General features: G+C 44.4%; 1 protein-coding gene across 2 annotated transcripts; it reads right to left on the reverse strand.

Annotated features, from left to right (window-relative positions):
* Positions 1–21,613: 21,613 nt before the first annotated feature.
* LOC144688357 (gamma-aminobutyric acid receptor subunit gamma-1-like) lies at positions 21,614–92,804 on the reverse strand. Of its 2 annotated transcripts, XM_078554856.1 has the most exons (7): positions 92,677–92,804; positions 87,525–87,607; positions 78,139–78,276; positions 50,578–50,730; positions 45,101–45,310; positions 28,469–28,485; positions 21,614–21,889 (listed from the first exon to the last, which is right to left on the reverse strand). In XM_078554856.1, exons 1-7 carry the CDS (start codon positions 92,802–92,804, stop codon positions 21,614–21,616), a joined length of 1,005 nt encoding a protein of 334 aa, XP_078410982.1. The 2 variants fall into 2 exon arrangements, with proteins under 2 accessions (XP_078410982.1, XP_078411065.1); XM_078554939.1 differs by lacking the exon at positions 28,469–28,485 and having other exon boundaries at positions 45,108–45,310.
* Between the last annotated feature and the right edge of the window lie 51,375 nt (positions 92,805–144,179).

Below are 144,179 nucleotides of genomic sequence, written 5' to 3' on the forward strand. Positions count from 1 at the left end.
TGGTGTGTTTGGAAACAAAATTTAATTTTCACTTTTTATGTGTCATGAACGCAGAATAAATCAGCTTGAGCTTCAGTGAAGCCATTGTGAGATGTATGGTAAATTTGTCATGCAGAGACTTTGCACGTGTGAGGCGGGTTGCCTCACATCCTTTAAAAAGTACCTGGATGAGCACTTGGCACGTCATAACATTCAAGGCTATGGGCCAATTGCTGGTAAATGGGATTAGGTAGGTAGGTCAGGTGTTTCTCATGTGTCGGTGCAGACTCGATGGGCTGAAGGGCCTCTTCTACTCTGTGATTCTGTGAGATACTTCAAGTAGAGAAGAATCATGGAGCAGTGTCAGAACTGTCCAATTGAGTAAAGTTGCATGGAGCAAAGAAGGGAGAAGATTTTGTTAACAGTTTGATAGTTAAATTTTGTTTTTTTAATAAGGATGAAGTAGTCTGGGAGCATGGAGGTGATAGTTTTGAGAGTGGATATGTACGTGACTTCATCAATACAATGATAGCTATTGTCAGGCCCTAATACAAGATTTATCTTCTGAGAGGAATTGTGAGCCCTACTGTACCTCATGATTTATTCTGTAGTGCACAATTTTAAATTTAAAGAAAACATGTATTTTGTTCACACTAATATTTCCCAAGTGAAAATAAATTGTAGAATGCAGATATCAGCACTACGGCTACAACAATAGGAATGAATCTTACCAAATGAGCCAAACTGACAGGTAGAAATTGATGCTACTGCTTCATTACATTGTCTGTATTTCTTAAATGGCTTTTCAGTTCACTGATCAATTCTGAGCAAATGTCTGTAACCCTTGCTTTAGAACATCGCTCTTGGGAGACAAAAATATACAGAGTTTTTTATGGTCATTCAATTAATGTTAGGGTTCCACATATTTTCTAATTATAGTAGAAAAGACTTCTGTAAAAAAAATACAATTTGCAGCATTAGAGTTGGTCAAACATTCCTAAATCTCTCGATGACAACATCCCATTTGACAGAATCAGTAAACGTGGAGTTCTATTTCACGGAAAGGACGTGTAACTACACATTGAAGGCAAACATCAAAAGGAGTAAAAACATAAAACACCAATTACAAAACAACATTGCTGAATATCTTTTGAATATGTTAATGATTTACAGCAGCTAAAGATAAATGAGGCGTATAATCAACATAAGATATTGGAATTTATGGGTAATAAATGCATGAGAATAGTTTTCACTGCTTTATATTAAAAAATGGATAAAGAAAATGCATTATCGTATCATCCTGTACTTTTTAAACAGTTTAAGGAACATTTTCTGAAGGCGACAGTATAATGACTGCTGTAAAACATTTCTTTTAATTCATTATTAAATAATATGAAGGTAAGAATTAAATGGAAAGTTTATTGGTTTTCATATTTGTTCCAGAATATCTGATACACCTTGAAATAGCCCAACTATAATTACAATTACAGGCAGGTAGCTTCTTACTTGCAGTTACACAGAATCATTTGGACTCCTTTCAACAGAATTACAAAAGTGACCTTACATATTTACTATCTGATATGATAGTTTGAAATCAAAGGCGTTTTTCTGCTTTGCAGTGAGGAGTAGTGCACACAGGGAACACATCATGAGGAATTGTAGACACAGAGCCTGCAACTTTCTAGCTGCTAAATTTAATGGATAGAAAATTACAGACTGCACACCTGCTATTCCCCGAGCATATACCATTTGGCATTAAAAGCGTTGGATCAAAATCGCCTATCTTGACAATAGAGTACAGAGAGTAGATTTTGATAACTGGCTGGAGTCGAAAACTTGCTGACAGTTTTATTCCCCCAACTTGTTATTTTTTCAGTTCAACAGCGCAACCTGTTTTTTGTATTGCTTTTTACTTCATTAAGTTAATCAGAATCGGTTTTCAAATTTGATTTTTTTTCTCTTTCATGGTAATTATCCTGCCTGTAAGCGATTCAGTCACCTGTACCTCCATCACAAGTAACAAGTGTGAGATGGAGAAAGGTGCATTTCCACTTCTGTCTCTCATTTACATGTTTCTACAAGATCACAAGGTAATTAATAGTGCAGAAGATTAGTCAGCCTACCATAATTCATTTACCTGGAAACAACAGTGGTCCGAGTATAAATCATCACAGACTTCAGCAGTATATTCATTCACTTTAACAAAGCACCTAGATTGACTGCACACTATTTCCTATAACTGTTCAACCAGTTTCATATTAATTTGCAGAGTTTCCCCTCTGAATGTAATTAATCAGCCTTTCAAGAGGATACTTTATCAAAAGCCTTTTCAAAAGCGAGTTACACCATGAGCTGGATCTTATGGGTCTCATAGGGGTCTCTTCCACTGGTCAGAAAAGTAGCAGGAATCAAGTGCTCTTCAGGCGCTTAATTGGCCACCATTGGGCCTCCCCCACGATTGAGAGCCCAACGGGAGAAGTCCCACCTGCCAAGAGCCGTGGCCAATCATGCTGAAGCGGTGGTTGCTGGCAACACCTGCACCCACCATCAGCCCAGAAATGCCGTCGGGACCCATGCCAAAGATGATTATGGACAAGATGGGGTTCAAAGGGTCAAGGGCGGGGAAGTTGACTTTCAACGGCCACCCCTTTTTGGATGCCAGGTCTCCTGATCAGGCACAGAGTGCCTGATAATAAGAGCCCTTTCCAGGAGGCCGCTGGCAAACAGGTCTTGCTGGTAGTGGGAAAGCCATGTGGCTCCTATTAAATCCTTGAGGCCCCACCAAAGTGTGGTGGGCTCAGGGATAATGGGTATTAATTGGCTGATTGATTAACCTAATTGATACCTCACCGTCGGCAGCTGCGAATCCCACACCAGCCCCTTCCACCCTCCAGCTTAATCAGGGGAGGTCCTCCCACCACCAGGAAACTGAAGTAGGGCCTCTCCCACGATTACATGGGGCCGGTCACCATGGTTCCTGCTGCATTGAGCTGCAGTAAATCCAGCCCCATATTATAGAATTTATCGTATTTCATGGTTTGTCAATTCAAGAGATTGAGAAGGCATGTTAGGCAGGATCATCCCCTTCTTAATCTTCTACACTCTTGTTAGTTAGACTACATTAATATATGCCCTCATACCCATGGAGGAGACAGTGTTGGAAATCACTACAGCAGCCATCACTGAGGCCATGGCCAGCAGAGGGGCTGAAACCATAAGTATGATAGCATGTTCCTGCTTAATCCACCTTCTTGCATTCCACTTCACTCCCATCCTGTAATCTATTATGATTAACAATCCGAGGATAATGTAACCATGCACCTCTTGCTTTCCTACCCCCTTTCCAGATCCCAACCTTTGTGTCCACACAGATAACCAAGAACTGCTACCAGGCTAGGCTGTTGGGTGGGAAGTTGAAGTCACAGAGGAAGAAGAGACTGATAAAGAGGTGACACCATCATTTGATCTGAATTTGTAGATTCCTGCTCAGATACTGGTGCTGCATATAGTTTAGAGGGCAGCATAGAGGTCGTAGCTGCATGTGGTCTTTAACCAAGAACACAGGGACTGCAGCCAGTTCAGGGGCAAAGGATCTCACAGGTCCAAGCTCCCCAGAGTGCGAGGTCATGTCATGAATTCTGATGCAGAAGACTCAGATGAGGACTTTGATGGTCGGAGGCTGATGCTTTGTAACTGAATGATGCTGAAGTGTGGGAGTGGAGATCTGAGGTTGTACTCACTTGAAAGAGGGTTCAATTAGACACGCACAGGTAGCCCAGCTGCAATCTGGATGTGCCGGCTGCCTCTTCTCTTCCTCCTCTTCCTAAAGTGCTCAATAAATCCATGATACCAAGGGCTGTGCCCTTATGATGGGCAGGCTGTGGAGGATTTAGCAAACCATCATGAATTGGGACATCCACTCCAGAGAGTACTGCAGGGCTCTGCCAGAGCAGACGAGGCAGCGGAACTGTTGCTTCAGCCCTCAAATCATGTGCTCAATGACATCTCTTGTGGCAACATGGCTCTCATTGTATGCATGTTGGTCACATGTGGTTGGGTTGCGGAGTGGAGTCAGCAGTCAGGTGTAGAGAAGGTAACGTCGCTCAGCATCCACCCTCTGTTTTGACATGGTGGCTGAACAACAGACTGGAGGAGAATGAACGAAATATTACTGCTGCCAGGATAGCAGGCATTCACCAGCATGATGTGTTGTGCATGGTCACACACCAAATGCATGTTAAGTGAGCGATAATCTTTACCGCTTTACCCTTTTGTAGGATATATATCTTGACACTGAGACGCAGCACCAACTAAATCTCGTGTCTGCAGTTGATGTAAAGCCACTGATGTAACCTGCCTGTTTCTCTCTGTTCAGTGAGAATACAATGACATCTGTTACAATTCCCATAGAGACCGATAACTTTTTTAAAAAGAAAGGAATCCCCATGATGTCAAAGGAAAGGAAACTACTGGACAAGATTTCACTTGTTAAAGCTTTTACTGTAACAAACCAACTAAAGTCAACATAATTCAAACACTAACAGGTGAAGGATATTTCAAATGAAAAGATAAATTTCACTTTAAATAGTTCATACAACAAAGCTACGCCTTACATAGTTACAAGCACTCATATTATTTTCCATACAAATGTTGCACCACATGCAATCTCAGTCTTTCCAAATTGGCCTCTCCTTTGTAGGATCTCTCACTTCCCATTCTACCATTTCAGTCCTTGAGTCACATTCACCAGCAGCGTATTCCATCCAAAGTCCCCAAACGTGGAGCTGAGTTTTTAGCTCGGTGGGTGAGCGGGCGCATGCCCAGTCCGATTGGGTGTGAAATGGCGTGAGATGACGCTGGGCGAGCGAGCCGATGTCATCCTGTGCTCGTGCGATATTTTGGTCGGTGGGCAAGCGCAAAAGTCAGAAGCACACCCGCCAACAATTAAGAGGCCAACTAAGGTAATTAAAGGTGCAATTGTCTGTTATTTTTCGTGGTCAATCCAACCTTACGGTTGGCGGATGGGCGAATCGGCCAGGGGGTCTTTGCATTTTTCATGAAACCTCATCAAAGGGTGAGATGAGGTTTCCGTTATTAAATAGAAGAAAAATAAAATCTATGGACAACATTTTTATCATGTATATGTTCAGGTGGCTGATTCTGATGCTTGCACATTTTTCCCCTGATTTAAAAAAACCTTATTTAATGCTTTTCATGTCTTCAGCTCCCTGAGGCGCTCTCTGCCTTCAGGGAGCTTTCTGTCAGTGCTTACCTGTGCCACACTGACATGAGCACCCACCCTCCTCCTTCCCCCACCCCGGCAGTGCTGAGCTTCTCAGCGTGCGTTTCATGCTGGCCAGCCAGGGTGAAATTGCGGTCAGGGGCTGATCCCAGACCTGCCAATCACGCCCACCCACTGATCTAAAAATTCTGCCATGGTTACCATCAAAAAGATGCACATCTACGAACTTTCTCCCAGGTCATGACAATCCTGCTGGCACAGAGTTCCCAGATACCCCCTTCTCCCTCTTAAATGGTCTGGTGGACTCTGGCAACACTGGAACAACTGTAATGGGCCTTGTCCAGTCGTCAATCCCTTGTCCTTCCGATCTCAGTGTTCTGTCCTTTCCAACTGTATAATATACACAGTGACACAGTCTCTGTGCTTTTCTCAGAGCCCTGCTTCAACACCAGGATCTGTTCTAAAACTGCCAAACAGAACACTGTTCCATTCGGAGAGAGCTTTGCTTGTTTCCTCTTTACACAAATTCTCAGTGTGTTCTGAACTGTCAAACTGAAAACACAGGCTGACCCAAACCCCTGCAATTTGCTTGCTATTTTACCCTTTGCTTTTTAGCAGTTCATCCCCAACCCTGGGTCAGATGGGCATTTGTTTGAACCTAATAATGTCATAATTAGGAAACCAAGTAATCCTCTTTCAGAATGCTCCTCAGTCCAATTTGGTCTTAAAGGGACATTGTACAAAAGGAAATACAAACATCCCAAAGCACATGGGTTATCACACATTCCTTATGTTGGCATACAGAGCCTCTCTGATGCAGCATTGGATAGAAAACTGGGAGATGTTAGATATGTCAGTTAGTTCCAGCCTGGTGGGATCCTGTTTTGAAGAAATTGATGGCCATGGTCACCTTTACAGTCACTGACAGTACAGCCCTCACTTTGGTCTGAAGCTGCAGGCCTTGTTATATGAGGTGGCAGAGGGCTGTGAGCACCTCCTTTGTGAATTGCAGGCAGCACTCATACTGCTTCTGGTGGAGGTAACACATTCCTCAGGGTAGTGTCCTAGATTCATCATCATAAATGACTTTCCCTCCATCATAAGGTCAGAAGTGGGGATGTTTGCTGATGATTGCACAATGTTCAGCACCATTTGCAACTCTTCAGATACTGAAGCAGTTAGTGTCCATAAGCAACAAGACCTGGACAATATTTAGGCTTGGGTTCATAAGTGGCAAGTAACATTTACACCACACAAATGCTAGGCAATGGCCATCACCATCAAAAGAGAATCTAACTATCTCCCCAATGGCATTACCATTGCTGAATCCCCCACCAGGGGATTGACCAGAAACTGAACTGGACTAGCCATATAAATACTGTAGCTTCAAGAGCAGGTCAGAGGCTAGGAATCCTGTGACGAGTAACTCACAAACTCCCCAAAGCCTGTCCACCATCTACAAGGCACAAGTCAGGAGTGTGATGGAATACTCCCCACTTGCCTGGATGAGTGCAGCTCCCACAACACTCAAGAAGCTCGAGACCATCCAGGACAAAGCAGCCGGCTTGATTGGTAAACCATCTACCACCTTAAAGATTCACTCTTCCACAACCGACGCACAGTGGCAGCAATGTGTACCATCCACAAGATGCACAGCAGTAACTCACCAAGGCACCTTCAACAGTACCTTCCAAACCTGCAACCTCTACCTAAATGGACAAAGACAGCAGATGCATTGGAACACCAGCTCTTGCAAGTTCCCCAGCCAAGTCCAGGCACATATTGCCGCTATGCTGCCCTCAGATGTCCAGAGCCCTTCCAGTCACAAGCAACACCTCTCCCACATGTTGCACCACTCCCTACAGACTTCACCAATTGTAACCAACTGTTCAAAGCACCCAGCGCTTCCACAATCTCAAATAACGTCAGTGGAAAATAATAAGCAATTAACTTTGCAAGCTGATGATATCCCTTTAAAGTAGTGCCACTTTCTCTGGATAAACACATGATCAACTGTTCATGTTTAAGAGAAGGCACTACCTGGAGCAGCAAGGTTGCAGCATTAAATGCTGACTGTCACCTCAAACTGTATAATCTGCATATTTTCTGGCGTAGGCTCGTAATATCCATGCTCATGCCCTCACAAGACGGCGTGTGGTGCAGACCATAGCAGATGTGAATGGAATTGCCATGCATTGGCACTAAAATGACACCCATAGCAGAAACTACAGTTGCACTATGGAGGCAAATTTTGCTGCACTGGTCTCCATTTGGCTGAGCAGTTCAAAATTTTCATGATATGAAGATTTACTATCTACAGTTAATTAGATGGAGCTGGGAAACAAGATCATTTGTACCTAAAAGGTGGCTTGTCGCTTTTGAAAATGTTAATAAAGCTCATAAAGTTATTTCCTGTGAAGGAACTAATTCTGACTATTATGAGCTACAATGGATCTTCAGTTTTATGATATTCAATGAATGCAATAAAAGCCAATAATCCAGTACTTCTTTGATTTTGGGGTTCCAAATGTCCCCCCTCTAAGTTTTAATTTTGTTAGAATTTAAATATAATTTCATGCTTTCAACTGGTCTTTGCAAGATTCAAAGTCCTAATATACTGGGTGAAATTTGAATTCAATAAAAAATCTGGGATTAAAAGTCTGATGAAGAACACAAAACCATTGCCGATTATCGTAAAAACCCCTCAGGCTCACTAATGCCCTTTAGGGAAGGAAATCTGCTGTCCTTACCTCATCTGGCCCACATGTGACTCCAGACCCACAGCAATGCCCTCTGAACGAAGGCAATTAGGGATGGGCAATAAATGCTGGCCTGCCCAGCGACACCCACATCCCATGAATAAATAAAAAACAAAAACTTTGTTGCAAGGGAATAGTTTATGAATTTATAAAAAGAAACTCCGCCAGGCAGTCCAAGAGAAGCAGGCAGGTAGGGCAGGAGTCCCATGGGGTCCCGCTCACAAATTTGTTTTCCATTTTGGAAGCTGGTGAGAGTGCTGGTTCGTCAGAGGAGTGCAGTTAGAGCCAAGTTTATGGCACCACAAGCGAGACGGCTGTACATGAGGGAGGAAGAAGAAAGGAAGAGCAATAGTGAGAGGGGATTCATTGTTTAGAGGAACAGTCAGGCGTTTCTGCGGCCATAGGCGTGACTCTAGGATGGTATGTTGCCTCCCTGGTGCCAGGGTCAAGGATGTCACCGAGCAGCTGCAGGACATTCTTCTGGGGGAGGGTGATCAGCCAGAGGTCATGGTCCACATTGGTAATAATGATTTAGGTAGGAAGGGGAATGTGGTCCTGCGATCAGAATTTGATATAATTTGACTAGGTCAAAAATGAGCAAGCAGGACCTCAAATGTAGTAATCTCTGGAATATTCCCAGTGCCACGTGCAAGTGAGTACAGAAGTAGGAGGGTAAGGCAGATGAATAAGTGTCTGAAAAGATGGTGCAGGAGGGAGGGCTTTAGATTCCTGGGACACTGGGACAGACTCTGGGGTAGATGGCACTTTTACAAGCCAGACGGGTTGCACCTGAACAGAGCCGGTACTGAGTTCCTTGCGGGGCATTTTGCTAGTGCTGTTGGGAGGGCTTTAAAGTAACTTGGCAAGGGTGTGGGAACCAGGAGGTAGTATTAGAGAGAATACCAGGGTGCACAAAATACTGGGAGAGACAGATAGCACTAGTGTAGAGAATAGTAAGTTAATAGGTGGATTCGGAGTATAGGAGAAAGTCATGAAGTCTAAATCAGGGTTATGATGCATGTACATGGAGGCATGGTGTATAGTTAATAAGATTTTAGAGTTACAGGTGCAGATTGCCATGTGGAAATATGATGTTGTGGAAATAACAGACCTGGCTCAAGGAAGGGCAGGACTGGGTGTTAAATATTCCTGGGTACAAGGTGTTCAGAAAATATGGGAAAGGGAGAAAAGGAAGAGGGGTTGTGGTATTGATTAAGGAGAGCATAGCAGTGGTGGAGAAAGAGGATGTCCCAGGGGGTTCAAGGATAGAATCAATTTGACTAGAGCTGAGGAACAAAAAGGGTGCAATTGCATTGCTCGGTTAGTCTATAGGACACAAACTCATGAGGATGCAGAGGAATAAACCTGCAGGTAAATTACAGATAGCTGTAAACATTATAGGGTAGTTATTATGGGGGACTTTTATTTCCCAAGTGTAGACTGGGACAGTGATAATATAAAGGGCGAAAAGGGGCAAGAGTTCCTAGATTGTGTTCAGGAGAATTTCCTACAGCAGTATGTGTCAAATCCAACAAGAAAGGAGGCACTGATAGACCTTGTTCTTGGAAATGAGGTGGGCCAAGTAGACCAAGTGTCAGTGGGGGAACATTCAGGAGACAGTGGCCCATTGTATTGTAAAATTTAGGATGACGGTAGGAAAGGACAATGTGCAATGCAGAGTAGAATAATTAACTATGGGAGAGCCGACTTCAATGGGGCAAGAACGGAGCTGGGCTGTTTAGACTGGGGCCAAAGGTTGGCGGGAAAAACTGTAGCTGAGCAATGGGCTACCTTCAAAGAAGTAATGATTTGGGCACAGTCAAGGTATATTCTATTGAAAGCGAAAGGTAGGGCAAACAAATCCAGAGCTCCCTGGATGTAAAACGAGATAGAAGTTAAGATGAAGAAGAAAAGTGTCCTTATGACAGGTGTCAGGTAGAAACTACAATTGAGAACCAAGCGGAATACAGAAGATTCAGCGGGGAGGTGAAAAAGCAAATAAGAGAAGCGCAGAGGGATTATGAGAAAAGACTGACAGCCAACATAAAGGGGAATCCCAAAGTCTCCTATAGACCTATAAATAGTAAGAGGGTGGTAAAAGGAGTAGAGCCAACTACGGACCAAAAAGGGGATTTACACATGGCCATGGCTGAGGTGTTAAATTAATACTTTGCACCTGTCTTTACCAAGGAAGCAGATGTTACCAAGGCCACAGTGACAGAGGAAGAAACTCTGTCATTAAAAGGGTTCAAAATTGATAAGGAGGAAGTGTTGGATAAACTGTCGGTACTTAAGGTTGACAAGGACCGGATGAGATGCATCCAAAGACATTGAAGGAAGTGAGAGTAGAAATTGCAGGGGCACTGGCCATAATCTTTCCATAATCCTAGTCTCAGGGGCGGTACCAGAGGACAGGAGAATTGTAAACATTACACCTTTGTTCAAAAAAGGTTGTAAGGATAAGCCCAGCAAGTACAGACCAGTCAGTTTAACTTCAGTGGTGTGGAAGCTTCTAGAAACAATTATTCAGGATAAAATTAGTAGTCGCATAGAAAAATATGGGTTGGTAAGGAAGAGCCAGCATGGATTTCTAAAGGGGAAATTGTGTTTAACTAATTGGCTAGAGTTTTTTGAAGAGATAACAGAGAGGGTTGATGAGGGTAATGTGGTTGATGTGGTATACATGAACTTTCAAAAGGCATTTGATACAATGCCACAAAAAAGACCTGTGAGAAAAGTTATAGCTCATGGAATAAACGGAGCAGTAGCAGCCTGGATATAAAATTGGCTGAGTAATAGGGAACAGAGGGTAATGGTCAATGGATATTTTTTGGGCTGAAGGCTATAAACAGTGGAGTTCCCCAGAGGTCAGTACTGGGACCCTTGTTTTTCCTGATATATATAAATGATCTAGTATTTGGTGTGCAGGGGACAATTTCAAAGTTTGTAGATGAATCAAACCTTGAAAGCATTGTAAACAATGAGGAGGACAGTATAGAACTTCAAAGGGACATCGACAAGTTGGTGGAGTGGGCAGGTAGGTTGCAGATGAAGTTCAATGCAGAGAAGTGTGAGGTGATCCATTTTGGTAGGAAGAACATGGAGAGACAATATAAAATAAGGGTTACAATTCTTAAGGGTGTGCAGGAGCAGAGGGACCTGGGTGTATATGTGCATAGATCATTGAAGGTGGCAGGACAGGTGGAGAGAGCAGTTAATAAAGCATACAGTATCCAGGGTTTTATTAGTAGGGGCATAGAGTACAAGAGCAGGAAGGTCATGCCGAGCTTATATAAAACACTAGTTAGACCTCAGCTGGAGTATTGGGTACAGTTCTGAGCGCCACACTATAGGAAGGATGTGATCGCATTGGAGCGAGTGGAGAAGAAGTTCACAAAAATGGTTACAGGGATGAGAAATTTGAGTTATGAAGATAGATTGGAGAGGTTGGGACTGTTCTCCTTGGGGAGGAGAAGGCTAAAAGAAGATTTGACAGAGGTGTTCAAAATCATGAGGGGCTGGATAGAGTAGATAGGGAGAAACTGTTCCAGCTCATAAAAGGATTGAAAACGAGAGGGTACATATTTAAGAGATTTGCAAAAGAAGCAAAAGCGATGTGAGAAAAAACGTTTTCACACAGCGAGTGGTTCGGGTCTGGAATGCACTGCCTGGAAGTGTGGTGGAGGCAGGTTCAATCGAGGCATTCTAGAGGGCATTAGATTATTATTTGAATAGAAACAATGTGCAAGGGTACAGGGAAAAAGCAGGAGAATGTCACTAAATCATGATGCTCATTTGGATTTGATCGGTGTAGAGACAATGGGCCAAATGGCTGCCTTCTGCGCTATAATAATTCTGTGGTTCTGTGGTAAAGACATTTGCAAAATTTTCACACTTTTGCCTCTTGATATAGATCCAGTGTAAGAAAAGCAAGTTAAATCCACAAACATAGAGAGTTCAGCAATGCAGCTGTCTTAAATCACATTGCCTGTTGTAATAAGCTCCCTACAATTCTAAATAATAATTCATCGCAACTTAAAAATCACATCATCATGCTGTTTGAATGTTAAATGTGTGATATTAACATTTTCTGTGAGAATTCTTATTTGACCTTAACTCCCAATTTTCAGCAGTATGTGGAAATCTTCTCCCTGTAAAGTGGGTTCTCCAGTAATGCATCAGAATTAAATGAATTAAGCAGGTACAGTATTTAAACCCCTGCATCTGCAGAGTGGAGGTCAGGCTGGGGTTAACGATACAATTTCAATGTAAAATGGAGGCTAGCAGAATAAGAACTGCTCGATTTGCTGACCTGAAGTATGAAGTGCAGGAAAAGAGGGTACCGGTTGCCTGCATGGAGATCCAGTTTATTTCCTGCCTTAGATGTTGAGCCTAGGGATTCTTATGTCACAGAGCCTGCTCATAAAAGAAGATTGTTATCTGAACAGGAGCATTTAGAAGAGTCACTACAATTATACAAGTATCCTAGCAACATGCAGCTACAATCAGAAATTGGAAGCTTACAAATAAATAATTGAAGTTTTATATGAAATCATGCCTGCCATAACAAGCAGATAACTCTAGGTAATACTGAGCAGTTGATAGGCAGCAATTTGTGTGTAGCAGAATCAGCCATCCCCAACGTGCCTGACAATCAGATAACAATATAATATTGATTCTTACCTCAGGGAGCCTCACTCAACTATAGTCACATCCAAGGTCCTCTCCCCCACTACGTGATCTTCCATAAGTTGACTCTCCTTTGAGGTGTGCATACTTTAGGAGAAATATTTTGGATTTAGTCCCTACCGGAATGGTGTGATTATTTATGAATCAGGAACCTGATTTGCTAAAGGCTCTCTCCCTGATCCACTGCATCAGCATCCGACATCTGGGTTCCCAGACAATCATGGAGAGTGGGTGGGATGATGTGTCCATTCTGTCAAGTAAAGAATTTCCAATGACAGGTACCATTTTACAAGGAACTCACCAGGCAGGTCCAACCATAGGAATGGAGAGGAGGCCTAGGAAGGCTGCTCCCGGGTCTCTCACTCTTATCTGCTGATTCTGCTCTGGGATCTGAGGGATTGCAGTGAGGTGAGCTCTCCCAAAGATAGGGAGAAGTGGGCAACATCTCTTCCCAAGCAACATGGATGGAAGTAACTGAGGAAGTCAGCAGCAGGAGTATCACCCCCTCTAACATGGAGACAGTGCACCCAGAGGATCCAGGCCCTGAAGAAGGCATGAGAGGTGAGTGGCTGTAATAATTGTAAGTTAAACCATTTTTTATTGTTATGGGGATCATGTGACTGTATAGACGAATCAACCCTAAGCACGGGAAATCTTAGGGGAGGAGCTTTTTAGCCTTGGTCTGGGAACAAGCCTGTAGCCTCACCAGGAGTCTGTAAATAAAGTTTACTGTTCATACAAGAAACCGGTCCTGCACTCCAAATTTATTAGAATTGGCAACGAGCATAAATAGCACCAACGCAGCACCTGACCTCACGACTGAGTATTCTGATATTTTAAGGGAAATTTAAAAAAAGAAGTATACTCACCAGCAATGCCTCCGTTTGGTAGAATTGGCCTGTACGACTCATCTGTCGAGGACTGGAGTCAATACATTGAGCGTTTAGGTTTTCACTTTGTAGCTAACAAAATAACGGCAGAGGAGAAACAGAAGGCAATTCTCCTAAGCGTCTGCAGGAGCAGCTCTGAATAAGAGTCATATGGACTCGAAATGTTAACTCTGTTTTTCTCTCCACAGACCTGCTGAGTTTTTCCAGCATTTTGTGTTTTTGTTTCAGATTTCCAGCATCTGCAGTATTTTGCTTTTAACCTAATCCGTAGCTTGACGGCTCCAAACGCGCCAAATTCCAAATCCTTCACCGAGCTAGTAAAACTCGTGAAAGGACATTTTCAGTCTAAACCCTCAGTGATCATGCAAAGATTCAAGTTTAACTCTCAAGTTAGGGCCTCCAGTGAGTCGATCACAACGTACGTTGTAAAGTTAAAACAGTTAACGGAGCACTGTGACTTTGGTGATACTTTAAACAACACGTTGCGGGATTGTTTGGTCTGAGGCATAAACGACGATGCCATTCAGCAAGGTTTGCTTACAGAAATCGATATAGACCTGAAGTGCGACGTGGAGATAGTGTTAGCAATGGAGAGTGGTGAGAGGGACTCTCAGGCTTTTCATAGTGTGCAACATGGCCCTGTTCTGCAGCTAGGGCGGGAACCTGCTGCCAGGCGCGGCACAAAGATCAGGGAGGCTACCGTGAAGTGGGACACAGTCCCTAAGGTCAGAAAAATAAAAAAGAAAGACTGGAAGCAGCTCACCAATAACCCAGAAGTTAAAATGTTACTGTTGTGGGGAAATCACACACCCGAAGTTTGTAGATTTAAAGAGGCAGAATGCCACTACTGCCACAAAAAAGGGTATGTTGCTAAACAGTGCAGGGCTAGATCAAGATAGGCATTCAGACAGCAGGTCAAGTTAAGTGAAGTGCACAATATAGATGAGCCAGAAGTTACTGAGGCTGACGTTTATTCCCTACACAATCTGAAGGCCAGGAAAACTGAACCAATCACAGTTACACTTCAAGTGAAAGGAAAACCTCTGATACTGGAGGTTGACACCAGAGCATCAACCACAGTGGTGGGAGAACACACCTTTAAGTACCTCAGAAAAGGTACCCAGCCACTGAATTTGGAGAAAACCACCGCTCAGTTGAAAACATCTACAGGACAAGCTATACATGTGAAATGCATCGCCTCTGTACCTGTATTATACAGGCAATAGACAGCCCAACTGTCAATAATTGTAACAGGAGAAGGGCCTAGCCCTCTGGGCTGTGATTGGTTGAAAGAAATCAAACTAAACTGGTCAGAATTTTTTCCGGTCAGAGCAGGAAGAAATCCTGAGTTAACAAGGGAATATGATGGTGTCTTTTGGAATGAGATGGAAGAACCAAAGGACCTTCACAGGATGCAAGGATCCCTCAGGTCAGAGTTGGCCCCACAGAAAAATCATGAAAACAAGCAAAACGAATACAGTGCCACACTGAACCAACTGAAGAAACAGTTGGAAGAAAAAATCCAACAATGTTCAATGTTCCAGGAGGGAGCCAAAAGATATAAAAGGGGGACAGAAGAATTGAAGAATCAGTTGATTGAGATGAAAGAGGCATTAGAAGGAAAAGTCATGGCACTTTCCAAGGTGTGAATGGGTAACTCGACACTCGTACTGAACCAAGTTAAGATTTCACCAGAGAGAAATTTGGCCATCTGTGAAATCAAAATGAAGGATGAGACAAAACCCTGTGGCAAACACAAAAAGGAAAAAACAGGAATCAAATCTGAAAAGCCGGTAGGATATGTATCCAGAACCTTTTCTGCAGCCGAGAAAGCATACTCGCAAATTGCAAAAGAGGGCTTATCTATCGTATTCGGAGTAAAAAAGTTCCATCAATATTTGCACAGTCAACACTTCACCATAGTGCCAGATCACAAACTACTGTTGGCTTTGTTTAGTGACGATAAGGCAATCCCACCAATAGCCTCTGCTCGATCCAAAAATGAGCTTTAATTTTGTCGGCATACGAGTACACTTTTATGCACCATCCAGGTGTGCATATAGCAAATGCAGATGCCCTCAGTCGTCCCTTTGCCAGATAGCATTACACATGTACCAGTACCTCAAGAGGTAGTACTTGCGTTGAATTTCATGGACTCCTCACCAGCCTGTGCGAGACAGATAAAGAATTGGACAAATCAGAATCCAATTTTAGCAGGAGTCCGTGAACAAGTATTACAAGGATGGTAAAATGCAGAAGTCCCTGAAGAATTAAAACCATTTTTTGTGCGTAGATATGAACTGAATTGTCAAGATGGTATCTTGTTATGGGGAGCAAGAGTAGTTATCCCTGTGCAAGGAAGAGAACCATTATTATGAGAACTTCTTAGTGCGCATCCTGGTATTTCGAAAGTGAAGATGCTCGCACAAAGTTATATCTGGTGGCCAGGTATAGACAGTGATATTGAAAAAATTGTGAAAAACTGTCTCCATTGCCAGAAACAGCAGAAGTTGCCCATTTCAGCCCACTGCATCCGTGGGTGTGCCTTGGTCAACCCTGGGTTAGACTACATTTAGATTATGTAGGTCCATTTCTAGGTACCATGTTTCTGGTGATTATCGACACACATTCCAAATGGATGGGCATGTTTGAAGTAATATCACCTACTTTATCTGTAAACATTGAAAAACTGCACCAGAGTTTCAGTGTTCATGGTTTACCTGAAGTGATCATGTCAGATAATGGTACTGCTTTCACTAGCACTGAATTCCAAAGATTCATGAACCTAAATGGGATAAACACATCAGAACAGCACTGTATTATCCCTCATCCAATGGGTTAACAGAAAGAGCATAACAAACCTTTAAAACAGGTATGAAGAAACTATCAGAGGGAAAACTAGAAACACAAATTTCAAGATTTCTGTTCAGCTATCGCACAATTCTCATCCATCAACTGGTTTAACACCTTCAGAATTGTTAATGAAGTGCTGACTTCATACAAGATTGAGTCTAGTATTCCCTAATTTAGAGGGGAAGATGGAGAGAAATCAAAGCAGTCAAAAAGTGAATAATGACATTCACAGTAAAGGTCGAGGGCAGGATTTTAGGCACCCGCCTGCTGCCGGGATCTTCTGGTCCCGATGTAAGTCAGTGGGCTTCTGGCTGGGGCACTGCCTTGCCTGCAGCGGGTCCTGCCTGCAACAGGGCCATAAAATCCTGGCCCGAGAGTTTATTGTGGGAGAGACAGCTTTTGTATGAAATTTTACAACTGGACCGAAATGGGTCCCTGGTATAATCGTTTCTGAAACAGGACCTTTATCTTATCAGGTAGAAGTGGAAAATGGGATTGTTAGGAAACACGTGGATCATCTCAGAAGGTGAGAAATCTTCCACCTGAAATTGAAGTCAAAACTTCAACACCTGAGGTACCAGATCGACAAAGAATAGACACACACAATGCCTTTGTTGCTATAAATAATTCTGAACTGCCATTGTCTAAGGATGTCTCTTATGATGTGGTTCCTGTGCAAGTTGATGCAATGGAAGAACCTCCCATTGTAGAGTTGCGTCGCTCTACCCGAATCCGAAAACCTCCTCAAAGACTAAATTTATAATGGCATAAGCTGTATAGAATTGTATATAATATGGGTGGAGATGTTTTTGTAAATAAGAGGGTAAAACAAAATTAAAGGGGAAGGTATGTCATAATTGTAGGTTAAACCATTTCTTACTATTTTGGGGATCATGTGACTATAGATCAATCAGCCCTAAGCGTGGGGAATCTTAGGGGAGGAGCTTTTTGCCTTGGCATAGGAACAAACATGTAGCTTCAACAGGAGTCTGTAAATAAAGGTTACTGTTTCTTACAAGAAACCCACCCTGCACTCCAAGTTTATTACAGTGGCATAACACTTTCAGGTGCCAAACTTTCCCAGCATTTTCCTGAACAATACTCCTCAGCCAAACCCACTTTGCAGTATCACTCATTCACCTTCCTTGAGACACTTCACATCCCTATCTGAGCAGCCAACACTCTCACTCACCCTCAGCCTATTGCCCTCTTGCACCCATGCCTCACAGTCACCCTCCACAAATGGTGTCCTGCCCTCTTCACATAATTCGTTTGGAACACCAACACTTCTCTGCTTTCTCTCCTTACAGGAGAGGACACAAATTAGCAACAGGCAGGGATGAGGTGGAGGTGGGGAGTTGTGGATGGGTGGGGAAAGGTGGAATGTCTTTCTAGTGATGGGTACCTTGTTGACCACTGGCAAAGTGTGCCCACCTGGTCCACTGGGAAGAAAGTCTTGTTCCAGGAGGCTGCAAGTGTTAGCAGTGACTTGCTATGACAATCTGAGCCTCTTGAAGCACTGTAGATCAAACATGTCAGGAGAGCTGATCTTGTGCTCGTAGACCCTGTCTTTGGGGGTCTTGCCTCCTTCCAATTCGATCTCTGTGTCCATCACCTCTGCCCTTTGGAGGGGCTTGTGGCTGAAGAGATGGCAGCTGGTGCTCATCCTGTTGTTGCTATTAGTGTTGCTCCTGCTGTTCCTGCTGGCGTTGGTGTTGCTTCTGCTCTTGTCCTTCATCAGAGGTACAAGGTGGAGCTGCTTAAGTTGCTGCCATGCTGCAGTAAAGGCTGCCAGCTGGGAAGTGCAGTTGAGCGTGAGTGAAGAGCTAAGCAGGTGAAGTTACTTCTAACAAGTTGACAATCACTTGTCCAGCTGTGATAGTAGCCTCTCACCTGGTCATGGTTGCAGCTCTTCAGTGTACAAATTAGCAACCGGCAGGGATGAGGTGAGGGTGGGGAGTTGTGGAGGGTGGGGGAGAGGTGGAATGTCTTTCTAGTGATGGGTACTATGCACTCACCTCAGTGACCCTAGAGAATTGGTAACAGGTTAAGAAACTGGTTGAAAATATCAACGATTCAGCGCTAAAAGGAGGCTCAATTGGCTTTTTAAGTACCTTAATTTCTTAGACAGGTCCAAGGGGGTTCCCTGCTCCCCTTCAACCTCACCTCAGTGAAACCTGGAAATGGGCCAAATGATGTCAGAACCCTAAGCTGATGTCGCTTTTAGGAGATTTAACTCCCCACACTCATGCAAACCCATCTTCCTTGCCTGGGAAATTTCCCCCTTTATTCCTGATAATATTGTAGTGAATGTAAGTAAAACCTTTCATACCGCTTTGAGGATCATTGGACTGTACAGATGAATCAGCCCTAAGTATGGGTAATCCTAGTGGTGAATTTTTCCAATTGTGGACCTGGTTCAAGCATGTAGCTTCTCAAAGAGTTCTGCAAATAAAGTTATCTGTTTCTAACAAGAAACCTGTCCGATACACAAGTTTATTACAATATGTTTCGATTTTCTTTAAGTCACTTAGGCCCTTATTGATGAACATTAAAATTTTACTGCCACTTAGGTGACATTCAGTCATTCTCACCTGCAGTTCAGATATTACCAATTATTTGATCAGAACAGGTCAATGAAATGATTGAGTCCTGCAAGATTGACAAAAACTTTTGAGTTCTGAACACATTCAAAACAAAACAAACATAGTATTTGCTTGACCTAGCTCCTCCATAGCCATACGACCTGCCACACAATCCAGCATGGGGACCAACAACCATCACACATTAGCAACCCTATACCCTTCTTATACCCAAACAGGCACACGCGACATCCTGAACAAAATAAAAATTCAATCAACACCTTCCTCCTGAAGCTTCGTCTTTGCAAATTGTGCTTTATGTACCAGGCATCTCGAGTACAAATGGATTGGGCAGTTGGCAACAAGCCCAGAGCAATCATTATATTATGGGTGAGACAACACTTCTTAGCTCAGGGAGCACTGCCTGCTTAAAATTGCACTGTGGGGCAAATGCTCTCTGCCACCACCTCAATCGATATTTTTCAACAGGTAAACTTCCACTTTTCAGGTGAGCCAGATAGAATCTCTTAGGTAATAATTTTTCTGGTAGAATAGCGTAAAGCCAAATTATGGCTGAATTGAGCAAACGATAGCGACAAAGGTAGAGAAGAGATAAATCTGTCTTTCCAGTTCTATAATTAGGTTTTAAGCTTTTTTTCTATTTGTTTTAATATAATGCTCATAATATAGGATACATTGAAGTATGGTATGCATACTGAAGTATTCTGTTTTACAATAAATTTAGCAGTGGGTAAGGTTGAGACACTGTGAATAAAAATGTGCTGGCACCATTCATCTTGTTAACCTGAAGCACTTTTCATTAAATGCTCTCTAGAATAACTATTACTAACTTCTGATGTTACAGATACTCAGGCAAGGAAGATGAAAGCTGAAAAGAACTGAAGAACTGGTAACAAAAATTGAATAGTAAAATATAATATTTGTTGTATAAAATTCTAGTGACATTCGCTATATTGTGTCCAAATGTCAAAACTCAGTAGATTCATTGAAATGTATATATTACTGAATTATTAAGAAATGTCAGTAAACATTTAATTTGTTGGATTTAGGTACTGAGCTTAGATATTAAATGGGATTATATAAAAGCCATATTATTTAATGTGAGCATTTTGATGAATAGTGCAAAACATTTGCTTAGATCCACATTAACATGTGTATTTTATACACAAAAAACATTTGCATTTATTATTGCCCACTTTCCTTTATATACATATCAGGAATGAATATAATGCTGGGGTTTCTGTTCCATATAAAAATGTAATATCCATCTTACACTGTATTTTTTGGATATTATTCTTCCTTTGAGATTATGATAATATTTAGAGAAGCTGTACAATTTTTCTATAGATATATTTTTATAGTTGTTCTCAAAATTACCAATAGATCCTCATTTTCAATTGCTGTTAAGGCTTTGTATCACCCACCATAAAGCATACTTATGGGTTTACAACCTAGTATGGCTGCACAACATGTACAGCAGTATCTCCTGGCAGGTTGTACGTACAGGACTTTCCAGGGTGCTAGACTGAAGACATTGAAATTATGTTATAAAACCTGATATATTTATTAGCCAGTTATAATACACAGATTGCACTGATGCAAAGCTGAAACTACTTTATATTGATACAAGCTGTGTAACGCAATTCAAGTGCAAAGTCACCCAAATAAAATTCAGGCAACCGACTCCCTGGGCTAAGAAATAATTTGGGGCCTGGAGGATATGCACCCCGCTAAGTATAACAGCACCCCAAGATGGATAATTTGTGTCATATCAAAGCTTGCTGACCAAGATCACATTGATGTTAAGTGCACTTAGTCTTTATAAAATGCAAACATGATCAGCAAATCATGATAATGTCAAAATGTATTTATTGATGGATTTTATGCTGAATTTTACATATCTTATATGAATACTTTATTAGAAATCACACTGTTTAGTGATGCAGTATGTGTTACTGTAGACGACTGTAAAAACTTCAGTTTGAAAATGTGCTATAGGTTAGTTGTGTTTATATTTTTGGTCAAAATACCACTAAGTCTTGTAAACTAGAGTAAAAGTATTGAGCAGAAAATGGGCTTGTTTGCAGCTCATAGTTAAGCATTTGATATTTGGTGTTCCAATTTAAATTAGATTTAATTCCATTTAGAATTTAGAACTAAATTGTTCTTCCTGAAATGAATAATTGGGATTCTGTAGATTTATCCTACATAATGGTTGTCTGTTGAAACTGCCCAAGTTGCAATGCAAGTCAACTATCCATCAGCTGTCTGCCATATGACAAAAATGCAAGAGTTAAAATGAATATAAATGTATGTATTTTATCAAATTTATATCTTGAAAAATATCATTATTTGAAAATGTGCATGACTCATGTGTATGGCACAAGAATTCAAGGTAAGCTGCACATTTGGCAGTAAGTCAACTGATTCAAAGATAATGATAGAAAACTTGTTTTTTCACATTATTCTTCTTTTGTTGAAGGTGTTAATATTGAACCATTGCATTTTAATGATTTCAACACAATCAAATGTTGTATAGACTAAAATTCTACCACTGCAGATTTATTCTTCCTCTTCTTATGTCACTGAATGTATTTTTTATAGGTAAAGGTATGCAATCCAATAAACGAGATTGAACAGACCAAATGCTGTAGGGAAGAATATTCTAGAGTAGGAATCAATTTTGGTAATACGGATATGTATTCGACCCTGCCTCCATGCACCTGTACGACACTCCTCGAAACAGCAGAAGAAGCTGTTACAGTCTTTGCCATCCAAGCACTCGTAGCCATAATCATCACGTTCTTGTAGGTGTGTGATGTTGTTCACCTGAATTAACGTTGATCCTGGACGGACTTTAATGCCAGGTGATTTCTGCAAATACAGCGAAAAATCATATTATTGAATCTTAATTTTCGGTGAGGATTTAAGTTCTATAAAGGTGAATAAAACAAAGATTAGGAACTGCCACCAAAGGAAGAAAACTATGTGCATCTCTGAATTGCAGATGTTGGCATAATTTGCAGCTCATAAAGCTTCAGCCTAGACACTTCAATGACACTTCACATAACACAGAGGGAGGATTTTTGGCACATCTTGGGCTGGATTGTACACGTGTTTCTTCTGTGCTGCCTGCCCAACAGAACCCAGCCCCCTACCCACTCTCCTCCCTTCCTGGACTGTAGGATCCTCCCTGTTGTATGATGTGCCTGCGTGCCATTGTAATGTAAAGGTGCTTGGCAGAGCAAAGATTAATATGGGGCTGGAGAATAGCACCACACATGGTATGATGCATAGAGTCACATGGTAATAGACTCTGCCAGAATAGTCTCTAGAAAGAACACTCTGGAACCAGCCTGCATGGAGGTAACAGCACCACGCATGACAGCAACCTGCGATCTGTAAATAAAGACTAATAATAAATAGTTCATGTTTAAATATACAAGTCTCAAGATCCCATCATTGAGACATCTAAAGTACCCATATTACAACACTTCCCACCCTAAAACCCTGGGGCTTACCTTCCTGGGCCAACCATGTTCCTCTTTGGTCTTCTTCCTGCAGTCCCGGCGGTTCCCATTACTGAGCCTTGGCACTGCCAGGAGTGATGGAGCTGCCGGGACTTCCTCACGAATGAGGGATGGAAGTTCCACTGTTAGCCAATTTAACCTTCCCACAGAATGTTATGGCTGTGGGGTGGACTGGTGCTGAACAAGCCCGCAACCTCATAAAATCCTGCCCTGTGCCTCTGTCAGCTCTCTTCAAGTATTTATACATTTCCTTTTTGAAGGTTACAATTGAATCTGCTTCCACAACTTTTTTTTAGTGTAATCCAGATCATAACAACTCACTGAATAAAAACAATTTATCATCTATCTTCTGGTTCAGTTGCCAATCATCTTAAACTTGTGCCCTCAAGTTTCTGACCCTTCTGCTAATGACATGGAAATACCAGCCCAATAAAAAAAGACATGAGCAATTCTTTAAGCTATCTCAATGGCTGTTGTTTTAGCTTATGGGTTGAGGTAAATATTTAATCTATGAATGGTAAACTGATCTCTGACAGATTTTCTCCTCCCTTTCTGCTGTCACTGCACCAATTGTCAAGTATAGATGAAAAGGCAGATACGAGGCCTGACAGTGAATCAAAGCTTCTGGGTGTTTTACCCTTCAGTTTTCTCCCATTCTCTGGGGGAAAATGTTTGTCCTGTGCTCAGTACTTCCCACACTAACATGACTTAGAATGACAACGCAGCAGCTAGGAATACCAACAGCAGAAGCAAATCCATAATGCAGCATGCTGCCATATACTATTATATATTTTAAGGAGCTTTGAGGGGAAAATAATGACACATATTTCCTAATTTGATTTAAAATTCAATATGAAATTAATTTAAAAATGTTATCCATTTTAGGTTTTATTTAACTTGTATCCAAAAATGTTTCCCAATAACATTTAGTTGTAATTAATATAGGATTAGGAGGTATAGAAATAAATTAGATGTTCTATGATTTGTCATGTTACACAGTATAACAATTAATGATTGCTTATAGTTTTCTTCAGTAAGTAATTTTGATATGTGCCAATAACCTAAATGGAAATATTCTTAGCAGAGGAATGTGGGGGAATATTTTCACAAAACTGTGTATGTGGCAGAGCAAGTTAAGAAAGTGTACAGAATACTTGGCTTTGTAAATAGGGGCTTTGAATACAAAACAACAAAGCCTTGACAAATCACTGGTTAAGCCTCAGCTGGAACATTGGGCAGAATCTTCCGTACCAGCTGGCATCGCGCAACTCGGCAGCGTGAGTGGACAAGATGGCGAGAAGGCCAAAAACCAGACTCACAGCAACGTGAAACCAGTTTGCGATCATCAGCTCAGCCTGTCGATGGTGGGCCACGTTTCCCGCCATCAGACGTTGGGAACCTCATTGTAATACAACTACATATTGTAAGGCCAGCCCGCTGGAATCGTCCCCCCAGCTGGATCATCTGCCCACGTCAGCATGATTACACACTTGTGCAGAACACATCTTGACCAAGTTTGACGTGCAGGGGTTGGGACTCACGACCAGGGCTTCGGTCACATCGTGGACATCCGAGGAGCAGAAGATGCTGGAGCCTGACAGCAATGGCACATTGGAGGAACATTACTGCTGGGTGGATTCTTATGGACATGGCTCTACTGCGAAGCAGCTCGCGGAAGATGGAAAGTCACCGTTGACAACGGATGATGGTCGAGGGGTGGAGAGGGAGGCCTAGCTATGTTTAGGAGTGGAAGGTATATCAGGAGGGTGGGAGAGGAAGGTCTAGGATCAACTGGGAGGAAGGGATGTCAGGATGAGGTGAGGTTGGCAGGGGGGAATAAAGGTGTCAGTGGAGGTGGGGTTGGGAGGTGGGGAAAGGAAGGTGTCAGGATGGGGTGAGGTTGGGAGGGAATGAAGATGTCGGGGGAGGTTAGGAGGGGGAAGTGGGTAACAGGGGAGAAAATAGCAACTGGGGTGGTAGGTGTAAGGGGGGTGGAAAGTGTAAGGGAAGGAGGTCAGAGGGGGAAAGAAGTGAGGAGAGGGGAGGGAATCCATGGGGAGGAAGGAGTGTGGAGAAGGGAAGAAGACCAGGGGAAGGAAGGAATATGGAGAGGGGAGGGAGTAAGGATGGAGGAAGAAGGGTGGAGGAAAGAGTGATGAGGGGGGAAGGACTAAGGGTGGTTGAAGAAGTAACGGTGCCTGAAGGAGTCTGGAAGGGGGTAAGACTAAGCCTGAGTGAAGTCCGGGGGAGGACCTGTGGGAGGGGGAGTCCTGGGGGAAAGGGCGTCAAAGGGGGAAAGGGTTTCCAAGGAGGGAAGAAGTTCCAAGGGGGGAAGGGGTGTGGAGGGGGAAAGGGGTCCAGAGAGGGAAGGGGTCCGGAGGGGGGGATGTCTAGGCAAACGTGCTAGGGAGGGCTCTGATGAATCCATAACTGCTTCCTGGGGAGCGAACTGAGGGTGGGAGTGGTGAGGGAATGGTGAGAATGACCGAGAGCAGTGTGAGGCAGTAGGGTGGGAGGGTGAGGGTTCTATGGTAGCTTTAAAAGGGACAGCAAGGGTGGTTGGTGGGGACTCAGAGGCAGACACGAGCCTGGAGGTGGGAAGGAGGAGTTCGGGGAGGTGAATGTAGATGGGGGTGGTGTTTTTGGGAAGGAAGGAAATGTGCACATTCACCTGGACATCCCCGAAGGATAAAGGTTGTGTTTGGTAGGTCACACCAGAGGGGGTTAACAGTGATGGAGGAAAGTAAATGGGTCACTGGGAAAGGGGAAAAGACGGGGAAGCTTATAAAAAGGTGAATCAAGACCATGCAGTCTAAATCGAAAGTGAAACGACAGTCGTGGTGGGCGAGATCAGGAGCTGCATGGGAGTGTGATCATTGGGTGAGCAGAGATGCAGGTCAACTCAGGTGGACAACTGAAAAAAGTAGGCAGCACTGAAAATGCTCATGACCTTGAGATGAGTGTGGTATGTGAAGGATCCGAGAACATGAGAGAGTACTTGTACGAGGCTCCAAAAGGCCTTTCACACATACACTTCTCCCTCCAGAATCCCCTGTTGGCCAGCTGCTTCCTCTGTGGTGACAGAGGATGAGGTCAAGTGATCACAGGCAAAGGGGACTCGGAGGGAGAGGGCAGCATCTGAGATTCCTGAGTGGATGACCCAGGGGTGTCCAGCTGCTGCTTCTCCTCCCTTTGGGTTCCCAAGGGTCCTGGCCTGATGCCTTGGGGGGAAGGAGCACCTGAAGGGATGCCGAGGTGCCCCATTTCCCTCTCGCATGGCCACTGCATGAAGTTGCCCATGGCTCACGCGATGTGAGTGCAGGTCAACACACCGCTCTGCATTCTGCAGGACCAGGGTCTCCATGGCATCTGCCATCCTCCCCACGATATCTCCTTACATGCAAATTCAGCAGGTGGGCACACTCCTCTGACTTACATGCCACTCTGTTGAGGGCTTCCAATAGCTCTGCATGATGTTCCCACGCCTTCTGCTGACTCTCCAGGATGAGTTAGAGGGCCAAATTCAGAGGCTTGTCATCTGACTCAGACTCACAGATGCCACTTCCCCAGGAGTCCTCTGAATGCCAGGGAGCTCGGCTGAACCTGTCCCCTCCTGCTGTGGACATGTATCCGTGTGGTGACCATCAGATTGTGAACCAGACTCTGCCCTAGATCTAGGTCCCACCGAGGTGTTTGTCTCTGTGCTGGTGCAGGGTGTGGGTAAGCGCTGTGACGGGTCTTCCAAGCTGCTTATTTCCCAATGGAGGAGGTGTCCTCTTGGCTGGAGGTGAGGACCTGGGTGGAGCTAAGGATGTCAGTCACTTGGCAGAGCTCCCTGTGAGCCAAAGTAGAGATAATTAATGCATGGCAGCAGAGTCAAAAGCAGGAGAGAGCTCACTCACAATGTGTTGAGGGTGGAATGATCTGGTGCAGGATCCTCACGAGGGTGTTCGCCGCCGACCTCACCATCACCGCAGGCATGGTCCATGTACTCACCAGTCAGCGCGATGGCACATTCTTCAAAGTGAGTGAGGGGCCTAATGTGGGCCACTTCACCTACAGCCTGGGACCTCTTCCTGCTGATGAGAGCTGGCTTCTCCTGCATGAAAACAGATGGAGAGAGTGTGAGCAGGACGCATGACACTGTGGAATGATTGTGTGGTGAGCGAAGCCATGGACAGAATGAGGACGTGAGCTAGAGAGGGTATGAGTCTTATGGAGATGGAGATGTGAGGGTGTGAGTGAGAGTTAGTGGTGTTGTCCCTTGAGGTGTGCAATCCCTGTGAATGTGTGATGGATTTGTGAGCGTGTGAGTTGAAAGTGATGAGAACAGTGAGTTACCCTGGTGGAATGGATGAGACCATTCATCCTGTAGCGGCACTGGGTGGCTGTCCCTTTTTGCAGGTTATTGGCGATGACCATCACCTCCCACGTTGGATTGGCATTGCAGCTGCCCACCTTGCAGCCAGAGCGGGGCTAGAGGACATCATGGCGGGCCTCCATGGTGTCGAAAAGATGCTTGACGGACGTGTCACTGAAGTGTGAGGCTGCAATCTTTTTGCCTTTCGGGGCCATCCCGTCTTCCGAGCAGCAGTCTTGATCTGGAAGCGCTGAGAGGTGTGCGCGCAGCTGTACTTTAAATGTGGTGCTTGGCGTGATGAAGCGGTGAGGTAATGGCATGGCAGGCAAATGAGAGCCCGGCCACCATGGAAAGGCATGTTTCCTGGAAATGCAGTGGGATTGGGATGATACGGCATGGGGAGCTTCCATTGTGCCTGACAGGTAAAGCGCAATAAAACTACAGCACCTAGTGTAAACCTGGGAAGATTCTGCCCACTGTGTGCCTTTCTGGGCACCATCTTTTGGACAGGTTGTCAAAGCTTTGGAAACAGCGCAAAGGATGTTTACCAGAATGATACCAGGAAATGAGGGACTTCAATTATGTGGAGTCACAGGAGAAGCTAGCTCCTCAGGGCAAATATGTCTAACAGGAGACCAAATAGGGATATTGTGTTCTAAATGATTTGGGAGGCCAGGGGGAGCCATTTAGTAGAGCAAGTAGGGAGAAATGGTTTCCTTTGGGAGTGGATCAGTAACCCAAGGTAAGAGATTTAAAATCATTGGCAAAACATCTAGAAGGACAAGGAGGAGAAATCTCTTCACACAGAGGGTTGTTAATATCTGAAATCTGGGTGATGGAGTCAGGTTCCATAGTAACTTTCAAAAGGCAGTTGGACATGTACCTGAACAGGACTAATTTGCACAGATATGGGAAAAAATCTTGGGTATAGGACTAAATTGGACAACTCTTTCAAAGAAACTGCAGAGGTTTGACAGGTCAAATGACCTCCTTTTGTAATATTCTATGATTTAATCATTTGAAAAACATATTTATTAAATATGATGTAGTTTTTAAAATAAAACAGTGAAAAGGAGTTATGGTGATTCATGCTGTTTAGATTATTTTGATGAAACAATATCTGCTTGTAGAGCGTGAACTAACTCAGAAATCAGTGGATAAGTACCTTGCTTTCTCTTGCCTTTCCTTTGTCTTCATTTTCACTTATGATTCTCCCCATATGACACAATTTGTCCACATCCAGAGAGGAGTCAGAACATTAGCGTCACGTGTGATCCACAAGTAGTGCTTCCTGAACTCCCAAATAAATTACGATTCAGGTCAACTATGCTTGTAATGTCCATTTTTTATTCACCACTTTTCTAACTAGTTAGTGCTCCAGCTACTCTTGAGCCCAAGATGAAAGGGACTTCAGAGCAACTGACAGCCATTTGACTGATTGGAAGTCGATTGCTTAATGAAAAAAGTGTATATAATGCCTTTCATGTCCTCAGAACCAATGAAAGTATAGTCACTACTGAAATGTAAGAAATGGACAGTTAATTTGTGCAAGCAAAGTCCCACAAACAGCCTGACCCTAACTCTAAACATGACTAAATTGTTTTGGCTAAGATCATTGAAGGATAAATATTAGCAAATACACCAAGAAGTCTCCCCTGCTTTTGCCATGGGATTTTTTACACGTATCTAAGAGGCTTCACAGGATCTTGCCTTAACATCTCATTAAAGGACAACACCTCCATTAGTGCATCACTCCCTCAGTACTACAGTGAAGTGTCAGCCTACAGTATGTGCTCAAGTAGCACAAATTGACTTGAACTGCTCTAGTTTTTAAGTCATAAAACAGTTGCATAGCAGTGAGACAGTCTGCCTCCAGTCTGGGTAGGTGTGGTCCCTATTTCCAAATTTGTGCAAACCATGTTTAGGCTTGGTTCAGTTTCCTGCAGCGCCAAGTCAAGCCCTGAAAGTGGGACAAGATCAAATTCAATATCCAAGCCTTTGGAATGAGCCCACAGCTTCTGGCTTAGAGGTGAGAGTGGTGAGAGTGGCACTAGAGGTGAGAGTGGCACTAGCGGTGAGAGTGGTGAGAGTGGCACTAGAGGTGAGAGTGGTGAGAGTGGCACTAGAGGTGAGAGTGGCACTACAAATCCAAGGCTGACAGCCAAATACCATTTGAAATATTTTCGGAAAACTAGTTTCAGATCTCTTTGTATCTGATGCTGTCTATTTTCTGTCTTCCCAATTACAAGACTGAGTGAAATGCCAGATGGAAGAAGGTAAGTATAAGGATTAAATGGTTTCCTAATTATTTTGAAAATGAAGACATTCAGAACATAGTTATTAGGGACACGTAAATTCAAGTCTCAGAGGACACTAATCGCCATGTCAAAAAGGAAACAGCAGGCTGTGGGCGGAATCGTCTCAAACTTGCACAAAGTGCGTTAGGGGACGGCAAAATGATGTTTAACCCGCTGGCCGCAATGGCAGATTTTTGCGCTGTATTGTCCCAAGCCTCACTAATAATTTATTCCCTGGAAACATGCCGGATCATTGGCGAGGCAGCCTCTGATTCACCTGCCCCGCCGTCACCTCAGGCAGTGAGTAATCCGGGCGTCATATTTAAAGGCCGCCCCTGCACAGAGCTAGCACTCTCTAAGGGATTGCAAGCTGCTGCAGAGTCATGGCTGCCAAAAGGAGGAAATGGGCTGCCCCCAGATTTAGCTATGCCTCCCTGGGGCACCCATTGGATGCAGTGGAGGCCTGCCATGATGTCCTCCATCCCCACTCTGGGTGAAGACCAGCAAGCAAGGTCATCAATCCAGCATGGGAGGCGGTGACAGCAGTGGTCAGTGCCAATGCCCTGCAAAAGAGGGCAGCCACCCATTGCTGAAAGAGGATGGATGATTTCATCCATTCCACCACGCACACACTCATCCGCTCTCCATGCGCACACTCACAAACCCATCACATGTCCTCAGGGATCTCACTCACTGCCAGTTCAAGGGACATTACCATTCACTCTCTCACACACACTTTCATTTGCCTTGCAGATCGTGTCATCCCATCTATGGCACCACTCACCATCCACACGTGCAAGGCATCCTTCTCATCTAGCCTAACAGGTGTCCTGCTTACACTCTCTCCGTCTATTTTCATGCAGGACCAGCTGGCACACAACAAAAGGAAAAGGTCACAGACTGGTGGAGACATCAAGGTCCTCATAGACTTTGAGAATAGTCATGCAGCTGGCTGGTGACGATCTGGACCATTCCTGTGCTGACGGTGAGGTCGACAGTGCTCAACTAAGTGAGTATCCAGCAGTGCAACTATGCCGGAGTGAGTTCCCCTGTTCCACAGTCCCCTGCCATGCACTCATTTTCTCTCCTTGCTTTCACAGGCACACCTAAGAAACAGCCAAAGGGGTCCAAGAGCCAGGTCCTTGATTCAAGTCCCAAAGACACCTCGGAAGAAGAATCTTATGACACCCTAATTGAAGACCCGTCACAGCTCACCCACACCCTCCATCAGCGCAGAGACACACACCTCAGTCGGACCTAGCTCTAGAGTAGTCTTGGGGTCACAGTCTGGTGGGCACATCGCACTGTCTGTTTCACAGCAGGTGGAGGCAGGGACTTCCCAGGTTTTCGGCACGCGAAGGACTGCTGTGGGCCAGAAATCTGCTGAGTCCGAGTCAGATAATGAGCCTCTGGACTCGGTCATACTTCAGTTGCTGGACCTGCAAAGGCAAGGCCAGGAACATCAGGAAGGAATGCCCGCTGCACTCTTCAGATTGCAATGCACGATGGAGGAGTCCGTCTGCCTTCAGTCTGAGGCGAGAGCGCTGGCATTGCAATGTACCGAGGTCAACACTGGTGGGATGGAGGTCGCTGTGGAGATTTTGGTCCAGGACATCAGACCTGCACTGCTGCGCAGGCTGGACGCCATCGCTGACACCATAGTTGGCCTCCAACAGTCTCAACAGAAGAGGGATGCAGGCCAGCTCAATCTCACTACAGTTTACCCTTTCATTAAGTAGTCAGCCAGGGGCCCTTGGACATCCATAGTGAGGAGGATCAGCAGGTTAACACCCCAGGGCCACCCATCCAACTGACTCCGAGTGTCCAGCCCATCCGAATCCCCTCTTCCTGTGACCTCAGTAGCTCCAGCTTCACATGTCGAGGATGGTGCCACTCCTACACTGTAGGTCTCCAAAAGTAGGCCGGGGCCCTCCAGTCCTCGGTACTCCAGAGGGCGCCTGCCAAAATCATCACAAGTGAAGCGTTGCAGTCAGCAGGCGGCCTCCACCTCCACTGTGGATGTCCGGGAAGCACTAATATATAGCAGCATGGTTAGGAAGGTTACGAAGATATAGTTGCACAGCCTGGGTACGGATGTTAATCACTTGTACATAATCTTCACGATTGTAAATAAACTCGCAAGAATGTCTCCCTGCCTATGGCTCCTTGTTATGATGAGCAGTGTTTGTGTCACTCAGATGTGAAACCCTGGTTCCTGCACAAGATAAAGGCAGGTGTCTCAGTCCAGGGCCTCTTTCTTGTGCAGCGTGTAACCTTTAGACCAAAGTGATGGTCCAGCCTCACACTCACTGGACACAATACTGATGCCTGCACCTCGATGGCACTGGTCATTGCTGCCAGAATGTTGTGGGCAGGTGTCACAGAGTTCCATCATTCTCTCTGTGGCTCTCAGCACCTTTGGGGTGGGGCTGGCCCCCTCCATCTCTTCAGCATCTGTGACCGGTCAGTGTGCTCCTGAAGGGATTGGGTGCTGGAGGCTGACAAAGGATCAGGTGCATTTAAAGTTTCATGACTGCACCTCTGCAATATGACTCTGATCACAGAGCTGCCCTCAGCCAGACAGGAGTCAGACATTCACAGAGGCAATGTGAAGATCTATGGAGTGCCCTCACTGTATGTCGTCATCATCCTCCTGGAATCTAGTGACTATTAGGGCCTCTGCTGCATCTCCATGACATGAGTCTGAGCACTGAGGGTATGTGCACTGCTATCAGCCACACAGGGGTCAAATATTCACAGGTTCAAGGTGAGGATATCAGGACTGTCCTCACTGCATCTCATCATCATCCTCCACGAATCTTGCAGCTATGAGAGCCTCCCGAGCACACCTGCCTCGCCTGGCCAGTGCAATGGCCTCATTGCCGGCATCCTTGTCTTCGAGGACCTAATCACTGGCATCCCCTTTTATGTTCTCTTCATCAGAGGAGACGTGCAGCTCTTCCATCTCCCCCCATTGCAGCGCCAGGTTGTGGAGTGCGCAGCAAGCGACAATGATGCGCAACACCCTCAGGGGACTGTATTGCAGTGCTCCACCGAACCTGTTGAGGCACCAGAACCTCATTTTCAAAATGCCTATCATTTCCTCCACCAAAGTCCAGGTCAAAGCATGAGCCTTGTTATACCGTTGCTCTGCTGCATTCTGAGGCCACCGCATAGGCATCCTCTGTGGGTAGCCACACCCTCTGTGGGTAGCCCTTGTCCCTGAGGAGCTATCCCTGCAGCCTCTGTGGACCCTGGAAGATGTCAGAGATCTGAGACCTGCTGAGGATGTAAGAGTCATGGACGCTTCCAAGCTATTGTGTACAGACCTGCATCATGCATTTGTTGTGGTCGCAGACCAGCTGAACATTCAGCGAGTGGAAGCCCTTGTGGTTGGCGTGCTTGTTGCCATGGAGATCTAAGCACCATGTGAATGCAGTTGATGGCACGCTGCACCTGTGGAAAACCAGAGATCACCACAAATCTCAGCTTTCTTGTGGACACTCCCTGGGAATCGTGTGCAGTCTTGTAGGATGTGTTTGTGGTGGTCGCAGACCAGCTGAACGTTCAGCAAGTTAAAATCCTTGTGGCTGGCATAGTTGACTTCTTGTTGCCATGGAGATCTAAGTGCCACGTGAGTGCAGTCGATGGCACCCTGCACCTGTGGAAAACCAGAGATCGGGAAAAATACCAACTCTCTTGCTTCCTGGCTTTCCTGATCCTGGGTGAAATGCAAAAAGTTCTATGCCTTCACAAAAATGACACCCATGACCACCTGGACACACTTGTATGCGGAGTCTTGCGAGATCCCACACAGACCACCTGTGACGCCCTGGAAGGAGCCACTGGCATAAAACATTGAGCGCTGCAGTCACTTTCATGGCCACTAGCAGTGGATGCCCTCCATATCCCCATGGTGCCAAATCCTGCAGCAGGTGGCATATGTGACCGATCAGTTCGCTAGACATGTGCAGTCTTCAGTGACATTGGTTCTCAGTCACTTGCAGGAATGACAAGTACTGTCTATAGACCTTTGGCCTAGCAAAGCACTGATGAACGAGGGCTCGCTGTGGATATTCAGCTATTTCCAGCAGGCCCTGCCACCCCTTCACCTTGAGGGAGGTTCTCCTCTCTTTGCTGAGCCAGGCGCCTCCGTTGCTCTCTTCTTCTTCTTCTTCTCTGCTCCCTGTAAGCCACGAGGCACAGCGCTAAATCACCAGGCTCCATGATCCTGAAGTTCTCCTCCTGCAGGATCAAAGAGAGATACGTGTGTATTAGCATATGTGAACTAAGGACCTCTCTTTGTTAAGTCTCAAGTTCCCTTCACGCATGCAGGAGATTGCTGGCCACCGCTTGGATGGACAGTTTGTACTGTGCTCATTGGCTGTCCGAAACCCCACCTACCTCCGCCTCACTCCACTTGACCAATTGGTGGTAGCTTCGGACACTGGACTGCATGCTATGCTCTCAGCTCAGGCACATGCATTCTCTTAACCCACACTGCAAGGCTGCACTGTTAGCTTGAACCATGATGGATACCAGTCCAAAGCTTAATAAAGACATTGTTGCAAGGGGCTGTGAGCGCCTCCACCAGTGACTGCTGCATGGCCACCTTTCACAAAGGGATTCTACAACTTGCCCAGTCAGCGACTGTTCTGCTGCCTGCTAAAACACACATTAATTTGCAGTCTGCAGCCGAGGGATGAAAAGTTCCGGAGCATTTGGTGGCACTTTTATGCTTTTTTGTTGCTTGAGTGGCAGAAAAGCTTAAGACCACATTACTCCAAGCATGTCAATGGAGCTGCAGCTGAATAGTCTCTGTTGTGGAAGAATGCTTACTTTTGGCAAGCTTTTCCAAGTGCGTGGTCACTTCCCTCACCCCCCTCACCCTTATATGTGCTTGTGTACTTCCATCAGTCCATGCTGCCTTGCCCCCCACCCTAATGGCCTGACCTGCACTGGAGACCTAGAGCCGGCACCACACTGAGGACCAGCCAGAAAAGAACAACTTACCTGTGCTCCCCGCTGAATGCGCAGCGCCTCTTCCTTGATGTCCTATGGGCAATGTTCATGAGCGTTGTGCAACGTTGTGCGCACTCACCTCCAAGTTCCCCTCAAAGTCCAGCTTGCCAGGCGAATACCTTTTCTGTACAGTTGTGAAACGTGTCGGCACGCAATCATGCCAACATGCCCAGATGATCCAGCGAGAGGGAATGATTCCGGCGAGCTGGGCTTATAATTAGATGCAAATTTATTAAAATGATGTTCCCGATGTATGGTTGGATATGATCTTAGGACATTGTTGAGAGAGGTAAGGCATCCTTTGGGACAGGTCAGGTGCCCTATGGGATTGTTAAAAGTAAACATGATTGTGTGTAAAAAGTGCATAACCTCGTTGGAATTGTCAGGCTGTCAAAGACCTATCAAGCTGTCAAAGAACTGTCAAAACTCATTGGAACTGTCAAAGTTCATTGGGACTGTCAAAGCTCTCAAGCCATTTAACTCAGCAGGACTTTAAATTTTAAAAATGTTGTGGAGTTTTAAAAAAAAGCAATGCCTGATATTTCATTCTCTCTGTTGACATAAGCCTGAGGGTTATCCTTATAGGATTGGTGCTGTATGACTGATTTCACAACCTAACATTATTACAGTGGAGGGCCTGTTAAGTGAGCAGTTTAATTGACAGTTCCAAGTGATTGTAGAATAGAGATACATGTTTTCATAAGAGATTACTTGATGGAATTTCAGTGGCATAGTGGTATTAAATGTTTTTTTTAATCAATGAGAGTTTTTTTTCAAACAGTGATTTCATCCAAACACAGCATGTTTCCTGATATTTGCCCATGATAGTGAGTTGGCATGGAGGGGGTAAGAGAAAAGGGTGGTGGGTAGGGGGCATGGATTTGCATGAGTTGGCATTGGAGCTATAACGGGCTATGGGGATGAATGGGGGACATGGGTTGGAATAGAGGGTATGAGGAACCATGAAGTTGTGTGGAGGGGCAAAGGGTGGCATTGGGATATAAAAGGACATAGTGGATTGAGCATATGGTGGCATAGGGGTCTGAGGGGCCATGGAGTGGTGGGTGGTGGCATGAGATGGCATGAATTAGGTGGGGGCGCAACGAGGTGTGAGGAGCGAGGGCTGGAGGGCTGCTTTTTTAAATTAAGTTTTAAAATAACTTCAACAAAAGAAATGGCAGATGAATTGAGCAGGTATTTTGCATCAGTCTTCACTCTAAAGTAACATCCCAGAAGCAGTTATGAATCAGGAAATGCAAGGGAGGGAGGAAATCAGGAAAGTTATAATCACCAGAGAAGTGGTATTAAGTAAATTATTGGAGCTGCAGGTTGACAAGTGCTGGGCCCTGATGGGCTTCATCCTAGGGTCTTAAAAGAAGTGGCTAGTGAGATAATTGATGCATTGGTTTTGGGGAGGCAGTGGCATAGTGGTATTGTCACTTGACTGGTAATGGCACATGGTGAAATTTGAATTCAATAAAAATCTGGAATTAAAAGTCTGATGATGACTGTGAAACCATTGTCTCAAAAACCCATCTGGTTCACTAATCCCCAGAAGGAGATCTGCCATACTTACCTGATCTAGCCTACATGTGACTCCAGACACACAGCAATGCAGCAGACTCTGAACAAGGACAATTAGGGATGGACAATAAATGTGGGCCCTAGCCAGCAAATGAATGAATAATAAAAAAAAAAATCTGAAACTCACTAGATTCAGGGAAGCTCCTATTAGATTGGAAGATAGCATTACTCAAAAAGGGAGGCAGATGGAAAGTGGGAAACTACAGGCCAGTTAGCTTAACATCTGTCATGGGGAAAATGTTAGAATCTATTACTAAAGAAGCTATAACAGGGTACTTGGTTAAGTTCAAGGTAATCAGGCAAAGTCAACATGGTTTTGTGGAAGGGATATAATGTTTAACCAACTTATTGGAGTTCTTGGAGGAAGTAACATATATAGTGGATAAAGGGAACCGGTGGATGTGTTGTACTTGGATTTCCAGAAGGCATTTGATAAAGTGCCACATCAAAGGTTATTGAGGAAAATAAAAGCTCATGATATAGGGAGTAACATATTGACATGGATAGGAGATTGGCTGGCTAACAGGAAGTAGAGAGTGGGCATAAATGTGTCTTTTTCAGGTTGACAAGGTATAACAAGGGATGCGCCACAGGACTAATGTTGGGGCCTCAGGTGTTTATAATTTCTATAAATGATTTGGATGAAGGGATAGATGGGCTGGTTGCCAAATTTGCTGATGACACAAAGGATGGTAGGAAAGTAAGTTGTGAAGAGGACATAAGGAGGCTACAAACAGATATAGATAGGATAAGTGCGTGGGCAAAGATCTGGCAAATGGAGCATAATGTGGGAAAATGTGAAATTGTTCATTTTGGCAGGAAGAATGAAAGAGAGGCATATTATCTAAATGGTGAGAGATTGCAGAGCTCTGAGGTGCAGAGGGATCTGGGTGTCTTAGTGCATGAACTGCAAAAGGCTAGTATGCAGGTACAGCAAGTAATTAGTACAGCTAATGGAATGGTATCATTTATTGCAAGCGGAATTGAATACACAAGTAGGGAGATTATATTTCAGTTATACAGAACACTAGTGAGATCACAACTGAAGTGTTGGTCACCTTATTTAAGACAGGACATAAATGCGTTGGAAGCAGTTCAGAGAAGGTTTACCAGACTAATACCTGGAATGGGCCAGTTGTCTTATGAGGAAATGTTGGATAGGCTAGGCTTGTATCCACTGGAGTTTAGAAGAGTAAGAGGTGACTTTGTTGAAACATGTAAGATCCTGAGAGGTCTTGGCAGGGTGGATGTAGAAAGGATGTTTTCTCTTGTGGGAGAATCTAGAACTAGGGGTCACTGTTTAAAAATAAGGGGTTGCCCATTTAAAATGGAGATGAGGCAAAAGTTTTTCTCTCAGATGGTGGTCAGTCTTTGGAACTCTCTTCCTGAAAAGTTGGTGGAAGCAGAGTCTTTGGATATTTCTAAGGCAGAGATGGATAGATTCTTGGTAAGCAAGGGGCTGATAAGTTATTGGGAGTAGGCAGGGTGCAGATTTGAGGTTACTATCAGATCAACCATGATCTTATTAAATAGTGGAGTAGGCTTGAGGGGCTGAATGGCCTCCTCCTGCTCCTTGTTCGTATGTTCGCATGTGCATAAGTGATGGTGCACGGAGGCAGGCCTTCCGCTTAGCCCACCTCCATGCCTGACAATTTCCACAGGCAGCAGGACCAACTTCTAATCCAGCCCACTCCTCACATCCTCCCCAGACTGCAAATCCAAACTTCAGGATCACTTTTTCCCGGGTTGGATTCATGAAGCCGGGAAATGTCCTCAATCTGCGCACCCAACCTGGGAGTGAAATTCCAGGCTAAAGAGCTATCCGGTCTAAACTCATTGACTGATAAAGGAAAATATCCCATTTGCCCCCTTGGTCACCTTATCTACTTGTCTAGCCATCTTCAGCAATCTGTGGACACACATTTCAATCTCCCTCTGTTCCCTTACACTTCTCAGGCTCCTACCATTTATTGTGAATTCCCTTGCCTGTTTGCTCTCTCCAAATGCACTACCTCACACATCTCCATTTTCCATTTAAATTCCATTTGCCATTTTTCTACTCATCTGACTAGAGCATTGATATCTTCCTAAATTCTACAGATTTCTTCCTCACTATCAACCATACACTAATTAATTTAAAATCTGCAAACCCCTTAATCATACTATCTACATATAAGTCTAAATCATTGATATACACCATGAAAAGCAAGGGCCCTAACACGGTGCGCTGCATATCCCCACTGGAAATAGCCTTCCAGTCACGCTGACACCATTGACCATTACCCTTTATATCCTGGTACTTTTATTTATCCGTTCACAGGATGTGGGCATCACTGGCTGGGCCAGCATTTAGTACCCATCTCTAATTGCCCTGGAAAGGATGGTGGTGAGCTGCCTTCCCGAACTGCTGTAGTCCATATGGTTTAGGCATACTCACGATGCTGTTAAGAAGGCAGTTCCAGGATTTTGACCCAGTGATGATATAGTTCCAAGTTAGGATGGTGTGTAGCTTGGAGGAGGACTTGCAGGTGGTGGTGTTCCCATGCACCTGCTGCCCTTGTCCTTCTAGGTGGTAGGGGTCGTGGGTTTGCAAGGTTCTGTCAAAGGACCCTTGGTGAGTTCCTGCAGCACATCTTGTAGATGGTACACACTGCTGCCACTGTATGTCAATAGTGGAGGGAGTGAATTTTTAACGTGGTAGTTGGGGTGCCAATCAAGCGGGCTGCTTTGGCCTGGATGGTGTTGAGCTTCTTGAGTTGTTGGAGCTGCATTCATCCAGGCAACTGGAGAGTATTCCATCACACTCCTGACTTGTGCCTTGTAGAATGTGGACAAGCTTTGGGGAGTCATGAGGTGAGTTATTCACCTCAGAATTCCCAGTCTCTGACCAGCTCTTGTAGCCATAGCATTTGTATGGCTATTCCACTTCAGTTTCTGGTCAATGGTAACCCCCAGGATGTTGATAGTGGGGGATACAGTGATGGTAATGCCATTAAATGTCAAGGGAAGATGGTTAATTCTCTCTTGTTGGAGATGCTGATTGCCTGGCCCTTGATTGGCACAAATGTTACTTGCGACATGTAGCCCAAGCCTGGATATTGTCTTGCTGCATATGGACATGGACTGCTTCAGTACCTGAGGAGTTGCAAATGGTGCTGGACATTGTGCAATCATCAGCAAACGTCCCCACTTCTGACCTTATGATGGAGGGAAGGTCACTGATGAAGCAGCTGAAGTTGGTTGGGCTAGGATGCTAGCCTGAGGAATTCCTGCAGCGATGTCCCGGGACTGATATGATTGATCTCCAACAACAACAACTATCTTCCTTTGTGCTGGGTATGACTCCAACCAATGAAGAATTTTCCCCTGGTTCCCACTGACTCCAGTTTTGCCAGGGCTCCTTGATGCCACACAGTCAAATGCTGCCTTGATGTCAAGGCCAGTTACTCTCACCTCACCTTTTGAGTTCAGCTCTTTTGTCCATGTTTGGACCAAGGCTGTAATGAGGTTAGGAGTTGAGTGGCCCTGGTGGAACTCAAACTGAGTGTCAGTGAGCAGGTTATTGCTGAGTAAGTGCCACTTGATAGCACTGTCGACACCTTCCACACTTCGCTGATGATTGACAGTGGACCTATGGGGTGGTAATTGGCTGGGTTGGATTTGTCCTGCTTTTTGTGGCTTGGACACACTTGGGTGATCTCCCACACTGGTGGGTAGATACCAGTGTAGTAGCTGTACTGCAGCAGCTTCGCTGGGGTGGGTCTTGTTCTGGAGCAAACGTCTTCAGTACTATCGCCAGAATATTGTTAGGACCCATAGTCTTTGCAGTATCCAGTGATTTCAGACGTTTCTTGATATCACTTGGAGTCAATTAAATTGGCTGAAGACTGGCATTTGTAATCATAGAGTCATAGAAAGTTTACAGCACAAAAAGAGGCCACTTGGCCCACTATGTCTGTGCTGGCTGAAAAATGAACTACTCAGCCTAGTCCCACTTTCCAGCATTTGGTTCACAGTCTAGACATCTTTCAAATGAGTTGAAGGTTTCTGCCTCTACTACCCTTTCAGGCAGTGGGTTTCAGCCCCCCACAACTCTCTAGGTGAAAGAAGTTTTCCTCATCTCCCCTCTAATCTTTCTATCAATCACTTTAAATCTATGCCCCTAGTCACTGACCTCTCTGCTTAAGTAAATAGGTCCTTCCCATCCATTATGTCCAGGCCTCTCACAATTTTTTACATCTCAATCAAATCTCCCCTCAGTCCCTCTGTTCCAAGGAGAACAACCCCAGCCTATCCAATCTTTCCTCATAGCTGCAATTTTCCAGTCCTGGAAACATCCTTGTAAATCTCCCCTGTACCCCCTCGAATGCAATTACATTCTTTCTGTAATGAGGTGACCAAAACTGAACACAGTACTCAAGTTGTGGCCTTACTAATGTCTTATACAGCTCCAGAATAATCTCCCTGCTCTTATATTCTATGCCTTGGCTAATAAATGAAAAGATTCCATATGCTGGGGACCTCAGGGGACGGCTGAGGTGGATTGTCCACACAGCACTTCTAGCTGAAGATGGTTGCAAATGCTTCAGCCTTGTCTTTTGCACTGATATGCTAACAAGAGATACATCTGGGGTTGAATTTTATCTAGCACATCTCTCACACAGCCAAATTTGGATCTGACTTTCCACTTTCCCTTGGATCCCATGGGCTTTTACTTTTCTCACCGTTCTGCCATGTGGAATCTGTCAAAACCTTCCTAAAATCCATGTGGACTACAGCAAATGCACCAAGCTCTTTGATCTTATCACCCCCTTAAAAATACAATCAAATTATTAAGGCACAACCTTCCCTGAACAAATCCATACTGATTGTCCTTGACTAATCTGTACCTTTCTAAATAATCATTTATCCTGTCCCTCGGAAGCTTTTCCAATTATTTGCCCACTGTAAAAGTGAGTCTGGCTTTCCTGTAATTCTTCAGTCTATCCCTTCCTCTTCTTTCAAACAACAGTACAACATTAGCAATGCTTTGGCACTATGTCTATCATCAGAGATGTTTGGAAAATGATGGTCAGAGCCTCTGCTATTTCTCCCTCATTTCTTTACTGGCCTGGGATATAGGTTGGGATTTTGCCCTCGCCAAGCGGGCTTGGCTGGGGCGGGCGAGAGTGGTCGGGAAGCCAATCGCCACCCGTGATCGAAGCCTGACCGCAATTTAACACTAGCGGGCCAATTAAGGCCCGCCCAGTGTGAAACGCATGCTGCAGCGCTGCCTGTGTGTGGCGGGGGGAATGGAGGCGAGCAGGGCACTTCGCGATTGTGTGTGCAGGAAGAGATCCCTGAGGCACAGAGCTGCCTCAGGGAGATAAAGATATGTAAAAAAAAAATAATGAATTTTAAGATGTTAAAAAACATGTCCCCTCCTGTGACTCTGTTACATGAGCAGAGACATGTTAGAAATTAGTATGAAATGTTTTTTTAATGAGGGATCAAAACCTCATCCTGCCCGTGGATGAGGTTTCGCAAAAAATGCAAAGGCCGCTTAGCTTTTTCACCTGCCCGCCAATCGCGCTGCTGACTGCTGTGCCACCCGCCGACTGAAATATCATGCGAGTGCACGATGACGTTGGGACGCTCACCTAACGTCATCGCGCATCATTTTACACTTGTTCAAGTCGAGCGCGTGCCCGCCCAACGAGTGATAAATTCTAGCTTTATTTTATCTAGGCAAAACCTGCCAATTTATCTGCTTTCAAAGATACTAAACCCCTTAATATTTCCCACTATGTTTATTTCACCCAATATTTCACACTCAACCTTAACTACAATATCTGCATTGTCCCCTGTCTTTTGTGAAGACAGATGAAGAGTATTATATAGAACAAAGTGCAGGTCTTCTGCTTCCACACAGAAAATCATGTTTGGTTGCCTTTAGCCCTCCTCTTTCCTTAGTTAACCTTTTGCTCTTTATGTATTCGGCACGATGATGTGATATGTGGATGAGTGATATCAATCTGTAATTTCACCGGCTGACCAAACATATATTGAACAGTTTAAAAAGGACTTGTTACAATCCTTGGATGGACCCCAAGTTGTTGGTGAGACCCAATTCAAGACTAGTAATTTTGTTTTTAAGTAGACAAAGTTTGAGATTCAAAACACTTACTAAGTGAATAAAGCCACAAGATTCCATAGGTTTGGATCAAACAGAAATAAACTTTACTATACAAGTTAAGAAAGACAAAACAATTTACAATATCTGTCTTATACTCTAACATACTTCACATGTATGAGGTACATGTGAATTAACAGGCCAACTGTGGTCAAATACACCACAATATAGAATAAATGCCAAATGCGACCATACCCGATTCCATGGATTTCTCAGCAACTCACCCAGATGTTAGTCACACTGTCAGGCAACCAATCTCACTGACACTCCATCTCTCTCGCGAGGATTTCCAATCTTTACTTTTGAAGATCTCACCTTGGAATTCTCTCTAAAGGTTGCTCCACTCGGATGGCTTCAATTTTGACCCATCTTGCAGGGTTTCAATCTCACCTTTCGAGATTACACTCCCCTAGATTTCTGAGTACGCTCAAGCATCAACTTACAAGTACAAGTCCAGATCCTCTGCCATGCTGAGCAGAACACTACTGCTCCAAAAGAGGTAACTTTGCCCCAATGGCCCACAGCAAGGAGTCACCAACCTTTGGCTGCCTTTGTGGATCTTCAGAGCTCCTCTTGCCCTCTTTGACTTTCAGGGCTTCTCCTGAGCTCACTCCACTTAAAGTCTCCCAGCAGCTCGCTCTATAATTGGAGACTGTTTCTCCTTTTCTTAATTCAACTGGGAGCTGTTCCTGTCCCCTGTCTCTTGTCCCTGCCTCTGGATACTTCTTGGAACCACTCCTTGTCCCTGTCCCTGGTACCTCTCTCTGGGACACTTGACTATGGTTTTCACACCGTTCTTTTTTCCTTAATGAACAGGCGCACAGGGCCTGGGGCTCATCGGGAATTGGAGTTCTCGACCTCACTGGTAAGTTTCAGTTTCTTAACAGACTTTTTAAAAGCAAGAAAAGAAACTGACTTGAAATGGCTGTCACAAGTCACCTGACATCTGGTATTGTAAGTTGGCCAGCTTCTGGAAAGTTCTAATGTGATTTTCAGTTCAGATATGCTATAACAACCTTCTCTGGAATTTCACATCTGATGTCAAGAACTACTTCAAAAGGATTTACTGTAAATGGTAATGGTCCTCACATTTGCTCATCTAAAAGGCTACCTCTCAAGTGGAGAGTCTACTGGGAGAATAGCTCATGGAATGTTGTTTTTCCTCTCTCATCAAGATAGATAATGGATTTTCAGAAGTTAATGGTTGGGACATTACAGTATCTGATCATCCTGGTCAGGAAACAAAAGCCACAGTTGGTTCAGATATCAGCTAGACAATTACCTTCTGAAATTATTATGGGGAGAGAGGGGTCATGTGACTGAGGTAACCATTTTTTTGAAATCTGTTTAATACAGCCGCAAGCTGCAAAAACAGTAGTCTGGAAAGGCTGCCAATGAAGCAGTGATGAGCTCCCTTCTCTCCTCTCCCAAGTTAAGGCCCTATCTCTATATTAAAGTTAAAAATCCAGCACAGAGATAGCTAATTTTCATTGAAAGGAACCTCGGGTACAAAAAACATTGACATTTTGGAAAAGATAGGTTATGTTTTAAAAATAAATTCTCTCCAGCAATTTGCATTTTTATATGGGCTTCAACTCCACTTCTGGAACTTCAAGATCACCATGAAAAATTTCTGCTGCAGCCAAGGACTCATAAACAGTGAAGTCGAATTTTTTTAACCTTTCAACATTGAACTTTAATTTGGCCAAGAAAGTAACTACCTACAGCGTAACTTGTAAACTTTGCATACGTGTGTGTGTTGCGAAGGGGAAACTGGTTTATCTTTTTAAATGTTTTACATCTTCACCTGGGTGTGTTTTTCACTCAATAAAAACTAACCCCTTTTTGCTTTAAACCCAAGAATGCCTGCCAGACTAGTTTCTTTTCAGTCAACATGAAAATATTTAAGCACAGACAGTGAGCAATCCTTCTAAATTCACAAGAAAACCATTAGGGTCAGACTTTGAGTGGTATGATATGGGAAGTCAATTTAACCACTCTTCACTGGGCCATAACAATTTACAAAGCAGCTTTTGAATTTTCATTGATTTTACTTGCTAATACTATTCATTTTTTCATTCTTATTATTAATTCTATTATTATGATTATATATTAATTAACTTTTAATTATTCTATTATCCACTCTCTGCTCTCAATTTTTAATTTAACAACAGCATGAAACAAAACTCATCAAGTGGCACATCACCCTATATCTGACCATAATAATGTATACAAAATCTCAATGATAAAGCTGACAGGTATAATGCAATAGATTGTTCGTATTGTACAAAATCCCTTTGCCTCATATCTTATTTGAGGGTTGCAACCAAGCCATTAAACCAAAGACTTGACCTGGCTTTTCCAGGCGCATGCAAAAGATACCATGGCATTAACCAAAGAACAACTGGGAGTTCCCGTGTACTGGATAACAAATATTCCTCCAGTAACACCAATGGGTGAACAAGGTGGACAACTCAACCGCGTTATCACAAAATTCTCTTTCAATAATGAAAATATACTTTGTGATTATATTCCAACACAAAATGTTTTTTTGCTGATAACATCAAAGTCTTGAAATTACTGTGTAATGATTACCACCCAAAATCTTTGTCAGCTACTTCAACAGACACTAACCCACTTCAAGTATTTCATTTAGAAAGAAGGAACTTGTATTTATCAAAGTATCCCAGCTAACTTATGAAACACAATCACTGTTGCAAGGTAGGGAAAGACGGCAGACAAATTTACTGACAGCAAGGTCTGACAAAGAGTAATTAGATTAATTGACTAGATAATTTGCTTGGAAGGGTTTATTTGAGGGATAGTTGTTATCCAGGACAGCAGAACTCCAGGGTGTTCTTTGGATAATGCCATGGGATCTTTTGCATCCACCTGAAAAAGTAATGAGGTCCTTGGTTTAATGGCTTGATTGGAAATCTCCAATAAAATAGGAGGCAAAGGGGCTTTGGACAAACATCAGGTCTTTGTATGCTAGTATTTTCACAGTGTAATTTCTAGGCCCAAGTATCACATTCTACAATTCAACTTGCATTTTTTAAAAAGAAAATCTGATATTTTACTGAAAATCAATAATAATAAGTTTTTTTCCAAAATATAAACTTACAGCTGGTTTGGATTTCTGCTTCTTTTTTTTGCTGTTATTTCTGTTGCTGACAAAATAATGCAGGGTCCCGTACTCCATGAGGGCAGCGAATACAAAAAGGAAACAAACAGACACAAAGAGATCCATGGCAGTTATGTAGGACACCTTTGGTAGCGATTTCCTGGAAATTGTACTTAGTGTCGTCATAGTTAGAACTGTTGTAATACCTGGTGAACATGGAAATTATTATAAATTCCATGGAGTATATGAGACCTTGCCTTCACTTTGCAAAATGTATTAGTGATGTACAGAAAACAAAGTCCATCAAATGTCTTTAATGGTCCTTTCTTGGTTGTCTCAAAGATCATTGTTGCTGGTTATTTGTTAACGCATACCTTCCTCCAGTTAACAAAGGGAAAGCCAAGGATCTGAACTTCTCCATGGCTGCTATCATTGACATTGTGCACTCCTCCAATATATTCCATTGAAAAGGTTGCCAAAGAAGTGACAAAATTCAGCTCATCAAGATACTAAACTGAAGCATCAGGCATTGCCAATGTTCAAACTTAAGATCATGTGGTCAGAATGTCATGGACTCTATACTCAAATTTCTTAGCTTAAGATAAAATTTGTAAAAGTGTTTAACCAATGTTAAAATCATTCCTGATTATAGTTTAGACATCAGGCTGATGCTGCTGTGTTTAAAATAAAGACAAGGGCAGATTTCCTGCCCACTCACTTTGTTTTTATTTTGGTGGGCCTGCAGTAAACAATACCTCAAGGATGTGCTTTGCCATGCACCTACCTTATTTTCTAACCCCTTATTTTTTTGCTGCCTGGGCATATTTGCATAAGGAACACCAAATATAGGTGGATATATTATAAGAAGATGAATGTAGTTCAGGACATAGTTCATCCATTTCTGCTTGTGAAACTTGTAGCGGCAAAACCTCTTCATTCAACCATGCAGAGATATAATACACAAGCTGGAGCAAGTAGGGGAGACAGTTTAAGAAAAAATGTCTACTTTTCCAGCAGTTTGGAGACTACTGGCAGCCCTGCACTCTGCTAGATCTCTAAGTCTGCTCCAACAATCCTCCACTACCAATCCAGCGGCACTTCCCAATGGAGGTTGGGTGCCTACCTAAAAGATAGGCACCAAGGTCAAGGCACAGCTTTATGTCAGGCAGAAATCTTGTTCTAGCAGCTGTACGGCCCAGTGCTTTACTGAAAATATTAGGTAGTTTAAAACAATTTAGTATAGCAACTAAACTGTAACATCAATTTGCATTTATATAGCACCTTTAACATTGAAAAACATCCCAAACTGCTTCACAAAGGCATAACTAAGCAATATACATTGAACCAAAGAACTATAAGAGGTGGGCTCAAAATCATGGTCATAGAGATGGGTTTTAAGAAAGGTCTTATAGGAGGAGAGGGATACAGAAAGATTTAGGGGTAGAATTCCTGAGCATTGGGGCCCAAATGGCTCAAGACTCAGTTACCAATGGTGAGTTGATGAAAGGGAGAATGCACAACATAACAGAAACAGAAGAAAAACTGTTTGTCAGGTGCCACCCAAAGGGAAAGTAAGGTCATTGAGAGAATTAAACATAAGGATAAGAATTTTAAGATTAATTATCGAGGCCCATAAGCTAACGAAGGCCAGCAAGGAATGGGGTGAAGGGCAAGCAGGACTTCATACGCAATAGGAATATGGGAAGGAGGGTTTTGGGTGACATGAGGTCTCTAGTGTGTGGAGAATGGATGGAGGTCAGAAAATCTTTGAAGTAGTTGAGCATAGAGATGACAAAGGTATCAATGAAGGTTTTAGCTCCAGGTGGACTGAAGTAAGAACAGAAGTGGGCCCAAAGTGGCACTTCTGACATGTCTTCCTTTTCCCTTAATCGAGGTTCTCCCCCTCCACATTGTGTTTGACAAAGCTCTCAACTATTTCCGACCCATTTCCTGCACCTCTGCCCTCACACCTTCCCCTCCCTCCCAGAACCATGATAAGGGCTTCCTTGTCCTCACTATTCACCCCACAGCCTCTGCATTCAAAGGATCATCCTCTGACATTTCCACCAACTCCAGCATGATGCCACCACCAAACACATCTTCCCCTCACCACTCCCTTGTCAGCATTCCGTCGGGGCCATTCCGCCCATGACACCCGGGTCCACTCCTCCATCAACCCCCAACTCCTCATCCGCTCTTGACACTATCTTCCCATGCAATCGCAGAAGGTGCAACACCTGCCCCTTCACCTCCTCCCTTCTCACCATCCAAGGGCCCAAACACTCCTTTCAGGTGAAGCAGTGCTTTACTTGCACCTCCTTCAATTTGGTCTAGTGCATTCGCTGCTCCCAATGCAGTCTCCTCTAAATTGGAGAGACTAAACAAAAAGTGGTTGGCTGCTTTGTGAAACACCTTCACTCAGTCCGCAAGAATGGCCCAGACGTCCCTGTTGCTTGCCATTTTGCCCACATGTCTGTCCTTGGCTTGCTGCAATGTTCCAGTGAAGCCCAACGCAAACTGGAGGAACAGCAGCTCATCTTCCGATTAGGCGCTTTACAGCCTTCCAGACTTAACATTGAGTTCAACAACTTCAGACCATGAACTCTCTCCTCCAGCTTCACCCCTTTTTAATCCAATTGTTTTTTTTTTGTTTCATTTTAATTTTAATTATTTATTTATTTAATTTTTAAAAATCCTTTTCCCCCAACATCCCTGACCCCCAATCTTGGCCACAGCATAGGACCATCTGTCACTGGGTTATATGTTGTGATTTCAGAGCACTGACCCTTATTCTGCTATTAACACATTCTGCTATCTTACCTTTTTGCCACTATCTGCACCTTGTTTCGTCTTTCCCACTACCATTAACATTCTCTTTGTTTTGTGTCCATGACATCTTTGTCAATCTCTCCTTAACTCGCACCTCTCTCTGACCTATCTTGCTTCACCCACTCTTAAACAGTATAAAATCTATCACATGTCTACTCTTTAGCTCTGAAAAAGAGCCATGCAGACTCAAAACACTAATTCTGTTTCCCTCTCCATAGATGCTGCTAGACCTGCTGAGTTTTTCCAGCATTTTTTGTTTTTATTTCAGATTTCCAGCATCTGTGGTATTTTGCTTTCATCAGAAGTGGGTGATGTTATGGAGGTGCAAGTAGACAGGTTTTGAGAAGGAGAGAATCAGGAGCTCATCTTAGGGTCAATTAGGAGGTCAGGATGGCAAATAATCTGTTTCTGTTTGGAGACAGGAATAAAATTCCTGGGGGAGACTGAAGACAATGTTTTTTGTCTATCGAAAGCTTAACAGGAAGAAATTGTGGCTCATTCAAGACTGTATGCCAGGCGAGCAGTCGGACAGCACAGAAGGTGTAGAAAGTTCAAGAGAGCTGGTGGAGAGGTAAAGTTGGGTGTTATCAGTTATTTGAGGTACTAAGTTTCACTTGGACTTCTAAAAACTTTCAAGCATTCAATTATTATTTAAGAAATATTTACTACATGAAAGCAAAAACGCTGATTAAAACACTGCTACTGCCAAGGAAACTCAATTGAAATTGATTTTCCTCTATTTTATTCAGCAGAGCTTTGATTTTTATTGCAGCTCTAATCAAAATAAATTATGAGATTGAGCACAAGTCAGGAGCAGCAAGTGGAAGTAAAAGTATTGACGTATACGCCTGCTGTCAGTGGAAGTCTTCCTTGAGCTCCTGATCCTGGGCTTTGGGAACTCAGAGGGCCTGCGTGAAACAATTGCATGTCCTATTTGGGGTTGTACTTGCTTTTATTTATAGCTTTTGCCCAAGCAAAAGGAAATTTTCAAGATGGCAGCCAAATACCTCCAAGCAGCCATGTTGAGAGGAAAGCGCCCAGTTACCCAGCAGACAGCATACATGCATGCATTTAGCATTTTTGTAAACCTGTAACCCCTGATGTTTAAATTTTAAAATGTTACTTTTGTTCAGGTTTGAGTCAATTTGTGTAAAGCTTAGAGACTGCCTCCTTAAATTGTTTTATATCTAGCCTTAAATTCTGAATTGATGATGGGGCAGCTACAGTCATGCACTAATTCCTGAAATACTGGAGAGCTGAAACTATCTTATAATCACCATGATAAGCAGTATAAATAAGTATCTTCTAAAAGTGTTTTCCCCTTAAAGTCCAGATTAAGAAAAATAACTTATGTTATTATGTCCTGTTGCAGAAACAAATTCTCAATGGCAAATTAGGGAGGCCTTATGGTGCAGTGGTAATGTCACTGCCTCTGAACCAGAAGCTCTGAGTTTAGGTCCTATGCCAGAACTTGTTGACCATAGAAGGAGTGTTTGTAAACATGTTTCAATCAGCCTAGGAATCCTTCCATCTGTTCCCCAAAAAGGAAAAGTGTGTGTGAAGATAATGCTACAAAAAAATTGTTGAATATTAAATTGATACAATTGATAATAGGGATATGCATATCTTGCACATGCACTTATAAGTTATATTATCCTTCTCACACTGGATATTCAACAGCTAACTAATCATTGCTTTTAAAAATTACAGCTACACCTTAGGTGAGCAGAAATGAGCGACAGAACAGTTTTCTCCATTTCAGCATCTGGTTGTGTACAAGATGACTTCCCAAATAACCTATGCCCTACTTTACTACCATACAATAGAGTTCTATCAGCTTTACTTGGATGGAATAAAAAGACCCTGAAGGCTAAATTGGATAGCCTTGAAAACAGATGGAGGGATCTCAATGAGTGATGACCTGGACACATTGACTGAATGCAGACAAGCTTCCTGCTACCCATTCATTTGAATGATTTGTGTGTGCAACTAACACTAATTGTGCTGCTCAATGGCTGGATGCATTAGCAGGGCCCAAGATAGTGAGTAGAACTCACCACTTAGAGCTGGCCTGTACTGTTTAAATTTGGTGGCGGGATAGTGGCGGAGGTAGGAGATGTATCATGTCTGAAGCAGGTGCCAGGAGTCATTGTAGAGAATCTAACCTGGGAAAGAGTGAGAAATAGCACAACAGGGGAGAGAGAGGGCTCCGCAATTTCTGAATGCTGTACTAGAGGTTTTGATGGAGGAGATGGGAAGGAGGAGAGGTGTTCTGTATCTGCAGGGAAGAAGGAGGCTCTCCAGACACAATCAAAAATCACAAGGTGGGATCGGACAGCCATGGAGCTGTTATACGTTAGCTGGCTTCTTGAACCGCCAACTCTACACTTCCAGCAGTTGTTCACTGAACATGCGCTAACGCCTACACAAACATGGTGTCTCACAAATGTCGTTTTGGAGCTCTAAGGGCACTCACAGCATCCAAGACACAGGCATTAATGAGTTTAATGTCTTTCCCTTTGTCTCTTAAACTCCATTCATTTCTTATTAATGTTCATTTTAACAAAACAATTTATACGCATCAGCTCCTTCATAAATAGTTCAATGTTTTGACTCTAAAAATCCGTTTGGAATCAAGTTGTACCTAATGATGTTCTCGCTGGCACAGCATCTTTATTGATCCAGAATGACACCCAAGACAGGACCACTGTAAGCGAGCAAGGTATGTAGGTCTGAATAGTGAAGTACCCCATTCTTCTGCTTAGATCAAAGAATATTGTCATTATGACATAATCTCCTGTAAAGAGAAAAATTAAATAACATTTTAGTTAACTTAAATAACAGTGTTTTTTTAAGGATGAGTCAGTAAATAGGAATTGATTTTCCAAGTATTTTCTTAATCACATTTTCAATAGAATTGATTACACTTTCTTCAATTACATTATAAGGTATATTTACAATTATTCAGATTGTAACAATGTTGTTAGGGGACCTTTTATGTGGACAGGCAGGTGAGGGATTTTTTAAAAATCCGTGGCAGCTAACTAGTGCACTGATGTTCTAACATAGTGCTGAAATGAAATTATCATAATAAATAGATAAGATATAATTGGTGTCTCAGTGGAATTAATGGGGCCAAAAATCTGTGACCCATCTGGTGCATTCTTGTGTAACATTCGACGGCCAGTCATTCGGCCAAGGCCCAGTTACACTAGGCCTCCTTCAAAGGGTAAGGCCTCTGTCCTTACAAGTGCAGTCACATAAGAGGGAGGAAACTGGGGACTCTCAATGCCAAGAATGCCAATATCCTGAGTTCTCAGAGGAATTCGGCATAGGATCAGCAGCACTTAATTGAGTGCTTTTGAGCATTAAATGTCAGTACTGTGTCCCACCTAGGGGTGCAAGCCAGAACACGAAAATCAGTATTAGTTATATCCTGAAATGAGTGCTAAATGCATTTACACGAGATCTTGGCTGCTGACTCCACCAGATGACTGGACAGTCTTTTAGAGTCTCAAGTAGCTACTGGCCAAAGAAGGACTGCAGCTGTTTTGACCAGCGAAAAAAGGAATTATGGTGAGATGAATGGTGATGTGGTTAGCACTGTTATACTTGATAAGTAATCATTTTACATGGACATGCACCTTACAGACAAATATTTAAGCAACAAAGATAGAATTGAACAGAATAATTGAATCTTGCAGCACAAAAGGAAGTCATTCAACCCAACTTGCCAGTGCTGACTCTTTGCAAGAGCTGTTCTATTCAGTGGCACCCTGGCAGTTTATTCTCCTACCTTGCAAATTAGTCCTCTTCAAGTACGCATCCAAATGCCTTTTGTAAGTTCCTATGGAATCAGTTACCATCACACTTTCAGGTCGTACATTAGATCATGACACCTTGTAGCATTAAAAAAGATATGAAGGGAAAACAAAGAGCAGGATTGTGCCTCCGCAATGTTTGGGGCAGTTGGCAGAATGGAGAGCTGTAGCACCCTGGACTGTTGGAGGATGAAGGAGTCATGGCAGCTGCCAGAAAAATGAGCACACACCTGTAGGGATCTCTTGTTGTGGTTGCAGACCATCTGAACACAGAGGGAGTGGAAGTTCTCCTTGTTGATGAATCTGATTGGATGCTCTCGTGGGTGCAATCGATGATTCCCTGTGAGGTTGCCTGCACCTGAAGAAATCCAGAGATGGAGAGAGGCAATTCCCATTGCCCTTTGTGCCTGGGAGAGCTCATTTGTTTAAAATTGTATATACTAGCCAAGTCTCACAAATAGGATATCAGCAATCAGCGAGATACAGTGGTGAGCAGCCATTTGAGAGATGCCACCAAGGTCCATAAATCCTTGGAAGGAGCCAGCGGCAATGGATTCAAGGTCACAATGACTTTGATGGCGACTGGCAGGGCATGGCCAGCAGCACTGCAAATTGTGAGATCTTCTGCTATGAAGATACAAACCTCAGTGGCCATCTGCCTGGGTAGGCACAGTCTCCTGCAGCACTGGTTTTCTGACATGTCCAAGCAGCTTTGCCTTCGGTGGTGTACCAGGTAAGACCTCTTTTGCCTTTCTGCCTCTCATCGCTCCCCTCTGCCTCTCTCATGTCTGGGGCTCTGCCTCTGGTGGGGAATGATTCGCCTCTTCGCCACATGATCCAGTATTTGAGAATTATAAGCACATTACCAGCTGTTGCCTTACTTGTGCTCAGCTGCACTCACAATGGTTTCTTGAAGCCTTACACCCTCCTCTTATGGCGTAACAATGCCAGGAAGGTCACGACCCCGCTCCACTGCCCAAGTGAGAACAGATCACACCGTCTGCAACTTCTACACACTCAATGATACCGATGTGCCAATGGCTCAGTGTCCCTCTTGTTACAGTTGGAATGGGAGGAGTGCACAGTTGATCTAGCCCCACTGCTCCTCAGGTCACAATATTAGTTTAAATGTTCAATTTAGTCACCAAAATGGCCAATTGTTTACCTTCGCTACTGTTTCCCAGAATAAAATAAACTTTGACCAGGCTTCTTTCACTAACGGGGGGTGGCAATGCATAATGGTATTGTCGCTGAACTAGTAATCTAGAGACCCAGGGTAATGCTCTGGGGACCCTGGTTCAAATCTCACCACGGCAGATGGTGAAATTTGAATTCAATGAAACTCTGGAATTAAAAATCTAATGATGACCATGGAACCATTGTTGATTGTTGTAAAAACCCATCTGGTTCACTAATGTTCTTTTGGGAAGGAAATCTGCCATCCTTACCTGGTCTGGCCTACATGCGGCTCCAAATGCAATGTTGTTGACTCTTAAATGCCGTCTGAAATGGCCCAGCAAGACACTCGTGTGACAAACTGCTACAAAGTCTCAAAAGAGGAATGAAATCGGACGGACCACCCAGCACCGACCTAGGCAACGGAAACGACAATGACAATCTCAGCCCCGCCGACCCTGCAAAGTCCACCTTACCAACATCTGGGGGCTAGTGCCAAAATTGGGAGAGCTGTCTCACAGACTATTCAAACAACAGCCTGACACAGTGATCCTCATGGAATCATATCTTACAGATAATGCCCAGACACCACCATCACCATCCCTGGGTATGTCTTGTCCCACCAACAGGACAAGCCCAGCAGAGGTTGCGGCACAGTGGTATACAGTCGGGAGGGAGTTTCCCTGGGAGTCCTCAACATTGACTCTGAATCCCATGAAGTCTCATGGCATCAGCTCAAACATGGGCAAGGAAACCTCCTGCTGATTACCACATAGCACCCTCCCTCGGTTGATGAATCAGTGCTCCTCCATATTGAACACCACTTGGAGGAAGCACTGAGGGTGGATAGGGCGTAGATTGTACTCTGGGTGGGGGACTTCGATGCCCATCACCAAGAGTGGCTCAGTAGCACCACCACAGACCGAGCTGGGCGAGTCCTAAAGGACATAGCTGCGAGACTGGGTCTGCGGCAGGTGGTGAGGGAACAAACAAGAGGGAAAAACATACTTGACCTCATCCTCACCAACCTGCCTGCCGCAGATGCATCTGTCCAAGACAGTATCGGTGCTCAGCCATTGTGGAGATGAAGTGCCGCCTTCACATTGAGGATGCCCTCCATCATGTTGCAGGGCAAAAAACGGTAGTGGGGGTTGTATATAGACCCCCAAACTGTAGTGGTGATGTTGGGAATGGCATTAAACAAGAAATTAGAGACCCATGCAATAATGGAACAGCTGGAATTATGGGTGACTTTAATCTGCATATAGATTGGGCAAATCAAATTAGTAACAATACCGTAGAGGAGGAATTCCTGGAGTGTATACGGGATGGTTTTCTGGACCAATACGTTGGGGAACCAACTAGAGAACAGGCCATCCTAGACTGGGTATTGTGTAATGAGAAAGGAATAATTGGCAATCTTGTTATGCGAGGTCCCTTGGGGATGAGCAACCGTAATATGATAGAATTCTTCTTCAAGATGGAGAGTGACGTAGTTGATTCTGAGACTAGAGTTCTGAACCTTAATAAAGGAAACTATGATGGTATGAGGCATGAGTTGGCTATGATGGATTGGGAAACATTACTCAAAGGGATGACGGAGGATAGGCAATGGCAAACATTCAAAGAGCACATGGGTGAACTGCAACAATTGTTTATTCCTGTCTGGCACAAAAGTAAAACAGGAAAAGTGGCCAAAGCATGGCTTACAAGGAAAATTAGAGATAGTATTAGATCCAAGGAAGAGGCATACAAATTGGTCATACAAAACAACAGGCCTGAGGATTGGGAGAAGTTTAGAATTCAGCAAAGGAGGACCAAGGGATTGATTAAGAAGGAGAAAAAAGAGTATGAGAGTAAGCTTGCAAGAAACATAAAAACTGACTGTAAAAGTTTCTATAGGTATGTGAAGAGAAAAAGATTGGTGAAGACAAATGTAGGTCCCTTACAATCAGAAACAGGGGAATTTACAATGGGGAACAAAGAAATGGCTGACCAACTGAATACATACTTTGGTTCTGTCTTCACAAAGGAGGACACAAATAACATACCAGAAATGATGGGGAACACAGTGAGAGGGAGGAACTGAAAGAAACCAGTATTAGTAGGGAAATGGTGTTGGAGAAATTGATGGGATTGAAGGCCGATAAATCCCCAGGGCCTAATAATCTACATCCCGGAGTACTTAAGGAAGTGGCCCTATAAATAGTAGATGCATTGGTGGTCATCTTCCGAGATTCTATCGACTCTGGAAAAGTTCCTACAGATTGGAGGGTAGCTAATGTAACCCCATTATTTAAAAAGGGAAGTAGAAAGAAAACAGGGAATTATAGACCGGTCAGCCTGATGTCAGTAGTGAGGAAAATTCTAGAGTCCATTATAAAAGGTTTAATAGCTGAGCACTTGGAAAACAGTGGCAGAATTGGACAGAGTTAGCATGGATTTACGAAAGGGAAATCATGCTTGACAAATCTACTGGAATTTTTTTAGAATGTCACTAGTAGAGTTGATGAGGGGGAACCAGTGGATGTGGTTTATTTGGACTTTCAGAAGGCTTTCGACAAAGTCCCTCATAAGAGATTAGCGTGTAAAATTAAAGCACATGGAATTGGGGTAGTGTATTGAGATGGATAGAAAACTGGTTGGCAGGCAGGAAACAAAGAGTAGGAATAACCAGGTCTTTTTCCGAATGGCAGGCAGTGACTAGTGGGGTACCGCAAGGATCGGTGCTGGGACCCCATACATTCACAATATATATTAATGATTTAGATGAGGGAATTAAATGTAATATCTCCAAATTTGCAGTTGACACAAAGCTAGGTGGGAAGGTGAGCGGTAAGGAGGATGCAGATATGCTTCAGTGTGATTTGGACAAGCTGAGTGAGTGGGCAAATGCATGGCAGATGCAGTATAATGTGGATAAGTGTGAGGTTATCCACTTTGGTGGCAAAAACAGGAAGGCAGATTATTATCTGAATGGCTATAAATTGAGAGAGGGGAGTGTGCAACAAGACCTGGGTGTCCTCGTACACCAGTCGCTGAAGGTAAGCATGCAGGTGCAGCAGGCGGTAAAGAAGGCAAATGGTTTGTTGGCCTTCATAGCAAGAGGATTCGAGTACAGGAGCAGGGATGTCTTGCTGCAATTATACAGGGCTTTGGTGAGACCACACCTGAAATATTGTGTGCAGTTTTGGTCTCCTTATCTGAGGAAGGATGTTCTTGCTATAGAGGGAGTGCAGCGAGGGTTTACCAGATTGATGGGATGGCGGGACTGACATGTGAGGAGAGATTGAGTCGGTTAGGAATATGTTCGCAGGAGTTCAGAAGAATGAGGGGGATCTCATTGAAACTTATAAAATTCTAACAGGACTAGACAGGGTAGATGCAGGAAGGATATTCCTGATGGTGGGGGAGTCCAGAACCAGGGGTCACAGCCTGAGGATACGGGGTAGACCATTTAGGACTGAGATGAGGAGAAATGTCTTCACCCAGAGTGGTAAGCCTGTGGAATTCGTTACCACAGAAAGTAGTTGAGGCCAAAACATTGTACGTTTTAAAGAAGGAGTTAGATATAGCTCTTGGGGCAAAAGGGATCAAAGGATATGGGGAGAAGGCTGGAGAAGTCTATTGAGTCAGATGATCAGCCATGATCATGATGAATGGCGGAGTAGGATCGAAGGGCCGAATGGACTACTCTTGCTCCTATTTTCTATGTTTCTATGTTCCCCACCTTGCTAAATCGAATAGATTTCAAACAGATCTAGGAACTCAAGTTTAGGCATCCATGAGGCACTGTGGGCCATCAGCAGCCCACATCAGAATTGTACTCACGCACAATCTGTAACCTCAGGCCTGGCATATCCCCCACTCTACAAGTACCATCAAGCCAGGGGATCAGCCCTGGTTCAATGAAGAGTGCAGGAGGGCATGCCAGGAGCAGCACCAGGCATGCCTAAAATGAGATATCACCTGGTGAAAATATAACACAGGACTACTTGCGTGCCAAACAGCATAAGCAGCAAGTGATAGGACAGAGCTAAGCCATCCCACAACCAGCGAATCAGGTCTAAGCTCTGCAGTCCTGCCACATCCAGTCATGAATGGTGGTGGACAATTAAACAAGTCACTGGAGGAGGGGGCTCCACAAATATCCCCATCCTCAATGATGGAGGAGCCCAGCACATCAGTGCAAAAGATAAGGCAGAAGCATTTGCTACAATCTTCAGCCAGATAGACCGAGTGAATGATTCATCTCGGCTTCCTCCGGAGGTCCCCAGTATTACAATGCCAGTCTTCAGCCAATTCAATTCACTCCACGTGATATCAAGAAATGGCTGAAGATACTGGGCACTGCAAAGGCTATGGGCCCTGACAATATTCTGGCAGCATTACTGAAGACTGTGCTCCAGAACTTGCCGCGCCCATTGCCAAGCTGTTCTAGTACAGCTACCACACTGGCATGGACTCGGCTATGTGGAAAATTGCCCAGGTATGTCCTGTACACAAAAAGCAGGACAAATCCAACCCAGCCAATTATCGCCCCATCAGTCTACTCTCCATCATCAGTAAAGTAATGGAAGGGGTCATCAACAGTGCTATCAAGTGGCACTTGCTTACCAATAACCCTGCTCACTGATGCCTAGTTTGGGTTCCGCCAGGGACACTTAGCTCCTGACCTCATTACAGTCTTGGTTCAAATATGGATAAAAGAGTTGAACTCCTGAGGTAAGGTGAGAGTGACTGCCCTTGACATCAAGGCAGCATTTGACCGAGTGTGGCATCAAGGAGCCCTAGCAAAACTGGAGTCAATGGGAATCAGGAGGAAAACTCTCTGCTGGTTGGAGTCATACCTAGCACAAAGCAAAATAGTTGTGGTTGTTGGAGGTCAGTCATCTCAGCTCCAGGACATCACTGCAGGAGTTCCTTAGGGTAGTGTTCTCAGCCCAACCATCTTCAGCTGCTTCATCAATGACCTTCCTTCCATCATAAGGTTAGAAGTGGGGATGTTCGCTGATGATTGCACAATGTTCAGCACTATTTCTGACTCCTTATATACTGAAGCTGTCCATGTCCAAATGCAGCAAGATGTGGACAATATCCAGGCTTGGGCTGACAAGTGGCAAGTAACATTCACGCCACACAAGTGTCAGGCAATGACTATCTCCAACAAGAAAGAATCCAACCATCGCCCTTTGATGTTCAATGGAATTACCATCACCGCCGAATCCCCCACTATCAACACCCTGGGGGTTACCATTGAACAGAAACTGAACTGGAATAGCCATATACATACTGTGACAACAAGTGCAGGTCATAAATAAGGAATTGTGCAATGAGTAACTCACCTCCTGAATCCCTGAAGCCTGTCCACCATCTACAAGGCACAAATCAGGAGTGTGAAGGAGTATTCCCCACTTGCCTGGATGAGTGCAGCTCCCACAACACCCAAGAAGCTTGACACCATCCGGGATAAAACAGCCCGCTTGATTGGCACCACATCCACAGACATTCACTCCCTCTACCATCACGCACAGTAGCAGCAGTGTGCACCATCTACAAGATGCACTGCAGGAATTCACCAACACTCCTTCGACAACACCTTTCAAATCCACGACCGCTACCATCTAGAAGGACAAGGGCAGCAGATAGATGGGAACACCACCACCTGAAGTTCCTCTCCAAGTGACTCAACATCCTGTCTTGGAAATATATCACCGTTCTTTCACTGTCACTGGGTCAAAATCCTGGAACTCCCTCCCTAACAGCACTGTGAGTATACCTACACCACATGGACTGCAGCAGTTCAAGAAGGCAGCTCACCACCATCTTCGTAAGGGCAACTAGGGATGGTCAATAAATGCTGGACCAGCCAGCAAAGCCCACATCCCATGAATGAATTTTAAAAATAACAACAAACTTATTAGTTTATTATAAAAACAGTCTTTTCAAATAGAATAGCAAAGCTTATTAACATGAAGAATGGAATAAAAGTATACTAATTACTCTTTTGAGATACCTTAAGTCACACACATACACCAAAAAAGAAAGGTATTCTGCCAAAAGTTAAAATTCAACGGTTCAATGGTAAAAGGAAAGATGATGGAGTCCTTGAAATTGCATCCGGGGAATGCGGTTCGTCGCTTAGCACTGATCTGTAAAACAGTCATTGACTCTTACTCTGCTTTTCAGGTGGACTCGAGGAACAACTGCAGGTACTCAATTCCAGCATGTAGCGCAACTTAGGAGTAGCTTATATTCACTTCTGGCTGTGGGCTGGCTCTGGACTGTAAAATGGCTACTGTCTCCTTTCACAAGAACTTGGTCCTCCATCTTCTCAAAGCAAAACCAAAGCCAACTTTTTAAACACAGTTTCCAGGCCTGTTTTTTCTTTCCAGAGCTATAAACTACCATGTTGCCCCTTTTGTACACCACCAGCTTCTTTACAACTGCTTAATTACCTTTTCTTGAAAATGGATGTCTCTTCCAAGAAAAGCAATCAGAGTTCTTGCATTAATCCCTTAAGGACAATGTCTTTAAAACACAAGTTCTTCCAGAATGTTCCTTGTCCTTGAAGATGAACCATTTTCTATGATTAAAGTGTTCATGAGACCTCCCATCTTGGAGAAATGAAATGCCTAAATTTCTATGCGTTTCATTAGGAAGTGTAATAAAACATAAACAGAAATACTGAAAGACACCCACACTGTCATTCATTCACTTTTTATACAAAGCTAATACAGTTATTCTCTGTATCACTTTGGCCTTTAGCAAATTTAATGAAAAGTTAAATCCTAGACAAAGCATCAGCAATTACATTGTTTTTCCCTGCAATGAGGACAATCTTTAAGTGATAAGGCTGTAATAATAAACTCCATTGAAATAGTCTGACATTCTGGTTTTTAAATTTTTCCACAAAGGCTAAGCGGCTGTGATCAGGATATACCAGTGTCTCCCTGTATCCATCGTGGACATATACGTCAAAATGATTAAGAACCAGTAGCAAGCCCACTTTTCAACTGTAGAGTATCTTTTTTGATGTTGATTCAGCTTTTGGAAGAGTATCCCACTGGCCTTTCAATGCCCAATTCTTCTTCTTGTAACAGGACTGCACCTACCCCCAGGTCACTAGCATCAATTGCTACTTTGAAGGATTTAGTGAAATTTAGAGCACTGAGCACTGGTTCATTGATCAATAATTCTTTCAGCCTTTCAAAAAATGCCTGGCACTCTCCTGACCACACTATCTTGCCTTCTTTTGTAGCAAGTCCATCAGTGGAGCAGCTATAGTACTGAAATTTGGTACAGATTTGTGATAAAATCCACATGTTCCCCAAAAACTTCATGATCTGTTGTTTAGTTTTAGGGGCAGGGAATTCAATGATGCCTGTATTTTCACTGTTCTTGGAAACAGTTGTCCTTGCCCTACATATGCCCTAGATAAGTTATTTGTGCTTTCGCAAATTCACTTTTGGCAAGGTTTATTACCAAATCAGCAGACTGTTTTTTAAACAGGGCTTCTAGCTGTTTCAGGTGGTGTTTGCACGTGTCACTATATATCAGATAAACCACGCAGTTAGGAACACTGGCCACCACTTGGTTCATTAGCCTGTGAAAAGTTGCTGGAGCATTTTGTTGCCCGAATGGCATTACTTGGCATTGGAAAAGACATTCTGGCATGACAAAGACTGGTATTTCTTTAGCTCAGGGTGTTAAAGGAACCTGACAATATCCCTTTAACAGATCTATTTTAGTAAAAAAACATGGCACTGCCAACTCTGTCCATACAGTCTTCCAAATGAGGAATTGGGTAGGAATCTGCTGTTGTTACAGCATTGATCTTTCTGTAGTCTACATAGAACCTGAGTAAACCATCTGGTTTAGGCACTAACACAACAGGGGAACCCCAGCTGCTTTGACTGGGTTCAATGAAGTGATTTTCTAACATGCACTGGATCTTTGCTTTCACCTGAGTCTGTTTCTCTGGCCCTAAGCAATAAAGATGCTGTTTTACAGGATTGGATTCTCCTACGCCCACATCATGTACGGCTAAGGTTGTACACCCTGGTTTGTCCCTACAGATACCTTTAGATTCTGTAAGTAGCCTCACTAGATCTTCTCATTGTCCTGCACCTAAGTATGAAAACATGGGGCAGAATTTTGCCCTTGGTAGGCGTGCGGGCCCCACCGGTTTGGCGGCGAGCGGACAGCCGACCCCCGCCACCGAAACGGGGCCCACCGCCATTTTGAGTGGGTGGGCCAATTAAGGCCCGCCCAGTGGCCTGCCCATCAGGAAGCGCTATTTGGGAACGGGGGGTAGGGAATCCCCAGCTGTCAAAGTGCGCTCTTTCGTGCATGCATGCAAAAGAGCACACTGTTCCCTGAGACAAAGTGCTGTCTCAGGGAGATTACTGACAGTGTACAAAAGTTAAAAAATAGAGAAATAAGAATATTATTAACATGTCCCCCTCATGTGACAATATCACACGAGATGGGACATGTAATTAAATATCACATTACATTTATTAAAGTTTTTAAAAAGGAACATGAAACCTCATCCTGCTGGTGGATGAAGTTTCATGTGTTATCAGAAGCCTGCTGGGGCTCCTGGCCTGCCCGCCAGCCTTAAGGTTGGACAGGCAGGGCCTTTAATAATCTTAATTAGCCTTAATTGGCCATTGACAGGTCGGTGAGCGGACAGCTGATTTCACTGTCCGCCCACCTTCCTGAAAATTTAAAGGGACCGGGATGACGTCAGGGGTTCCTCCCAACGTCATCCCGCCTCATTCTCCCGTCGGCGAGCAGGCCCCGCCCCCAAATCGCCGACGGGAAAATTCTGGCCATGGTGTCTAACCATCCTAATGTTTCAGCATTAGTTAACTGGATAGTAGGAGGTTCAATTTGTGAACTGTCTAAATCTCCTTCTGGCTTAATTTCACTGCCTCTTTCATCCTCCACTGTGCTTAGTACCTGACATACCTGCTCCTCTTATCCTCCTCCCTACAATGATATTGTTTCAACATATTGATATGACACAGCCGAATCTTTTTCCTATGGTCTGGGATGTTTATCAAATAAGTTACTTTACCATACCCTCTTAATTACCTTGTATGCACCACTGAACCATGCTTTCATAAGTTCCCCCTGTAAAGGCAATAACACTAACATCCCCTGGTTGTAATGTTCGGGTAACAGCTTATCTACCCATTCCTTTATCTTTGTCTGAGAAACTTTTAAGATGTCATTCAGCCACTTTGCAGGCTCCCGTGGGCTGTTCCTGGAACACAGACACATCAGGCAGAATTTTCCCCCTGTTTGGGGGGGGGGGGGCGGAGTTCAAGAGCGGTCGTGGGCAGGCACGCCTTCAATCAGCGCCACCGATTGGGGGCACGCCACCATTTTACGTGGGTGGGCCTTAATTGGCCCGCCCAGTGTGACATCTGCAAGGAAGAGCTTTGTGCTCCCTGTGCAGGCAGGGGGGTGATTCCCTGAGCCGAGAGTGCGTTTTTTCGCGCATGCGCACGAAAGAGCGCACTCATCTCCCTGGGGCTAAGTGCAGCCTCAGGGAGATCGACTCCACATTAAAAAATATTGAAAACAGAAAAATAAAATTTCCCTGACATGACCCCTCATGTGACACTGTCACATGTGTTGGGACATGTCCATCACTTTCAGTTTCACTTTTATTAAAAATTTACAAACATACATGAAACCTCATCCTGCCCGTGGATGAGGTTTCATGCTTTTTCCAATGCCTGCCAGGGCTCCCAGCCTGCCCACCAACCTTAAGGTTGGACGGGCAGGTCCACTAATTACATTAATTACTTTGTCAATGGCCTCAATAGGCTATTGACAGGTTTGCGGGTGCACAGCTGATTCGGCTGAGCCCCTGCCGAAATTTAAATGGGGCAGGGTGGCGTCGGGAGTTCTTCCCGACGTCATGCCGCGTCAATTTACGTGTCAGCAAGTGGGCCCCACCCCCGCTCGCCGACTGGAAAATCCTGGCCATAATCTAACATAGAGGATTTGTCCCTCTGTCCTAAAAAAATATATTTGATTAATTTCAGAGGACGTCTTACCCCATGTCCATAAATTTTCATCTGCTATCCGTTATATCTCTTTATGATATTTGGGCAGTATCACTACATGATGAACAACCACTCTCATCTGCAGGTCTGTTAGGAGGTCTTAATTTCCTTATTCGTATCCCATTTTAATATAATAATATTCTGGAACTTAGCCTCAGCCTCAGCTTCAGTTTAGGCTGATTGAACTATCTTACTTAACTCTGGATTGGTTGTTGAGCCTCAACTAGAGAAGATCTATTAAACATCTCTTTTGAATTACCTAAGTCTTTAAAGAAAGTTTCAGCGAGCCAAACATCTGTCTGTGGTATCGCTTTGACTTCCGATGATAGACATTGCTTAGCCATTGCTTGGGTCATCACACACGAAGGAAAAATTACGGAAAAATAGGAATCTTTTCCTACACTGCTACATCTCTTTAACCTCACTTGGGCTTTCCATAATTATGGGAGAAGCTATTACTATTCCCAAGAGTAAATCAACTCCATCTATAGGTAACTTCTGAACAACCCCTATCATCACTATCTCAGACAACAGGTCACACTCCAAGTGCAACTGTTACAAAGGCATGGATACTCCCCAACAATACCACATATTAAAACTTTAGTTTTTAATGTGCTATCTGGTGGAAAACGTATGCATTTCCCCAGCACAAGTGTTTGAGTGCATCCTGTATCTCTTAATATAATTATAGGTTTAGCTGTCTCATTTGAGGGTTAAGGGGTTACTTTTCCTCTCAATAAAAATTCTTTATAATTCTCCTGTATCTCATTCACCTCTCCTGAACTCACAGCAGTGTTCACACTCAGATTCACAGCTGTAGTTAGCGCTACAACTTGATCTGTTGTATTTTCAGTCAGGGTTCTTTTTCCTGAATCGCCCTTACATGCCTTAATAAGTCTCATGGATTTCCTGCACAACTTCTAACAATCTGCATGAACATGACCCAACTTGTTACAATGGAAACACTTAGGCCTTTGAGTATCATTACCACCCTCAGCACCTTCCTTTCTGCTCTGAGGGGGAATTCCTGGGACATTCTCAGCTCTCTCTTTCTTCCTTGGCAATAAGCCTTCCTTTCGCCTTCCCACCTTCTATCCTTCTTGGGTTTGTGGGGGCGACGGAAAAAAAAGGTTTTGAATAATGGACCAGCTCATAGATATCAACCATCTCCACTGCCTGTCCAGCTGTTGCAACTCTCCGATCTTCAACATGGGTTCTAACTACTGGGGGAAGTGAATTTTTAAATTCTCCCAGGAGAATTATTTCCCTAGGGGCTTCATACGTTATCTCTATCTTTAATGCCCATATCCAATGGTCAAAATTATTTTGCTTCACCCTCTCAAATTCAACATAGGATTGCCCAGGCTGTTTCCTTACGTTTCAAAATTTCTACCTGTATACCTTAGGGAGCAACTCATACGCTAAGAATAGCTTTTTTACTGCATTATAATCTTTAGAAAGCTCTTCTAAAAGCGATGCATAAACCTGATGAGCTTTATCCACCAAATTACTCTCTGGAATAATGTCTGGATTTCTTTTAGCCACTTCATTTGATTAGCTACCATCTCAAATGAAATGAAGAGTGCTTCTACATCCCTTTCCTCAAACTTTGGAAGGGCTTGTACAAATTTAAACATCTCCCCACTGGACTTTGGCTTGGAGGTGTTTTTTCCTCATCAGGACCTTCTTCAGGACCTGAGGCCTCTCTTTTTAATTCCAGCCTTTTAAGCTGGTATTCCCTTTCTCATTCCTTCTCTCTCTCCTTTGCCTCCCTTTCTTTAGCCTTCTCCTTTTCCTCCCTTGCTAACTTCTTTCTCTGGAGGTCAAGTTTCTGAATTTCCAATTCTGTTTCTTTTTCTTTTTCAGGTTTTCTCATTGCTCTTTCTCTTTCTTTTTCTTTTGCCTCCAATATAAGTTTTTTTCAGTTTTTTTCATTTCAAGGTCCTTCATTTGCACCTGAATCCTCACTAAGTCAATTGACTCACCCCCTGAAAAATCTTGTATCCCTTCCAATTTCAAATGCTGTGCTATTACCTCAACTATATTCGTCTGCAATTCCAACTGCAATTTATCCAACAATCCCATTAGCTTAGCCTTGGTTACTTTTTGTAAACCAGTCAGGGTTAAGTCTTCCATCTTTAGAAAAGTCTTAGCAATTTCCAAACCATTTTGGTTTACGACTGTATAAGGAAGCTGGTCTCATTCCTTTTATCCTCTTTTACCAATTATTATTAGTGTGCATCCATTCACCTGCTGTCCATGTTTCAAATTCCGCAAGAGACCCTATCCTATGTTACGACCAGGATGGGAGGAATGCGCAGTTAATCTAGTCCCACGACTCCACAAGTCACACCATTAGATTAAATCTTCAATTCACTCACCAAAATAGCCAATTGGTTATCTTTGCTATTGCTTCCCACAATAAAAGAGACATTAACAACAAGGCTTCTTTCAATAAACAACAAACTTATTAGGTTATTTTAAAAACAGTCTTATCAAATAGAAAGGCAAAACTTATTAACATACAGTATGGAATATGAAAATATAATAATTACTCTTTTGAGATACCCTTAGTCAGTCAGTCAGTCAGTCGGTCAGTCTCACACACAGAAGAAATCTGCCAAAGGTTAAAAGTCAACGGTTTAAAGGAAAAGGAAAGATAATGGAGTCCTTGAAATGGCATCCGGGTAATGCAGTTGGTCTTTCAGCACTGATCTGTGAAACAATCGATGACTCTTGCTCTGCTTTTCAGGCAGACTTGAGGAATACTTGCAGGTACTCAATTCCAGCATGTAAAGCAACTTAGAAGCAGCTCTGAAGAAGAGTCATACGGACTTCAAATGTTAACTCTGTCTTTCTCTCCACAGATGCTGTCAGACCTGCTGAATTTTTCCAGCATTTTTTGTTTTTGTTGTAGAAATATCTTATATTCGCTTCTGGCTGTGGACTGGCTCTGGACTGCAAAAAGGCTGCCGTCTTCTTCTAAAGCAGTTGGTCCTTCTTCTTCTCAAAGCAAAACCAAAACCAACTTTTTAAATTCAGTTCCAGGCATGTTTTTTTTTCCAGAGCCATAAACTACCACGTGACTCCTTTTGTACACACTCCACCAGGGTCAAGAGGTTTCCAACTTCTTTACAACTGCTTATTATCTTTTCTTGTAAATGGATGTCTCTTCCAAGAAAAGCAGTCAGAGGTCTTGCATTAACCCTTTAAAGAACTGTGGGGAGAATTTTCTCCCCGTCGGGTGGGCCGGTCGGGAGCGGGTGTGGGCGGAGGCGAAGCTGATCGTCACCCGCGATCGGCTGCATGGCGCCATTTTACGTGGGTGGGCCAATTAAGGCATGCACGTGAAAGAGCACAGAAATCTCCCTGAGGCACGGAGCTTATTAAATTAATAAAACCTTCATGAAACCTCATCCCGCCCGTGGATGAGGTTTCATGAAAAATGCGAAGGCCCCCTGGGCTCTTCACCTGCCTGCCAACTTTAAGGTTGGATGGGCAGCCCTGACAATTTGTTTAATTGGTTTATTAATGGGCTTAACAGGCCTTTGACAGTTCGGCGGACGCGCAGCCAACTCCAGTCCGTGCCCGCTGAACAGATGATCGGAATGAGGCACGTTGACATCGAGATGCACACCCGACATTACCGCACGTCATTTTATGCTGGAACATTCCAGAATGTTCTCCAGCCTTGATAATGAACCAATTTCTGTGATTAAAGTGTTCATCACACTCTCAGTTATGCTCCCTTTTTTTTTGTAAATTTCTTCCATCATGGGTTGTGGGCATCAATGGCTAGGCCAGTATTTTTTGCCCATCCCTAAATGCCCTGGCGAAGGTGGTGGTGAGCTGTTGCAGTTCATGTGGCTTAGGTACACCCACAGTGCTTAATAAGCAGATAATGAGGTCGTTGGCAAGATTAATTGGTCTCAATTCCAAATATGGCAGGTTTCTGGTCCTCAGGAAAATGAAGGCAGAACAGAGATGTAAAAGTGGTTGGCTGGCCGACAGTGCTAATTCCCACATCCACCCACTTCCATAATGTGGAAAAGTTATTCAGTTTGGTGGGAAGAGTAGAATATTTTTCAAATGGTGGGGAACCATTGAACGTTGATGATCAGAGAGGTCTGAATGTCTTTGTACACAAAGTACAGAATGTTAGTGTGTAGGTGCAACAAGCAATTAGGAAGACAAATGACATGTTGGCCATTACCGCAAGGGATTGAAGTACAAGAGTAAGGAGGTCTTGCTACAATTGTACAGGTTTTGGTGAGACCTCATCTTGAATATTATGTAGAGTTTTGGTCTCAGTACCTAAGTAAGGATAAGAACATAAGAGCATAAGAAATAAGAACAGGAGTAGATCATTCAGCCTCTCAAGCCTACTCCGTCATTCAATAAGATAATGGCTGGTCTTCTTGTGTTTCAATTTTCGCATTCTCATCTATGCATACTCTCTGCTTTCTGCCAGCCAGCCAATCTTCTGTCCATGCTAACATGTTACCCACTGCACTATGCACTCTTATTTTCCATAATAATCTTTGATGTAGCACCTTATCAAATGCTTTCTGGAAATCCAAGTACAGTGTGTCTAGAGGCTCCCCTTTATCCACTGCGCATGTTACTCCTTCAAAAAACTCCAATAAATTGGTTAAAAATGATTTTCCTTTCACAAAACCATGCTGACTCTTCCCTATTGCCTTGAGCCCTTCTAAGTGCCCAGCTATAACCTCCTTAATGATCGATTCTAACAACTTCCCTACGACAGACATCAATCTAACTGGCCTATAGTTTCCTGTTTTCTGCCTCCCTCCCTTCTTGAATAGAGGGGTTTTATTTGCTACTTTCAGCCTGAACCTTTCAAGGATCTAGCGAATTTTGGAAAATTAATACCGGGGCATCGACTACCTCATTAGCCACCTCTTTTAAGACCCTAGGACGTAGTCCATTGGGACCCGGAGACGTGCCAGCCTGCAGCCCCGTCAATTTGCTCAGTACCATTTCCCTAATGATTTCAATTTCACCGAGTTCCTTTCTCCCGTTCGCCTCCTGATTTGCAGCTATTACTGGAATGTTTTTTGTATATCTCTATCATGAACACAGGAGCAAAATATGTGTTCATTTCATCTGACATTTCCTTATTATCTAATATTAACTCCCCACTGTCACTCTCTAGAGGACAAACACTCACTTTACTTACTCTTTTCCTTTTTAAATACCCTGTAGAAACTCTTGCTATCCATTTTTACATTTCTAGCTAGCTTCCTCTCATACTCTAATTTCTTTCTCCTGATTAACCTTTTAGTCATTCTCTACCATTCTTTATATTCTGTCCAACCGTCTGTCCTGCTACTCATCTTTGTGGAGTTGTATGATTTTTCCTTAAGTTTGATGCTTTCTTTAACATCTTTAGTTAACCATGGATGGTGGGTCCTCCCCTTTGAATTTTTCTTTATAATATGAATTATTCTGAATACTCTGAAATATCTTCTTAAATGCCTGCTACTGCTTCTCTATTGATTTATCCTCTAGGCTCGTTTCCCAGTTCAACTAGCTCAGCTTTCATCCCCACATAGTTGCCTTATTTAAGTTTAAGATACTGGTCTTTGACCCACTTATCTCCCTTTCAAAGTGGATATACTTCTCTTAGGGATGGTGAAATGAAGGTTCACTCGATTGCTTCCTGGAATAAGAAGTTTGTCCTATGAGGAATGATTGAGTTTAATGGGCCCATATTCTCCATCGTTTGAAAAGTGAGAGTTAATTGCATTGAAACATGTAAGATTCTGAGAGGGCTTGACAGGGTAAATGCTGAGAGGCTGTTTTCTTCTGGCTAGAGAATCAAAAAATAGGGGTCATAGTCTCAGGATATGTGGTTGATTATTTAGGACTGAAATGAGGAGAACTTTCTTCATTCAGAATGTCGTGAACCCTTGGAATTCCCTATCCTAGAGGTGGTGAATGCTCAGCCAACGAGTTTTTCAAGGCTGAGATTGACAAGCTTTTGGACTCTAGGAATCCAGCAGAAAATTGGAGTTGAGGTCAGAATGATCCTATTGAATGGTGGAACAGGTTCAAGTGATTATATGCCTACTTCTGCTGCTATTTCTTATATTCTTGTGTTCCTTTGCTGTGACACCTGAGCAGCTGCAGGATGGCAAGTGAAAAGCTGATATTTTTCAGGATGACCTAGAGCATCTCTAGCCCTAGAAATCCTAACTTTGGACTGCACTAACTTGGCTATGGTGGCAGCAGTTTGGGCTGCTGGCTGATTGGCAACAGCAAAGGCACTGACGGAGTGCACAGTGGTGAGAGGACGAATGCTGTCATCCTGAATCAGAATTTCTTGCTGCCATCGCCAGCACTTTTCCCAACCCATGAGAGCCCACCGCCAGCTAGGCAGACCACCAATTAACCCTGGCAGCTGCCCAGTAGGTTCTTCGGGGTGGGGGAGGTGGGGCGAGGGGTTCTTTTATGGCTGCTCCATGACCCAAGGATGGGTCCCTGGTGGCAATGACTGACCTTACAGCTAAGACACCACTGATATAATATGTCCCCATGCCCCCGATCTGCCAGTCCCTGATTCGCTCAAGAAAAACTTACCTCATCTTTGAGGGTATTGAGGTGGCCTGTTCTTCATGCTGTAGCCTCAGCGCTGATCACCTCTAACTGTCATGCAGCCAAGCTGCCAGCCCTCTGATTGGGCCCACAATTCTGGGCTGTGGGCCACAGCCCTCAATTGAATGGCAGTCCCAGTGGCAGCCTCTTAATTGGCTGTTGCCAGTGACATGTTACACCCAAATGTTGTTTTTGAAAAAATAGTGGGGGCTGCAAGCAGGGAAGAAAGTCCCACAGCCCCAGCAATTTCTTTTGAGGGGGTCTCCCCCCCATCATTTGGATATCATTTTTTTAATTAATATTTTTGTGCCTACCAACAGAATGCAGCAGGTCATCTGCTTCAGAAGTGACCACAGTTCCTGATGGCGTTGCTGAGGCTTCTGAGCTGCCGGAAATGTGATTGGTCTGAAATCTCTTGGGGGTGGGTTGCTGTCAAGAACAGGGCAGCAACTCTGGCGGCAGCCACTTAATTGGTTGCTGCCAGTAAAATTGAAGGGAGGTCCTGCTGGCTGCCCGTGTGTGCCAGCAACCTGCTTCTCCAGCCAACATCGGGCAAAATTCTACCCTTTGTCTTTCTTTGGCCAGGATATTGAGGTCGGCGCATGGCGGGGTGGGCAGGCTGGGAGCCCTGGTGGGCTTCAGTAAAAGCATGAAACCTCATCCACGGGCGGGACGAGGTTTCATGAGGGTTTTTAAAAATTTAATAACTGTTTGATTAAAAGTGATGGACACGTCCCAACTCATGTGACAGGGTCACATGAGGGGACATATCAGGGAGATTTTATCTTTGTACATTGACCATTTTTAAATTTGGCGCTGATCTCCCTGAGGCAGCATTTAGCCTCAGGGGGATGAGTACGCTCTTTCGCATGCATGCACGAAAGAGTGCACTCCCGGCTGAGGGAATCCCCCCCCCCACCCCCCCCCACCCCCCCCCACCGCCCGCACTGGGAGTGCATAGCGCTTCCTGGCGGATGTCATGCTGGGCCGGCCTTAATTGGCCCAGCCATGTGAATTGGCGGCACCTGCATGCGCCCACTCCTGCGCTTTCCCCTCAACAGGGGGAATATTCTTCCCTTTATGCCTGGAGACGTTGGTGGTATCATATCTAGTTTTCCGAAATTCTGCTCTTGGGATCGAAGAGAAAAGCCCTCTGTTTAAAATTGCACATGGAACATTGGAACTCAGGATATAGGAGCAGAACTAGGCCATTCGGCCCCTCGAGCCTGCTCCACCATTCAACTAGATCATGGCTGACCTACCTCAACATTACTTTCACAAAGTATTTCCATATCCCTTTAGATCTTTATTATCTAGAAATCTGTCACTCTCTGTCTTGAATATACTCAATGGCTGAGCTTCCACACTCTTCTCAGGGAGAGAATTCCAAAGTTTCACCACTATCTGAGTGAAAACATTCCTTCTCACCTCAGCACTAAATGGCCTACCTCTTATTCTGAGACTGTGTCCGCTGGTTCTACACCCTGCATTCAGGGTAAACATCCTTTCTGCATCTACCCTGTCGAGCGCTGTAAACATCTGTATGCTTTAATGAGATCACCTCTCATTCTTCTAAACTCTAGAGGATATAGGCCCAGTACTTCAATGTCTCCTCAAAGGCCAATGAAGGGTGCAGGAGGGCATACCAGGAGCAACACCAGGCATACCTTAAAATGAAGCTACAACTCAGGGCTACCTGCGTGTCGAAGAGCATAAGCAGCATGCAATAGACAGAGCTAAGAGATCCCACAACCAATGGATCAGATCTAAGCTCTGCAGTCTTACCACATTCAGTTCTGAATGGTGGTGGACAATTAAACAACTCACTGGAGGAGAAGGCTCCACAAATAGCCCCATCCTCAGTGATGGGGGAGCCCAACACATCAGTGCAAAAGATAAGGCTGAAGCATTTGCAACAATCTTCAGCCAGAAGAGCCGAGTGGATGATCCATCTTGGATTCCCTCCAGAGGTCCCAGCATCACAAGTGCCAGTCTTCAGCCAATTTGATTCACTCCACATGTCAAGAAACAGTTGAAGGCGGTTTATTACCAGTATATTATTCCCAAACCCACGTGCTCTTACTTTGCTTACTAATCTTCTGTGTGGGAACATATAAAAAGCCTTCTGAAAATCCAAACACACCACATCAACTGGTTCCCCCTTATCTATTCTGCTGGTTACATCTTTAAAAAACTCTAACAGGTTTGTCAAATATGATTTCCCTTTCATAAATCCATGTTGTCCCGGTCCCATCCTACCTTTATTTTCCAAGTGTCAGCTTATCACATTCCTTAAAATAGATTCTAGTACTTTTCCTCCTATAATGTCAGACCTAACAGGTCTGTCGTTCCCCATTTTCTTGCTCCCTCCTTTATTAAGTAATGTGGTTACATTTGTAACCTCCCAATCTGCAGGAACTGTTCCAGAATTTTTGGAAGTTGACCACCAATGCATCCATTATCTCTAGAGCCATCTCTTTCAACACTCTGGGATGTAGATCATCAGGTCCAGGGGATTTATCAAACATCAGTGCATTAAATTCTCCAGTACTACTTTTTTACTATTACTAATTTCTTTCCGTGACTCATTTTTGCCAGTCCCTTGGCTCTCTAGTATTCCTGGGAAGTTTTTTGTATCTTCCTCTGTGAAGACAGACACAAAGTACTTGCTTTGTTTCTCTGCCATTTCCTTAGTTCCCATTATAAATCCACCTGTCTCTACCTGTAGTTGGCCCACATTTGTCTGTGCTAATCTTTTCCTTTTTACATAGCTATAAATGTTTTTACTTTCATATTCTATTTTCTCTTTCTTTATCAGTTTCTTGGTCATCCTTTGCTGTATTCTAAAATGCTCCCAATCCCCAGGCTTACTACTTTTTGGCAACTTTATAAGCCTCTTCCTTTGATCTAATACAATTGTTAACTTATTTTGTTAGCCATGGCTTGATCACCTTTCCTACTGGGTTTTTGTGCCTCAAGGGAATGGAAATTTGTTGCAAACCATATATTGGTCTGAAAATGCTAACCATTGCCTGTCTACTGTTATACCTTTTAATGCAGTTTCCCAACCTACTACAGCCAATTTTCCCCTCATACAAGAACACAAGGACACAAGAAATAGGAGCAGGATAAGACCACACGGCCCTTCACACCTGCTTGACATTCAATACGATCATGGCCGATCTTGGGTTTCAAATCCACTTCCCTGCCATTCCCCCTATCCCTTGATTCCCTGAGAGACCAAAAATCTGCCTATCCCAACCTTAAATTCAGTGATACAGCATTCACAACCCTCTGTGACAGGGAATTCCAAAGATTCACAACTCTTTGAGTGAAGTAATTCCCCTCATCTCAGTCCTAAATGATCGGCCCGTTGTCCTGAAATTGTACCCCTGCGTTTTAAATTCCCCGACCAGCGCAAACAATCGTTCAGCATCCACACTATCAAGCCCCTTCAAAAACTTGTATGTTTGAAAGAGATCACCTCTCATTCTTCCAAATCCAGAGAAAATAGACCCAATTTGTTCAGGTTCTCATCATAGGACAAGCTCCTCATCCCAGGGACCAATTTTGTGAACTGTTGCTGTACTGCCTCCAATGTAAGTATATCTTTTCTTAAATGTGGTGACCAAAACTGCACACAGTACTCTAGATGTGGTCTCACCAAATCCCTGTAAAATTGTAGCAAGGCTTCTTTATTCCTGTACTCCAATCCCTTTGCAGTAAAGGCCAACATGCCATTTGTCTTCCTAATTGCTTACTGTATCTGTACGTTAACTTCTTGTTTTCCTTGAATGAGTGCACCCAAGTCTCTTTGAACATCTATACTTACAAGTTTCTCACCTTTTAAAAAAATATTCAGCTCTTCTATTCTTTTGCCAAAGTGAATAACTTCACACTTCCCTATATTATAATTCATCTGCCAACTTGTTGCCCACTCACTTAACCTGACTATATCTCCTTGCAGCCTCTCTGTTTCCTCCCCACAGCTTAACTTTCCACCTAGCTTTGTATCATCAACAAACTTAGATATATTACTCTCTGTCTCTTCATCTATGTCATAAATATAGACTCTAAATAGTTGAGGCCCCAGCTCTGACCCTTGCAGCACTCCACTATTCACTGCCTGCCAACTTGAAAAAGTCCCATTTATGCCCACTCTCTGCTTCTGATCTATAACCAACCCTTGATCCATGGTAATTGTATTCCCTCCAACTCAATGAGCACTTATCTTGCCTGTTACTTTTTGTACGGCACCTCATTGAATACCTTTTGGAATCCAGGTATACTACATCTATTGGTTCCCCTTTATCTACCCTACTAGTTACATCCTCAAATAACTCCAATAAATTTGTTAAACAGGATTTCCCTTTAATAAAACCCTGTTGGATTGTTCTAATCATACTATGCTTTTCTAAGTGCATTGCTAAGATTTCCTTAATAATAGATTCCAGTATTTCCCAATAACTGATGTTAGGCTAAGTGACCAGTAATTCACGGTTTTCTTTCTCCTTCCTTTCTTTAAAAGTAGAATAACATTTGCCAACTTCCAGTCTAATTGGACCATTCCAGGATCTGGTAAATTCTGGAAAATTACAGCCAGGCTATCTCCTTTAGAACCCTACGGTGTACGTCATCAGGCTCTGGGGATTTGTTGCACATTAGTCCCTTAAGTTTCTCCAATACTTTTTCTCTGTTGATATTAATTTCCTCTTTTTAGCCCCTAGTTTACTATCCATTTCTGGAATGAAACTTTTGTGTCTGTCTTCATAGTAGAACACTTATTTTTCCAATGCCTCTGTTATTTCCTCATTCCCAATGATAATTTCTCCTGTCTAACCTTCATAGTTTCCAACACGTAGATTTAAGACCTTAGTCTTGAATTGAACAACATCACCTTCAAACTTAATGTAAAATTCCATGATATAATGGTCATTCTTCCCTAGAAGCTCCTTTACAATGAGATTATTGATTAGCCCTTTCTCGAGTATTGCTGGAAAAAGAGACACGTGAAGCTTTTAGTCTTGTACTCATCAGGACACTTCGCAAGAATATCAATATAAGGGGAAAATAACAATTTATATTGTATGTGAAAAGACTGCTGATTGGTTGGCAAGTACACTGTGGTTGGTAGAGGCATTGCCATGGAGAGTGCACCATAACTGACAGTTAACTGCCAAGCATTGTTTGAAACTTAAGCCAGGCAGCTTGACCCCGATTGGTCAAGGCACTGTCCTGAGGAAGTAAGTCAGTGAATGGTTACCATTTATTTTACCAGAGTCCACTTGCAACTTGTCAACCAATCAGCACTCTCTTCACATACAATATAAATTGTTGCTTTCCCCTTATATTAGCATTCTTGCGAAGTGTCCTGATGAATGCAGACGAAAAGCTTTAACATGTCTCTTTTTTCAGCAATACTCAAGTTCTATACTACTAAATGACTATTAGTCCCTTCTCATTGCACAATATTAGATCTAAAATAGCCCATTCTCTATTTGGTTCTTCAACATATTGTTCTAGAAAACCATCTTGTATACATTCCAGGAATTCGTCCTCCACAGCATTTGTGCTTAGTAGGTTTATCCAGTCTATGTGTAGATTGAAGTCCCCTATGATTACTGTATTATCCTTGTTAGATTTATTGGGAGGTGGTGGCATAGTGGTATTATCACTAGACTAATATTCCAAAAACCCAGGGTAATGTGCTGGGGACACAGGTTCAAATCCCACCATGGGAAATCTGGAATTAAATGTCTCGTAATAGCCATGAAACCATTGCCAATTGTTGTAAAAACCCATCTGATTCACTAATGCTCTTTAGGGAAGGAAATCTGTCATCCTGAACTGGTCTGGCCTACATGTGATTCCAGATCTTAAATGGCCTCTGAACATGGGCAATAAGTGCTGGTCTAGCCAGTGATACCCACATCCCATGAATGAATATAAAAAAAGATGCACTTCTAAATTCCTGATGTATACTGTGTCCTACATTACCACTATTGTTTGGTGGCCTATAAACAACGCCTACCAATGTTTGCTGCCCCTTGCTGTTTCTAAGCTCCACCCAAACTGATTCTTTTTCACTAATGTGCTGATCTCATTGTTTATTAACAGCGCTACACACCTCCTTTTCCTTATTGCCTATCCTTCCTAAACGTCGAATACCCTTGAACATTTAGTTCCCAGCCTTGGTCACATGCAGCTATGACTCCGTAATAGCAATATGATTGTACCTGTTTACTTCCATTTGTGTCAGCAATTTATCCACCTTGTTACAAATGCTGTGTGCGTTCAGATAGAGTGCCTTTAATTCTGTCTTTTTATTATTTTCGCAACCTCTATCCTTATGCGCTGGTGCACTCACAAATTTGTACGCACTGTCCCTTCATGCCATACTCAGGTTATCAATTCCCTTAGTGCCACCTTGCTCTCTTGTCTTGTTCTCTCTAATTTATCACATCTTCCTTCACTTGATCTCTTGCCTCCACTATTTAATTTAAAATCCTCTCTATCACCCTAGTTATATGACTCACCAGAAAACTGGCCCCAGCACGGTTCAGGTGAGGATATTCCCAACAGTACAGTTCTCACTTTCCCCAGAACTGATGCCAGTGTCCTATGAATCAAAACCCATTTCTCCCACACCAATCTTTCAGCCATGCATTTAACTCTCTAACCTTAATTACCCTATGCAATTTGCTCTTGGCTCAGGTAATAATCCAACAATTACTAACTTCGATGTTCTACTTTTTAATTTAGCCCCCAGCTGCTCACACTCCCTAACCAGAACCTCTTTCCTAGTCCCACCTATGTCATTGGTACCTATGTGGACCATGACAACTGGATTCTCCTACTGCAACGTCCTCTCCAATCCAGAGCAGATGTCCCAAACCCTGGCACTGGATAGGCACCAGAACCTTCTGGGCATAATGCTCAGCTGCAGAGAAGCTATCCTCCTGACTATATTGTTCCTTAATACCACTACATTCCTATGAACTCCCCTTGCTTGAATGGCATCCTGTACCAGGTGCCATAGTTCGTTCATTCACCCTGCAACCCCTGCTTTCAACTATACAGGCTGCAAGAACCTCGGACAATTGCAAAAGAGAACCTCACTTCTACTTTCTTGATCTGCCTACCTGCCTCACTCACAGTCACACCCTCCTGTATTTGACCACAGACAAACTCTGACAACCCTATCCTAAAGGGTGTGACCGCTTCCTGGACAGTGTCCAGGTAATTTTCCCCGTCCCTGATGTGTCACAGTTTCTGCAGATTGACCTCCAGCTCAATAACTCTGAGCCGAAGATCCTCCAGCCGCAGACATTTGCTGTGGATGTGTTTGGTCTGAATCATCCATGAGGTTTCCATGAGTTCCAACATTCTGCAGCCACCACACATCACTTGTCCAACCATTTTTGTAGCACTGAATTAATTAATTATTTGACTAATTAATTGAAATTAATGTCTCTAGTCCTGCCTATGCTTATATTCTTATTATTTCAATAAATATTCGACTTATCCAATTGAAATTCCCTAGTTATGATAAATAGAAAATATTCAACAGCCAATCTAATATCTTTTAGTACGATTAGTAAACCTTGCTATTACTAATAAAACCTTAAAATTAACTGGGTTTTGGAAGATAAATGAGAAAAATACTCACCAACCAATCATCTACCTGTTTTCCTGCGATGTTATGCTTTGATTTTTCTCAGAACACAGTCGGTCTCTGTGGTTGCATTTGACTGGATTGGATAGCTCTTTCAGGTGCTGCTGTCTGTCTCCAGGTCCTCCTCTCTCACGCTCCTTCAGGTGCTGCTGCTTGCTTCCAGGTCCTCCTCCCTCCCACTCTTTCAAGTGCTGTTGTCTGTCTCCGGGTCCTCCTCCCTCCCACTCTTTTCTCTGGGGGCAATCTTAACCTGCCCCACCTGTCTGAAAACTGTCAGCATCAGGTGCAATGCCTGATCCTGCTTTCCAACTCTCCTGATTTTAGTGTGTTTCGTGTCTCCATTCAATTTTCTCCAGTCCTCTTTGGAATGTACTGCTGCATGCTGGGTATAGTTTCACAGGTACTAGCTGTATTTAGTAGCTTGCCCAAGTGGCGGTTTTCCGAGAGTGAATTTAAACAGCGTCAGCATATAATATATATATACACATGCACACAGGTCTAGCAGGAAACTCTGCAGAGTGATTAGGATTTCAGACCCTAACTCAGTTTTCTTCTTTCTCAGCCCAGGTCTGCTGAAACTATTGTGGAAATCCTACTCTTGGCTTGGCTAAGATCATATAATTCAGTACAGATTAGATATCAGACCAACCCCTTTTGGTCTTTATCATGCAATGCCACACTTGACAGCCTACTTACCACTGAGGTACCAAGGGAATTATCTTTCTGAAAATATTTTATTGTTTGGTGAGAATGTAATCATATCTAACATTACAAAAAAAAATTGAGACAGAAAAGGTAATACTTTTGCAGAAACATCGCTGTTTTCTTACCAGATTGTGTGTGCATTACATCAGTGGTGTTTCTGAATCCATCAAATGCAAACTGGTAAAGTCTCCAATGTTTTTGATGAACAATTTCAACTGGATCGTGCTTCCAGCGGTACATAATTTCATTTTTCGGGTACCCATCTGCAAATGAAATTTATGAGACATAGAAAAGCAACAAGACATTAACTCATGCTGACTTCAAAAGTCTACTTCAAAAGCAAATGCCTTATGCACAGGACAGATTAGTCTGGATTCCCTGCTTGTGTTTTGTAGGCTCCCGGGCATAAGTCAAATGAAGTGCAGTGGGAGATACCTTGGGATCTATTCCACCAGCAAAATAATCATCCCAGCCACTTCTAGCACTTTAACTAGGAGTGATACCATTCTTTGCTCCAATTCTGATCGCAAACAATTTAAGAAAGGAAAATCTGTTCCTCATTGGCTATGCCAGGGACTGCTGGCTGAATAGGTCAATGGCAGGCCACAAAGGCCTTATGCAGCCATTCACTAGCTGTTCCCAGGTAAAGTTATTTAAATGATGCTGATTACCCTCTTGACATTCAGTTGAGATCAGGGACAATTCAGTGTGACCTGCCACACCGCACCTCAGCCAGCTTTAAGGCTGAGTGGAAGGCTATTGTAATTAAACAGAAATTGGCTTTCCTTAATTCTGTGGGGCTCAGCCCTATCTACTACCAAAGTTACAGAACCCTGATGGAAAGTTACAGGTAATCCTTTCATTTGATAAAATTTCAGGGCCACTGCCAAAAGATGCAGATGATCCTAAACAATTGTAGCTTACTCCTGTTCTGGTGATGTAATGCACAAGTACAAATTATATCAAAACCTGGACTGGTGTTACTTGGAAGTAAGGTTATCATGATAAAAATGACATAAGTCTCTCTTCTCCCATGAAGAGCAAAATAAAAGCTTGCCTGCATTTTGGATTGCAGTCACATCTTGAAGGGAATGTAGCTTCAATATGACTTGTTTGTTCCTTGTGAGGCACATTCCCATGTGCTGCCAGACTACGCACCTATGTAACTTAGGGGAAATGTTGGTCCTGAGTGAATACTTTAAGATATTTTCAATCTAACTTCCATTGGCCATAGGTGGTTACAGCAAAACCCGAAGTTAGAGCAAAAGGAGTGTTTTGGGGCATAACAGAAAGCACCTATAAACAGATCATGGATTCAGCATTCTCTTTATTGAGACACATTAAGAACCAAGTGGGAAATGGAAATGAAATAAAAACAGAAAGTGCTGCAAAAACTCAGCAGGTTTGGCAGCATCTGTAGAAAGAGAAACAGAGTTAACATTCGGAGCTCTGAAGGACTTATTGGGAAATGAAAATGTCGGGCATGTGCACTGGAAAAGGCTGATTTCTATGGCTAGGGTGGTACTTCAATGTTGAAGAAACCTGGGGGGTTTCTGTTTGAATTGGATACATGACATAGCTCACTAGAGACCAAAAGTATATCAATGCACAGGGATGGAAATTCTGCATGGGTTCCATAAGTCTCCTGCTGTAAATATGATGGGAGACCAACAGGACTCCCAGAGAAATGGTGGAAACTGGGTTGAAACAAGTGGCCACTGTTTCCAGGAGTTTATGATTTCATTTGTAATGGACCTCTTACAAGGCACGTGGTGAACTGTCGGGGGAGATTACTGGGACCAAGGACTCCATGAGGCAGTAATTCCTATCTCAGTTCTACAGGGGATATGGTAAAAGATTAGCAGGATCTCCAATTTGTTATAAAGAACCCTTGATACTTGTTAACTTTCTACATCTACATACACTGGTCATCTGATTAATCTGAAAAACCCCCTGAAAGTAAGCTTGAAGTTTAACAATCCAAAGCTTTCCCTTTTCCCAACATCAAAAGTCTAGGAAGCCCTAGAAATACAAACAATGCAATGCCCCAAAACACTCCTTTTACAGCCACCCTTCAGAGCAAACACTTTCTTACCCAGCTCTGAAGTCCATCACCCCCCTTGTTGGTATCTTCCTCCTTCCCGATAATTGAAAAGTTAGATTGTTCCCTGTCCACATGACCATGATCATCCCATTTCATTTGACCTTTTGAGCAATTTGGTCCAAGCCTCCCCTAACTGAGTATGATTTCAAGGATTAGATGAGAAAGTAGGTGTTGCTAATCAATGCACTACCCCAAAAATACCCTACCCCCCAAGCAAACTCAACCAGTATTTGCCTAGGGCAAGAATAGTAGGACAATGAATTTCTGGCCCCTCAGATACCAAGCTTCAGCTCACCATAACTCCCCACAGAGACATGTTTTGTGTCCACAGCAGGGTGAAGGTATAATGTACAGTTGCCCCCTCCACTCAATCCACCACACTGATCAGCAGATATTTCCTTGTCTGAGGGGGAAACAGCTTTAGCTAGCCTCTACATGTTGTTGGAGTGGAATTGGAGAACTGAAGGTTTGGTTCACCATACCTCAGACCTCCTACCTTTGCTCTCTTGTTCTTCCCCTCTTCTCTCCCTGCTATTTTCCGCATACACACTACCCCTTTACTCTGCTCGCCTCTCGTCTCCGATGATGAGCTGTAAAGCTGGATAATAATTAGACATAACACAACTATTTAATTGTGAACACAGCCACTCAGGAAGGAAATTCAGCTCCAAGCGAGAGACAGAGTCAGGGATTTCCTATTAGTTCAAGATGAAAATGTTTTCAGATTTTCTATTAGTTGTTGACCACATGTAGAATGTTTAAGATAGGCAGTAGTTAGAATGAGCTGTAAGGAGTTGATTCAAATATTCAGTTAAATCTAGTAATTTTATGCAACTTCAGATCCCTGGAGACATTTTGCTGTATTACAATTTTTTTCTAGAATGAAGTAAGTGATCTGACACCTGAGCAATGAGCTGCATTTAAAGACAAGATAGTTCAAGTGCAGTCTAGGGCAAACAAATCCAGTGCTTCCTGGACAATGGGAGAGATAGAGATTAAGATAAAGCAGTAAAAGTGTGCTTGTAGCAGATGTTAGGTGGATAATACAAGTGAGAACCTGGCAGAATATAGAATGTTCAGAGGAGAATTGAAAAAACAAATAAGAGAAGCAAAGACAGAGTATGAGAAGACTGTTGATATGGTGTACATGGACTTCCATTAGAAACTTGACAAAGTGCTACACAACTGACTTGTGGGCAAAGTTACAACTCATGGGATAAAAAGGGCAGTAGCAACATGGATACGAAATTAGTTGAGTGACAAGAAGCAGTGAAGTGGTGAACAGTTGTTTTTTGGGCCGGAGGAAGGTTCATAGTGGAGTTCCCCAGGGATTAGTGTTAGGACCCCTGCTCTTCCTGACATGTATTAATGACCTAGGTCTTGGTGCACAGAGCGCAATTTCAAAATTCTTGGATGATACGAAAATTGCAAGAATTGCGAATCATGAGGAGGCGACTATAGAACTTCAAAAGGACAAAGGGCAGAATTTTACGCCTTGCAGGCGGGCGCGCGTCCGACCCGACCAGGCGTAAAATCGTGCGAGATGACTTCGGGAGAGCGCTCTGACGTCATCCCGCACACGCGCAATCTTCAGGTCGGCGGGCACATGCGGGTGTCAGAGCCACACTCACCATCAGTTAAAAGGCCAATTAGGGCCATTAAAAACACATTGATCCCGATTTTACATTGCCTGCACGATTTCGCACTCATCACACAGGCAAAATGGGCAGGCGGGCAGCCCACTTCTTGCAAAACCTCATCCAAGGGCAAGACAAAAAGGGTCAGCAGCATTGCCAGTGTAGGTAGTGAGGAGTTTAGGAGATAGTTTGCTGCTGGTTGCTATTGGAACTTGACAGCTTCGTCTCCGTTCTGAACATCATTCTTAGCATTTCAAGGCTTTATTTCAGGACTCATTGGTGTCTCCAAGGTCCCCAGCCAATTTAGACCTTGTGGACCCTTCCAGGTATCAGACAGCATCTGTTAACCTGGTAATCGGGATTGTGGTCTCCTCTGGAGGCACTTCCTCTGAGGAGGAAGAGAGGGGCAGAGAGGGGAGAGGAAGCCAGGTGTCCCTAAGCAGATTCCAGGGGAGTGACCAGTGGGAGGAGAGGTGCAGGCACAAGGGGGCGCAGGACCAGTAGGTAGTCCAAGGCGGAACAGGCCGCAGAAGATGCCAGTATCCTGCTGCCAGGGTTTACAGGTGGCGATGCAGCTACCTCAATATGTCTGAGGTGCAGTGCCAAAGGAGGCTCCGCCTCTACAGGGGACTGTGATCTCCATCTGTCAGATGATTGGGCCTGAGATCAGCTCCATCTGTGTGATGGAAACCCCATGCTAATGGCCCTGAAGGTCACAGTGGCCCTCAACTTCTATGCCTCCGGCTCTTTCCAGGGGTCAGTGGGGGATCTGTGTGGAGTCTCCCAATCAGTTGTCCACAGTTGTGCCAAGCTGGTGACAGAAGCTCTGTTCAGACGGGTAATGACATTTATTTATTTTCGTACGAACGAGGCCAGTCAAGCTGAGTGAGCCAGAAGATTACTGGGCAGCGATTGCTGGGTTCCCCTGCATCCAGGGTGTAACCGACTGTCCAGCAAGGCACCAGCGGATCAGCCGGGTGCCTTGGTCAACAGGAAGGGCTTCTACTCGATGAACATCCAATTAGTTTGTGACCGCAAGATGTGATTCTGTACAAGTCTGTGCAAGGTATCCTGGAAGCTTCCATGACACTTATATCCTCAGACACTCCCAGGTGCCGAGGCTCTTCAGTGCTCCAGCACGACTGGATGGATGGCTGCTGGGTGACAAGGGATATCTGTTCAAAAGGTGACTTATGACCCCTCTCTGCCACCCAAGAACAGAGGCAGAGCAGCATTATAGTAAGAGTAATGCTTCCACATGGACGGTGATAGAGAGGACCATTGTTCTTCTGAAAATGCACTTTCAATGACTGGATTGTTCTGGGGGAGCACTACAATACCCCCCAGAGCGGGTGTGACTGATAGTGGTTACATGCTGCGCTCTCCACAATCTGGCACTGGCAAGGGGGGAATCCACTGGAGGAAGAGGATATTGAGGCAGCTCCACAGGCCACAGAGGATGAGTCCAGTAGTGAGTCAGAAGAGGAGCAGGGTGAGGAGAATGCTGAGGGTGTGGAGGCAGACCTCTTTATCCTTCAGGGAGGCAGGGACGCCTTGATCCAATGCTCGTTCAGCTAGGCTGCCAAAGATCTGCTTCCACCTCATGCCAGGGCTGCCGCCTCCATCCAGGATGCCTGAAATGACCCTTTCATTTGAGCCCAAGGTCCACTCGGTGCCTGTGCAATAAACTTTAGAGCCACTCACACCCAACATTACATACTGGCGTACCCTGCAGCAAAAATAAATTGAAGTATACTCAGGCCATTACGACAAAAGTAAAATTTATATAATTTTCACGCTCAAAATAAATTAACATGACCATCTCTGATGTTCATTTCCACACCACTAAGCATATAAACAAAACATTACAGAACAGAAGATCACCCGTGAATAATCCCTCTTGTGCTCATGGTGCCTTAAACTTACGTTTACAAGTGCTTTATCTTGGTGCCTCCCCCTCGCTGGCAGCGGCATTGGAGACAGCCGCTGACTCTGCTGTCTTGTTTGCCCTGATGACCTTGCGAGTCGTTCTCTGGCAAGTGGAGCCTGTGCTGAACTTGCCTGGGAGGGACTGGCCAGTGCCAGAGCTGGTCCAATCATTGCAGCCTCAGCAGATGCCACGGTCACTGGCAGAGGGGCAAAAGAGCTGTTGCCAACATCCAGAGTGCCCTGAGAGGAGCCCACAGAGATGATAAGCAGCTTGTGTGTCAACGTGAGATCGCTCTGGACCTCCCTGCTCACTATTGATGGACGCGCACCCAGCTGCAATACTGGGTGCCTCATCCATCTCCCACACTGGCACTGACCACCTGAGTTCATTGCCTGTGTGAGGGCTTGCAGGTCCGAGCACAACCCAGGAATCCCTGATTCTGTCCCTGGAGCTGTATCTCCATGAGAGTCACTGCTCTCTCAATGGAGGAGGCAGTGTGCTCGACCTTCAGGGTCAACGCAGTGCTTATGCTCCGCATGGACTTCTCACAACAGAGACCATGGCACGCATACCCTCATGGATCTCCGCCAGATCCTCCCGCACATCCCGCTGGACATCCAGCATCTGCCGCCTAATGGACAAACTCCAGAGGCTCATCATCTGCCTTCAATTCAGCATTGTCCTGGACTCCAGCAGTCCTCTAACCGCCAGCGCCTTAGGCTCTCTCTATCTCCACCTGAACTTCAAGCGAGTGTGAAGTGCCCTCACCGCTGTGCATTGACATTCTAGCTGAAGGTCTAACACCCACAAAGGTGCTGGTATCTGTGCTGGTGCCTGCTTCAGAGAGCAGGTGTGACGCAGGTGTAGCTGAACCCCAGCGGTCCTCTGGCATCAGGGGTGGCTCTTCAGGGTCCTGCGAATGAGTGCGAGCTGGCGACTCTAAGGGAGAACAACAACATGTCATTAGTTTAAGTCATCACACTGTCACTGTGTATGCCAGGCACCCTGGTGAGTCAATGTATATCTGCATCATGGTGCCAACGTCTTTCAATGATCAATGGGGACTCCAGTTTTGAGGCTCCCATCAATTAAGAGACTACACAAGAATGTTTGCACAATCCGAAACTCTCACCTCTGTGCACTGCGCTCTTACCTTCATCTGAAACCCCAGCTTCTCCACGAGTGGCTGAATGAGGTGCATGGCGGCTCTGCAGCTCCAAGGCGGCCTGCTTAAATCTGGTCAACATTAAGAGGCTTGGGGGGCCTCCGTTTGTCCGTGACCTCTCAATGTAGCTATAGCTTGTCTTCTCCTGAATGGACAGAGGAACATTGATTAGTCCACTCTCTACCTGCAGCTCCATGCAGCCTGGCCAACCCCACCTGAGGAACACCTCGCAGAGAACATCTGAGTCGTGACCCTCGAGTCGCAAGGCACTCAGTCCACGCAGCCAGGGCTCACCCCCTTGGCCAGCTCCAGTGTCGTTGACAGTTGGCACTCAGACTTTAACACCCCTGAACTCCACAGGGAGGGGGGATGGCCACCCCTTAACACTTCACCGCACTGATCCATGCCAACACGTTACTCACCCTTCCCAAGCGAAGCAGGTCATTGAACCTTTTGCAACACTGCACCCATGTGCACCGCACAACATCGTGGCTGCCACCTCCTCCTCTGGTGTGGTGGCCTCCTCCTTCCATCTCTGAGGATGAGGGTGTTCTTCCTGGCAGCCATGTCCTCCAAGAGGACCACGAGGCACTCATCCGAAAATTGGGTGGGCGGGGAGGGGGGAGGTGCCATGCCCACCCAACCTGCCCTTCCCCCTGGTATCTCCAGCCGCAGTTGAGGCCATAGCTTCAGTCTCCAGGTTGCAGAATATTATTCTTCCCTGGCAGCCTTCAAGGTGCTGCCTCTGCTGTTTCCAAACCTCCCGCCGGGTCACCATTGGACCTGGCGCCTGACAGGTCAGTGCCCATTGTCCGGCCCTTCCCAATCATTGGGAAGAAGCGTTTCAAACTGGGCGGGCCTTAATTGGCCAGCCAGTGTGAAATGGCGGTCGTGGGCCGATTGTGGTCGGGGTCCTGTTTCCTGATTGCTCCTGGGCCTCCCAATCACACGTGCCCGCCAAGGGCCATAGACATGTTGGTAAAACATGTTGGCAAACAAGTGACCGATGAAATTTAATGCCGAGAAGTGTGCAGTAATTCATGTTGGTGGGAAGGACACAGAGAAACAATGACCGTAATTTTCCAGCCCCACTCATGTCGGGCGTCATGGCAGACTGGGAGGGTGGATTAAGGCAATATGGTGAGGAGGCCAAAAATCATTTTCACGCTGTCATGAAACCAGTTTTCGATCATCCTCTTCACCTGTCAATGGGGCGGGGGTGGGCGGCGGGACCATCTTTCCCGCTGCCACACATTGGGAACCTAATTTCAATCCTTTAGCATCTCATCATAAGTCTTGCTATCCAGAATCATCCCCCCAACGCTGGATTATCCGGGTCATGCCAACATGATGGCACGCCAATGTGTTTCACAACTGTACCTAAACGATGATGGTATTTTAGATTAGTACGTCGAGGAACCCACTAGGGAACAGATGACTTGCACAGGCCCACATGTGCCCCCGCACACACCTTGGGATACCCCCTTTACCCAGTACAGCCCTTTCCCTGCAGCCTCTTCCCTTGCCTGGGGCCACTTCTCCCCCTTCCCCAAGCAAACCCTAACCCTGCAGCCATTGAAAAACCACCCCTACCTTATGGCTAGTCTGGTAGGTAGAGACCTACCCATGAGGCCTGCTCTTGAGCTCCCCTAAAAGTGATGTGGTGCTATCTGTGAAGCCTGGTGCTGATGACCGCGAGTGCTGCCCAAAGCAAGGTAAGCAAACAAACCTCGAAGTTGCAAGGGAAGTGCAGCTTGTCAGATGCACGTCACTTACGTACAGTTATGAAACATGTCAGCATGCAATCACAGCGTGTACCCAGATAATCCAGTGTGGGGATATGATTCCAGCGAACAGGGCTTTTAATGAGATGCAGAAGTATTGAAATTAGATTCCCAATGTGTGGCAGCAGGAACGCAGCACGCCATTGATGAGTGAGCGGATGATCGCAAACTGGTTTCATGATGGCGTAAAACCGATTTTTAGGCTTCTTGCCATATTATCTGCTCACACCCGCCATGATGCCCGCTGCCAAAGGGAGCGGACGATTCCGCCCTAGATGAATTGCTCCTTAAGAGGACCAGTGCAGGCACAATGAGCCAAAAGACTTCCTTCTGTGCTGTAACCATTCTATGATTCTGTATTTCCTAAAACTAAATGCAAATTATATATTTAGCCTCCAAGAATCAAGAATTGATAACAGTCGTCTTAACACAAAAATGATGAAAGTATTTTGTTCACATTATTCATTGGGAAAAAAAAATAATAAATTGTTTTCAAGTAACTGAAAGGATTTGTTTAAATATCTGTATTAAATAACCAGAGAGAGAGCTTTGCTCACACTATTCTAAAACAATTTTATTTTATTCACACTATAGTGCACTTTGGGCATTACTAGATTAGATAGGATACTTTGTCACAAGCATGTGACCAGTGAGAAGGAAGCTAACATGTTAAGACAATAATGCTGAATTTGACTGATGGCGCTTTGAAAGATCACTGCATACTACAAGGCTGCACTGCACTATCAAATTTATTTGGGCCATTACGTACTAAAGATAATGGCCCATCGATTACTTGATGCACCTACCTAGTAATTTGCTGTTATTACAGCATTATTTATATCCCAAATTATTTTGTATTAGAAGCAAAGGTGTACATTATGCAACACTTACAACTCGAGAATGCCAGAGGGCAGGAATGATGATCCATAGGAAAGTCATGGAGCTGAAGGTAACATTCAGCATTGATGGTTAACCTAATGTGGCAAATAAAAAGGAAACAAACAAAATGAACAACTTTGTCCAATCAAAGTTAATGCCAATTTTAATGATTTGAAATACACATTAATGCAAATGTTATTTCGTTAAATTGACTGGTATTGTGGTGATGTTTAATTCAGAATTTCCCAAGAAGAATGCAATCTGTATTACAGGAATTTTAAAACAGTGACCATTGTTATAAAACAGCCATCTTGTACACACAATGAATGGAGCCTCATGAATATATTAGGTTTATATAGCTTGTATAGAATGAAAAGGTATTATAGATAAATAACAATAGGGTTGTTAATAACAATTTATAGGGTTGGATTTTACAGTTTTCGGCAGGAGGAGGGAGGTGGAAAGGAGAGTGCACAGTCTGCTTGCTCCCACCCCCGCTGTCTCAGCTCAGTGAATCAAGCATCAGACGGCCAATTAGCGGCCACCCTGTGGGAAGGTGGTCAATTAGCAGCGCAAAGTGCGGGCTCTTCGCCCAATCATGAGTGTTACAACCGCAACAGATGTTATTCGCGAAGCAAGCCAAATCCCAGAGGGAAACTTATCTTATTGATCATAACTTTTTTCTTGTATTTTGAAAATGAGGGGGAGACTACTTATCTCAGAGCATAGAATCCCATGTACCTGGATTTTAAAATTAAAAGATTTATTAACAAGAAGGAAAACACGTTAACACATAAGATTATAATTACATAGTTAAAACAGACTTACAAAACATTTCCCCAACAAGCTCACTTGGCCAGAACACACAAGCAATTTACTTGGCAACAGCTCCTTTTTAGATTTTTAACCATAAAAATCCAGCAATATTACCTAAGGCAAAACTGCTTTCAATTTAGAAAGGTATACAATGCAACTTCTCATTCTCTTCCACTCTGTTGTGGAAATCCAAAGGAAGTTCAGGAACAGACTGCTTTCTGAAAACAAAGACTTCTCTAACTCGAAACTGGATGCCTGCTTCAAATTCATAATTTTTCTCAGCACAGAGCTGGTCTCAGGACATCTCACCCACACAGTCAATACAACTTAACTAAACATCTTTCCTTAAATATCCTGTTCCCCATTCATCTTAGACTCCATTGTCCTAAGCACTTCTTTGAACTCAATTTTTCCTAAATATAAAAATCATTCATGTTGCTATTGCCTCCACTTTCAGGTAAAATAAAATTGAATAATCTTCCCTAGTTTACTTATGAAAATGTTGTAAGCTGTAAACATCCCTTGTCACTTCTGAACTCTCTTTTGAAATTTAATAGCTGAAAAGCCAAGTCCCTACATATCACCTAATGCAAATTTTAAAACTCAACTGATTTACTTGTATATTCAACTTCACCATAACCTCTCATTACAAATGCATGCATCTATAACCTTTACCTTTCGTCTCTTTTTCCCACAGACAAATTGTCTTTACTAATCTTCCTCGAGTTTAATTCCACACACACGCACGCACGCACATAAGCATGCACGCACACATGCACATGCACACATACACGCACGTGCGCGAATACCACCATATTCCCAAAAATATAATGAATCCATCTAGGCCGGGCCACCATGCATAGGTGGGTTATGGCATGAAGAGAACTTCTGTCACAGCTACAAATTTAAAGCCCCCCCACCCCCGGCTCTCAATCTTTACTTTTTACTCAAGGCAGGATCAAAAAAGTTAATAAATTAAGTCCACAAACATACAGATGCTGCCACCTTCATCAGCAGATTCTGCCGCTTTAGGCAGCCATGGCCACATGGGCAGGCCTTTTCTTCCATCTTCATGCAGCCTCGTCACACCTGCTATAAAGCAGTCCCAAACGTTTTCCCATCCGATGGGAGGCAGGCAGGCTTCTGATTTCAGCACCTGCTCGCCTTCCGTAATATCTGAAACTGGCGTGATGATGTCGTATTGCTGTCCCGAAGTCACCACACCATAGTTTACATTTGTGTGGAGAGGGGGAGGGTGGGGGTGGGGGTAGAGGTGGGGGTAGGGATGGGCCTGATTTTCAGCTGTAAAATCCAGCCCATCAGAGCCCCCTTCCAGTAGGTTAGGGAGCTGCAGAAAACTCATTAAGCCCCAAAAAGGATTGAAATTAGGCGATACCAGGGTACAGCTGGAGAACCTGATCAATGCTCCATAACAGGAGGCCACAACTGTTCAATAAAAAAAAAACAACTGACACCTCCATCTGGCCCCCTTACCATTCCCACCTGAGTTATCTTGACTCACGTCCTTTCCAAATTTGCTGGCACCCAAAAATTTGGCTCTGGAGCTGCCTGCACATCACAAACGACACTGAAGCACCAAAATATTTTTCAAATGCCTGGCTACATGTTTTCAGATGAGGTCACCTCATTCCAATGCAGGTGTATGGAGTCTGAAATGTGCTAGCATCTGCAGAAGTCTCAAGAAGCAAAAGATTACACAATTAATGGGAGGATGCTCAGAGGTTTGAAGGATGCGAGAGATCTCCGAGTGACTGTCCACAGATCCCTGAAGGTAGCAGGACAGGTTGATAAGGTGGTTGAGAAGGTACAGGGAATCCTTTTATTTATTAGCCGAGGCAAAGAATATAAGGGCAGGAAGGATGTGATTGTTTTAGAGAGGGTACAGAGGAGATTTACAAAGATGTTGCCAAGATGGGAAAATTACAGCTATGAGGAAAGATTGGATAGACTGGGGTTGTTCTCCTTGGAACAGAGGAGGCTGAGGAGAAATTTGATGTAAAAACTTGTGAGGAGCCTGGATAGAGTGGACGGGAAGGTTTTGTTTACTTTAGCAGAGAGGTCAGTGACAAGAGGCATAGATTTAAAGTGATTGGTCGAAAGAATAGAGGGGGGATGAGGAAAGATTTTTTCACCCAGAGAGTTGTGGGGGTCTGGAACTCACTGCCTGAAAGGGTAATAGAGGCAGAAACCCTCAACTCATTTAAAAGGTACCTGGAAAGTGGGCTAGGCTGGGTGGCTCGTTTTTCAGCCGGCACAGACATGATGGGCCAAATGGTTTCTTTCCGTGCCATAACCTTCCTGGAGAGGATTTTCCCCTCCTCAGGTGGGCACGTCGGGCTGGCCAGGGAATGGCCGCGAAACTGACCACCACCCACGATCGGGCCCCAACCGTGACCATTAATTGGCCAGCCAGCGTGAAACACGGGCTGAGAACCTCACTGCTGCCGGGGTGGGGGTGGAAGGAGTGCTGAAGGAGTGCGCATGTGCAGGGGTGCACTCATTGAAAGCTCCATGATGGCACAGAGCTGCCTCAGGCAGCTGAAGGTTTTTAGAAACAAAATTAACGATGTTAAAAATACGGAAAAAATGTCCGCACAGCAGACTCACGCACCTTTATATGGTGATATTAAAATCCTGCACAAACATTTTTATTTTTTTGTTTAATTACAGAAACTTCATCCCGCGTGCGGATGAGGTTTTGCAAAAAATGCAAAGGCCGCTTAGCCTACTCGCCCACCTGTCAACCATAAGGTTGGACCGGAAGCAAAAAATTCAACTTAATTACCAGCCTAATGGCTTTAATAGGCCTCTTAATTGTCGGCGGGTGCGCTGCCAACTCTCGCATGTGCTTGACGACCGAAATATTGCACAAGTGCGGGAACAACATTGGGACGCTCGTCCGACGCTGTCACGCACTATTTCACACTCGGGCATGTCGGGCGCGCGCCCGCACGCCGAACTGAAAGTTCTGCCCCCTATGATTCTATATTTATTGAAGAAGAAAGGTTTTCCTCGTGTCTTCAAACATCTTAAATATTCATGTACCTCTCTATATGATTCTAGCCACAGGAGAGTTTTTCCCCAAATAACCATTGGCTACACTTTGACCAAAGGTGGTATTAAAGGTGTTATTTAAATGCACTTCACTTCTGCGGTCCTCTCTGGTGCCACTGTAGACCCAGTTCCATTTTCACATCAACTTGGTGGCTATCTTTGCGTAGTGATAGTTCCTCCTAATCTCTTTCTAGACCTCTAGGATGTCTATGTCAGTGTTGATGAACTCATGAATACATGTCCAAGCAGGGTTACACTGAACTTAATTTATGGGTCACACTCTGAGCCACAAAAGTTCATCCTGCTTTTCACGGAACCAGTCTTGATGTGCTGCCAGAGTAGGGTCAATTAAATAGGATTGGAAAGAAGTGCAATCGATCATTGCTTAGGTATTCTAATTTCCTCACTGCACAAAGTTCACTGCCTATCTGAAAATACATGTGATCAAGCACTTCATTAAAATCCTTAATAAATGCAAAAATGAAAAATGGATCATTGGTGCTGATTGGCCAGGTTCTATTGAATTTGTGATGCACAATTTCATACAAGGATACCTGCCAGTTTGACTGGCTAGCTGCTACTCATGAGCAGAAATGGGTGAACGTATTTCTAAAGTAAAAAAATCATGTAAAAATTTTACCTAACACATGCAATAATTACGGCATTCAGGAAAATAATGAACACTTCCTGTTAGATGTCATTGGCTTGTGGATTTACAGGCATGCTGATAACAGACTCGCTGCATTTAAAAACTAAGCCAATGTCTGATCATCAACAAGAATTGAAGTCATTTGTAAAGGACCACAGAGTTTTGTGTACCAGTTGCAATTTTCTCTTAATTATTACTGAAACCCTTATATCAAGTTTTGTACTTTATAGGTACAATTTTTAGAGCTTTATTGTTCATTCCATAAGGATTCCAGGATTGGAATTGGGATGAAACCTCTCACGTTAATTCCCCAGTCAATGACACTTAATAAAAGAAACCTTTAGCTTGAACATGAATGCTTAAAGTAATACTGTGGCAAGCATTTTAGTGCATAAATAGATTATCAGTATATTTGTAAAACCATAAGCCAATTGACTGCTAACAGATTCTGCATGACTCCCAATAGACACCAGTTTACAACCACAATGACTTAGAATTTTTAAAAACCCTGAGCTTTGGTGTCAATTCTGAGTTCTTCATTTTATCTGGAAGGAGATGGAACTGCAGCATTCCCAGTTAATTGGTCGATCCACCACAATTAAACATTTCATCCAACAGTCTTACCTTAGCGTATACAGTATTTTTCCATCATTCCCAATTCTTAGCAATCGATTGGGAGTTGTTATCCAGTGAGCATCCGATTTTCTTGAGTTTCGGAAAAAAGTGTCTGGGATCCAGATTTTGCCGACCATGTTACTATTTAGCAGGAGAACCTTCATTGTACCATTAAATTTAAGTCTGCTATCATACCAAGACTGTGCAAAAAATATGTCAATGGTATATTCCTGAAAAGAAATCAAATATTTACATCATATATACCAGACACTTCAACCTTTCTATGATCAAACCTTGAACTGCATTTGCTTTGAACAATCTATAAATAAGTCACATCATTTTCATGTGTTTTGCAATTTCCCAAATTTCCACAAATTAATAACTTCAGCATTTTAATAAAATGCCATGGACAAGTCTTCTACACAGAATTGTTTTCAGCATTGAACCTAACTTGAAAGTAATATCAAGACCAAAATGTTCTGAGCAACAAACCTGATACTTAGCTTGTTTTAAAACAATTCAACCAATAAATGGAACTTAAGAGCATTCCAAAGGGGTTTTAAAAACCCTTTATTGAGTTTCATGAATGCAAATAAGAAGTGCAAAGGCAAACCTTAATGTTCTCTTCAGAAACATGGGAAACATTGAACATGATCAAATGATTGAACAGGATCAACTTCTAGTCTAACATTTGTGAATTAATGTTAGTGTATGAGGTAGCTTGTAGTAAAATAAGACTGCTATATAAATCTGGTGCACCAAGAGGCACAACGGATTTGTAAATGTGTCCTGTTAGATTGTGGATCACTTGCGAGGCTGTGAACATGTAAAGCAGGGATTTTCAACACATTTTCTGTATATTAGCACTCTATAATTTCACCTAGCTTTGATGGCAACAAAAAATGTCTCACATAGATCCTGACTTCCTATTCTATTTCTCTCCCTGTTCATTAACTAGTTTCTAAATTTGACCCTGCAAAAAGCATGAGAGGTTTATGAAGGTCAGGACGATATGTTTTATGTAAATTATTAATGCTTTTTATGCTAATTGATGTGCTTTTCAGACCATTTTCGGGATTGCGCATCCACTTCTCAATAGGCAGTAGGTTAAAAATCTCTGATCTATAAATGTTTAAACATTTAAACAAATGAAAGTGTACACGGATGGCTGCAGCACAGTCTGCTTAAACAGTTGTGTCTACTACAGCCAAGCCCCAGAGATGCCTGTCAGTTTTCAGGGGTTGGAGTGGCTGCAGCTGAGCTTTAACAACATCCCCTGTAATTATTTCTAATGTCTCCAGGACTTTGCAGTTGGTCTGAACTCAATGTCTGAATAATAACAGAAACAGCCATGCATTTCAATGAACAGCAACAATGCTATTATTGGGTGCAAAGATTGTATTACATTTCAATCTACTGATGCGATATTTCCACAGGGTAATACAATAGAAAGACAATACAACAGAAAGAAAGTATAGTGCAATATACTAAGCCAAAGCAATGTACAATTCTCTTAGGAGATTTAATGGTCTTCAGGTCCCTATCATCCATTACAGTTAATCTATATTTTATAAGTAAATATAACTTCTGAGGGGTTCTAGCAGTCATGCAAAGTTTCTAATAATGTGCATTTTTTTTCCAAATCATGTAATAAATCACTGATAATGATCACATATGGATTGCTGCTGGTTTTTCACCATTTTTATTAATTAAGTAGACAAGGCCTATAATCCCTCAAATGAAGAAGATCTAATTGAAGCATGCAACTTTCTTAAAAGGCTTGACAGGGTAGATGCTGGGGAATGTTTCCCCTGGTTGGGAAACCTAGAATGAGGAACCACAGTCTCAGAGTAAGGGGTCAGCTATTTAAGACTGACCTGAGGAGAAAGTTCTTCACTAAAATACTATGAACCTTTGGAATATGTTACCCTAGAGAGCAGTGGATGTTCAGTCATTCAAGACTGAAGTCAATAAATTTTGGATGCTGTGGGAATCAAGGGATATGGGGATAGGGCAGGAAGATGGGATTAGGGTATAAGGATAGCCATACTGAATGGTGGAGCAGACTTGAAGGATCTAATGGCCTACTACTTCTATTTTTTATGTTCTTAATTATTGAAAGTTTCACTGGCAAGAAGTGGCATCATTTAATGATACCTTTTGGACATCATCACAGGGCTATGATAGGCAAACAAGGAGAAAAGGCTTACTGAACACTTGCTGCTGAATGTGAAGATTTTTTCGAAACAATATTGTACAATAGTAAATGGTGGAGGAATTGATTATTTTAATCATAGTGCTGTTTGAACCAGTTTTTCTCAGAGTTTGCATGATAGTACTTTGAAAAATAAAAATTGAGTGGTGATGAAGTACACAGGAGCAGAGTTGCTCTACCACTGTAATAACACGTAAGCTCAATCATCAGTGTTGTTCAGTTTCTGATCTCTTCTGCACCATTGCAGAAGCGTTGAACGTAGGACAAACATGTCTTTGGGCGGTGGTTAGATCAAAAACTGAGTCACATCAAAACACAATCTTATAATTCTTCTAGCGGTTGCAACAGAACAATTTTGGGAAAAGACCTGGGATCGCAGAGAAACTGAATACAAAAAATGTTGTGAAACACTCACTGGTAGCTACTAGGAGCCAGGTCATGCAATTGAAAACAACAGTTCTCAGACCATGCTAAGGATAGTGAAAACCTGAAGTCCCACAGTACAATGTTTATCCTTGGCACTGTCCTTAATATCCTTACTCTTAGCCTAGACAGCCTTGGATATGCTTATTTTAATAAATAAAAGGTTTTATTGCAGGATAATGAGTGTGTGACTAAAAGATTTGTACTGATCAATGGTGAAGAGTATAAAAGTCGGTTGATCAACCTGGGACAAAACACAATATTGTTGGGATTTCGTCTTGCTTTTATAACACAGCCATATTCCAGGAGGATAATCATGAGTGGATCTTCTTGTGCCCACCATCCTACAGCAAAGAAGAATGGCTATGGGGGTTGGGAAACCACGCCAGACATTTTTTTTTTCTTTCCATAAGGTCTGAGAACAATTTAGATCTTACATTTAAGTTGGCAAATGGCATATATTAATGAATTGAATGCTCTTTTTCTCCAAATTAAATGGGATGTTTCTGTAGATTGAAAGATTCAAAATAATCCAAAAAGGTATTTAAAATGGCATATTATGGACTTCCACGGAATATATACAACAGAAGTGTCATATTTTACAAATGTTAGGACAGGTTCTTAAATAAAGAGACCAAATTTTGACATTACATCAGGGAATAATGAGGAAATTATTAACGTCACAAAACATGCTTTGCCTCATAATTTCCTCTTATCTGAAAATAAATCAAATGCCCTTTTTTATCTTTATGACCCTCTAACAGATGTCAGGAATGCACACAGTACTGCAAAAAAAAAACCAAAATGTATCCCTTAACAATGAACAAAAAGCTAAGGAGCCTTTAAACAATATAAATGACAAAAATTGAAAAATCATTGATGATCAGATTCAGAAAGGCCATTTTTCTGATATCTTTTCAGCTTGAGCTTTTTGGCTTGTCTGAGAATATGAACACTGTGTCCAACACGTAAGATGCTACATGCTTTAGATAAAGTGAGATTATTCCTGTACAATTACAGTACAGGATGTATATGGAGATAAAATGAGAGCTATAGTTACCTAGATATATTCAGTCAAATGAAGAGATAAATGTTTGCAAGGGTAGCAAGTAAACCTGTGAAAACTGCTGGGTTCTACAAATGGAATGACACATCCATGATGACAAAGAGATTGTTTTGCAGGAAGGAATTTTCACAGGAGAAATTAACATGTCCCAACCCACATTGCTTGGCTCAATTACTGCACTCTTGCCTTTGAACAAAAAAGTAATAGATTTCAATTTCTACTCTGGAACATGAGCACAAATTGATTTGTTCTGACGACTGGTCATTGACTTAAAATGTGATCTCAATTCTCTCTACACAGATGTTACCTCATCTACTAAGTATTCCCAGCATTTTCTGTTTGCATTCAGATTTCAGGGTGACGACAGCAGACATCCTTCCCTAAATGACATCAGTGAGCCAGATGAGTTGCTCCAACAATCGATAATGTCATTGTCAGCATTACTAAGACCAGCTTTTTATTAAATTCCACCAGCTGCCATGGTGGGATTTGGATATCTCTGGAACATTAATCTGGCTCTCTGGATTACTAATCCAGTAACATTATCACTGTGCTGCTATTCTTACCTGGTAGCCCTGCTGAGCGATCTGAGGAACATGCAGTGAGGCGAATTTCCCCAAGAACAAGAGGAAGAGGGCAGCCTCTCTAATCAAGCAGGCATGGATGATAAAGGCCAAGGAAGTCAGCAGCAGGGGTGTGGTCCCTTTAGCCTGCAGACAGTGCACCAAGTGGATGCAGGACCTCAGGATGGCATGACAGGTGAGTGGAAAAACACTTTCAGGTACCAAGTCCCACAGCACTTGTCAGACCAACACACCTTGCGGCTCCGCTCATCCCTCCCTCTCCAGGCACCTCACATCCCCATCTGAACAGCCAACACTAACATTCACCCTTATCCTATTTCCTCTCGCACCCATGTCTCACAGTCATCCTCCACAAATACCATCTTTCCCTCCTCTCCAGGTTTTCTTCCAGGAGGCTGCAGATGTCAGCAGTGACCCGCTGTGGGTGCTTGAGTCTCCTAAGCAACTGGAGTCATCCGTAAGTCGGCAGATACTGGACATCCAGCACAAGGTGCGTGGAGATTTAGTGGAGATACCAGAGGAGTTCCACCATGGCAGCTGGTGAAATTTAATAAAAAGCTGCTCTTAGTAATGCTGACAATGACATTGTCGATTGTTGGAGCAACTTATCTGGCTCACTGATGTCATTTAGGGAAGGATGTCTGCTGTCCTCACCCTGAAATCAGAATGCAAACAGAAAATTCTGGGAATACTCAGCAGATCAGGTAACACCTGTGTAGAGAGAATTGAGAGCACATGTTAAGTCATCATAACAATTCAATATGTGCTCATGTTCCAGAGTATAAATTGAATCCATTACTTGTTTGTTCATAGGCAAGAGTGCTTTAATGGAAGGTGTCCATCCAGGCCATGTGCTCTGCCATAACCCACGCTTCAGAGTGCCATGCTTCCTCCAGGAACAGGCTGGCGATTGCCTTGGAGGGGTTAAACCCAGCAGAATGCAGAAGCAATCATGGGTATGCGGTCTGACCTGTATTCCATCACCCTGGCTCTGTGTTCAAGTGTCCAGAGCCAGGGCCACGGGGAAACTTGGAGCCTCGACACTCAACCAGTTCCTGATCCCTCTCAGGAAGGCAGGGAGGCCCAATTGGTCATCATGGCAGAGATTGAGCAGCAGCTGCCACCATCTGGAATCACCTCTCAGGGCACTTCTGATGGGGGCAACCCCTTCTCCACCCCTTCACCATTGGCACAGTCACCCTCGAGTGCCATGGCAACAGAAGGGCCAGCTGCCGCTCTGCAGGAGACTTCAAATGTGGCGGGGCCATCAAGACCTCACACACACAGAGGATACCAGCCAAAGTCAAGCATGATAGGCTGGGAAAATGGATCAACAGCCTCCCTCCACTGCAACTGAATGTGAGAGGGGAGCACTACACCACAGCACATGGAAGAGATTGAGAAAGATGCCATAGTAGACACATGTCAAATCACATGGGTGCGTTTAGATTTTGGATCCTTGAGAGCGCCCATTGGCCAATTGTAAATAAACTACGTGCTTCATTGCCATCATACAGAGGTGGAATAGATTACTTTTGGTTTAAGAAAATTACGGGGGATGTGGTCCACGCAGAATATAAAGTGAAGGTGGGTCAAGTTGCAACAATGGTTAATGGATGGCGCCGGTGATTGTGCTGAAAGGACTTTTGGAATGACTTTTCCGTGAAGGTGGCATGAAAGAGATGCACTGGGAGTATAGACAGCTCAGAGGCCTCAAATGCATGAGTTACTGGAGCATCTGTATTATTAAGGCCTCACGTGTGTCATAGCCATCTATGTTCCCATGCAGGCCCTTGCACTTCTCCATCTGGTGGTTCCCCTACAAACTCATCAATCACATCATCAGAGGATTGATTGGTTTCCTGTGGCTCCTCTTCCTCCAGGGCATCCCCTCTCTGAAGCACAAGATTGTGCAGCACATAACAACCATCAGCAACACTTTGGTTGGAGCGTACTGCAGTGTTCCTCCCGATCTATCCAGGCATCAGGACCTCATCTTTAGGAGCCCAATTGTCTCTTCTCCGATGGCCCTGCTTGTGCCGTGCCTGTCATTGCACCTCCTCTCTGCGTCTGTCCTAGAAACCCTCACAGGCATCAGGAGGCATTTCTTCAAAGGGTATCATTGTCACCTTGTCACCCAGCAGCCAACCATCCAGGGCATCAGGTCCAGTAAACATGTCTGGCACCTGAGAGGTCCTGAGAATGGAGGAGTCCTGGCTGCTGCCCGGGCACCTAGCACAGTCCTGCATAATTCTTCAATGGTGGTCACAGAGTCACAGAATTTTAGTGGCACAGAAGGAGGCCATTTGGCCCATCGTGTCTGCACTGGCTCTCCATACTCATTGCATATTTAAAGAGTGATAGCCCTACCTTTTCATAAATATGTAGGGCTGGCCTATTGGAGCCTTTATGGTGATGTGAGTGCAGTTAATTACTCCCTGAACGCTGGGGAAACCTGCCATCGCCACAAAGCCTCTGGTTCGTTCAAATTGACTGTGATGGTCCATGGGGAATACAATGTACTGGCCTACCCTTCAGAACATTGCATCAGTGAAGACTTGATGTAGTGGTGGGTGGCAGACTGTGTTATTTCACTGAGGTCTCTACACACAGCCTGAAAGGGTCCAGTTGCAAAAACCTTCAATGCTACAGTGACCCTAACGGCTACTGTCATTGGATGACCACCCACACAACTGGAAGCAACGTCCCCTGCCAGAATCTCACACCGAGAGGTCACTGTGGCTCTTGATAGCCTGAATCTCCTCAGACGCTGTGTCTCAGGCATTCAAAGGTAACTCATCCTCACCCTGTATGCTTGACTGGGAGCAGAAGGCCTTGTTCTACGCCTCTGTGGTTGCAACATCCTGCCCTCAGCAGCCTCTTGTTTCTGTGCAGGTCTGTCACCCTCATACACCTCCAGTGCATCCTGCCCCCGACCCTCTGGCCTTCTCCCTCTCCTTCTCAGCCTCCTCCTCCTCTTCATCCTCCTCTCCTCTTCACTGGAAGATGTGTTACCCATGGAGACCACTATCTCCATGTTGCTCAAACCACACAGGCTAACGTGCAGATGAGGCACTAAGTGCACAAGCTGCAGGCAACATTCAGGTTTAAAGCACCTCTAAATTACACTCAATTCACCCCCAAAAATAATAACTGCTCACACAACTCACAGCAGGCTGGACTGCTGAAGTCAAACACTGAACCTAACGGCTGCCGAGAAATCAGGCTGACATGTAACCATAGGAAAAGCCAAGTTCCCCACCTGACGTTTTTCCCACATTCTGAGCGTATTATCGCACTCAGCACATATTATTGCAATCGATTGGACTGCTACTTAGCTCAAGTACCCAACACTAGGGCTGGCCGCCAACCGTATTATTGTTTTCTGGTGCTATGAGGTTGGGAACGCGACCTGATGTCATCGCACTAGATAATACATCGCTGTGGGCGTGGAACAGTACCATTTTCAGACCACATTATTCTGCCCTTTGTTTTCTAATGTTTCTGTGAAGCACCTTGCATGTTTTGCTGTGTTATAGGTGCTATATAAATGTAGGTTATTGTTGCTCTTGTTGTCCTGTTGCTCTGCAGCCGGTGTAGCAAAAGACGCATTGATGAAGCAGCAAGAATTCAAAAGTCACATGTAAAAAGTACCACCCAACACAACTCAGAGAATTGGTGTTACAGTATTGTTGCCTGACCCACATTCCTGTTGAACAAGCTTCCTCACTAAGAGTGCATGGATATCTGAATTGTACCACTCAATTGAGAGTTCCTTGTGAGTTTTCCAACTGGTGCTGTGGTGTGCAACCTTCAAGGAGTACTCATGGCATGCTTCAACTCATTTATGGAATGGTTACAGATAACAATGAGGATGGATCGAGGGATCTCTGACATTCTCAAAGTTCTGTACTCACATAGGTCAGTGGTCTAGAGATGTGTAGCATGTGTACATTGGCACAGATGTAGCCAGTTGGCACTCATATCAAAGGATATTTTGTACCATCTGTAGAATTTACAACAGATGCTGCCTCTGAAAGCAAATAGCCCATAAAATTCTAGCAATGGAGATCCCTTAAAGCACATCAATGTTTGTCACAGATATAGATTGTGAGCTACTTTTACCATCTGTGACTGACCAGTAGTTATTCAGCTACACATTATTGCTCTTTGTTGTTAAACTCAGGGACAAAATACAATAGGGACTTGAAAAACAAACATACAGAAGTTCACAGCATACAAAACATAGTAACAAAAACACAAGACACATATATTCCATGCACCAAAAATCAACATTAATATATCTTACAACCTGTCATTCTTTCACTGTACAGAAAATAAAGTGCAGATATCCAAAGCTAAATCTGAGGCAACACTTGCAGCTTTCCACAACAAGAATAAAATGAACAGCAGTGATGCAATTGCAAATACATTATCAACAACAACTTATATTTTTACAGTATCTCTGACATCAAAAGATTTTCTAAGGTACTTAACAGTCTGAACTATGGGCAGCAAAGAAGCGATAGTATTGAACTGAATTGTAAACTGCATTGGAAGAACTGATCTAACACATCTACCTGCCTGGCTGTGCCAGCTAATTGCTGCTCAATGCTCAGCTTATAAAGCTTGATGTTACAGGGCTTCAGGTACTTTCTAAATGGTTTGAGCTATGACAAAGTGGCTGACTCCTAACTGTTTGGAAGGTCCCTGCAGCATAAATGTTGAGGGCAATGGTGACACTCGCTGCCACTGGTAATGCATTGCAGATAATATCCCTCCAACTCCTCTTCTATCAGATAACACACGTCACTGATTTCAGTCTGTTTTCTCACCAGTGCAGCATAGCAGGATACCTGACAATGGTATTCTCCGGCAGAGAAAACTAATTTGTAGCAAGAACATATGAATTAGGAGCAGGAGTAGGCCATTCGATCCCTCGAGCCTGCTCCATAACTCAATAGGATCATGGCCGATCTCATTGTTGCCACAACTGACATTCCGCCTACCCCCGATAACCTTTCACTCCCTTGTTAGTCAAAGTTCTATCTACCTCTGCCTTTAAAATATTAATTGAACCTGCCTCCACTGCTCTGTAGGGAAGAGAGTTCCAAAGATTCACGACCCTCTTAGAGAAAAAAACCTTCTCATCTCTGTCTTAAATAGGAGACCCCTTATTTTTAAACTGTGTCCCCTAGTTCTAGTTTCTCCCACAAGGGGAAATATCCTTTCAGCATCCACCCTGTCAAGCCTCCTCAGGATCTTATAAGTTTCAATAAGATCTCTCATTCTTCTAAACTCCAATGGATACAGGCTCAACCTGTCCAATCTTTCCTCATGGGATAACCCCCGCATCCCAGGGATCGGTCAAAAGAACCTTCTCTGAACTACTTGCAACGTATTTAGAAAAGTTAGAAAGTTACAGCACAGAAGGAGGCCATTCGGCCCATCTTCTCCATGCCAACCCGAGGACACCTAGGTGCCCTTTCTAATCCCACCTTCCTGCACCCGGCCCATAGCCCTGCAGCTTACAGCACAACCGTTTCTCACTTTTCTCTGTTTTCTGTCATTTAGACAACTTTGTATCCATACTGCTACTGTACCTTTTATTCCACGGGCTTCAACTTTCTGGCGAGCCCCAATGCCTTTTGGAAGTCCATATACACCACATCAACTGCATTATCCTCATCAGCCCTTTCTATCCTTTCTTAAATAAGGAGACTAAAACTGTAAAGGCTGTAATATTTACTTCAGTGTCTGGTACTTCAAAACCTTAGCCTTTGTAATTGTTGGTCTACTTTGAGTTAAATACTCTTCTTTCATTTTCTCCAAATTTGTCCAACTCTGCATTCGGTTTTCAAATTTCATTTTAACAAGACTTAACAAGTAAAAGTATGTTGTTTTTTATTCACCCTCAGTTGCCCAAGTAATTCTTAGTAGAATGCTCAATTGTTCAGACAATTTTGCTGATGGGTGCAGAGGTTCAAATGACTCGTTGTTTTCTTTTGGAATTTTAAAATAATATATTCCAATTAATTTGCATTGTTCTCTCATAAAAAGTGCTATTGGGTGATCCAGTGTCAGAGTTACTGGGCTGGATTTTGCAAGAAACTAGAATATTTAAAAATATGGCCACTGAACTCCTGCCTCTATCTCTGCCTCCAGCTATGTTCAGTGTAGCTGGAAAGGGGAAGGTTCAGGAACTCCACATGCTGCATTTTAGAAGTTGCTGGCACCATTCTGGAAGTGGGCATTTCAGAATGTCTGCAATTTTCAATGAAGCAGCTGTGTTTTGGAAGCCTTTCCAAATCACACCTGCAGAATGGAGGCCCGTACCATGCATTAGAGAAAGGAAGATTGTTAAAGGTGAGTAAAAATGGTGTTGCTTCCTTTATAATTCATCATGAAATACTGCAGCCTGAATTATATCTGTGTTTACAAAAGTGAGTAATAACGGTGCTATGATTGGAAAAGGTAAATGACCATTAAATAATGTGCTGGCACCTTGTTATTTCTGACAACTAGCAAGCTGTCAAGTGAAATAACAGCATTGCAGAAGCTGAAAAGTCTTCAGATGCATTATAGTTTAGTTTATAAACTGGATAAAGTGATGTTCTACATTGTACAATATTGAAGTCTAGCCCAGTGTCAGATATTTAGCTAATTGTTTAGATTCTCCTCTTAGCTTTCTTTATTTCTTTGCAGAAGAGCTGAGTCATCTGTCTGGCTGTTTGAAAGTTTTGATCGATGTCTGAGCTTTCATTCATTCTTTGCTGAACAGCTCAACATTTGCTTGGCTGTTTGAAAACTGTGACAGATATAGGAGCTTTTGGTTGCCTTCTAAGGCACTAATAGCTCCTGAACTGCAGGGTTTGTTTCCATAACTGAATATGTGAGTTTGATGGCTTGGCTGCCCTGCAAAACGCCAAAGGATTCTGAAGTACAGGGTTTGTTTACAGCAGTCCAGGGGAATGTGTGTTTGATAGATTTGATAGAGCTCTGAGCTTTCCAGAGGGGATAATTGTTTTTTCAAATGCATATCCAAGTGATGTTTGTTTATTTTGGCAGATTTATGAGCTTTTCAAACACTTCCAGAGAGCTGCACATGTAATGAAATTCAATATAATATCCTTGCACCTTTGTGTGAAGGCTGTTTCTTTTTTACTGAACTCCTGCATTCTGACTGATTATCAGAGTACGGAACTAAATAGTGGAGATTTGAGTTCTGAAATGTGAAACATAATAAAGAAGGTTTTCAACACTGGTTCAGGCATTGCCTCAAAACATTTCAAAGCATATCAGTGTTCTACAAGTCAACTGATTTAAATTTGACCCCTACAATTATTCAATCAGCACACAGCAATCTGATGATAAAATTGCCTTTCCTCAATAAATAAAAGGGGTAGATTTTCTTAACATTCCCAAAGGACTGGAAAGATTGCAGAATATCACTTTCAACCAATGATAGCACAATGAGCTTGCAGTTTCCACTCTTCCCTCTAGCATCTATAATAGGAAGCTATTCCTTATGGCATAGGCAAGAATAGGCAAGATCATTATTAATCCACAAACCAAATTTTACCTGTATGCTGAAAGAGGAGACAAGGCCAAATCAAAGTATGGCGGTATGGTGTTTGTTTCTCCAGGATTAATAAATACATTTTGGTTACGAGTTCAACAATATAGAGTATAGGAATATGTAAGCAACTTAGGAGAGTAGATGGGGGTTGAGAATATATAAATGTTTCTACTGCATACTGGGAATAAAGGTTATATATGGTTCCCACTGCTTACTATGACCATTGGTTTGCCATTAGCAGCAGGAAAGAACAATCTTGGTTTTAGATTAAGGTTTAGAATATGATTGGCAGACGTATCAAAGCAAGACATGGTGAAGAAGTTCAAACGCTAACAACATTCTGTGCAAGTCAAAATGGTTACAATTTTCATCAATGTTCATTATCACAAATGAAATTAGTCTACAAGGCTATATATAATGGATAATGATGTGGAGTACATCTGATAATCACTGCTATTTTGGCTTGAATTTGATATATGTATTTCAAACAATGCATCATCACCATGGGATGACCTGCTCTTTCCTGTTGAACTATCAGTGATTGGACAGATTTCTTCCCAGATACTCATGGCACAACCAAGAACCAGATGTCAACTGCTCCAACTAAATCAACAGCTAACATGTACTTAACTTTAAACATATTTAAAAATAATAATCTAAACAAGTGCCTTGAACTGGATTTAATCTACAGATTGCAGTTCCATATCTACTATGATGGAGACTGAAATAAAGTTATAGCACCCAAAGAAGTGTGCAGATGCAGCTAGCGTTGGGGTCTCTTTGCATGGTTCTTTTCAAGGGCCTATCCAACCCATCTCCACAGAGTCAAAAATACATCTGTTCAGAAATTGAATGAATTGATTGTAACAGACCCAACCAGGGAAACTAAGGGTTAGAATTTGGTTTACTAAAATTCTTAACTTGCATAGTTATTTATTTTAGACATGGCAGTTTGACATCAGGATGGATGATGGGGAAGATAGAAGAATGTTTTTTATTCTGGGAACTCTGCTTGTATTCCACCAAGGCGTAAGAGGAGTCCAAGAAAGGCCCTGTGGAATTTTGGGGCCAGTATCAATTGAGCACCAACTTACCTGGATCTGCATTCAAGATGGTAAATGAATATAGAAAGAGGGGTGTTGACCAGCACTATCAAATGTCCATGAAAAAGAGACTTTGATATTGTTCACTCAATTATTTTATTGAAAAGGTAGAAGTTCTTTATAGTTGCCTTGTAACAAGTACTTGGCATTCCTCAAAAACAAGCATTTATCCTGAAGTGCAAAAAGGCAAATTTTAAGCAATATCTCCTTCTTCACCGATATAACAGATGAGCTCAGTGAGAAAAGTTATATCCAAGAGCACCTTATAAAACACTGACAATTAAACAATAAAGCAAATTAAACTGATACACAATGAAAAACACAAAATCTCATACAGAATAACTGACTTACCATATTAATCGCATCAACCGGTCCAATGCTGTTCACGTAGACATCACTTTCAATCACTGTTGGCTTCACTGCAAATTTACCACATTTCAGGGTTGTAACCAAGGCAGAAAGATAACATAAAACTTTGTTTTTACTGTAAAAGTTTATTTGTTAATTTTAGCAAGCCAAAAATGTATTTATCAAAAACTCCTTTTGATGTAATATTGTGCTCTAAGTAATCATCTCTGCTTTATTAAGTAGTTTCACAAGCAAGCATTTGATTTATTCTCATTTATAATTACAGTTTGAGCACAGAAACACACCATGCTTTGTTTTAAACTGCAGTTGCATATATGATGGTACAGCTAAAAATGTAAGATAACAATAGGATTTCTTGAAACGTCATCAGATATTTATCTCTAAATTGGAGTTTATATTTGGCACTTAACATTATAATTATGCTTAAGATGTTAAAATATTCCGTTTAATAATGAAAACATGTTGCTTTGCAGTTTTATAGGTGGATAAGAGCATAAGGAAATCCAGATAGAGAAAAATACATGGGGCGGGTTTTTCCTGCCCCAACAGCATTGGGCATCATCACAGGTGGGATGGGGAAGTTTGGAAAGCAGTCAAAAGAATTGACTTTTAGCCGCTCTCCAAATTTTCCCGCCCTGCCTGCCACTGGCAGAGCTGGAAAATCCCTGCCATTGAGTTCAATAGAAGCTGCTGATTAGCCACAAGCTAGAAAACATCTCAGTACTCACCCAATAAATGCACTTCACATGTATGTTTACTTCACAGACATGTACCACCATTCAGTAACAAGGAAGTACAATGCTCCCAATGATCAAAACATTCACAAATTTTGCTTTTCACCTTACCATTTTACCATTAGACACGCAAAAAGGTTAAAATACACATCTATATGCTGTGCAAATGCAAGTATAGAGATCATATCCTGAAAGGGGGTGTCTATTACTTATTGTCTATTTACTGATCAGAATCATCCACATCCAAGTCAGCTCCATGTGACTCGTGATTAATGTATTGCACAACCATTGAGCTCCAGGTCATAGAGCCCTGCACCTGAAGAAAGATGCAAGCTGGTTCCCCCTGAAGTTCACCTTCTGATGCGTGTATTCACTTGTGCTCTGTGCTTCATCCAATGCATACTCATCCTGATGCACTGGCTAAAACCCTAGAGTGCATATATATGTGCTGGTGCTTGTTGCAAGTGTTCATTTTAACTTTAATTTGCTAGGTGAAAAATATATGATAGTGAATCAGCAGCCCATTTTACCCCACCTAATTGATAGGAAAGAAAACCCAGGAAGGTTTAAAACTGGCTGTTACTTCACTAACACTGAATTTTTTGCCCAGCAATCAAAACATGATCTTCCAGAGTGCAGTATTGTACTAGTTTTGTGGATGCCATTCAGATCTGTAACTTGTTCTTCAGGATGCAATAGAAACAGAAGTACATATGCAGTACCGGTGGCTGAAAATACATCCCTGAAATAAAGGTAATAACGTGGTTCATGATGTTTATTTTAATGTGAATAAACCAGCTAGTCAATGATTGAAGGGGAAAAAAGTAATAATTATGATATAGTCCTACTGTTTGAGGAATCCTCCAGCTGGACTATGGCCCATGTAATCAAGTGCCACCTTGTCCAGGAAGGTCTGCTTCTTTTGACTGATTGATCTGCCTTAATTGTTCCTTCCTATTTCATCCTGCAAGCAGAGAGCTTGTACCAACATGTTGAAAGTTGGAACAACATCCAGGCAAATGATAGATAAAATGCTGCCCTGCATTGTAGCTTATGTGAGTAAATTAACATGTGCCATGCAATCAGGAAAGCAGTAGGCTTGTTTTGAGGAAGCATTTTAAATGGTTGAGCAACAACAGATGCAGTTTTAAGTGTCAGCAGTTGGCAGTATTGGCATACATATGCAGCTTGGGAAGAACTGTTTTGTGAAGGTTCAGCAATGCATCAGGCTGCTACAAGCTGAGAGGAATCTATTAGTGATCTATCTGCATGCTTTGTCAATTGACTGGATGGACTACAATGCTGACCACACTTACTTGATAGACTTCCAGCGACTATTAATAATTTTTTTCCATCTGCTTCCAGGTCTTGTCATTTATCCTGAGAGCTACCTCTTGTCAAGCAGCGAGCATGTTTCTTCTGAGGGAGGTATGTGAGATGCCAAACTTGGCTTTTCCATACTTCTTCCAAGAGAACCTCCATACATGCATCTGAGAATGGAGCTGATCTGCACCCTCGCATTACCAATTCTCATGTTCTGCCCAGTAACAATGACTACTTCTCACTTTAATGACAGCTAGAGCTGGACGCTATTTCCTGACCCCTCTCACTCAAAGTTCCTGTAAGCAAGTCCATGAAAACATGATGAGGTCCCAGTGCTGGGTCTAGAAAAATTCCCTTAAATATTTCTCTGCTCCCTTTCCATGAAACCCAAACAAATTTGAATGCATTGGGCCAAATCTTCCTATGTCCAAAACAGCAAAATCTGGATTTAAGTCTGTGTTGTGCTTTGGGGCCCATCGGAAGTCCTGGAGCACACACATGCACTGTAATCGCCTGGGAGGTTTAAACTGCTGATAGTCTGATTTGAGCTGCCTTGGGGCCTCCTCAAAAGTCTTCGACACTGAGCACAGTGTCAGAGACTTGGGTCAGATACACGGGACTTAACTTGGATACTTACCCAGGAAATGTTAAGCTGGTTAATATCTGGCCTTACTCAGAGATTAGCCAGCATAACTGAACTGAGCACCGCAACTGACCTCCCCACCCCAAACACCCAACAACCCGACCCGACTAACCAACCTCCCCACCCCTGAACCCGACCTGCCCGCTCCACCCAACCTGACTTCCCACCCACCCACACACTCACGCACCCACTCACTCATTCACTCACCCACCCACCCAGCCACTCACTCAGCCACCCTCTCACTCAACCTCTCACTCACACACCCACTCACTCACTCACTAACCCCCACTAATTCATTAAAAGACTTGAGAACTTTAAAAACTTACCTGAATACGGCAGCTAGTGCTGTAAAAAGGGAGCATGACCTCTCCTTTTTTTGACTCTCCTGCACTCGCTTACCCTGGAGGGGTTGCGCTGATCCATTCCTGCTTCAGCTAGGATCAGAAGGCCTGAATAAAAATGGGCAGTTCCCCGTCGGGGCACAGAAAACTTCACGGGCAGCAACAATGCGCCCAGCATTGTCACTGACCGGAAGACCTGGGCCAGTGCCCTAATGATCAGCCATTAGTGCATGTCTTGCTGGGTTTTTTTCAGGTGTCAATGAAGATTTTTGATATTTCAGCATTCTTATTTTGAGTATTTTGGGGCTGAAAATTCAACTCTTATTACATTCTCTCTTATTGTTTGAACTCTCACCTTAACTCAATCTGTCAATGATGCCCCATGCATATAAAGGGAAATAATTATACTGATTGAACTTGTGTAGATAGATGGCAGACTAATTCTGTTTTTGCTATTTCACTACAGACATGTTTGAATACCGAAAAGTTAAATATTCAATTTTGATCCATGAAAATGTTATTGTCCATTCTGTTGTGCCAAAATCCAATCCAGTAATGGATTATTCAGCAATTAGACACAAACTTGTTTTATTTTGCTACCACTATGTTAAACTGCTGACTTTAGAAGTTCAGTGCTTCCAATAATTAATTTGAGAAGGTGTAAAATGCAATTTTTAAGGAGAATTCTGGAGGGTATCTCCCACTGATTATAATCATTAGTGATTCCTGAGGAACAAGAGTGTTTTCCATCCAACTGCATACAAACCTTCAAATTGTGCAGATGGATTGAGCAACCGCTAGAATAATCCAATACCTGATATAGCTGTTAAATGCAATGCACTGGTGTAATATTATAACAAGATCAAATTTCCACTAAGTGTGGTAGCGGGCAGGTAAAACGACGTTTTACCCGTCGGCCGCAATGGCGGGTTTTCACGCCGTAACGTCCCAAACCTGCCACATTATTTATGCATTCCCGGGAAACACGGTGTTTCCATGGTGGGCGGGCTCTCATTCGTCCACCTGCCATCATCCCGTGCTGCATCACACCAGGTGCCATGTTTAAAGTCCAGCTGCAAGCACACATCTCAGTGCTTCCAGCTCACCATTGCTGCATGGAAGACATGGCCCTGAAACTCAAAAAGACTGCAGCCACCGCCCCCCCCCCGCCCCGGTTGAATGATGGGTCTCTCAAGTGACTTTTGGATGTCGTGGAGGCCTGCCAGGATGTCCTGTACCCCAACTCTGGCTGCAGGTTGGGCAGCAACATGACTAATCTGGTTTGGGAGGCAGTGGCAGCGGTGATCAGCGTGCTTTCTCGCTGATGTGGACAGACGATCCAGTGGGGTTGCAAGAGCCTGGCAATGAGGTTCCCAATGAACGATGGCGGGAAACACAGCCCGCTGTCGGCAGGCTGAGCGGACAAATCGTGACCTGCCTTTCCGCCGTCGTGAAATCAATTGCGCCATATTGTCCGCTCACACCACCTGTCATGCCCGCCACCAGTGGGCACAGAAAATTCCACCCTATGTAGATAAAGGATGCAACATGAAGTTTTGGGAAATATTTATTGCTCTCAGATTCATGATTACATCAATACAGCATCAGGATCTGCAGTATCTGCCAGTATGGGTCAGCTGTTCAGTACTTTATTCAGTTGAGCTATCTGGGAACAATGAAAGTTTGGGATTTCCAACATTAGTTATGGATGAGAAATCATGGGGAATGTGTGCGCAAAGTTTCAATAGATACAATTCCATGATAGTGAGTACATCCACATATTCCACGCACCCTTCCACCAATTTTAAATGGTGTAGGTATCTGGCCTTTGCATGTTATTTACCCTATTCCTGCGATTTGGAATGGGTTCAAAACTAATTAGTCATTGACAGTTCCTATCCCACTGAACTTACAGTGGTTCAATGGCCAGCTAGGAGGTTCAGGGCTTAGTACAGGCATAGCAGGAAAATGCAATCATTACATTTCCCCAGTACCATTTTGTGCATGTTCACTTATTGTTTGCTTCCTTTGGGAACAATGTATGGGATGTGGTTCCTGCTATCTAATCTTGTGTTCCTTCTAAATGCTTTGTTAGTGTGACATGTAAGTGTGGTGACAGCCTTGTATTTTTGATGGAAACTTCTTGACATGACTGCATGTCAAAATAACCTTGTACCTTCTCACAGCACCTCAGCCTTTGCACTGGCTGATTGTCGCTGCCTAATATTTCTTTCACCCCTAAAGGGAACAGCTAGATTGGATGGATTCCTTCTGCTGTGCCTCAGCCACTGAGTGTCCCTGGCTCAAGGCCAGTGAATTTTGTGGGAACACACCTAAAGAGTGTGAAGCTCATCAGCGATGGCTGCCCCTTGATTTGAGAATGATGTCTATTCAGGGTCACGAGTTTCTGCCATGGGGTCTTCATGTGACTGAACAGGCCGATTCTTGACCCAGATATCTTTAGACATATGGGACACGACATTCCATGAGGTAGTGGGATCCGGAATGCAGGATTTGCTTCCTTTCCTTTTCTTCCCTGCTGCCAACCTGCTGATGATCATCCTTAAGATGCTGGGACTCAAAGTGTGATGCAGCTTGATGGACAAGTTGGCCATTCGGAATGATTGGTAGCAAGCTCCTCCCAGTCATTAATGTCAATGTCACTGTGCATCAAGGAGAGCTTCAGAGTGTTTTTCAAGTGTTTTCTTTGTCCTCCCCTGGAACGCTGACCATTTGAAAGTTGAGAGAACAGAATCTGGCACGAGAGGCAGCTTTTGGCTTTCGGGACACAGGGCAGAATCATTCCAGATTTGCACTAAGTGTGGTAGCGGGCGTAAAAAAATGCATTTTACCCGCCGGCTGCAATGGCGGGTTTTCACGCCGTATCATCTCCTCCCCAGAGCATCATTAACAATGCACTCACGAAAAACATGCTGGATCACTGGAGGGAGGTCGCATTTGCCCACCAAGCCATGACATCAGAATTTCCTCACTCTGGGCACCATACTTAAAGCGCACCAGAGAACATGCCTACATGATGTCTACAGACCAAGACTGCTCCAAGCAACAGATGGCCCCGAAAGCAATGAAGTGTCAGCACCCAAATTTAGTGACCCCTCTCTGGGGCACCTGCTGGACCTAGTGGAAGGCTGCTACGATGTCCTTGCTCTGGTTGCAGGAGGTCCACCAGAGTCACCAATCTGGCCTGGGAAGCAGTGACAGCGCGGTCAGCGCCACCAGAACACAGAGGAGGTCAGCCATCCAATGCAGGAAGAGGATGAATGATCTCATCCGTTCCACCAGGGTAAGTCAACCACCTCATCACTCTCAACTCACACACTCGCAAACCCATCGCACATCCACAGGGCCACACTCACTGCTGGTTCAAGAGATCTCACACCTCAAGGGACAACACCGCCAACTCTCACACATCTCACATCCCCATCAGGCTCATATCCTCTGGAGCTCTCATCCTCATCCCACCCATGGCTCCGCTCACCAGACAAACATTCCATGCAGTGTTATGTGTCCTGCTCGCACTCCCTCCATCTGTTTTCATGCAGGAGAAGATGGCTCACAAAAGCAGGGAGATGGTGGAGTGGCCCACATTAGGCCCCTCACTCACTTTGAGGAGCGTGTTCTTGTGCTGACTGGTGAGGAAGTGGATTGTGCCTAAGGTGACGATAAGGTTGGTGGCAAACACCCATTTAAGGATCCTGCACCAGATCCTCCCTCTCTCAATGCAACTGTGAGTGCTCTCTCTCCTGCTTTTGACTCTGATGCCATGCACTAATTATCTCTACTTTGGTTCACAGGGAGCTCTGCCAAGCGACCGATATCAGTCCCTCAGCTCCATCCAGGTCCTCACTTCCTGCCAAGAGGACTCCTCCTCCATTGAAGAGCTGGAAATAAGCAGCCTGGATGACCCGTCACAGCGCTTACCCACACCCTCCACCAGCACAGAGACACACATCCCGGCGGGACCTGGATCTAGAGCAGGCTTGGGTTCACAATCTGGTGGTCACCGCACAGACATGTGTCCACAGCAGGAGGAGGAGGCAGGTTTAGCCAAGCTCCCTGGTACTCGGAGGACTGCTGGGGAAGAGGAAACTGCGAGGTCCGTGTCAGATGACGAGCCTCTGGATTCAGCCTTCCAACTCATCCTGGAGAGTCAGCAAAAGTTAAGAGAACATCATACATGAGCTGTTGGAAGCCCTCAACAGAGTGGCATGTGAGTCAGAGGAGTGCGTCCACCTGTTCTCTGCTGAAGTGGTGCCCACGTGTGCATACGGAGGTCTCCATGGGGAGGATGGCAAATGCCATGGAGATCCTGGTCCAGCAGAATGCGGAGATGCACGCAGACCTGCACTCCATCGCGGTAGCCATGGGTGAGTTCCTGCAGTGGCAACGCAATGGAGAAATGGAGCACCATGATGTCCCACCAGGTTCTCCTCCCCCTCAAGGATTCAGGTCCTCAGGCACACAAAGGGAGGAGGAGCGGAAGCTGGGCACCACTAGCCCATGCACTCAGAAATCCCAGAGGCTGTCCGCTCCCTCCAAGTCCACTTTACTGTGACCCCCTCAACCTCGTCCTCTGTCACCACACAGGAACAGCTGGCCCACAGGAGGACAGCCAAAGCAAGCCGGGGTCTCCAAGGCCTTGACTCTCCAGAGAACCCATGCTGCAGTCATCAGAGGTAACAGGGCCAACCATTGCACAGGCTGCCTCCACCCCTGCTGCGGATGTCAGGGTAGCACCTAGGAAAGTGGCAGACCTAAATAAGTTAAGGAATTCTGATCACAAGTGGTTGCACGGGTGAACACATTTACATGTTACTTTATAGTCTGAAAATATATTTACTTTCACTGAATAATGTGTAATTCTGTCTTTCATCTTCATTCACAGGCTTCACGGGTCCTCCCCCTGCATCAACCCCACCACCCCGCTCCCTCCTACCCCACCACTACCAGTTCAACTGCACGCAGCCAGACCATGAGTGATTCTGGAGGGACAAGTGTGTGTGTGTGTGTGTGTGACAAGGCCTTTTGTGCAAGCTCTTTCCCACGCATACAGAGCCTTCCACCATCACACTCAATATCCTGAGCATTTTCAATGCTGCCTGCTGGGGTTCTCTTTCAGTTGTCCATCTGAGCTGAGCTGCATCTCCACCAACCCACTGACTGCACTCCAATGCATAACCTGTGCCCGTCCAACATGAGGCTCCGCTCACTTTTAATTCGACAAATATGGTCGCAGCAAAGTTCTTGATTAGTTCCCCCTTCCTTTTCCCTCCCCCAGTCACCTATGTCCTTTGCCTCATTACTGTGGACCAGCCTGGCATCACCCTCCACCTCCCTATCATCACCTACCAACCCGAATCCTTGTTATTCCAGGATGCCCAGGTGAACGCACATGTTCCCTGCATCCCGGATGACCCCACTGCCATTCACATTGACCTCCCCGACCTCCTCCTTCCCACCCCGCCATGTCCGTATCTGTCTCTGTGTCCCCACCAACCTCCCTTGCCACTGCTTCTACCGTTACCTATGCACCCTCACCCTCCCACCTTACTGGCTTGCTCTGCCCCCTCTCACTCTCACCATTCCCTCTGACCACGTCTGCCCTCAGTTCACTCCCCAAGAGGCAGTCTTGGGCTCCACAGACCCCTCCCTTCCCCTTAGTCCCTCCTGCACCCTTACTCCCTCCTTCTCCCTTACTTGCTCCGCTGTCTGAACTCCTCCCTCTGAACTCCCTCCCTTAAACCGTCCTCCCCCCTTACACCAACCTCCCCACTTGCAGCATTCTCCCCCTCCCCCCATGCACCTCCCTCCCCCCGACACCTTCGTCTCCCCCTCACAACCTGAACCCCCCAACACCTTCATCCCCCCGACGACCTCACCCCCGAACCCAAACTCACCCCCCGACACCTTTATTTTCCCTCCCATCCTCAACCGCCCCCAACACCTTCGTCCCCTCACTCCCAACCTCACCCCAGTCTGACACCTTTGTTTCCTCTCCTCCCAAACTCACCCCCAGTACAACTTCCTCTCCCATTCACATCTAGACCTTCCTCTCCCTCAATTTTGCCGATCATCCATAGCAGCCCATGGTCAAGACCGTGATGTTCCGAAGAAGGATGAAGCAGCAACAGAAACCATCCACCTTACGAGAGCTGCTTCGCAGCAGAGCCATGTCCATCAGAATCCACCCAGCATGCTATGCATGTGTTCCTCCAGGGTCCGGTAGCTGAAGGGCTTCAGCATCTTCTGCTCCTCGGATGTCCTAAGCAAGGCCCTAAAGGTAAGTCCCGACTTCTGCACACTATGCTTGTCCAGACGTGTTCTGGGCTGGCTGGTTTTCCTGCCGGCGTAATGGTAAATCGAGCATGGGGGCAGATTCCGGTCGGGTCTTACTTTGCATCCCATTAGCGGGATGCATATCGTAATCACACCGGACTCCAGTGGAATTCGTGTTCCGCGATGGCGGACGCCATCGGATGATCCGCTGTGATTTCTGCCCCACACGCCAAATTCTCCACTGCTCCCGCCACCTGGCATGGTGCTCGCCACTAACAGGGCACAACGATTCCGCCCACAGTGTCCAGTCCATCAAGGTTAATTTTGCAGGAGTTTTACCTAAATGTTTTCAGAGCTGGCTTCAAGAAAAAACGCTACAGTTTGTTGAACAGTCTTCCCATTTAACCCGGAAGTTGTGGCGGAGGCATTGCTGATGGAATTTCTTCAGAACTCTTCTGTCTCAGGAACGTGGTGGTGACAACTGCTCTATCCATCACCAGGGTTCTCTCAAGCCTATGTTGTAGCCTCTCAGTGTCAGAAATGAGAGCCTTCTAATTTTAATGCTTAAAGCATAATTGAGAGGTGAGTGGGTCAATAGCTCTAGGTCATAGATTTAAAATCATTGGCAAAAAGATCTAGAGGGGGGATGAAAAGAATTTTATTTTTCACTCAAGAGTTTCTGGGGTGTGGAATATTCTGCCTGAAAAAGTGGTGAAAGCTGATTCCATAATAATTTTAAAAGTGGATTGGATAGTTACTTGAAGGTGAGGAAATTATGAGAGTTAAGGAGAAAAAGCAAGGATATGAGGCTTGTGGGAAAAACCATATCTTCACAAATTGGATTTTTCTTTTAAAATATGGAAAGATGTTGCATTACCTGGACATTTGGATGCTAACCTGGAGATTTTTTTTTCAAAAAGGTCATAAGTTCACCTTAGAACTGTCAACAAGTGTGCCTTTTCCAAGAAATCACCTGACCAGCATGGTACTTGAAGTGGATCTGTTTATTTGTTTTGAACTGCAATCACTTTAATTGATGGGGGAAATAAACTGGTAAAGGTGCAGGCACATGATTTACCAGAAATGACATGGCAGAAACAGGCTTTAACTTTTGAACCTGTTGTTTTGACAAGAATTCAGTCTTGTTGGGGAATAAGCTGAGCAGGAAGGCTACCCTAACTGATTCTCTGTTTCTCTGTCTTGGCTGAAATTCTGTATGGTTATAAACCTGTAGCCAGAAAATCCTCATCTGAGTGTAACTTGTCTGCACTTTGGATCTGCAAAGTTGAGACTGGAAGAATTGGTCCAGCTCTAAATTCTCCTCCATGCCAAAGCTCTGTCAGTGTGAACCTCCAGACATCTACTGGGACCATCTTCACATGACGGGGTTCCAGATTGACAATGTCAAACCTCTATGAACTTTGTCCTTTATTTTTAATGCCTATCCTCTAAAGTCCCTCTCTGCATAGAGGCCCTATGTGTTTGTCCTACGTTTGTTTGTGTGTATGTGTGTGTGTGTATCCGTCCGTGCTGGGGTATTTAAAAAAGGGATAGATAGTTATACTTCCAGAGTACAAATATGTGTTAACCACTTCTTGCAATTTGTTTTTTTTTAAATAGAAGTTTTGTTTTATGATAAAACAATCTTTCTGAGTTTATTGAAAGAAGCCTGATTAAAGTCTCTTTTATTCTTGGTCTAACAGAAGCGAAGATGAAGCATTGGCCATTTTGGTGTGTGAATTAAACTTTTAAACTAATAGTATAACCTGTGGAGTAGTGGGATTAGATAAACTGCGCACTCCTCCCATCCCGATTGTAACATAAAGTGGGGCTCTTGTGGGATCTGAAACCCGGACAACGGGCGATTGGATGTGGAATGATAATAAATGGAAGCGGAAGAGAACAGTGACCAGGCTTCTTATGCATCAGTACACCAAAATGGCCTTGGAAGTTGCTAAGACTTTTCTAAAGATGGGAGATTCCTGACAGGTTTACAAAAAATAACCAAGGCTAAGCCAACGGAATTGGCGGATAAGTTGGAGATAAAATAAACTGTATGGATGAGGAAAGCAGACATAGTTAAGCCAATAGCACAGCATTTAAAATTGGAAGGGATACCAGAGAGACCATGTTCTCCAGCGGGTGAGTCAATTGAATTTGCTAAGATTCAGTTGCAACTGAAAAATCTTGAAATGGAGGCAAAAGAAAAAGAAAGAGGAAGAGAATTGGAATTGAAAAGACTGGAGGCAAAAGAAATAGAAAAGGAAAGGGAAAGGGAATTGGAAACATGAAAACTTGACCTCCAGAGATTGAAGTTAACAAGAGAGGAAGAGGAGAAGACAAAGAAAGAGAGGCAATAGAATGAGAAAGGGAATATCAGCTTAAAAGACTGGAATTAAAAAGAGAGGCCACAGATGCTCAGGAAGGTTCTGATGAGGAAAAAGACAGCTTCAACCTGAAGTCCAGTGGGAGATACAAGCCCTCCCAAAGTTTAAGGAAAGGGCTGTAGTGGCATTCTTCATTTCATTTAAGAAGGTAGCTAAGCAAACCAAGTTGCCAAAAGAAATCTGGACATTGCAGATTTCTGGAAGTAGCATGGGAAATCCATGGGACTTATTGGGGTACATATGGGTGATTCAAGAAAAAGAACACTGACTGAAAATGCAACAGATCAAGTTGTAGCATTAACTACAGCTGTGAATCTGAGTGTGAACACTGCTTTGAGTTCAGGAGAGGTGAATAAAGATATATGACAGTTTATAGAGAATTCTTACCGTGAGGGAAAGTAAACCATTATCCATCAAATGAGACAGTTAAACCTATAATTATATGAAGAGATACAGGAGCCACTCAAACACTTTTGCTGGGGAAAGGCATAATTTTTCCATCAGCACATTAAAAGCCAAAATTTTGATATATGTTATTGGCAGGGAGTATATACCCATACCTTTGTACCGGTTACACTTGGAGTGTGACCTATTGTCTGGGACAGTGATGGTACGGGTTGTTCAGAAGTTACCTATAGATGAAGTTGATTTACTCTTGGGAAAAGATTTAGCCGGAGCGAAGGTAGGAGCTTCTCCCATAATGGAAAGCCCTAGTGAGGTTAAAGAGATGGAGCGGTATAGGAAAAGGTTGCAGGAACTTTCCTTTAGTGTGTGATGACCTGAGTGATGGCTAAGCAAAGTCCATCATTGGAAGTCAAAGTGATACCACAAACTGATATTTGGTTAGCTGAAACTTTCTTTAAAGACAATGATAATCCAAAAGAGATCCAAACTCAAGTGCGGATAAACCATCCGTTTTACTGGCCAGGTCTTCACAAGGACATGGTGCAGTTTTGTTAAACATGTGCCAGATGGTGGGAAAACCACAACCTACAATCAAACCGGCACCCTTAATTCCCATACCAGTTTTTGAAGAGCCGTTTAGTTAGTAGACTGTGTGGGACAGTTACCAAAAACGAAAGCAGGACACTAGTATATCCTTACTATTATGGATATGACAACTCCATTTTCAGAGGCCATCCCTTTAAGAACAATTACAGCTAAAGCAGTAGTAGAGAAGTTAACCCAATTTTTTACTCGATATGGATTACCAATAGAGATCCAGTCGGATCAAGATTCCAATCTTATCTCTAAAATTTTTCAAAACATAATGGGCAGAATTTTACGTCCCGCGGGCGGGCGCAGGCCTAACCCAATTGGGCATAAAATTGCGTGAGAAGACTTCGGGCAAGTGTCCCGACGTCATCCCGCACGATATTTCTTTTGGTAGGCGAACACAAAAGTCGGAAGCGGGCCCACCGACAATTGAGAGGGTAATTAAGCCAGTAAAGGCGCAATTGTCTCCGATTTTATGTAGCCCATCGATCCTTACGGTTGGGGGGGGGCGGCGAATCGGCCAGGCGGACTTTGCATTTTTCATCAAACCTCGTCCACGGGTGGGATGAGGATTCCGTTAATAAACAAAATAAAAATAAAAATAAAAATCTGTGGACAGCATTTTCATCATCTATATGTTCAGGTGCCTGATCGTGATGCTTGGACATTTTCTTTCCTGATTTTCATGACTTTATTTCATGATTTTCGGGTCTGCAGCTCCCTGAGGCAGCTCTCTGCCTTCATGGAGCTTTCACTCAGCGCTTGACCACGCCCACGGAAACGTTATCACCCACGCTCCTCTCGCCCCCACCCTGGCAGCGCTGAGCTTTTCAGCACGCACTTCATGCTGGCTGGCCGTTAATTGGCCAACCAGAGTGAAATCATGGTCGGGGGACAATTGCGGTTGGCGGTCCGTTTCCCGGCCGCTCCTGGGCCTGTCAATTGCGCCCGCCTACCCACCGAGCTGAAAATTCAGGCCAATGAGTAGTTTGGGTGTAAAACAGTTAAAGTCTACAGCATATCATCCACAGGCACAGGGAGCTTTAGAGAGGTACCATCAAACTTTCAAAACAACGATTAAAGCACATTGTCATGAATATCCCCAGGACTGGGACAAAGGACTGATTTTCTTTTATTTGTTACCCGAGATTCACCAAACGAATCGACTGGTTTTAGCCCTTTTGAATTAAGTTATGGACATGGGATAAGTGGTCTTCTGAAATTAATCAAAGGAAAGTTTTTAGGACAGAGGGACAAATACCCTATGTTAGATTATGGGCTGAATCGCCCCAGGTTTGCACTAAGTGTGGTTGTGGGCTGGTAAAATGACGTTTGGCCCACCGGCTGTGATGGCGGTTTCTCACGCTGTATCATCCCTAGCCCACCACATTAATTATGCATTCCCGGGAAACACACCATTTCCATGGCAGGAGGGTTCTCATTTGCTCACCACACCATCACTTTGCCGCTTCATCACACCAGGCACTATATTAAAAGTGCAGCTGCACGCACACATCTCAGTGCTTCCAGCCCACAACTGCTGGACGGAAGACATGGCCCCAAAAGGCAAAAAGACTGCAGCCCCCATGTTTAACGACGCGTCCCTTGAACACCTTTTACACGCAGTAGAGGCCCACCGTGATGACCTCTACCCCAGCTCTGGCCACAGGATGGGCAGCAACATCAGTAATCCAGCTTGGGAGGTGGTGGCAATGGTGGTCAGCGCCAATGCCCTGCAAAAGAGGACAGTCACATAGTACCAATACAGGATGAATGATCCCCTCCGTTCTGCCAGGCTGTCGCTCTTCTCGTCATTCTCAACTCACACACTCACAAACCCATCACACATCCACAAGGCCCTCACTCACTGCCAATTCAAGGGACATTACCATTCACTCTCTCAAACACACCTTCAATGTCCTCATCCCATCCATGGGACCAGTCACTTCCACACATGCCAAGCATACTTATCATCTGGCCGGGCAGGCATCCTGCTTACACTGTCTCCATCTCTATTCATGCAGGACAAGCTGGCACACAACACAAGGAAGAGACCACAGACTGGTGGAGGAATACCTAAAATCAAGCTCCTCACGGACTTTGAAAACAGAGCCATCCAGCTGGCCGGCGACAATCTGGACCATTCCTGTTCTGACGGTGAGGTCGGTGCTGCTTTACCAAGTGAGGATCCAGGAGTGCAACATCTATCAGATAACCATGCTGTGAGTGATGTGTCCTGTTTCACAGGCCACTGCCATGTACTAATTATCTCCCCTTGCTTTCGCAGGCACATCTGGAAAACTGCCAAGAGAGTCTGCGACCCAGGGCCTCGAATCCAGCCCCGAGGGAAGCTCAGAAGAGGAATCCGCTGAAATCCTCCCTGAAAACCCATCACAGTGCTCACCCACACCCTCCACCAGCGCAGAGACACACACCTCGGTGGGACCGAGATTTAGAGTAGCCTTGGGATCACAATCTGGGGAGCACATCACACTTTCTGATCCACAACAGGCGATGGCAGTGACTTCCCAGGTGTCCGGCGCTTGGGGGACTGCTGGAGTCAGAAATTTGCTGAGTCTGAGGCAGATGAGGAGCCTCTGGACTCGGTCATATCACAGTTACTGGAGCTGCAAAGGCAAGCTAGGGAACATCAGGAAGGGATGTCCGCTGCACTCCTCAGATCGCAAGGAACGATGGAGGAGTCCGGCCACCTTCAGGCTGAGGTGATAGCGCCAGCATGCCAAGATCAACGCTGGTAGGATTCCGGCCACCATGGAGACCTTGGTCCAGGATGTCACTCCTACGCTGCTGCGCAGGCTGAACTCCATCGCCAATGCCTTACTTGATCTCCAACAGTGTGTACATGAGAGGAATGCGGGGCAGGTCGATCTTACTCCAGCTTCCCCTTCTCAAGAAGTCAGCCAGGGGCCCTCAGGCACCCAGAGGGAGGAGAATCAGCAGGTGTACACCCTGGGGCCATCCACCCCGGTGACTCTGGGTTTGTCTGGCCCACCTGAGTCCCCCCTTCATGTGACCTCAGCGGCTCTAGCTCCACAGGCCGAGGAGGATGCCACTGCCACACAGCAGGACCCCGGTAGCAGGTCAGGGCCCTCCAGATCTCAGCCCTCCAGCGGACGCCCGCCAATGTCATTACAGACATGGTGTCGCAGTCAGCAGGCCACTGCTGTGGATGCCAGGGGAGCACCAAGACATAACGGCAGGGGTTAGGAAAGTTAAGAGGAATTAATTGCACAGCCTGGGCATGGGTGTTAATCACTTGTACATAATGTTCACTGTTGCAAATAAACTCTCAAGAATGTCTCCCTCCCTGTAGCTCTTTGTTCTGATGAGCAGTGTTCTTGTCACTCAGATTTGAAACCTTTCTGCACAAGATAAAAGGCAGGTGTCTCAGTCCAGGGCCTCTTCCCTGTGCTCTGTGCAGCCTTCAGACCACAGTGATGGTCCAGCCTCACACTCCCTGGAAACATTACTGATGCCTGCACCTCGGCAGTGGACATGTGTCACAGAGTTCTCTCATTCTCTTTGTGTGCTCTCAGCACCTTTAAGGTGGAGCTGGCCCCCATCACACCAGCATCTGCGACCTGTGATGCTGTGCACCAGCTCTTGAAGGTGCTAAAGGTGGACATAGCTTCAGGTCGGTCTAAAGTTTCAAAGCTGCGTCTCTGAGATGACCCTGATCACAGAGCACAAGCGAGCTGCCCTCTGCCAGACAGGAGTCAGACATTCTCAGATGCTATGTGAAGATCTATGGAGTGTTCTCACTGCATGTCATCATCATCCTCATGCAATCGAGTGACTATTGGGGCCTCCACTGTGTCTCCATGACAAGAGAATTATCAAAGAGGTTACGTGTGCTGCCATAAGCCAGAATGGAGACAAACATTCATAGCTGCAATGTGAGGACCCACGGTGTTTCCTCACTGCATGACGACATCATCCTCCACAAATCTAGCTGCTATGAGGGCCTCCTGGGCACGCTTGTCTTGTCTGCCAGTGCGAGGGCCTCATCACTGTTGTCATTGCCTTCGAGGACCTCCTCACCCTCATCACTATTGACATTGTCCTCATTGTAGGAGACCTCCAGATACTGCATCTCCTCCCCAGCCAGCTCCTCTCCCCATTGCAGCGCCAGTTTGTAAAGGGCACAGCAGGTGACAATGATGCGTGACACCCTCTGTGGACTGTATTGTAGGGCTCCACCAGACCGGTCCAGGCACTGGAACCTCATTTTCAGCATCCCGATGGTTTGCTCCACCAAGCTGCGAGCTGCAGCATGAGCCTCGCTATACCTTCGCTCTGCTGCAGTCTGAGGCTGCCGCACATGTGTCATCAGCCACATCCTCTGTGGGTAACCTTTGTCCCCTAGGAACCTACCCTGCAGCCTCTGTGGACCCTGGAAGACCTCAGGGATCTGTGACCGACTGAGAATGTAGGAGTCACGGACACTCCCTGGAAACCGTGCACAGACCTGCAGGATGTGTTTGTGGTGGTCGCACACCAGCTGCACATTCAGCGAATGGAAGCCCTTGTGGTCAACATAGTTGACCACATGTTGCAACAGAGATCTGACCACCAATTGAGTGCAGTAGATCACACCCTGCACCTGTAGGAAATCTGAGATCTCAGCAAATCCAATCGTTCTGGCATCCTGGCTCTCTTGGTCCTGGATGAAATGCATAAAGTTGTGTGCCCTCATGAAGATGGCATCCGTGACCTCATGGATGCATTTGTGGGTGGAGGCTTGTGAGATCCCACAGAGGTCACCTGTGGAGCCCTGAAAGGAGCCACTGGTGTAGAAATTGAATGTCGCAGTCACTTTCACAGCCACTGGCAGTGGATGCCCAAGTCCCTGTGGTGCTAAATCCTGCAGCAGTCGGCAGATGTGACCGACCAGTTCCCTAGACATGCACAGTCTTCGGCGACACTACTGCTCGATTATCTGCAGGAATGAAAGGCGGCGTCTATTGATCCTGGGTCTAGCTACATATTGACCAGTGATGGCTTGCTGTGGCTCTTCAGTGGCGTGTATGGGAGCCCCAGCCGCCCCTTCTCCCTGATCGTGCTACTCCTCCCTCTGCGCAGCCAAGTGCCTCCAACGCTCTCTTCTCTGCCGCCTCTGCTCCCTGTAAGCCAGGAGGCATAGAGCTAGGTCACCAGGCTCCATGCTCCTGATGTACTCCTCTTTCAGGATGAAAGAGAGGGACGAACGGGTTATCAAGGGTGTACTAAGAACGTCTCTTGGTTAAGTCTGAAGGCTTCTTAACATATCCCGGAGAGTGCTGGCCACCACTTGGATGGCCAGAGATTAGTGCGCTGCATGGCTGCCTGAAACCCCGCATACCTGGGCCCCGCTCCACCTGACCAATTGGTGACAGCTTTGCCCATTGGACTGCATGCTGTGCTCTCAGCTCAGGCGCAGGCATTCTCCTAACCCACACTGCAAGGCTGCACTGTTAGCTTGAACCATGGGGGAGACTGGTCCAAACTGGGATGATGACATTGCAAGGGGCTGTGAGCATCTCCACCAGTGACTGCTCCATGGCCAGCTTTAACAAGGAGACTGTACAACGTGCCCAGTCATCCAACTGTTCTGCAGTCCAATAAAATGTTCAAAAAGCTGGTGTGCAGTCATTAGTTTGCAGTCTGTGCCCAAGGGATGAAAAGCTCTGGAGCATTTGGCAGCACTTTCATGCCTCTGTGTTGCTCGAGTGGGCAGATAAGCTAGAGGCCCAACTTCACAGTGTGGCTGCATCTGAACTATCTCAGCTGCAGAGGAATGGCCACTTTATACAAGGTTTCCCTAATGAGTAGTCGCTTCCCTCCCCCCAACCCCGTATGTGCTTGTGCGCCACCGCCAACCACAGGACAGCCCTTCCTCCCTCCCAACTCCAAGTCTTCTCAACCACATGCCAGCCCTCGCCCCCACCCTCAACTCATCTCAACCGCAGACCAGCGCTGTGCAACATTACTGTGCACTAACCTCCGAGTTTCCCTCAAAGTGCAGCCCAAGTGCACGCCTTATATATACCGTTGTGAAACGCATCTGCGTGCAATTACACCGATGTGGGTGGACAATCCAGCTTGGGGGGTGGGGGGATGATTACGGTAGGCTGGCCTTATAATGATATGCAGATGTATTACAATGAGGTTCCCGACATCCGACAGCAGGAAATGTGGCCCGCCATTGATGGGCTGATTGGACTATCGCAAACTGGTTTGACAAAGTCGTGAAACTGATTTTTGGCCTCCTCGCCATATTGTCCGCTCACGAAGCCCAACGCCAGCTGGCACGGGTGATTCTGCCCTCTGGGTCAATCTTCTAGGGCCGCTCGTGGGAGCCTGCAAGGACATCTTAAAGTTTCTCAAACAAAGATGAAGGAATGGGCAGTTAAGCAAGCTGTGATCCAAACATTATAACCAGGGGGTGAGGTATTAGTGTTATTGCCTTTACAGGGGAACCTCTGAAAGCTCAGTGCAGTAGTTCCATACATGGTAATTAGGAGAAAAGCAAAATAATGCGGATGCTGGAAATCTGAAACAAAAACAGAAAATGCTGGAAAAACTCAGCAGGTCTGACAGAATCTGTGGAGAAAAAAAACACAGTTAACGTTCCGAGGTGATATGACTCTTCTTCAGAGCCACTCTGAAGAAGAGTCATAAGAACTCGAAACATTAACTCTGTTTTTTATTTCTCCACAGGGGCTGTTAGGCATGGTAATTAGGAGGGTTGGTAAAGTAAATTATTTGATAGCTATCCCAGATGTTAGAAAAAAGAATCGGCTGTGTCATATCAATATGTTGAAACAATTCCATCATAGGGAGGAGGATAAGAAGGAGCATGTATATCAGGTTGTAAGCACAGTGGAGGATGAGAGATGCAGTGAGAGTGAAGTAGAAGAAGACTTAGACAGTTCACATATTGAACCTCCTACAATCCGGTTAGCTAACACAGAAATATTTGGACAGTTAGACACCATAGTTTTATACCTAGATGTAGGACAATGAGAAGATCTAGTGAGGTTACTTATGGAATTTAAAGGTATCTGTAGAGACAAACCAGGATGTACAGCCTTGGCCGTACGTGATGTGGATGTACGAGTATCCCATCCTCTAAAGCAGCATCCTTATCATTTAGGTCCAGAGAAACAGGCTCAGGTGAAGGTAGAAATTAAATATTTGTTAGAAAATAACCTAATTGAGCCAAGTCAAAGTAGTTGGAGTTCTCCAGTAGTGTTAGTGCCTAAACCTGATGGGTTAACCAGATTCTGCACAGATTATAGAAAGGTCAATGCGGTAACAAAAACAGATTCCTATCCAATCGCTCGTTTAGAAGATTGTATTGACAGGGTTGGCAGTGCAAAGTTGCTTACCAAGATAGATTTGTTGAAAGAATACTGGCAAGTACCTTTAACATCGTGAGCTTAGGAGATATCAGCTTTTGTCACGTAGAATGGGCTATACCTATGCCAAGTGATGCCATTCAGGCTAAAAAATGCTCCAGCCACTTTCCAAAGACTAATGAATCATGTGATAACTAACGCTCCTAATTGTGTAGTTTACTTGGGCCATGTATTGATTTATAGCAACACTTTGAAAGATCATGTGAAACAATTGGAAAACCTATTTAAACAATATACGGTTCGTGGATCCGGTAATAAACCTTGCCAACAGTGTGTTTGCAGAAGCATGAGTAACTTATCTAGGGCATAGCGTAGGACAGGGGCAAGTGTTATCAAAATCAGCAAAAGTACGGGCTTTGATGGAATTCCCTGTCCCTAAACTAAATGGGAAATCATGAGATTTTTAGGGATGTGCGGCTTCTATCATAAATTTGTGCCAACCTTCAGCACAATAGCGGGGCCACCAAGAGTTTTATTGCAAAAGAAAGCAAAGGTGGTATGGTTAAGAGAGTGTTAGACAGCTTTTGAGAAGCTGAAGGTGATCCTAACTATTGAACTGGTGTTAGCTGTCCCTACTTTCACTAAATCCTTCAAGGTGGCAACTGCTGTTAGTGACTTGGGAGTGGGTGCAGTGTTATTGCAAGAAGTTAAATCGAGCATAGCGAAACCATTGGGGTACTTTGTTTAAAAAAAAATAAACTGGCATCAAAAGAGATACTCTACATTAGAAAAAGAAAGCCTGAGTTTGTTACTGGCTCTTAAACATTTTGAGGTATATATCCGTCATGGCTGTAAAAAAACACGAGTATATATTGACCATAATTCCTTGGCCTTTGTGGAAAAATTTAAGACTCAGAATGTCAGACTGTTCTGATGGAGTTTGCTAATATAGCCTTATAACCCAGAGTAGATAGGGAGAAGCTGTTCCCGCTCGTAAAAGGATCAAGAACGAGAGGGCACAGATTTAAAGTGATTCGCAAAAGAAGCAAATGTGACGTGAGATAAAACTTTTTCACACAACAAATGGTTCAGGTTTGGAATGCACTGTCTGGAAGTGTGGTGGAGGCAGGTTCAATCGAGACATTCAAGGGGCCATTAGATGATTATTTGAATAGAAACAATGTGCAGGGGTGTGGGGAAAAGGCAGGGCAATGGCACTAGGTCTTAATGCCCATTTGGAGAGCCAGTGCAGACATGATGGACTGAAAGGCCTCCTTCTGTGCCGTTAAAATTCTGTGTTTCTGTGATAACTTAAAGATTTTTCATTTTGCTGGAAAGAATAATATAATCGCTGATGCATTATCAAGAACGTAAATTTTGTGGAATTATCCGCAGGACAAGAAATTCAGAGAAAACTGTACAGATTATGTACAGGGAATGAATGGGTGAGTGACTGCTTGTTTGAATTTTGTTTTTATATTGTGTATATCTTTCCTGTAATGAAACTTTGTAATGAAACACATTTGGAAATGGTATTTCATTCCTTAAGGGCAGAGGTGTTAGAAAACCCATATCTTCACAAACTGGATTTTTCTTTTAAAGTATGGAAAAACATTGCATTATCTGGATATTGGGATGCTGGCCTGAAGTTTTTTTTTAAAAGGGCATAAGTTCACCTTGAAACTGTCAACAGGTGTGCCTATTCCAAGAAATCACCTGACCAGCATGGTACTTGAGGTAGATCTGTTTATTTGTTTTGAACTGCAATCACTTTAATTGATGGGGGAAATAAACTGGTAAAGGCACAGACAAGTGATTTACTGGAAATCACATGGCAGAGACAGCTTTAAGTTTTGAACCTGTTATTTTGTGAATTCAGTCTTGTTGTGGAATAAGCTGAGCAGGAAGGCTACCCTAACTGACTCTCTCTCTCTGCCTTGGCTGAAATTCTGTGTGTGGTTATAAACCTGTAGCCAGAGAACCCTCATCTACCGGGACCAGCGGCCTGACTTCACATGAGGGAGCTCCAGATCAACAGTGTCGAACCCCTTTTTTGTTAACGCCTATTCTCTAAAGCCCATCTCTGCAGAAAGGCCCTATCTGCTTGTCCTTTGTTTGTGTGTGTGTGTGTGCGCGCGCGCACGTGTGTATGTGTGCATGCTGAGGTACTTTTAAAAGGGATAAATAGTTATACTTCCAGAGTACAATTGTGTGTTACTCAGTTCTTGCAACTTGTTTCAAGAAAAAAGTTTTTTTTTTATAATAAATCAATCATTCTGAGTTTAATGAAAGAAGCCCAGTTAAAGTCTCTTTTATTCTGGGTCTAATAATAGTGAAGGTAAATAATAGGCCATTTTGGTGAGTGAATTAACCTTTTAAACTAATGGTGCAGCCTGAGGAGCAGTGGAGCTAGATAAGCTGTGCACTCCTCCCATCCCGGTTATAACAGACTAAACACAATTGCTCTTTCATAGGCAAAACTGAAGTACTGTGGATGCTGGAAATCTGAAATAAAAACAGAAAATGCTGGAAATATTCAACAGGTCTGGCAGCATCAGTGGACATGTTAAATCTCTGTTTCCAGTTCTGCCGGTAGTCCATCAACCTGAAATGTTAACTCGGTTTCCCTCTCCACAGATGCTGCCTGACCTGCTGATTATTTTCCAGCATTTATGGTTTTATTTCAGATTTCCATCATCTGCAGTATTTTGCTTTTATTTTTGTGTAAAATATATTGCTTCTGTCTCTCTACAACTCCCATCCATTTAAAAGTAAACTATACTGTTACTGGAGTAAATAAAATTACAATTTAATATTTTAAAAAATCATTGTTAATCCAATGAACTCCCAAGTAGGATACAAACATTAATAGATTTCCTTTATCCCACTATAGAATTAAGAAACAGCTTACCTCCAATATCTGGTCTAAGTTTGTTGTCATATCCTTTCAGTAAGTCATTCAGAATATTAGTCACATCACTCTCATGGACTCTTGGTGCCAGGACCCATGTTCTATTTAATACTGTATCTTCATAATCTTCATCATCTACTTTGTTTGCACTAGATACATAAAGAGTGTGCAATAGAAATAAGGTCAAGGAGAGATAGAAGACAAGTACAAAAAGAAATGACAATTATCCACCAATTTAGAGCAAAATGGATGATGCAATGATCTTCTTGCCATTGTCCCTATATTGTGACACTTAAGGTCCCTACATTTCAAAACCTATATTGGCTCAATTGTGAACTGCAGATTTCATAAACGACAAACCTTGAATTCATATAAGCCCTTTCCAATCACAGAATCATACAATGATACAACATAGAAAGAAGCCATTTGGCTCATTGTGCCTGTGCTGGTTCTTTGAAAGAACAATGCAATCAGTCTCACTCTTGTTCTTCCCCCATACCCCAGCAATTTTTTTCCTTTTCAAGTGTTTATTCAATTCCTTTTGAAATTTATTGAATCTACTTCTACCACCCTTTCAAACTATGAATTCCAGATCATAACTCACAGCACTGAAAAGTAATTCTTAAGTTTTTTTCTAGTTCTTTTGCCAATTATATTAAATCTATAAACTCTGGCTACCAATACACTAGAGGAAACACTTTCGTCCTCCTTCCTCTGTCAAAACTCCTCAAAATTTTGAATACTTCTACTAGGTCTCCCCTTAATCTTCTCTGATCTCAGGAGAACAATTCCAGCTTCTCAAATCTCTCCACATAATTGAGATCCCTGGTATCATCCTGCCCTTCCCTCCATAAGGTCCGAAGTGGGGACGTTCGCTGATGATTGCACAGTGTTCAGTATCATTCACAACTCCTCAGATACTGAAGCAGTCTGTGTCCATATTCAGCAAGATCTAGATGATATTCAGGATTGGCTGATAAGTGCTAAGTAACACTCATGCCACACAAGTGCCAGGCGATGGCTGTCTCCAAAAAGAGAGAATCCAACCATCTCCCTTTGACATTCAACTGAATGACATTGCTGACATTGCTGAATCTTCCACCATCTACCATTGACCAGAAACTAAACTGGATTAGCCATATAAATACTGTGGCTACAAGAGCAGGTCAGAGGCTGGGAATTCTGCAGTGAATAACTCACCTCCTGACTCCCCAAATCCTGTTCACCATCTAAAAGGCACAAGTCAGGGGTGTGATGGAATACTCTCCACTTGCCTAGATGTGTGTGGTTCCAACATCACTCATGAAACTTGACGTCATCCATGACAAAGTAGCCCCTTTGATTGGCACCCCATCCACCAACTTAAACATTCACGCTCTCCACCATCAAGGCACAGTGGTGGCAGTGAGCACCATCTGCTAGATAGCCTGCAGCAATTCACCAAGCCTCTTTCGACAGCACCTGCCAAACCCATGACCTCTACCACGACAAGTGCAACAGAAGCATGGGAACGCCACCACCTGCAAGTTCCCCTCCAAGTTGCACATCATTCTGACTTGGAAATATATTGTCGTTCCTTCAATGTCGCCGGGTCAAAATCTTGGAACTCCCTCCCTAACAGCACTGTGGGTGTACCATGGACTGCAGCGGTTCAAGAAGGCAGCTCACCACCACCTTCTCAAGGACAATTAGGGATGGGCAATAAATGCTGGCCTAGCCAGTGATGCTCATATCTCATGAAAGAATAGAAAAAAAATCTTTCAGTACAAGGATTGCACGTCAATAGCTGTCAAGGTGATCTCGATGATGAACTTTTTTGCATTTGGCTCCTTCCGGACTGGAACCGGAGAAATTTGCAGCATTTTACAGTTTGCCATCCACTGGTCCTTAAGGGGAGTCACAGACGCTCTTTTCATTGAGAGCTAATTACATCCTTGCCAGAGAGAAGCAAGTGGTGCAAGGTTTGCCAATTCTTATGGTGCAAGATGCCATTGACTGCATGCATATCATTTTGCACTACATGTCAATTCTGCCCTGTATAACAAATGAAAGGGATTTCACTCCCTCAACGACCAGTTGGTGTGTGACCACACACACAGAATCATGCAGGTCAACATCAGGTAACCTGGCAGCAGTCTTGATACCTTCATTTTGCGCCATTCTGCTGAGCCACGAGGGAAAACCAAAGGGCGGCTACTGGGAAACAAGGGCTATCTGCTGACAATTGACAACTTCGGCATGCAGTTCACACACACACACACACTCATACACAAAACCACACACACAACCACAGCTTGCATACAGTGAAAGCCATGCAGCCACAAAAAATGTGATAAAGTAGATGATTGACATGTTAAAACAATGCTCCCACTGCCTAAACTATCCAGGAGGAGTGAGAGCAGGCATAAAAATTCATGATGGTCTGCTGCAAGCTGCATAATCTCATCATCATGAAGAAACAGCCCTCACCACCAGGGCCATGATAAATAGCTCAGCAGTGGCATAAGGAGGATGAGGAGGGAGACAGGTTAGGATGACAACCTAAATAGTAACTTTCTGTCTGGACTTCCGATACAACTCATCGGAATACAATACTAATAACCACAGTTGCAATTTTCCATTTACCAACAGTCCCACACTAGGCACAGGAATTCCCCCCCAGATGGAGGGGAGTACAGAGGCAGGCAGGGAGGGATGAAAATTTGTGCTACCAGCCAGCATACCAGTTTTCCAACACCACCCACCCGTGGTGCCTTTAGCATGGCTGGTGGAAGGCCGCAGAGGAGGCTGTACTGCCCTTCAACTCTGCTCGGCTGTTCATTGAGTTCATAGCTTTTCCTCATCTCCACTTTCCTGCCTGGTCCCATATCTCTTGATTCCCTTAGCCTCCAAGAATCTATCAATGTCAGTCTTGAATATATTCAATAACTGAGCATCCACAGCTCGCTGCAGTGAAAATTCCAAAGTTTCATAACCCTCTGAGTGACAAAACCTTTCTTCATCTCAGTTCAAAATGGCCATCTCCTCATTCTGAGATTGTACCCCATTTGTTACAGGCTCTCCAGCCATGGAAACAGGCCCTCTACGTCGGCTCTGTCCAGTCCTATATGAATGTTATATATTACAATGAAATCACTCCTGAGGGTAGAGGCCGATTCTACTCAATCTCTCCTCATAGAACAACACTGTCATGCCAAGAATCAATCTATTGAACACTTGTTACACCCCCTCTAAGTAAGTACATACTTCTTTAATTATGAAGAGCAAAACTGACCCAATATTCCAGATGTAGTTTCACAAAAGCAGCTGCAGCAAGACTTCTTTGCTCTTGGGCTGGATTTCCATGTCCCAAAAATGTCAGGAATGGGTGGGGGAAACCGCTAAAACTGAGGCAGCGACACTTGAAACTTGAATTTCCCCACCACAAAAGGAGCCCCACACAAACTTCCCATAGGCAGGAAGGGATTTGGGTTAGGTTCAGGTTGCACCCCTACATATACAGCCTGTGACATCGGGGTGGCCATTGGCAGGCCTAGGGGGAGTATATATTTCATATCCCATAGCATTTTCATCAGACTGGGTTGGTTTTGGAAGCTCTTGGGAAACTCACCAGGTAAAAGAGTTAGGAAACATTGGGGAAGCCTGCTGAAGAGTCGGAAACATTCTGACAGTTAAGTGTTAAATGTTTTGACAAGTTCAAGCATCGTTATTGGATGCTGTTTTATAAGTTGGATATGGTTTTACTGTGGTGATTGATCACAGGGCCCTGCCCTGCAAAGGTAAGTTGATCATTACATTGGCCAGTAATGTGTAAGTGCTGAGAGGTATGGTTTCTAGCTGTGACCGACTTCCTGCTCACTGCTCTACCCCTCCGCTGCCACATGACATCCCAGCCTACACTCCAGATTGGGTGTGGAGTAACCCACCCTCCCTTTGCACCTATAATTGGTCTTCTTCCTGCCAGATGGTCACGAATTGGCCATCTGATGCTTGATTGGATGAGCAGAGATGGTGGGAGTGGGAGCAAGTGGAGAAGCCAGTTCCCTCACCCCTGCAAGAAACATAAAATCCAGCCCACAATATGATTGAAAATTTCAACACAAATTTATGAAAGGGAAATTGTGTTTGAGTTTTTTTTAGGATGAATTAATGGGTAGCAGGGAATCAGGATATGTCAGGTATTTGGGATTTCTAAAAGCTTTCGATAAGGTACCACACAATAGTGTATTATGCAAAATTAGGGCTGTGATTTTCCGTGAAACTAAGTGCGTTAGTGGGCATAAAAAATGGAGTTCCTCCCGCTGGCCGTAATGGTGGGTTTTCGCGCCATATCATGCGCTTCAGACTGCATTAACTATTCATCCATGGGGAACATGCTATTTCACTGGCGGGTGGCATCTGTTTCACCTGCCCTGCCGTGACCTCAACACTCCCTAACTCCGGGTGCCACATTTAAACGGTGCCCCTGCACAGGGTTCACACTCTCTGCAGCCTACAACACCTCCAGTGAAAACATAGCTTCCAAAGGCAGAAAGCATGCTGCGCCCAAGTTCAGTGATGCCTCATCGGACTGCAGTCGAGGCCCGTCACGATGTTCTCTACCCCCACTCTGGTGGCAGGCCTTCCACCAAGGTTGCAGCAATGTTCAGTGCAAATGCCCTGAAGTTAGCCACCCCAGTGCAGGGAGAAGATGAATGAACCCCATTCCACCAGGGTAGATCAACCATCTCATCATTCTCAGCTCACACACTCACAAGCACATCACACATTCACAAGGATCTCACTCGTTGCCACCTCAGAGTACATCACCACTCGCTCTCACAGACCTTCACATCTCCATCTGGCCGCGTCCCCTCTGGAGTTTGTGGCCTGATCCTGCCCGGGGCTCCACCTACACATGCCAGGCATCCTTATCATTTGCTCTCAAATGAGTCTTGCTCCCATTCTCTCCATCTGTCTTCATGCAGGACAAGCTGGCTCACAATAAGAAGGAGAGGTCCCAAAGCGGCGTTTGAGTTCCCAAGATCAAGGTTCTCACGGACTTTGAGAACAGAGCCATAGGGCTGTCCACAGAAGGCTTAGACTGTGCCTGCGCTGACAGTGAGGCCAGCAGTGCACACCCAAGTGAGGATCCTGCACTGCAACATCCATCAGACAACCATACTGTGAGTGATGTCTCCTGTTTCAGGGTCACCTGCCATGCACTAATTGTCAGTCCTTTCTCTTATAGGCACCTCTGAGAAGCTGCCAAGGGCATCCATGAGCCAGACCCTCAACTCCAGCCCCGACAAAACTTCAGGTGAGGAACCTGAGGACAGCACCTTTGAAGACCCATCACAGCGCTCAACCACACCCTCCACCACAGCACAGACACACACCTCAGTGGCACCTAGTTCTAGATTAGACTCAGGGTCACAAACTGGTGAGCACAGTGTACCATCTGGTCCACAGCAGGTGGAGGCAGAGACATCAGAGGTCACCAGCACTTGGAGGATTGCTGGAGGCCATAATTCTGCTGAGTCCGAGTCTGATGACGAGCCTCGGGGCTCGGTCCTAAATCAGTTGCTGGAGCTGCAAAGAAAGCTTGAGAACATCAAGAAAGGATGTCCGCTGCATGCCTCAGGTTGCATCTCAGTAATGCCTGCACCTTTATGTTGTGTGCTTGTGGAACAAACCTCATTCCCATGCCTCATAGTGTCCCGTCATGTACATTCTTGGCACTGTACAATTGAGGCAATTTCTCGTTTGCATTCTTGACAGGTGAATGTGTGGTGTTTAAGGGAAGATGTGCTCATACATAGAGAAGGCTCATCTACTGTCCAACTCCATCTGCCCACTGTCTCTCAGCAGGGATTTGATGATATGAGCTCAGAGTTCAGAGCTTATGTGTGCTGCCCTCAGCCAAACAGGTTTTTGGCGTTCCCTGTGTCAATCTGCTAACTCAGCAAACTATGGGAGCACCTTGACACTTCAAGGTGATGAAGCAATGGCACATTTGTGTGCAGGTATCGAGACATCCAACCTTAAGCATTTCTCACCCTGTAGTTGTGACTATTGCGGGGAGAAGGGTCTGGTCACAAAGCTGGTAGACAACGCTGTGCATCCCATCACCTTAACACTCCAAGAGGTTACTGATGCTACTTCCAAATGGTGATTTCTGGAGGAAAAAACATCCTTTAGGCATGCTCTAGAATTGCACATCATTATTTCAATGTGGAGGGGAGCAATGGGATAGGAGTGACTATGTGATGAAGCAGAACAGTGCTTCTCATTAGCAATGATGCATGCTCTTGAGGGCTTCATGTTGCCTGATCATCATCTTGGACTTCACTAGGGCCAGGGCTGGCCACGAGGGCACACTGGTTATGTGTGAGGGAAGGAATCTCAAGATCAGGCAGCCAAGTGTCTGACCTCATCATGCTCAAATTCTCCGCCTCCATATTAGGGTTAGGAGAAATGCAGCTCAGGATCCCTAACTTAAACTGCTGGATGTCAGCATCATTCCGGGGAGTGTATCACAGCCACTGAATCACCTCCAAGTGCAGTCACAGCAACTGCCTTGTTCCAAATGTTATGTTTCTGTGTTACCATCAGCGTAACACATCGTGTATGGCTGCGTTGGTTCGATGGATCTCCTTGAGGAGCCTTGCCAGGTTGAAGGCATGCAGCCACTAGCCCACTGAGGATTATACAAACTGCATCTTGTAGGGTGTTGTTGTGACTGGGTTGCTGGATGGACATGTGAAGAGGCAGCACTTTTTGATGTCTGATGCCTGGACACCCTCCTCCAGATAGCACCTCACCTCAGCACGGACACATGCCCTCGAGGCTTGCTCATCCTTCAAACTTCAGGGCAATGTGAACGTGCTGGGCAATGATGCACTGTATCTGGAAGTTCATGGGTGGAATTAGGGGAGTAGCTTTGCTGGTGATCATGCTGGCCCATGATGGAGGAGAGTTGTCCAGGGGGATCCTCAGTGCATCTTGTCATCCATGTCTTGGAATCTGCTGGCAATGAGGGCCTCACAAGCATGCCTGACTCGTCTGGCAGTGATTGTTCCCCTAGTTTTAACCTCTCATTCGCAGCCTTTAAATTCACTAGAGTATTATGAAACTGCAGAACTATTGGTCGACTGGATAAGCTTGATAAAATGTGGCCATTCACCACTCACAGAGGAGAAGCCTCTGAACCCCCTAAATTGATCTCATGTATTCACTGAACATTCATTCCCATGTTTAGTCCAGTGGAGTGCAGGTAACGATGATCCCAGTGCTTGGACTAGAAGCAGAACAAGGAACATCCAGTCGCTTGGCGAAGCTGTTGGCAGTTGGTCATGTGGGCTGGGGGTGGTGGGGGCGGGGGTTGGGGGGAGAATTGTGGTGAATGTTCATGTGCACCATGCACCGGACATCATTTAAGGGGCCTGTACTCTCCGGCATGCATAAAAAGGCTTTGAGCCCACAATCACAGACAATCCCTTGACTGAAAGTGGACCTTAGGAAACAAGTGCTGACTGTTGCATGTTTCTCATTGACATTGCAGAGAGGAGACCATCAGGAAGATGCGGCCTGGTGTTATCGCTGCCTGTATTGTTGCTTATAGGCAGAAGAGAAGAATGAGAAGGCGGCAACAGAGTTGCCTGGCTCACCAAAGGGAGGAGTGAACCCTCAAGACCAAGGGGGAGCAAGTCCTCCTCCGGACACGGAGGTTGATCCTCAGAGAGCCATAATTCGTAGGCGCCTCACTAAACCCAGTGTATATAGACGTCGCACATGTTATTTGCACATGAGTGAGAACCAATGTCACAGATGCCTCTGCATGTCAAGGGATCTGGTGACTCACATTTGCCAATTCTGCAGGATTTGGCGCCACGGGGACTTGGAATGCATCGATTGGCACTGGCTTTGAAAGTAAACACCGCACTCAACTTCTACACCAGTGGCTCTTTCCAGGGCTCCACTGGGGACCTCTGTGAGATCTTTCAAGTGTCCACCCATAAATACATCCAGGAGGTCACAGACACATTTTTGCAAAAGTCAATAATTTTGTAAACATCGGCATGTTAGAGGCCTTCCATGTCCAGTGGGCACCGTGTGGACTGGGGTGCAACATTGACCCCCACAATCACATTTTGATCTGACTTTTGAAAGTTTCCTTTGTGGTTTTATCTTTTGTTGCAGTTTGCTTTTAAGGGACTGCCCCTTTAATTTGTTCATTTGCTCTTTCTTATTCATTTGCCCTAGGCAGCTCACCACCACCTTCTCAAGGGCAACTAGGGATGGGCAATAAATGCTGGCCTGGTCAGCAAAGCCCACACCCCGAGAATGAATTTTAAAATTGTTAACTTGTCACATTTAATTGTTTATTTGTTATACCCAAAGGAATATAAATAAAGGACCCCTGTTCTACTATTTTGAGGGCGCTGCTCCTCAAGTTCTACCCCATGCTCCTGATCTTTGACCAGCCAGTGCGGAAGGGGAGTGGGGGCGAGAGGGTGTTGGAGGCCGGAGAAGGACCTCCTTGTAATCCTGCTCCTGAGCCTGGCCAACCTGGCCATTAAAAGGTCCAGGCAGTGGGCAGTCAAGGGAGGTTCGTCTGGCCAGACTATCTGTCCCTCTTGCGCAGCTATGTTCGCAGCCTTGTGTCCCTGGAGAGGGAGCACATGGATTCCAGCAGCACCATTGAGGCCTTTCATGGCTGGTGGGCACCACAGGGGCTAGGGTGCATCATTGGTTCCCCTGCCCCTGCCACCCCCACCACAAAAATCACATTTTGGTTTAATTTTAATAAGCTTCCTTTAAGATTTTTGTCTGTTTGTTACAGTGCCCCTTTAAGGGACTATCCCCTTAATCTGGTTTGTTAATTTATTAATTTAACCTTTTGAGCAGAATCAAATAAACAAAAGAATGTAAATAGAGGACCCTTATTCCAGGATTTAAGAAGGCTGCTCCTCAAATTCTATTTGCACTTCAACACCATGCACCTGACCTTTGGCCATCTTGTGCAGAGGAGGGAGGAGGAAAGAGGAAGGAAGGAAGAGGGAAGAGGGAAGAGGGAGGAGGGAGGAGGGAGGAGGGCCTCCTTGTAAGCATGCTCCTGGGCCTGGCCAAGCTCGTCGTTAACAGCTTCAGGCAGCGGGCGGTCAATGGGATTATCCTGCCCGATTGTCTGTCCCTCTCCAGCGGCTATACTCATGGCCAGGTGGCCTGGGGAGGGAGCACACGGTGACCACTGGTATGCTTCCGCGACCGGCACTGCGGGGTCTGGAGTGCATCATCAGCCCCAGGAACACCATTATAATTTGGTTTAAGTTTTGTTTTATAGTTTTACGAACATATAAAATAGGAGCAGAAGTAGGCCATTCAGCCCCTTGAACCTGCTCCGCCATTCAATAAGATCATGGCTGATCTGTTTGTGTTTTGAATTCCACATTCCCATCTATCCCTGATAACCTTTGAATCCCTTGCCTAACTATCTATCTACCTCTGCCTTAAAAATATTCAATGACCCTGCCTCCAACGTCTTCTGAGACAAAGAGTTCCAAAGCTGCACAACCCTCAGAGAGAAAAAATTCTCTTCTCTGTCCTAAAAGGGTGACCCCTAATTTTAAAACAGTGCCCTCCCAGTTCTGGGCTCACCCACAAGAGGAAACGTTCTTTCCACATTCACTTTGTCAATATTGTTCAGGATCTTATATGCTTCAATCAAATCACCCCTCATTCTTCTAAACTCCAATAGAAACAAGCCCAATCTGTCCAACCTTTCCCCATAAGACAACCCACTCATTCCAGGTATCAATCTAGTAAACCTCCTCTGAACCACCTCCAATGCATTTGCATCCTTCCTTAAATAAGGAGACCAAAATTGAATGCAATATTCCAGAAACAGTCTTACCAATAACTGAAGCATAACGACCTTACTTCTATGTTCAATTCCTCAAATGACAGTGCTCAAATTCAAGTCATTAACGTAAGGAACTGTTGCATGGCCATCCAGTGGTCCTGTGGGTTGAAAGCCTAGAAATAGGTTTTTGAGGAAGTTATATTGTCACTCAATCTGACACAGCCACAAGCTCAGACGATGACACTGCACAAACTTTAGAAGGGAGCTTAGGGGTGGGATCTGCATGTGGCGAAGCATCACACAAGCTGCAGTAAAGCCAGGGTATTTGTTCACGCAAGTGCCAGCTCCCAGAGGGCAAGGTTGCAGATAGGTTCCGCACAGGACTCAAATAAAGGACTTCAATGGGGCAGCATATGGAAAAAGGCTGATGGACATGTACACTGAAATGTTTGGTGCATTATTAGGTCTGCCAGAAAGCCTGTTGTCACAGCGCATGGAAGAGCCTGGCTCCAACTCCACACAGGGTTTCACACAGAGTTTGAAGTCCCTCCTTTCCAGCTTGGAAGTGATGACATGCTCCAAGGTAGCATTTGCTGACTTGACCCTAATGCACAGTCTGATGGCTGATGTCTCAGCTTTCATTATAACCAAGGCAGAAGCTGCACAATTTCTGAGTGCTGCAGCGGAAGTTCAGACAGAGATCATAAAATCTCAGATTGTTGCCATGCAGGCTCATCATGTCTGTGGATCCCCATGCGCATAGGGACCTGCAGGGTGTCACAGCAGTCCAGGAATCTGTCCTCCAGCAGATTATTGGGATTGCTGAGCTGTCACCGGGAGGAGTGGCTGTGGTCACATGGAGCACGAAACTGCTGTCCTCTCGCAGGATGACAGCATTCATCCTCCCACCACTGCCACTCCGCCAGTGTCCTTGTCTATCAGCCTGCCAGTCCAAACTGCTGCAGCCCATGCCAAGATGGTTCAGTCCAAAGCTGGGTATTCTAGGCCCAGAGCTGCTGGAGATTATCCTCCAAGGCCATCGGTGGTCTCCCTATCGTGAAAGTCAACAGCCTTCCACCAGCTGCAACCACTGGGCCAGCATTGCGTGGGAGCACTAGGGCAGACAGGCAAAGGCACCAGCAAGACAGGCACCAAGGGAATGCACGGGGGTTCAGTTTTGTATGGATTATTGGATGTCCTGTTGCACGAAGTTGTTATGAAATGGCTGTTTTATGATGCCTTTTAGTGCAAGAATTTGGCCAAGAGGACGCTGTGATGGTCCATAACAAAAGAGATGGTAAGGTTTGGGACTATTCAACAATGTGGATCTGGGGTAGCGTTAAGAGAAACTAGAGTTGAGTAAGGATCTCAGGGAAAGTCCATTCCAAATGTGAATGCCTCCTCCTGCTCATCCCCCTTCTCTTTCTGAGGTCACTGCCAAATTACCATGAATCGGGACACCTATTCTGGAGATTAATGGAAGGGTTTTGGCAGGTCGAATGAGGGTCACAGTCAACTCCACCACCACTAGCATCACCGCCTCACCCTGTTCTGGGCTGCTGGTCTAGTTCCAAGGGATGGCGGAGTTTGATGAACACCTCCTAGTGAATTGCAGATGCCAAGCACACTGCTTCTTGTTTAGGTATAGGTAGGAAAAGTGTTCCTGGAAGACCCTAGGTGAGTAAGGTCTCCATCTGTGAGTCCTTCTCCACCTCCTCCTCCCTCAGCGAGCAATTTCCCTTCTTTGCTGCCTCTACACCCATCTCTCTTTTATGCAACAGCCCATAGGGAACTGTTGCTTTGGTAACCATGACTGGTAGCAAATGGTGTGCTCAGAGTTCTTGCAATGACAACCAGTGCCTTCCTTCTGTGCATCACCATTCCTTCCAGTCTTTAATAACTTTTAGAAACTCCTCCAACACCCAGCCCTTCCACAAACTCAAATAAAGCCAATAGTAACTAATAAGCAAGTATCCTGCTAGTTGGATGATGATGTATTTAAACAACACTGATAGTGGGTGGTGGTGGGTGAGGGGGTGGTGGTGGGTGGGGGGAGGAGGTGCTGGTGGGTGAGGGGGTGAGGAGGTGGTAGTGGGTGGATGGGGGGAGGTAGTGGTGGGTGAGGGGGTGGGGAGGTGGTGGTGGGTGGGTGGAGGGAGGTAGTGGTGGGTGGGGGGAGGTGGTGGTGGGTGAGGGGGCGGAGGTGGTGGTGGGTGAGGGGGGGGGAGGAGGTGGTGGGTGAAGAGGGGAGGTGGTGGCGGGTGAGGGAGGGGGAGGTGGTGGCGGGTGAGGGGGGGTGTTGGTGGTGGGTGAGGGGGGGAGGTGGTGGTGGGTGGGAGGGGAGGTGGTGGTGGGTGAGGGGGGGGCGGGGAGGTGGTGGTGGGTGAGGGAGGGGGAGGTGGTGGTGGGTGAGGGGGGGGAGGTGGTGTTGGGTGGTGGTGGGGAGGGGTGGTGGTGGGTGAGAGGGGGAGGTGGTAGTGGGTGAGAGGGGGAGGTGGTAGTGGGTGAGAGGGGGAAATGGTGGTGGATGAGAGGGGGAGGTGGTGGTGGGTGAGGTGGGGGAGGTGGTGTTGGGTGGTGGTGGGGAGGGGTGGTGGTGGGTGAGGCGGGCGGGGGGGGGCGGGTGGGGGGCGGGAGTGGTGGTGGTGGGGTGATGCCTTTGGTGGGCTGGAACTTGATGCTGCTGAATGCATGTTCAACTGTGTATATTTAAGAAAGGTTGTTAACTAGAGCTGTGGAGCCCAGAAGCAGCAGGTCTGGTGTCAAAGCTGCATTAGACCTTGGCCGACGTCATGATCTGTCTACTCTGCATACTTACGCACACGCGTGTGACACATGGATTAATACCCTCACAAAAATGATGCAATTTTTCTTCTAAACCAGCACTTGTAGAGCCAAAGCTACCAGCGTACATAGCCAAATTTTGCAGCTGTGAACTTACTAAGAATAATTGAGGTTTTATTGCCATTTTCAGATCCTTTGAATCAATTTAGTTGCCCTTCACTGCACCCTCTCCAATGGATATCTTTCTCATAAGAGGGCCAGGATTGCACAGTGCACCAGGTGGGACCAGACCAGTGTAATGTACTAACATAGAATCACTCCTGAGGTTTATGAGCGGGGAAAGCATGCACAAGAGGTACTTCTCACACCCTACTTTTCCAAGCTGATGGCGATTCTAGGTGCAACGTGGGCTGCTGGCAGCCCAATATCTGGATCACCTTATGTATAAAATCTATGAAAAGAAATGAAGGGAAACCAGGAGTTGACAGGCTATGTTCACTACAGGACTGTGGAACTTGCTGAGCTGTGTCAGAGTTACAGTGTGGGCTATGCTGAAGTTAACAGTTGTTGCAAACATATTATGTTGTACATATATTTTGAGGTCCTTCCTAACTGGGAGTTGTCAGCTTCACACTTGCCTCTTCATCAATTATATCCACTAATGTCCTGCAGCCTACAAAATCCACATTGCCTTTTAACAAAGGTGATTAGTATGCAAATACAGTGATGTTTCCAGTCATCTTTTGCTTTTATTAATTGCCAGATTATCTTGTAAAGGCAAAAGTATAAAACATTTCCGCAATGTTGCATATCAGGAGAGGCCTTTGCCAGCACTGTGCTTAGCCTACGGAATTGGGATTTTGGGCTTCAGCCCACTTGGCACTGGATACCTGATTTGGCAGGGAAAATAATTTTAAAACTTTGAAGCAACAGAATCAGTGTGGAGATGATCTCAGTACAGATTAGAAATTTTATCCGATTGACCATGTTTTGGGCACAAACTAGATTCTCTGCAGTTTTGCAGTCTAGCTCTTGATCCATTGAGCACCTTTTTTCAGTATGCGCTGGGAGAGTTGTAAATTGTTTTGAACTCCACGACCTTCAAACTCTGGGGGAGTTCTCCTGAACTGCTTTGCTACTGAAGTTCAGGCAGGAGAACAGTTATTTTCTACTGCTTACACCATTTCTTCATGGGTTCCACTAGTCTTCTGTAAAAGTTACAGCAAGAGAGCAGAAAATTTACCACAGAATTTCATGGCCTTGCTCTTAAAGCTAGGTTGCCATAGCGAGTTTTTCATTCGGAATGCTGCTAACCACAAACTGAATATTGTTCCTCAGAACTTTTGTTCGCCCCCATCCACCCAACCTCCGTGATTCACTGCTGTTTTCCTTCTATTTGGCATTCCTTTAGTACATGTATCCTAGATACCACGCAGTAATCACTTCAGCAGCTACAAGCAGTATTGACCATGAGTATTCCAGGAGGCTTTCCCAAGGCTATCCTGGATTTGTAGGAAAAGGAGGAAAAACTGTGGAGGGAGGACACTGGTACAGCTGACAACCCAGAATAATATCAGAAAATCCAGATGTAGCGAACTGGACATATTGGAAAACCCTGCTTTCATGATCTATAATTCAGCTGGGATGGATCACCCAAATGTGTCATGAGCCTGACTTTCAGCTGGGATTCAGCTGTGCCTGCTGCAGTTAATCTACAACTACATTCAACTTTTATGCTACCAAATCAATTCAAGCCATCACTGACAACATTTATCACATTAATCAGCTCTATTTACCGATGCATCAAGTTGATCACTGCCACCTTTTTTGCCAGAGGCAACCCATTTGTCATTTCCCCACATCGAAAAGAGGGCCTGTTGTATATTTTATGAATCTCAGAGCAATGTAGAAATAACAATCATTTATTTACAAGGGTTTTTAAATATCTCTGCAATCCAAAATGTCTACACTCATGCTTATTGCTCAGCTTCTATCGTGTCTGTTTACTTTGCTTTGACTCCACATCCAGCCTTAACCAAACAAACACAGTTAGCATAGATCAGTTACCAGATTCACATAATCAAATACAGAACAATTGAACAATTAAACACTAAGGGCCCAGCACTTCCTCGAGGTGACTGAGTTCCAAAGGGTACAGGGCATTAAACAACACAGGCATATGTGAATCAGAAAGGATTTAATTTGATCAAATTGCAGATAGTCTTAGATTACCATAACCAAATCATACAATAGGTGATGCAGCTCTTTGTATGAGCAGAAGAAAGGGTTGCTGGAGATCTAGTGGAATCGGTTATTGATACCTACCTAGTATCCCAATGTGGAAGCTGAAGAAAATACAGTGAGGTTCTGTAATAAACTTGATGTTGGTTTCTTACTTGAAACAGATAACTTTATTACAGAACTCTTGTAGAAACTACATGCATGAACCAGGTCCCTGACTAGATACCTCCACCCCTAAGATTACCCATGCTTAGGGCTCATTTGCCAATACTATCACATGACTCCTGAAGGCAGCAGGAAAGGTTTTACCT

The sequence above is a fragment of the Cetorhinus maximus genome, chromosome 1 (genome assembly GCF_964194155.1).
Source record: "Cetorhinus maximus chromosome 1, sCetMax3.hap1.1, whole genome shotgun sequence".
NCBI classification, from domain to species: Eukaryota; Metazoa; Chordata; class Chondrichthyes; order Lamniformes; family Cetorhinidae; genus Cetorhinus; species Cetorhinus maximus.

What these genes read in the sequence shown, in the direction of transcription:
- LOC144688357 (XM_078554856.1), bottom strand. Translation starts at nt 92,804, where the DNA reads ATGGTCGGCAAAATCTGGATCCCAGACACTTTTTTCCGAAACTCAAGA. An exon ending in CCCTCTGGCATTCTCGAGTT is followed by an intron (nt 78,277 to 87,524) that starts GTAAGTGTTGCA and finishes TTTCATTTGCAG; the next exon opens with ATGGGTACCCGAAAAATGAA. An exon ending in TGTAATGCACACACAATCTG is followed by an intron (nt 50,731 to 78,138) that starts GTAAGAAAACAG and finishes TTCTCTTTACAG; the next exon opens with GAGATTATGTCATAATGACA.